This window comes from Thermobia domestica, chromosome 14, assembly GCF_964235325.1.
Source record: "Thermobia domestica chromosome 14, izTheDome1.hap1.1, whole genome shotgun sequence".
Classification (NCBI taxonomy): domain Eukaryota; kingdom Metazoa; phylum Arthropoda; class Insecta; order Zygentoma; family Lepismatidae; genus Thermobia; species Thermobia domestica.
This window is the reverse complement of record NC_137467.1, coordinates 149,432,733-149,576,911: the sequence shown is the minus strand read 5'-3', so window position 1 is coordinate 149,576,911 and position 144,179 is coordinate 149,432,733. Positions and strand designations below refer to the sequence as shown.

The 144,179-nt window shown below is 35.8% G+C and overlaps 3 protein-coding genes across 3 annotated transcripts in view; 1 reads left to right on the top strand and 2 right to left on the bottom strand.

Moving 5' to 3' along the window:
• LOC145670044 (uncharacterized) overlaps window positions 1-3,541 on the bottom strand; it is a 6,983-nt gene extending 3,442 nt beyond the window's left edge. The window contains exon 1 of the mRNA XM_081738390.1: window positions 1,298-3,541. Within this exon, the coding sequence (XP_081594516.1) occupies window positions 1,298-3,541 (2,244 nt within the window). The remainder of the gene's footprint in view (window positions 1-1,297) is intronic.
• A 621-nt stretch (window positions 3,542-4,162) lies between these two features.
• Window positions 4,163-4,873, bottom strand: LOC145670043 (uncharacterized). The gene has a single exon (XM_081738389.1). It carries the CDS (start codon window positions 4,871-4,873, stop codon window positions 4,163-4,165), a length of 711 nt encoding a protein of 236 aa, XP_081594515.1.
• Window positions 4,874-72,176: 67,303 nt separating this feature from the next.
• Window positions 72,177-115,974, top strand: LOC145670392 (mitochondrial import inner membrane translocase subunit Tim8-like). The gene is made up of 2 exons (XM_081739017.1): window positions 72,177-72,384; window positions 115,346-115,974. The coding sequence occupies exons 1-2, from the start codon at window positions 72,268-72,270 to the stop codon at window positions 115,514-115,516; spliced, it is 288 nt and encodes a 95-aa protein (XP_081595143.1). The 5' UTR covers window positions 72,177-72,267; the 3' UTR covers window positions 115,517-115,974.
• Window positions 115,975-144,179: the final 28,205 nt, after the last annotated feature.

Below are 144,179 nucleotides of genomic sequence, written 5' to 3'. Positions count from 1 at the left end.
GAAGGTGAATTGTCGCCAGGTCAATAGAAAAAAAAAGAAATCACGTTGTAAGTCTTCAAATTTCTTATTGGTCCACTCTGCAAAGCTTAATGCTGCATTCTTAATGGATTCAAAATCATCCCTCTACAGTTTCACTTGGAACAGAGTAGTCTGCACCATCCGATAGGACTAGACTAGCAGCACCCTCTATTTGGAGATAGTTTGACAGAGAGGTCGTCACTTGAAATATCTTAAGGAACATTTGTGCTGTCCGAGTTGTTTTGAACTTGAAAAGATCTTTTATATATCCTTTCGCTTTACACCTAGCTTTTGGTTTGATATTTTCTGTAGAAGCAATTTTCTTAATTATTATGGTCAACTCTATATTGAATTGAATTGAATTTTTCTTTATTTCAGCGGGCGAGGTTCAGCCGGAGGCTGCTCTGCCACCTAACCCTTGTCATCATTACAAAGAAAAGAAAGAAAAAAAAATAAAGACACAAATAAGATACAAGATACAAATAACAACATAACATGATACATTCAATAATACTAATGATAAATAAAACACTCAGTAAATGTAAATGAAAAAAAAAAACTATACTCATACTGCTAGTCCAATTTCAGTCCAATTTCAAACTGTAGTAAACCTGTCATGTGTGCCAATGCTTTGTTTCTGATCTCTAAATAATAATGTTTGGAGTGATGATTTAAATAAATTATACGGTTTGTCAGTGATTGACTTTGGTAGGGAGTTCCAGATTCTTACTGCCGAGATTGAAAATGCCTTCTCTGTAATTTTTAAAGAATGCCGGGGCATATTCAGCTTATTACTTCCTCGGGTATTGTAACGGTGAATTTCTGATCTACATGTTAATTTATGATGCAAGTAGGGTGGTGCTTTATGTGAATTTATTTTGTATAGTAAACAACAGTATCGGAGATATCGTCTTCGGGACATGGTTAGGATATTGTTTTCATTAAGTACCGGCAGAATATGCTGAGACTTCCTGTAATTGAGAGAGAAGCGTATAGAGTAATTCTGTATTTTCTGAATTGCTCTAGTATTTTGAGTGGAGAGAGAGCTACCATATATTGAATCGCAGTAATCGAACAGAGGCAAAATCAGAGTGTTAACAAGATATAGTCTTGTTTCTTGCGATAAATAGCTTTTCAATTTATAAAGCTGTCGTAAGATGCGCTTAGCTTTAATACACTGTTCAGAAATGTGTTTATTCCAGCTAAGCCCTTGGTCTATTATTAAGCCTAGATCTTTTACAAAGGGAGAAAATGGAATACTGGAATTCGCTACAGTTACTTTTAGGTCATCAGGGTTGATTTTGCTCAACTGATGTGATGTTCCCAATACAGTGAAAACACATTTTAATGGATTAAGTAAAAGACCATTCTTAAGGCACCAGTTCCTAACAGCTGAAAGATCCGTATTAAGTAACTCTATTGTGTCCATAATATTTTCAGGCGTACTACTGATGAAGATCTGGGTATCATCCGCATAGAAGTGAACTGATGAATGTTTTATGACTGTAGAAAGATCTGCTGAAAAGAGTGAAAATAATAGGGGACCTAATATTGAACCTTGCGGAACTCCTGCCTTTATCAAGGATGGGGTAGATACCTGAGTCTTTTCTCCTCTTAATATTACTTGTTGCTGTCTACAAGAGAGATAGCTGTGGAACCATTTAATAACTGATTCCGAGAAGTTGTAATATTTCATTTTGGCCAGTAGGAGTTCATGATTTACTAGATCAAAAGCCTTCGAAAGATCCAACAAGACCAAAACTGTTACCATTGAATTTTCTATTGAATTCAAAATTGAATCTGTAATTTCTAAAAGGGCTGTGGTTGTGCTATGTTCTTTACGGAAGCCGGATTGAGTAACAGGCAATATTTCATTTTTATTGATAAAAGTTGTTAATTGCTGAAATGCTACCTTTTCTAGTACTTTGGAGATAATTGGAAGTATACTGATGGGACGAAGCTCATCAAGCGACTGTACAACTGTCTTCTTGGGCAGTGGAACCACCTTCGCTCGCTTCCACAGTTCTGGAAAACAACCTTGAGTTAATGAGTAATTTACTATGTGAGTAAGTGGAGTTAAAATAAACGGAACAGACAGTCGGAGCATTTTTCCTGTTATTCCATCAAATGCACATGTGTTTGATTTAATACTGTGTATCGCAGTTTTAACTTCTGTTTCGTTTACAGTGTGAAACTTAAACGTTTCAATATTGCTATTTAGTTTACGCGATGAAAGCCAATGCGTTTGTTGATCAAGTACTTGAGTGCTTGTCTCAGACATTTTATAGACACTTGTGAAATGTGAATTTATAGCTTCAATGTCATTTACCTCATCTGGAAGAATCAAGCATGAATCGCTTTTACCTACACCAAGATCACGCAAAGTTTTCCAAATGTTACGTACATCATTAGTAGATCTCATACGATCAGAAAAATACGCAGTCTTTTCTTGTCGCACAACAGTAGTTGTGAAGTTACGCAAACGTCTGTAATCCTCCCAATGCAACTGATTCTTCGTTCTTTTATATTTTCTGTAAGCACGGTCACGCAACTTCATTAAAAGTTTTGTGTTACTTGAAATGAAGGGAAGAGTGTTCTTAGATAGCCTTTTCGTTTTGAGCGGTGCATGGTTATCAAAAATGTCAAGTATAGAGTTTTGTAAAAATTCAACTTTATTATCTATTGTTTCCATTTGAATAATATCATCCCAGTTGTAATTTTGTGCATCATGATAAAACGATTCGGTATTAAATGAAGCGTAAGTACGACACTGAATTACTCTACTGGGAGTTTTGGATATTGTATGAAGCTTGAGAGTGACGTGAATTACGCTGTGGTCTGATGTTCCAATGGGTGGACTAACTCCAAACGAGTGTACCTGTTCCGGGTTGTCAGTAATAATTAAATCTAGCAAAGATTCGGTAGTTTCAGTGACTCTCGTGGGTTCATTTATTAACTGTGTGAAACCTAATATGTTAATAATAGATTTCAAGTAAATAGTTTCTTGTTTATCTGGACAGAGTTGATCGCAATTGAAATCACCAACAACGAATATTTGGTCGACTTGTGGATATAGTTCCAATACGGCATCTTCGATCGCTGACAATTCTCTATATGGTATGCTGGGAGATCTGTATACAGCAGTAATACCAATTGACAAATGGTTTACATTAACAACAAGATTTAATATTTCTATATCTTGATAAACATCGTTAGATTGAAAGTCAACAACTTTCACTTTAATATGTTTTAAGTAGTAAATCAGCATGCCTCCACCCCTCCCTTTGTCACTGCGAATGACTGAATATCCTGGAATCTCAATTTGCCTTGTACTTATAGAATCGTCCAACCATGTTTCCGATATAATCAAAATGGAACATTTTGTGGAGACAGCGAGTAGCCGTACTTCGTCAATTTTAGGAAAAAGAGAACGGACATTTGCATGCATAATCTTAAAATTTGACGAAGCAGCAGATTGAGTAAGGATCTGAAATCCCACATTGTTTATGTTTGTACTACCCATATTCAAATACAAAGATTATAATTAAAATGTATGTAAAAAACACCATTAAAGCAGTAATTGAGCCCTGACGAAACCGAAAGGCTACACTGACACACATGACATGATGACTGCCTTTTCTACCGATAAACATAAAATAAAATACCATAAAACATAGATGACTAAACTTACAGTAAAGAAGAAATAACAGTATGGGAAAAAATTGCCTTATAAATGCAGTTCTAACATAGGCGTTTTTGTATTTATCACTTAACGCACACTTAATAAAACAGTGCTTAAAATTTAGCATTTTCATCGTATTGTTAAGTTGTTAACTTCATCGTGTCCAGTTGAGATTTGTAACGTGATGAGTAACTAACTTACAACATTGGTACAAGTACCCTTGTACAAGTTCAACTTCTATATCCACTAATATATTATAAATTTGTCGACTCACGGTACACAGATAACAAAAGAGCAAAATTGATTTCGACTTACCATAGTTGTCCTTTAAAGTATAAAATATATTTCTAACATAGAACAGAACAGATAACTGTAACATAAATACACTTTTGCACTACCTGCAAGTTACACACTTTTGCACTACACACAAGGTCATCATTCATACACTGTAGAGTGCAAACTTTACAGCTCCTGTAATTGAGAAGCGTTCGTAACGTAGTTCTTTTTGCCATTGATGATGACAACAATTTTTCCGTCCCTTGTATACACATTCTTAGGGTCAAACTTCTTAAGTGCCTTTTGCAGTAGTTGCAATCGTGAACTACATAAATCTTCTCTTATTACAATTCCAGAGTTCTTTAGCTTCCGTTTCTGATTAAACACTTCAGCCCGTGAGCGATAACTAACAAATTTAACAATAATTGGCCGTGTACTACCAGGCTTCTTCTGTCCTACTCTATGAGAACGGCAAATGTCCCTTGTACTTAAATTTACGCCCAGTCTCTTTTCAAAGATTTCCAGTGCAAGGTTGTCTGTGTTTTCATTTATCTTCTCAGGTACACCGAAGATCCTTAAGCTGTTTCTACGCTGATATTGTTCTAACTCATCTATATTTTCCTGCAGATCACTTATTTTCTTGTCTCTTTGTACCAACTCTTTCCGTAAGTCCTCAATCACTTCACTATTGAAATTTAGCGTTTCTTCCAAACGTTCTATCACAACACGCGTTACAGATTCAATTATTGAATCAACGATTAGCTTCATGACTTCAGGTGTCTGCACAGTACGTTTCACTTCATCACATATATCCTTCATAATTTCTGACCTACTTGAAGCTGCAGCCGGTGACTTCAGTCCATTGTTTCTGCTGTTATAACGAGTGTTGTTAGCCATTTTGCACAGTAATTCTATTAAACTGATTATAATTACAAAGATTATATGTTCTGTGTGTTTCTTCTTGATTAAAACACTGACTAATTGTATTCACGCTACATTATATGCGAATATATGAATATAAATTATATGATTTTACTGGAGACGATGATATCAAACTTTCACTACGCCGCCATCTTACTCAACAACACTATATAGAAAGCACTGTCTGGGTTCGAAAAATGATTAAGCTTTTTCTGAAAAACAGTGTGTTTTCTACCATCGCCTTTGTTAACATTTGGTCTTCCAAATGTCCATTCGTTGATAAGACTCACGCATAAATATCGCACTGTCATTCAGCAAAACAATGACATAGAATCAATGCAATTTTTTGTCAGATCACATATGACATGATTGAGTATTTGAGCTTAACACCACACGTGTAACTGAGTTTCTTAGTGGTTAAGCAGTTAGCGTATGCGTCTTTGTCGTGGGAGATCTGGGTTCCATTCCTAGCGGGATCTCATGTGCTTCGGATTTCCCGTAAATCAGTATGTCCCGTCTCATATAGCCTCGCTGCTAAAAGGGCCGTTAAACTCAAAATCAACTGAATCATACGTGTAACTGATCATAGGTGAATTGAAAAAATCCGAATATTGTCCTTGCATGTTACTTGAGCCATCGGTTGAATTTCCAATACACTTCTTAATATCAAGGTTCAACTTCTGCAGAATTTCCAGCAGTAAACCGCAAGGACACTGGCCTGTGGTAGATATGCATTTTACAATGACAACAATACTTTGTTTAACAACCATTTTAACAACATACCGTAAAACAACAGAGCACTGGCCTGAAACTACTATATCTTGAGTAGTGTCTAATAGAACAGAAAATATTGAAGCTTGAGAGACTTCTTTCGAAATATCTTCTCTGATAAGTGTGTTGGTAGCATTCAAAACATAATTCACCGTGTTTAGTAAAAGTTATGCGACCACTATCCTGCTTACTTCCTCGTATATGACTCTTCTCGGTGACCTTATCTAAATTATTTTTAAACGGAAGATCAAATTTGCTTAAGAAAGGAATACTATCCAAAAAGTTTCCATGATCTATAGCTGTGTCTTTCAGTTTATAGGCTGCTACATTTCCTGTGCAATGAGTCTCTGCACTTTGACAACTCGATACATTACCTGTCTGTTCTTCTCAACCTTATACTGCCGTTGATTTACCTGTTCATAAGGAAGTAGTTTCTTAACATTATGTTCTCTTTTGTTAGATATGTAAGCACCCACATTGGTCAAATGTATTTGGGAAGACTCGTGGTCTCTTACTGACTGATAAACGTGTTTAATGTTGCGTTTGTTACGTACAGAACCTTTAAGAGAAGTTTGTTCTATCTGCGAACACGCTGAAAAAAAAATGCTTGAAGTGGTACGTTTTGTCGCGCATTAAATATCCGAAATGTTTCAATTAGTCCAAGACAGGTTGTAATTTATATAAGTGGTACGTTTTGTCGTGGAATAAATATCAGAAATGCTTTAATTAATCCATGACAGGTTGTCATTTATGACAGGTCGTCAAAAGTGGTACGTTTTGTCGCGAAAATTCAAGTGGTACGTTTTGTCGCTGGTACGTTTTGTCGGGACACCATAAATTCCTTCCCGGGAATTTATATGCCAGAGAAAAAAAACGGAAATATTCCCATTTCTTATATTCCTTCCGACCGGGAATATTCCCACTGCCCATCACTTAGCCGCCGCATGGCCGGGGGAACCGGGGCGTTTGCCCCAGGCGCCGCAACCAGGAGGGCACCGGGACGACAATCCAAAATTCAGGGAATTCAGATTATGATGATAAATGATTTTTAAAAAAATGTTAATTCAGATATCTTAATAATGTTCAGGCCACGGCGCCCAGTTATAGTGTCGTGTAGATATTTATCTAACATACACTATTATACATACATCATTATACATACACAAATATAAGTATTTTAACTATGCAAAGTTATTGCCTGAAAATAGTTTTGAACTTATTTTTGGACATACTAAATACATCTACTACATGAAATCTAATCATTTCGTTATATGAAGCACATTCTCTACAGAGGAGACTTACATAATATGTTAGTTCTTGCTTTTCTTCAATAGAATGTCCCAGTGTTTGCTGTTCTATTCTTATCTATTGGGACACGTAATAATACTTCTGAAAGTAATTCTGGACAGTCAATTTTACCGTTTAATAATTTATGTAAGAACAACAGATCAAACATCCACATCCTTTTTCTAATGTTTGAAAACAAAAATTCGTTACTAAGTCTTCATAGAGGACATACTTTGGAAAGAAATCGGTTTTCTTGTATAAAAACATTTAAAAAAATTAAACGGTATATTTTGTATTTCATCAGAGCATTTAGTGACATTTGGTGTCCAAATAGTACAACAATATTCCAATTTAGACCTCACATACAAATATAACCTTATAAACATTGATTCTTCTAGAAATCCTGCTCTATCCTATAAATAAAATCTAGGTTTCTATATGCACTACTCGTTATTTGGTCACCGTGTTGAGCAAAGATTAATTTGCTATCAAATATAACTCGTACATCTTCGATAGTATTTGGGGTAGACAAGGAAGTGCCACTTGTTGTATAGATAAAGTTAATTGGATTTTCTTTCCTCGTTGATTGAACTTACTTTGGAGTATAATTTGAGATTGCCGACAAAATGAAAAACTTGAAAAGTTTTAACCCTTTTGGGATCCGGGGTTTTTGGAGTATTTTTAAAACTTTCAGTCAAGCAGCTACTGCATCGTCACTATTTATCCAAGGATCATGGTTCATACCTCATTCTCTTCAGAATGAAGCCGGCTTTCAAATGGTACCACTTGCATGCTTATACCATATACCAGGAGAGGGAAAAATGATGTCAAATGGAAAATTTCGGAGGAATTTTTTTCACACTTTGAACCCTTCTGAAACGGCCCTGTGTGAACGTAGAGATCTAAAAAATCTGATAAATAGTACTTGGTATACTGAATGTGTGTGCTAAATATCAAATTTCTATCTTGAATACCAAGGGCGGGAGAAATTTTATCAAGAATTCCCACAATGCCCCAAATTACCGCAAAACACCATGATCTCAGTAAAAAATTTCCTGAGACATCTCTATTTACCCTAGGGCTATAATCCGCCAATCATTCTTTTCAGAATAGAACTGCCTTTCAGGCGGTAAAATTCACTTGTCTCCATCATGTATCTAAGGCGGGAAATTCCCCAAAAAATGGATTTTTGGTTAAATATCCCTTTTTTCACCTTTTAGCCCCTCTGGACCCCCCTGTTTTAACGAAGAAATCTAAAAAAATCTGTTAAATACTACTTGGTGGACTGAATGTTTGTGCACAATTTCAATATTCTAGGTGCGAAAATAAGCCCCCAAAAATATATATACCGACAATGTCCCATATTCCCCTATACAGAAGTATATTTTGATAAAAATTCGCTGACACATCCCTAATTACCCTAGGATTATAATTCGCCAATCATTCTCTTCAGAATAGAACTGCCTTTCAGATGGTATGACTCACGTGCCTCCATCATGTATCTAAGGCGGGAAAATCCAGAAAAAGGGATTTTTTGGTCTAAATATCCTTTTTTTCAACTTTTGCCCCTCTGGATTCCCCATGTTTTAACGCAGAAATCTGAAAAAATCTGTTAAATACTACTCGATGGACTGAATGTTTGTGCAAAATTTTAATCTTCTATTATTAAGATATCTGATCATTATTAAGATATCTGAATTAACATTTTTTTAAAAATCATTTATCATCATAATCTGAATTCCCTGAATTTTGGATTGTCGTCCCGTGACCCCCTGGTTGCGGCGGCTAAGTGATGGGCAGTGGGAATATTCCCGGTCGGAAGGAATATAAAAAATGGGAATATTCCCGGCTTTTTTCTCTGGCATATAAATTCCCGGGAAGGAATTTATTTTCATTTCTTTACTTTATCTTCCAAATTATGAGAACCATGTAACTAACTATTTTATTTTCATTTATTTCATTTACTTTTAGGTTTTAAATAATTTGGAGGTTTCAAAAATTAAATTTGTTGACAGTACTTTATACAACTAATAATATGATATTTTATGTTCCATTTTCATTTGCACTAAAAAGTAGCAATGTACTAATTTACAAATGATCAAAAGGAACAGTTTCTAAAGTAATAAAGAAATTATATAGAAATAGAGATAAAGTACTATCAATACGCCCCGAACCATCGCTTGTAATAGACGTCGGTCTGTCTTCTGTCTCTCAACTGAATTTCCGAAGAGGTGCTCGGACTTCTCTAACATTTGAATTAACGCATGGAACTGCAAGAGATAGGTAGGAACAAAGATCGTGTGTGGCAATATTAGATGCAAAATTATAAAACTAATTCAGTATCTGGCAAATATTGTGAAGATAAATATGTTTGCACCAATGTGTCTTCTGAGAAATTGTGAGACATGTATCTTCAGACAGTTACCAAACCTTTTTTTTTTTTTTTTTTATAACTAACTATCTCTGTGGCCTATGGAACACGGAGGTTCAGTGCCGCGTTCACAAAAGCTCTCTAATGACTTCTATCCTTAGCTAATTGGATCCAGTTTCTACTTTGTATTCCTATCTCTGCGAGATTCATTTTAATATTGTCCTCCCATCTGCACCTTGGTCTTCCTAGTGCTCGTTTTCCGATGAGTCGTCCAGTCAAGACTTTGAAAGCGTTTCTACTTTCTTCCATTCTAGCTACATGACCTGCCCACCTAAGCCTCCTAGACTTGACGAACCTAACAATGTTGGGTAAACTGTATAAACTATGTAGTTCCTCGTTATGAAGTTTCCGCCATTCCCCATTCCCGTTCCTCTTGGGTCCGAATATTCTTGTCAGGATCTTGTTCTCAAATACTTTCAGTCTATGTTCTTCCCTCAGAGTAAGCGACCATGTTGCGCAACCATACAGAACAACAGACATGATTATCGTTTTATATATTTTAAGCTTCAAATTCTTCGACAGAATTCGCGACGACAACACATTTTGAACCGAATAGTAACAGGAATTCCCTGCTTGTAGTCGACATTTAATTTCTTCGTGAATATGGTTTTCGTCTGTTAATATCGATCCTAAATATTTGAAAGTATCCACTTTATCAAAAGTATTATTTAATATTTTAACGCATCCACAATTTGCCGTATTACGGTTCCGACGCACTTCCATGTATTTAATTTTCTCTGCATTTGATCTAAACCCATGTTCTTGCAAGCATTTAATAAGATCTCTGCATTTCTTTCTATTTTTCTCCTATCAACCCCTATTAAATTTACATCATCAGCATATACCATAACCTGGTGAATACCGTTCAACTCTAGGCCTTAGTTGCTATCTTTGATTTTCCTTATGGCGTATTCCAGCACAAAGTTAAATAATAATGGCGACAACGCATCTCCTTGTTTCAGGCCATTTTCGACGTGAAAGCTCGTCGACAAAAATTTTCCTACCCGGACTTTAGTTTGGAATTCATTTAAACATATCTTAATTAATCTAATTAGCTTTCTCGGTATTCCAAGTTCCATAAGAACGTTGTATAATGTTTCTCTCCTAACCGACTCGTACGCCTTTCTAAAATCAATAAATAATTGATGTACCGGGGTATTGTATTCCCACTTTTTTTCGAATATTTGGCGAATGGTAAATATTTGGTCGGTAGTTGATTGATTTCGTCTAAATCCGCACTGATAATCTCCAATAATTTCATCTGCGTATGGGGTCAATCTTGCTAGTAGAATATTTGAAAGGATTTTATAGGATGTTGACAAAAGAGACATTCCTCGATAATTATTACAGTCAGTTTTGTCGCCTTTCTTGTGAATTGGAACAATGATTGATTCTTTCCACTCTTGCGGCAATTCCTTGTTGTTGTAGATAAGGAGAATGAGTTTGTGTATCTTGTTCCACAATTTTTCGCCTCCAGCTAAAATTAACTCAGCCGGAATTTCATCTACACCTGGAGCTTTGTGTTTCTTTAATTTCTTTATAGCGGTTTCTAATTCTATTCTGTTGGGTTCCGAATTCACGATTAGGTTTTTGGATGTTGCAAAGTTCACGAGCCTAACACCGTTGTCATTACTTTCCTAATGCAGACTTTCGTTCCCTATAATCGGTTTGAAAATATCCTCTCGTCCTACCTTCGCATTGAAGTCCTATATGTAATAGAATTTTCATATGGTATTGCGGAAGTTGGTCAAATATCCGTTCCACTTCTTAGTAAAAACTGTCTTTTATCACCCTTATCTTCAGTTGGAGCATGTACATTTAGAACAATAATATCACACCACCGTTCCTTAAGAGTAATAAAAAAAAGTCTGTCAGTAACAAATTCAACTCGTTTAATTGGTGGTAATATTCGTTAGTGAACGAAAAGCCCTGTTCCTAACTGGTGATTTCTATTTCCTTCCCCTAAAAGAACGTAAAATTTCCGGAATTCACACATCCATTTCCTTCCCACCTAACTTCCTGAACTCCTACTAGGTCCATCCTGTATTTCTTTAACTCAATCGTTACGGATTTTAACGCGCCTGCCCTATAAAGACTCCTAATATTCCATGTTCCAAGTCTCATGTCCATTTTCTTTTGTTAAGGTATTGCCAAGTTATCAGTCCTTGTCCGAGGCTTTTGTGAACATTTCTGAACAAGTGCCTTTTTTTCTGAGCAAGTGCCAACGGTGCCTATATCTATAGACACCGACATAAAGTCGAACCTTCCAAAACTCTAGCTCTTCTACCTGTACGATGCAAAAACTGCCAGATTTACAACGACCACACCACCTCATCCTGCATCAACCAAACCAAATGTGGCTATTTCGCGCAAGACCATCCAACAAAAAAACTGTCCCAACCTCAAAGATCCACCAGAATGTAACACCTGTGGAGAAAAGCACCCCACCTACAGTTACCGCTGTCAAGGTAAACCTAATCCCAATCCAGCCAAACCCGAATTAGTGGTACCACTCCGCCCTATAGACACTCCCACTCCTCCTAGCAACTCTCTGAAAGACCCCGTAACAGTCGAAGATCTCCGCCTCATGACTGTTGCACTCCAAAACATCAACCCTTTCCACAGGGACCACATTCTGACCCAAATTATCCTCTGCACCAAATGCATGTACAACCTCCAGCTCCATGCCCCTACAGCGGCCCGAATGTACACTTTGAAATCCATTCTAACGAGACATCCTAAATAATGGCAAGACCTCAAGCTTTCTCAACATACAACTTTCTATCCAATCTCTACCTACTCACCAAATCATGTATACCCAGCTACTGCAGGAACACAACATAACTGCCTTCACCCTAAATGAAACTTACTTGGCTCCCCAGATATCTTGCTACATACCAAAATACAACATAAACAGACATGATGGCCCTCACAGAAACAGAATCCATGGCGGAACATTGATAGGCATTAAAAAGTTACGGCGTCTGAGAAAACCGTACTCAATTGATTTTTGCTTTATTTCACTTGAAATGTCATTATGATTTCGTTTGTTATTCGTATTTTTATGATGTTAAGAAGACGTTAATTATTATGTTATGTTCTGATTATTATCGATATTTCAATCTTAATCTATATTTTGTTTAACTATATTCCATATTTCATCCTTTCTCGTACAAAGAACAACTATATGAATATCCCATAAATCTTGTTCAAAACCTTCTTCATTATGCCTAAGTAAATAATTATTAACTTATAACAAGCATTTAATGGACCCAAAAAAGGACTTAAAATCAAATAACTTGTAAATCAAATTTCGAATGTGCCTTATCGTCGTTGAAACGTATAAATAAATGAAGACGATGATAAAATTTAAAATAAATATGATAATAATATTGTTATAAAATTAAATATGATATATATGTATATTTATATGAATTGTAATTTTCAAGTATACGAGGTGCATTCGAAAACCCGAATGATTAACATGTAAAGGTAAACGGTCCAGAATTCTTTTTCCTTTTATTAAGTAAATAAATAGAAAGGAAAATTCCGTCGAGCGCCATAATATACAACAGTGCGTTGTATATTTGTTTATTTTTACTACTTCTAAATCCCTATTTTTATTAGGGCGTAAGATATTTTAAAATACGTAGTAGGCTGATTATGTAATTCGAAGAAGAAAAAGAAAAAGAAATATGTTAATTATAATATCGATATAAAAAGATATTCATATGTTTTATATGTTTTAAATAATAGGATTTTGGAATGTCGTTGGCAGGACAACAAAAAATAAAATAAAAAATGGATTTTTATTCAACGGAGTTGGCATTTTAATGGCTCAATAATTTAAAAGAACCGCTTTACTTATGGATAGGGTGGTATTATCACAGTAAAAAGACATGTCTTCAAGGATGCTCTGCCTTGTCATAAGCAGTGTGCCCGCATAGTGCTTCGGTTCAATGGCTACAGTTAAGGGTTGAGAAAGTTCAGCGTAAATGAAAAGCACATTATCGAAGTTCAAGGGACTAGGCTTTTGTTATGCAATGGTCCAGGAGGGGGGAGGCGAATATTAAGAAAAGACGGACGGTAAAAATGGAATTTTTGATAATTTCTGAGGTAAATTTTAACTTAAGTTTCTAATATCAGTAGCTCACAATCGCTACCCACTGCTTAATGCTCACTTTGTTAATGTCTATAAATCCATTTGTCATTTGTCAATATTTTCGGTCCTATCCTGAGTCGTTTAGTGTTTTTATTGTTTTTTATAATGATGTGTGTTTACTTTTCAATAGTACTTTTTTTCATGTAAGAATAATGACCAACGATAAAAAAAAACCAACTAAGTATTTACCGAAAATGAAAGCTACGAAACTTGAAAGAAGATGAGAGGCAAGCGAAGGCTCTAAAAGAGTTTCTTTCGACTTCTGGAGAAAATTCCGTAAGTGATAATCATACAAGTGTCGAGGTGAGAGAGTTGTCAACACCAGTTACTGTTAAAGAAGCATTTGCAAGTCGATAAACTTTTGAAACTGTACCTATATTTTACTTGATTGCAGTAATTTAATTCTTAAGTTAAAATTGAATGGATACAGCCTCTTCGGTTGCGAGTCTGTATTAAATTCAATGTATTTCAAAATCTGTTTGAATACAATTAGTTTTCAACGCAGTATATGCGTATATAACTCAAAACTGTAACTGTAATCAAAATCGACATTGTAATCGGAAGGTCATTAGAATTATAAGTAACATTTTTTATAGAACTGTCACCATCAATCACAGCAAAGTATATAGGCCTACGTCATACTCGTATTATAACATTGTAACAATCATTATCAATCCATTCTCTCGTATTAAATTTAGATGGAGCGATGTTTTTAAACATTTGGTAATAGTCCTAATAGAAATTAGAGTTTTGATTATTAGTTATTTGTGTTCAGGGATGCACCGACGGAGGTGGTCCGAGAGTCTGGATGCTCAGGAACTTTGAATTTTTAAGAAAATTAGCACAATTTCAGGGTGCAAACACACAAAACTATTTGCATTTTGTAGACTACTCCGAAAAATCTTCCAAGAGAGAGTTTACATTGTGTCACTCATTGCCTGATTTCGAACATCTGTGTTGGAAAGAAAAATGAAATGAAATCTTTAAGTTTTACGTCCCACGGTTATGCCGCTTAGGCTAAAGGAGACGGTGATGATGAGTAATGAATGAAATGGTGGAATGAAGAAAGTGGGAGGAAACGGGAGAACCCCGAGAAAACTCACGCACACGGTGTTTGTCCACCACAAAGTTCACTTGGCGGGGGCTGGGATCGAACACGGGACCCCAAGTACCAGAGGTGAACGCTCTACCACTGAGCCACCGCGTGTGTTGGAAAGAGACATAAAAGGACTGGATTGTTTTGTAGGCCTAAGAGACCCTAAAATATTTTTGCGGGGGGCCTTATTTTGAAGTTCCGCCACTGGACCGAAGACAAATTAAATATCGATTAAAATACACATTTATCATTTGTTGTGTATTGAACAAGTTCAGTTAAAATTAATAAAGTATTATTTGAGATCAACTATATCTTAAGAACGATTAAATAGACTAGCTTTGAAGGCCATTAGAAATGACATACTCAATGAAAATGGATACGGATTAGGGTTGCCATTCATCCCGGAAAACCCGTGACCATCACGGAATCGAGATCTACGTCTCAGCGTCCCGAAAATGTTTCTCGGGACGCTAAAATGTTCCAGATTTCAGCCAAGAAGGAAGAAAGGGAATATTACGAGTGATGTAATATAATATTTGGTCTAGGAATTAATTCGTGCGGTTGGTACGCACACATTGAAGCTGTAGTACAAACACAAAATACATAAATACCTTAAGAAAAATATTGTCCATCGCTAGCCACCACTTTCGCCCATCTGTCAGGCAATGTACGGATTCCGTGGCGAAAGAAGTCCTCATCCTTGGAAGCGATCCAGTCAGAGACCCATGTTTCGGTATCTTCTGAAGAAGTAAACCGCTGTCCAATCAAATCGTTGTTCATGCAATCGAACAAGTAGTAGTCCGAAGGAGCAACGTCTGGTGAATACGACGGGTGGGGTAAAACTTCCCATCCGACATTTTCTAAATAGGTTTTGACCGGTTTTGCGACATGTGGGCGAGCGTTATCATGTTGAACAATAAGTTTATCATGTCTGTTCTCCCATTCTGGTCGTGTTCTGGCCAGAGCTTGCTTCAAACGCATTAATTGTCGTCGATAACGTTCTCCATTCATAGTTTCACCCGGTTGCAGCAGCTCATAGTACACCACACCTTTCATATCCCACCATATGCTTAGCATAACCTTTGCACAGTGAATATCTCGTTTTGGTTGTGATGGACCTGGTTCACCTGGTTTCACCCAGGCCTTTTTTCGTTTAGGGTTCTCGTAATGGATCCACTTCTCATCACCCGTAATAATTCGATGCAGAAACCCCTTTCTGCTCTGTCGTTGAAGCAGCAATTCGCAAATGGTTTTTCGTCTTTCAACGTCTCTGTCTTTCAATTCATGTGGAACCCAATGTGACATCTTTTGAATCATTCCCATGGCTTTCAAGCGTTTGGAGACTGTTGTTTGATCAACGCCTAATGCTGCTGCAAGTTGTTCCTGCGTTTGACACTAATCCTGCTCGAGCAATGCTGTCAATTCTTCGTCTTGAAATTTTTTTGGCTGTCCAGCTCGCTCTTGGTCTGCCAAGCCGAAATCACCACTTCTAAACCGTGCAAACCACTTCTGACACGTTCGCTCAGCTAGAGCATGGTCACCATACACTTCCACCAAAATACGATGACTTTCAGTCGCACTTTTCTGCATGTTAAAGTAATGCAGCAGGACACCCCGTAAAAACACTTTATCAGGCACAAATTGCGCCATGTTCACTTAACTACAAACTGGTGTAGTTGACGCTTTAATCCACTGCCCTATACTACGAACGATACGCGATGACAGGGGTTTGCAACACATGTGTGGATACACGGAACTGTGGGACGCTCCGTTCGTTGCGCCATCTCTTGTCCACCCGCACGAATTAATTCCTAGACCAAATACAATCATATTTAGGTTTAATAACGTGGAAGAATTCATAGGAGAACGAATGAAAAAACCGGTCTCTGAGACCAGCCACACTAAAGATGTTCCAGATTTCCTCACACTTACGAAGGGTTAAGAAATGTCTAGAACTTCTCTCACCCCGCGGTTAAATGTTAAAGTCACTCTGACCACGCCTGGGCCTAATGTCCAAGTTGCCACACCAATCAATATGATTCCTGCCAACTTAGCTACTGGACACTATTCCCCTCTTCCAGAACACTCTTCGTCTGGCTTCTACATTTAGACTAATTCGGTAGGGAGTGGCTCTTCTGGTAGAGAACTACCTCCAACATAGCTCTAAATTTTACTGTAGCACGCAATCCTCCCCACCCGTCACATAAGTGTCTTCGTAAAGGTGGTGTTTATTAATGTTAAAGGAAACGAACATTAGTGAAACAAAAAATATGTTAGATTTTCCAATAATGCCAATATCAAGATGTTAGAAATAGCTAACGGTAGTTTTGATAAATTTCGGAGCAAGGACATAATGTGCCCACTTTTGCTTCTACAAAAAGTACTTTCTTCGCAAAAAAAAAAAAAAAAAAAACAATTTACGTAAGTAGATGAATCATCGTAAATAAGGTGCTAATAGGAATTCGAATATATAATAAACAGAATAAAGAACAATGATGATTATGATGAATGAGGTGAAGTGCTAATACGTCACAAACAGAGTTTGATTAGTGAGGCGGATGTAGGGTAAGATCTTCTGTCCCAGGGCGACTCGGGACTAATGAACACATGGGGAAGCCCTTGTTAATGGTGAGGATCTAGTGCTGAGATGGAAAAAGATGCGGTATATGATGATCAATGACGTATATATCATATATTTCCCTTTCAGCCGCAGGAAGGTGCTCGTGCTTCACATATAGAGATACAAAAAATATTTAAAGGTGAATGTTTGTATCAATAGGCTGCGTCAGGAAGAGCTTCGGTGTGAAGGATGTCCAAGAAAAGTGGATGGCCTGTTTGGATGCGAGAGCTGATGTTATCTCAGGCGAAGTTGTGCTAGATGGTCGGTGATCTTTGGAAAGTCTATATATTCATATGTGAGCCACGTTGGGTATGGAAGTTTAATTCGATACGCCAGTCGAATAGCATGTCGTTCCAATATGCTAAGTTTTTCATAGAAATAAACAGAAGCATTGCACCAAGCGGTATGGCCAAAAGTAAGGATCGGACGGAGGAATGCTTTATATGTATGAAGCAGAACATCGGCTTTTAGTCCCCAAGATGTTCCTGTGAGACGTCGCAAAAGATTTAATCTAAGATTGGCCTTTTCCTTTAGTTTTTACAAGTGAGCATTCCAGCTGAGCTTCGAATCGAAAACCACGCCTAGATAGGTAGCAGTGGTGGAAGGGCGTACATGATAACCATCAACAGCTAGTTGTAAGAGGGTTGGGTTTCTACGGACTTTGGAACGACGCTTAGGTAGTAGAAATACCAGAGCTTGCGTTTTCTCGGAGTTGATCGTTAACTGCCATTTTTTGCACCACTTGACAAAATTATCGATTGTTGTTTGTAAAGCAATGTTAAGCTGATATTAAGTTTTGCCGAGAGCAAGAAAAGCTGTGTCGTCAGCATATTTAAAAGTAAAGACATTGCGTGGTACAGAAAGGATATCGAAAGCATAAAGTATATATAGTAAAGGACTGAGAGCTGATCCTTGGGGTACTCCAGTAAGAGGAAAAATCAGCCAGGAGAATGCCGTACCAACTGTAACATAAGTAATGCAATTTGAAATAAAAGAACATATTAGCCTGAGATATCATATAGGAAGATTAAACGAATGCATTTTTTTAATAAGGCCATAATGTCAAACCTTATCGAATGCCTTCTCTAACTCCATGAGAATGAGACAGGATGAAAAAGCTTTGTTATATTGATTAGTAATTATTGAGCTGGGACGAAGTAGCTGGTAACTTATGGAAAAACCAGGGTGAAATACCCGGTTGATAAATAGGTAGCAGAGAAGTGGCGTCAAGGTACTTATGGAGTCGGCACACGAGAATTTTTTTCCAATATCTTACTGAAAACTGAGGTGTCGTGAATAAAAGCATGTATCTCACTTACCTCCTAAGACGAAAAGTTTAAAGGCGAGTGTTTACAAATTATTGTTTAAACTATAGAGCAACAGCCAAATATATGACTCTGAGTAACAACTTTTAAGTCAGAACTTAACTTGAAATTCAAATCTGCAAAGGATTTAAATGTATTGGCTGAAATTTATTTCTGATCTTACGTGGAGTACTAATATATTGCCATCTATTAGCGATTTTTATATTAAACGAAAGTTCTAGGGTATAGAGAATTATTACTAAAGCCAACAAAAGGGTGGTGAAAGATTTAGATTTTTCTTTCGAAATACTTAAGCAATTAAAGTTTCCACGTATCCAGTAAATTCTCAGAAGGAAGAGGATTATTTTTGAATGGGCCCATGTTTTTAATCGGGCTACACAGAGAGGAAGATTTTTCAGTCACGCTGATATCGTGATTCCACTGGGCAGTGGGAATATTCCTTGTGGGAAGGAAAATAGAAATGGGAATATTTCCGGGTTTTTCCCTGACATAAATTCCCGGGAAGGAATTTGTTTCCATTTCTTTACTTTATTTTCCAAATTATAAGAACCATATAATTATTTTATTTTCATTTATTATCATTTACTTTTAGGTTTTTAATAATTTGGAGGTTAAAAATAAATTCGTTGAATGTACTTTATATGACTAATTAATAATATGATTTTTTATTTTCCATTTCCAGTTGCACAAAGAACGTACCAAAGTACTAATGATGAAAAAGAATCAGTTTGTAAAGTAATCTAGAAATTATGTAGATAGAGTTGAAGTACTATCGATACAGCCCGAACCATTGTCAGTAATAGATGTCGGTCTATCTGCTGTCTCTCGTTCGAATCTTGCTCTCTGAGAAAGAATCAGATGTTGAATAAAGAAATCTCTGTAGTTGTAAATACATATACTTTTAAAATGTAATGTTTACATATAAAAATCAGGGTTGCTTCTCAGGATGTTTCATTAGTACCGGTGTTTCCGAACCTGTGTTAATTAGGATTTGTTTGCTTCTTTTTACGTGTGTATTCATGTACAGCCACTTACAAAAGTACCTGAATTCCTGACTGTTATAATTCCATTACTTGGGGTCCAGGTAATTTGCAGTTGTCAGAACGCCTAGACAGATGCAACCAAAGTTACACGTAACTTTTCGCGGCACTGAGAGCAGTTGGTAGCACTGAGTCAAGTCTTTATGCAAATAAAATTGCGAGTAGATGACGCACGAAACATTTCTCCATTCCGAGATTAATCTGGTTCAGAGCGTGTTGTCCAATGAACATCATATGTTAATCTAAATATTGCTGTGTATGTAGTGTATTATTTCATTATATACTGTAATTCAAAGAAATAAAAACACTGATCACACATGAATCACAACATGCTTCAAAGTAGACGAAAATAACAAATCTAGAACAACTGCTGGAAATGTTTGTAAATCACTGTTTCCATTGACAGACCTTCTCCAATTCTCCTTATTCCAACATCTTTTTCTTTCTAGGGAAGAGAAGATCTAGCTTATCACACTGAGTATGCATTTAAATTGAAACAGAAACACTTGAAAACTTTCAGCCTGGCCGGGATTCGAGCCCGGGTCTACGAATAGCAGTTCAATGCGATAACCACTCACCTACGGAAAAATATAAACAAGATACTAATGCTTGTGTGAGGGCCTTAATGACTTACTCAAGATTTCCTTGTTTAACTCAAAAACAAGTTATATAGACGTTCCTCAATGAGGAAAATATCACGAAACGTTCTTCAAGTTGAGGCTACGAAATCGGCTGCAGGAATGGACCCGATTTACATTCCATTTCGTCTTTACCATATCTTCTAATTTCCAAAGAAGAAAAGACAACATACATTATTTTTACATTCTTTAAATTGTATCAACCATGAAGAAATAGACAGTTCTATGTTTATGTTCCGTAACTACTATTTTCTTTTCTTATATTCATATAAAAAATTTTGGCAAATTGAGCCGGTGACACTAGCCGAGTGATCTCGGGCGTTCGGCTTCTGATCATGGGGCACAATCCACTAGGGGTTCTAATTCCTCTGAAGAGCAAGGTCGGAATTTTAAGTGCCATTGGCATTTCTCTGTTCGTGTCCCTGTAGTGCTTGGAATACGTCGAAAGGACATGAGGTGCCAGTGGCGAACAACACTCCGGTTGGGGCGATTTGTTTTAAAAAATTGTGAAAGTAGGGAACTCCAATTGCAGCTACCTGGGTTCAAATTATTATTTTTTCTGAATGGGAAGATAATGTTTATGTAATTGGTATTGTAATTAGTGTTGTAAATAGAAAAAAAAACGGTTCGTATTTTTTCAGAAATGTACGTTTTTTACAAAAAAAACATTGCCTCTCGTTTTTTTCTAAATTTCGTTTTTTTTTTAAATAGTCATTTGTAATGCATCTTACGTCTATTTAAGTATGAAATATTTTTATGTAGGTGTAATCACCGTAAAATGCAACATAAATTAACGCTAGATACTGATACGCTACAAATATTTTACAATTTACATAAATACCATACCTATTAACAATTCGGGTTTCAGCAGTTTTTATCAATATCAAGTAAGAAATAAAAGTAGAAATGAAATTTTGTTTTTTCGTGAAAGCAGGCCTTTAATAAGTACGAAAATAATGTCACGAACAGTATAAAATTCCAATAACTTGTCTAAAGGTAAAAACTAATACTAATTTGCCTAATAGTATTTTTCTAAATGTCACATTTAAATAATTTGTCGACTAGATATATATGATATCCAGAGCCGGCTCTACCATATATGCAGCACGTGCATTTGCGTGGAGCGGCAAGCTTAGATGGTCCGGCAAAATCTGTCATAAATACCTAGTCTAGCCATAAATTCTGTCACACACTTTTTTGTGAATATATGAAATACAGTTTGAGATTTTTCAATCTGCTTTTAATATGTTATAACCACATATATTCTTTACAATTGGCACCTATCAAACTTCAAAATGTCCACCATTGGCACGCACACAGGCTTTGAGTCTCTTGGGCCAGTCATCTATTGCAATACGGAGAGTATCAATCGGAAAATCCGCCACTTCTGCCACCAAGGAACGCTTCAAACTTTTAAGTGAAGGGTCTTTTCTTGCAGACCATGTCTTCTAACACTGCCCACAGTTTGTAGTCCAGAGGGTTTAAATCGGGGCTACCAGAAGGCCACTCAGTACTGGAGATGAAATCTGATACATTGGCCTCCAACCACTGTTGTGTCATCCTTGCCTTATGAGCTGACGCAGAATCCTGCTGGAAGGTCCAGTGATCATTGTTAAACATGGTGTCACTCAAGTTCTTCACAATAGGCTCCAGAACAGTTTCCAAATATACCCTGGCACTTGTTTTTACACCTTGCTCACAAAAGTGAAGTCTGGTGTGGCCTTCATAGCTCACCCCCCACCAAACCATGACTGAGGAGGGGTGATGACGTCTCTGAACCTTAGGAACTCTCCTACGAGCTTCTCGAGAGCATGCTGCATATATCCTATCATTTTGGCGGTTAAAGCTCTCTTCAATGGTAAAGATTTTCTCGTCGGCAAAGAGGATTTGCTGATGTCCATTGTTGGCGTACCGCTGTAGGAGCTGTCTTGCTTCAGTTTCCTCTGCTGATTCAGCTGTGGTGTCAAGAAATGCTCCGTGCTCCGCCGATAAGCTCTGACCTTCAGGTCTTCAGAAAGCAACCTGGATATTGATCTTAGGGCCATGTTGAGCTCCCGTGCCATGATCTTCTGCTTCCGGAGTGGATTTCGCCGCACACGAGCAGCCACTGCTTTAACAGCTGCCACTGTTCTCACACTGCGAGGACGACCATCCCTTCGCCGGCCACGTACACTGCCGGTCTCAGTAAACCACTGGATTGTGCGGTAAATAAATCTTTTGCTGATTTTCAGAAGTTTCAGCAGTTTGAAAATCTCACTTGGTGAATTTCCACCCTTAAGCAAGGCAAACACTGCAACTCTATTTTTGTACTCACTCCATTCCATGCTTAAGCGAAACAGATCCACCCGTTCTCTTTCCCTGTTCGACACACACTGGCCAGGACTGACCTTGAGCTAAATTGTACCTTGCCACCTGCACAACAGGTTCTACAGTCAAAGCCAAAAGATTGTGACAATATTTATGGCTAGACTCGGTATATTATTTAAATTAAATATTTCTTGTTGGAAACAGACTTCATGATGATGGTAGTTACATTTACTAAACTGACCTATTTGAATACTACATTCATAAATTATATTTAGGTTGCATTAGTTTAAGGCCACATGGACAATGCTAAAGCAAATGGTCGAATAAATCCGAGCACAAATTGCTTGATTGTTGTCAAATGCAAGAATTCAATTCTCGAATAGTAGTGAATATCTGTTCCATTTAATAAGCTATCACAGTTTTGATATGAAACTAGTCTTGTTTTTGTCAGAAACAAGTTCTTTATCATTGAAGATGGAAACAAGTTTTAAAAAAATGTTAGAAGATGTAGAAGAAAAATCAAGAAATAAAGATAAAAGAGCTAGTTGCACTGTAACTGCAAACGGATACATTGAGATTGAAGCTCGATAGTGAATTCTATAAAAGGATTACCATCTTTCCTCTGCAGGTGTGTTTGCTTTATCTTTCACTAACATAATAGATTAGTATTTAAAGAAAAAAACAGACAACGGGATTGCATTTTTAGTAAGTATTTAAGCCTTTCTGAGTGCAACTGCACTTACCCTCACCTTTGTTGTTCATGTTGGAGTAGCATACTTAAAATTATGACTTTTAAGATTTATTCTTTCTGGTGGAAGGCGGAGGCGGCAAATTATGCCATTGCACGAGGCAACAAATTGACTAGGACTGGCCCTGATGATATGTATATAAGACATGAATATAGGATGACTCAATTTGAAGTAATGCAGGGTGTTTCAAAATTAATATTAGGGTTTTGAAACTTTGTAGTATCTATTACAATTAACTTACAATTATAAATATTATATCAAATGAAAGAGCAACTCAAACAGTTTTGTACGCACGCATGTACACTCATATCCAAAATGATTGTCGCATATCTATAACTGTCTTCTTGTAAGAATATAATTTGATAATGATTTTGCAGGGTACTTTTAATACTGATACTATATGTATAATCGGGAAATGTATATTTGTGGCAAATTCCATAGGAAAAGAATCATAAACACGAAAATTAGAATGAGTGAAACAAAATTTTGCTAAATGGACAAGAAAGTTTTACTTTCCTTTTATTGTTCTTATTTACTGCTCTTTTGACATGAAATTTGCCACATACATGTCTTGCCGATTATACACATACTAACATTATAAGAAATACCGGGCGAATTTGTTATCAAATTATATTCCTACAGCAACATATTTATAGACATGCGACAATAATTTTGGACATGGGTGTACATGCATTGTTTCTTCTGTCTGCCGTTAGAAAGAGCAAGTAGCAAAGATGGAGACTACAGAGCAGAAAGCTTTTTGTGTTTTAATAAAGACTGAATCTGTACAGTACAACCGTCTGTGTGAAGAATATTAAGGAGAGGCAACTACGTCTTTATCGTTTGCAGTTGCTACAGGTCTAAAGCCTACAGACTGTATGGTTTACGCGCCAATTTCGCAAGTGAAATATTCCTGCATAACAATGAAGATTTTTTGGATAGTATCGTCTTCAGTGTTAAATCGACCTTTCACCTAAGAGCTAATGTGAACACTCATAATGTTTACATCTGGCCGTCAGCAAATCCTCAGGAGATGCTACAGTTGAAACGAGACTCCCCTAAATTGAATGTGTTTTGTGTCATATGGCGGAAAGTTTATGGGCCTTTCTCGCCTATCGACTAGATGTGTGCCGTGTGACGGATGAATCTCACATCAAAGACTTGTAGCAAAGACTGTTTGAGGTGTTCTTTTACTTGATGCATTGCTTATAATTGTACGTAAAATGTAATAAGTACTACGAAGACTTAAAACTCCAAACTTTATTTTGAAACACCCTGCATTTCTCACCAACAGTGTTGGAACTAAGATGTAAAAAGGAGAGAAAATTTTCCTTATAAAGTTATTGTTTACAACGATATTATTATTAGTCGAGACTGACTCCAACAACATCACGAGTTAGTAGTCAAAAAAATGTAATCAAATGTATACTCGGTGGCCCAGGTGGCCAAAGTGGCACACACAGGTGTGTCACTTGTTTAATCCGCTCCTGTGTGGACACTAATTAAGATATCGGGATATTATTCTTGCAAAATGTTATTGGAGTATAGTTTATCATATTAATTTCTTTTTCTTCTGGTGTCGAATTTCCTTTACTTCTTTTTTCCCTGGAGCTTCCTTCGTTGTAGAAAGACCTAATTAAGACTTGCCAGGTAGATACCTCGGATGGATACCTAACTGTTGACATCAATTGGACGGGCCTGCGCGCAGTGTTGCCAATTAGGGAATTTAAAATTCCCCTATATTTGGGCAAAAATTAGAAATTTTTCTTTATAAATCTGTACCTATACGTCCGAGTGCAAGTCAACTTACGTTAATCAAACATTTGTTCTTACTTAACAAACGCAAGTACAGATCGTTACAATGGGGTAATTAGGGGGCGCACATAAAATTCGTATTTAGGTTCTAACCCTTGATTTTTCTAGTTTTCCATACTTTTCTGTTTACCGTAATATATTTTTGGTAATTAGAAGCTTTGTTCCTTAAATATCGCCATAATATTTGTCGGATATATTAGTGGTATACCAATGTTTAATGTAAGATATTTTGCGTACCAGTGTTTAATTTAAGATAGTTTGCGTCTGTCTGGTAGCAGTGTTGCCAGCTACAGAAAATTTTAATTCCAGATTTTAGGGGGAAATTTTGGAAAAATTATATGTTTTGTCTATATTATTTCCCTCTTGTTGGCTATATCGGAACAAACGTACCACTATCTGGAAGTCTCGTCTTTGCTCTACACAACGCACTATAGAATGTTTCAATAGGATAATTAGGGGAAGTACAGTTGAGGTTTACACTAGACCTTGTTCTCTAATTGGAAAGATAACTGATTTTTTTAAAGGTAGAATGAGATATTTTTTTGACATGCTTACTTTATTAGATATCGTCACAATACTTGTAGGATATATTACAGGGATACCAAAGCTTATTTTAAGATAGTTTGTGTGTGTCTGATAGTAGTGTTGCCAGCTACAGAAAATTTTAATTCCAGATTTTAGGGGCTAATTTTGGAAAAAAATCCCTTTTTATTTCTATTATTTCCTTCTTGTTGGCTACATTCGAACAAATGTACCAATGTCTAACAGCCTCATCCTTAGCCTGCACAGTGCACCATAAAAAATTTCAGTAGAGTAATTAGGGGAAATGCAGTTGAGGTTTATAATAAACCATGTTCTGGAAATGGTAAGAAAATGGTGAATTTCTGAGGTGGAATGATTTTTTTTTTTAATTTCATGCTTACTTTGTTATATATCACCATGATACTTGAAGGATATATTCTCGGAGTACTACAGTTTATTTTCAGATAGTTTTCGTGTCTGATGGCAGTGTTTCCAGCCAAAACAATTAATTCCCGCTATTAGGTGAAAACTTCGGAAAATTTCCCTTTTCCCTTCTATTATTACCCTCTTACTGGCTACATTGAAACAAACGTACCACTACCTGAAAGCTTTCTCTTTGCTCTACAGAACACACCATAAAAAGTTTTAATAGGATAATTAGAGAAGCTGTAGCCCCGGCATATTTGATTTTTGCTTCTGAGGCGTAAAAAGTGTTAAAATTTCATGTGTATGACAGAATTTTTTCTTTCCCCTCTTTGAATGGAAGCCAGCGACTTCAGGATTTCACTGTATCTTGTCAACACACCAAAGATTTGTTTAGGTGACTTGAACCCATATAGCAGCAATGGTGCTAGATACAAAAAATTTTGAAATTCGGTTAGGGAATTTTTTGTAAATTTCCACCCCTACATTTCCCTCAATAATTTCCCACCCGCTGACAACACTGCAATGCAACTTACACCAAAAAATAGCCACATCCATTTTCTAAAAAAACAAGGCCTTAAGTATATCAATCGAATGAATAGTTTTTGAGCAATAAGTCACTAACTGGAAATGTAGGAAAACGCCAAAAACGACCTGGGGCCGAAAGGAATAATCACACAATTTTGCTCGTATAGGTACAAAGAAACAAAGATTTGTAAGTTACGAGGGCTTCGACTCAAGTTCTGTTGATTATTTCAATAATCTGCAACATAAATCAATAAATAATAGTTGCCAGAAAAAAACAGACATTTGAAATAAACATGAAAAAGAACGATGTTTTTTATTGAAAAAAAACTTCACAGAAAAAAACCGTTTTTTTACAACACTAATTGTAATTATGTTATTCCTTTATTGTTATTATTATTATTATTATTATTATTATTATTATTATTATTATTATTATTATTATTACCACAGAGGGAAATAAAAAGTAACATAGTCGAAGGTATTCATAGGAACAGAAAAGATACACAGTATGCCAGATGTTTCTTAGGTTTACACATGAACGCACTAATATTATTACGTTTATGGATTTACATATAGAATTATCATTTTATGACAAGAAATGGAATATAAAGATTTGTTAGCTGACAACAGTAATGCGTTTTGTTTCGCCCTTCTTGTAGGTAGAAAGGTGAGGTGACATCTTTAATAGGATCATTCCGGTGACTAGCGTTGTAAGTTCGATCACTATTTGCAATTTGTGCACAGCTGGGAACTATTCCTTGGAACTCATTTTAGGCCCAAACAACAGCAGTAAGGACGTGTTTAGCCCTTATGTATTCATCAATTCTTGCCCAAACACGTTACTTCAAAGACAGTTACAAATGAAGGTTAATACCTATGACGTAATTTGTGTTGTTGGCATTTCGTCTGTGAAGGAAATCGTCTCAACTCTTAGACCCAGAGAAATTGAATATTTTTCATGTTAGTATACATCAGAAGTATCAATATTGCAAATTATAAAAATTTCTTGAACTGCCACACCCGGAATCGAACCCGCGTCACCAACGTTATGATACTAAAGCTTAAGAGACTACTCTAAGGCTGCAGTGAATTCAGTAATTAGACACTTTTACGATTCCAGTATAATAATGCTGATATTTTCTGATTTCAGTCATGATAAAATACTAAAGTATTATGCAGAAAGAATAGTCCTGAGAATTCAACTTTAAATTGACAACTCATATGTACGGAGGCGTGCCTCGGGCCCTCATTTTTCACGACACGCCATTGGACAGATACTCATATTGATTGGAATCTGGTGTTTCAGGGCACTGGATAATTTCTTTAAAGATAACTAATTTAACGAACCTTCCTCAGTACCTTGGTTCCTATTTTACGCGTTTTACTCACTTTTACAGTTTTCCACTAAGTCTTTAAGAACAGGGACGAAAACAGAAACATTGAGGACAGGAAAAATCACAAACACTATTCGCGCATTCTTCCCTTGCCTGAAGTAAAACAATAAAATATGGTGAACATGCAATTTTTAGTCTTCCATTTTCTGTGTTGTCAAATCCAGAGTTGGAGTGGGTTAGTGGGTCAAATGGATCGAGTTTTCTGAATGTGTCAGTGGGTCGTAGGTCAACAGCATGTCACCCACTGTGACCCACTGCAACCCACCACTCACTATGACCCACTCTGACCCACGGACCAGCTTCTCACTGCATTATACACAGCGTCTTTTGAACAGCATATTTTTTCACCTTCGATCCTAGCCATAGAAACTAAAAACACGTTTCTGATTGGTTGCTGCTTGTGATTTTTCAAACCTTCTGGTGTGTGTATTGTGTATTATAGTAGTAATAAAAGAACATTGTCATTTTGTTGGAATTGATTCGTATAGCAAAACTGCACACTTAATGTAATAATTTTTCAGTACTATATTCATCTTATTTTAATAAAAAAGTGTTTTGGAAATTTTAAAAATAAAATATAAAAATGAAAAACTTTCCTTGGCCCGGGTTTAAACCCACACCGAAAACAATTATAATTACTAGCCCATTGCACTAGTTCGCTCGACCACGAAAACCACCAGTAAAGACACTTGACTTTTGTTATATTTATGTTACATGGCGAGAAACAGATAAGTCCAACTAGTGCTCTCAAACGGGTCAGGTCAACTCGGGTCGGGTCAGCTCGAGTCGGGTTGTCGGGTCAGACTACTCGGGTCGGGTCGGGTCAGTCGGGTCAGCTCGGGTCGGGTCAATCGGGTCCGCTCGGGTCGGGTCAGTTCACTTTGGTCAACTGAGTTTAGGTTGAGCTTAAACTCGTCTGGAGTCGAAAACTGCTGTTTTTCACTAGCTGCCTAATTAAAAATAGCAATTTTCAATTGATTTTATAGAAACCATAAATCTATTTTGAATACTTGCAGCTAGTGTTTTTATGGTAAAGGCTTATTTTTGTACTTGTGTGTACTTTAACTTTTAAATGTGGAAGATTGATTTTACCAATCGACTGTAATATTAATATCTACGCCAATATGGAGTCTGGATTTAGAACAAAACTAGAAGTTGCTTAAGTAAGGCCAAAAGAAAGATTTGATATGGACGACCAAGTCCAAGCAGGGCTGTGGTGGCTCAGTGGTAGAGAATTCATCTCTGGTGCATGATGTCCATGGTTCGATCCCAGCTTGTGCTAAGTAGGCTTTGTGGTGGAGAAACGCCGTGTAGTGGTTTTTCTCGGGGTTCTATTGTTTCCTCCCACTTTCCTCATTCCACCATTTCATTCATTTCTCATGGTCACCATATCCCTTAGCCTCGGTGCAGAATCGAGGAACCTTAAACTGAATATTTCATTTTATTTCTCCAAGCCCAAGGACATCGATACAAGAACAAGATAAAGATTGGATGTGCAAGACGAATGGCATAGTAATCTTGCTCTTGGCCTTGTTTTGGTTATCACCAAGTAGCGATGAGCGTATTTGCTTGCTTTCCGTATAGTATGAAAGACCATAATCAAAATCACACTTGGTCTTCATTTGTACCGATGAGGCGAGCATTCTTGGCTCTTGTATAGCATGAAAGACTACCAAGACTACGAAATGCAGGATCAAGACTTGACTGCAAGACAAAGAATAAGACGCAGTATTGATGTCCAAGACCCAGGGAGCGAATTGTTTGAATTTCATTTGTTGGGCTGAAAGTGATGAAATAAAATTAGTACTTTATAATTAAATATCATACTGTATTTTTAAATTTTAAATTACAAAATTCATATTATGTATCTTCTTACGTGCAACTATACAGGGTTTGTATGATAAGTAATGAGACCAGGTCTGGAAACATTGTTTTATTGATCTGATCTGTACAGGGACTTAAAAGCTTTCGAAGTACTCTCCTCTTGCGTCGATGCACTTCTGCAATCGATGTTTCCACGCTGCAAACGCCCCCTGGAAGTCAGCAGCCGGCATGTCCTTTAGAAATGTGGTCACGGCTGCTTGGATGGCTGTGACGTCTGCAAAACGGGTTCCTTTCAAGCGTGGCTTCAGCTTCGGGAAGAGGAAGAAGTCGGCCGGGCTCACATCTGGGCTGTAGGGTGGTTGTGGAAGGACTTCCACCCCAATCCGGGTCAAAAAGGAGGTCACTAAGAAGGCGGTGTGGGCAGGGGCATTGTCGTGATGCAACTTCCACCGGCTAGCGATCGCCGGTCTTTTCCGCTTGACGCTCCTGTGCAGTCTCTCAAGGACTTGTTTGTAGAAGGCGGCGTTGACGGCTTGTCCTTGGGGTACAAACTCCTTGTGGACCACCCCCACATTGTCAAAAAAAACAATCAACATTGTTTTCACCTTTGACTTCGACATTCTGGCCTTCTTGGGGCGCGGGGACGCAGGAGTGTGCCACTCCGCGCTTTGACGTTTCGTTTCAGGGTCGTACTGGAACACCCACGACTCGTCACCTGTTATGACGTCATCTTCAAAGTTAGGGTCACTGTTCATGAGGTTCAACAGTTCCTGACAACAATCAACACGTCGTTGCTTTTGTTCGTCAGTCAACACTCGCGGCACCAGTTTCGCACAGATTTTTCTCATTCCCAATTGTTCCGTCACAATCTTGTGCACTGTTGTGTGGTTCATATCGAGTTCATCAGCAATCAATCTCAACGATAATCGACGGTCTGAGTTCAGGAGATCCCTCACTTTTGCCACAGTTTCGTCCGTAGTCACTGTTGTCGGGCGTCCAGCCCTCTCCAGATCCTCAACGCTTTCCCGGCCGTTCCGGAACGCACTGTGCCAACGAAACACCTGGGCTTTGGATAGGGCTTCCTCTTTGTAGGCCTCCGTGATGAGAGAAAGCGTCTGAGTAGCCGTTTTCCCCAGGCGAACGCAAAATTTGATCGCATAACGCTGTTCGATGGAACCCTCCATGTTTGTTGATTTTCCGCCGTGACAAGAATGTTCACAAGGGCTTTGTCCAAGGCTTGTCCGCGCTCCACTAAGGCTCGGAGCCAACTGACGCGCGGTGCGTTGCTTTGCTCGGACCCCCCCTACATCCTCCATCACCGACAAACCCGCTCCAGCGACACGCGCGCCGCGGCGCGGCGAGTCTCATTACTTATCATACAGACCTTGTATATACTGTAAAATACGTTTTAATTACCGAGAAAGAAAAATCAAAGTGGCACGGGTCCCGGAATCATAAGAACCTATTTTGGAATGAAAGTTGAAGGGTTGGAAAAAATCACAGGTGTTCTCGTGTTTCCTCAACCCTTATCATTGTAGTTAAACGATTTCCTTTTGTCTCCGCCAAGAGACTCTTGCTAGTGCCTTCCGAGAAGACCCCCTGCCGTCCGAGCAGGTGAGAACACTGGCCTTGAAAAACATTTCGTCACATAGAACTAAAGTAAGAAAAAATTTCTCCCATGTCGGACATTGGTATCAGTTATAAAAAGAAATAGCCAAACCTCAAAAGTGCCAAATATTCATTAAGATGCATATACAAATCATCCGCTTGATCTAGCTAGTGGTTAACGTGTAAGACTTCGGTACACGTGGTCCAGGTTTAATTCTCAATGGGAGTGCATTTTGGTGTTCACCCAGTGTCGTGACCATAGTGCTCTTAAACGGATCGGGTCAGCTCGGGTCGTGTTACGGGTCGGGTCGACTCGGGTCGGGCTGTCTGTTCGGATCAGCTCGGGTCGGGTTGTCGGGTAGGGTCAATCAGGTCGGATCACGGTTCGGGTCAGGTCAGTCAATTCGGGTCACGGGTCGGGTCGGGTCGGCCTTCAACTCGACCCGGCCCGTTGATAGCACTAACTCCAACTTGCCAGAACTGTGTATTTAGCTCGTATGAGTAGAGTCGGGCGTGATTTAAAAATATGTTTCTGAACACTGGTCAATTTGTCTACGTTTTACTTTCAGGTTTTCCATTTCTCTTTTTCATTTGTCTCTCTTTACTTACCTGAGATGAGTATCTCTAAGTGAAGAAAGAACTTGAGGCATTTTTGGATATTGATATTTGCAATTGTAATAATAGCAATAGGATGTATACTACGACTTGGCTTTCGAGACACACAGTATGTGAGTTTTAGAGGAGCTAACTACTGTAAAAAATACATTTTTGAATTACTGTAATATATAAATAATTATATAAAAATTGAATGTAACTATGTGTGCCTAATCATCATGGCCAAATTGCAGTCAAGTAAAATGGGTTTTGGTATATAGTTAGGCCTTAACTGTGGTGTTATCGTATTGCGTTCATTATAATAATATCGTAAGGGATAGTGGGGTTCTGAATATTTGGAGAAAAAATTGAGTATCTCACAAGCCATTAAACTTACGGATCAGAAATTCAGTATATTAACTCTTTATTGAAAATGAAAAGAACGTCTCCTAGCATTTTTTAAACATTCTCCTTTATGGGGAGGGGTGAACTTTCTACATATGCTAAATAGATAGTGGGTTAGTTTGTAAAATTAATCGAAAACGATTGATATTAGTTGAGAAAGAATAAATACAGCCGGGTTCGATTCCCGGCGGAAGCTCATGTGGTTCGGATTGATGTTAATCCATAGGTTCACGTCTCATATAGCCTCGCTGGTGAAAGGGGCGTTAAAACTCAAAATCAACTCAACTCAACTCTACAAAAAATACAGTGCTTCGCATCATATATCTATATATGCTTATCATGCACTTTATAATAATTGCTGAAGTTTGTTTATTATATGGAGCGCTTAGAGCACAGGGCAATCAATCCATAAAGTTGTAAGAAAAACAGACATAAAATTTGTAATGTAAGCTTCTGTATGTTGGTCTACTTACCTGATGTGGAACTTAAAAAATTTCATCCGTTTTCCACTGAAAGGTATTGATAATTCAACAAGGAAATAATTAGACCATGATAATTTAATTGAAATTCATCGTAATTTTGCCCATGACAAGTATTTTACTAATTTATATCGTAAAGGTTAAATCCATCGCTATTGTAACAAAGGCGTGCTTAAGCTATTGGCCATAGAAATTCAAACTCATATTAGTTAGAATTTGACAACCTGGTTTATTACAAGTATAAACTCTTTAGTCGGTAGAGAAGAGGCCGTGGATCATGTATCAGAGTTGATGACGATGTGTTTTGGTGGGTTAGTGGTTTATGGTGAGTGGTGGTCGGAGTGGTTCATGGTGAGTGGTGAGTCAGAGTGAGTCACGGAGCGTTGTGGGTCATAGTGGGTCATGGATCATAGTGGGTCACGGTGCGTGAGAGGTCATAGTGGGTCACGGTGCGTGAGGGGTCATGGTCGGTCGAGGGTCACTGTGGGTTACGGTGAGTGGTGGGTCAAGTTTTCATTGACCCACGCCATCTCTGGTCAAATCTGTAAAACCATACCAAACAAACAGCAATATTAATATACAAAACACTCAACATCTTAACTATTCATGACATAGCTACTGCATGATCCGAATAACTCAAGTATATCCACAAATCAACATTTGTCATATTTTACCGAAATACATCATGACTTTTCGGGCAACCTGATACTTTAAATGTTGTTAATACGCAAAGTTCATTGATCTCATCACTTATTCACTTACTCTCTTATGATCATCAAAACCTTTAGGGCACATCCCGTAAATATACAAAGGTGAAATGCAGTATCCAGCCTTGGTGTAGCGCGCAAGTAAACAAATAAAAAGCAACAGGATATTTCCCTCCCCCAAACGCCCTGCAACGGAGTGTGTTGATTATTCAACCAAAAGACTTGAAATCCAATTAGAAAATTCATAAAATATAAAATATGTAGCCAAGTCTCAACTTTGCCATAATAATAATAATAGTAATAATAATAATAATAATAATAATAATAATAATAATAATCATAAAGGAATAACAGAATTACAAAATCAATTATTTAAACAATATGTTCCAATTCAGAATAAATGATTGCCACGACGGAATTCGAACCCGTGTCTCTGCAGTACGAGTTTCCTCATACAAAGATAAAACAATAAACTAGTAGTTACGGAAGAAAAAAGCAGAGCTTTCTTATTTTTACACGTGTTGATGCAATTCAAAGAATGCGAAAATAATGTCTGCCGGCTTGCATTTTCGCGGATTCCAAGAATTTCAGATATCCCCTGATCTTATTGGCCGATGCAGATAGGACATTACGAACTATGACCTACATATAACGGAAAGTAAATCGGTCCTCGTAATCAAGAGGAATAGCGCAACATCCTAGTAATAAAAATCGTTTTTGGCGTGGGTCCAAACCCTGCCCAAGGATTTTTTATTTTATTTTTTATATTTTCATAACACTTTTCATTAAAATAGGATTGAAAATAATACTCAAAAAAGTGATTTATCGATTATTTTTTAAATTTTCGTAACATTTTTTTCATTAAAATAAGCTTGAGTTTTACTATACGGATCCATAGTAAAAGTGGTAGTAGTAATAGTAGTAGTAGGAATAATAATAATAATAGTAGTTGTTGTTGTAATAGTAGTAGTAGGAACGTGTAAGAAACCCCGCAGGGGTTGGTTTGGTTCAGTTCTCTTAACCCAAATTTTTCTATACATTTTACATTACCCACTTCAAACACCTGGCTAAGGTAGCGCGCGAATACTGAAACTCTTGGGATCGGCGTAAATGCTGCCGGCTTTTTTCTTCTTTGGAAATTAGAAGTTACGATGAAGAAGAATAGTAATAATGTAAATCGGGAGCACCTAAAAACGATTAGGTAGACTCAACTTGATGAACGTTTCGTAATATTTTCCTCATTGACGAAAGTCTATATCATTTGTTTTCGAGTTAAACAACGAAATCTCGAGTAAGACATTGTGACACTCATAAGGAACGTCTTTTTATACGATCATTAATATTTTGTATAGTCTTACATGCAACGATTTTAACTAGCTAATAGTTTAGATAAAAGATAAAGTGACGCGGTAGGTAAGTGGTTAGCATATTGAACTACTATTCGGTAGACCCGGGTTCGAATCCCGGCCAGGTTGAAACTTTTTCAAATGTTTGAATTACAATTTCAATACATTCTCAGTGTGACAAGCAAGCTCTTCTCCCCTTCAGAAAGAAAAAGATGTTGGAATGAGGAGAATTGCAGAAGGTCTCCCAATGGATTAAATAATTTACAAACTTATTTTCAGCAGTTTTTCTAAATTTTATATTTTGAGCTACTTTCAAGCATTTCCTGATTTATGCGTGGTCAGTATTTTATTTCTCTAAACACACAGTATATAAAGAAATAATACATTACACACACAGCAATACTGAGATTAACCCCTTTCTGCATGTTTTCTTTTCTTCTAGAGAAGAAAATAATCAGTATTGGAAATCCTCATATGGGATCTTGAAAAATGAATTAAAACTTGAATTTTAGATTTTTCACTTAATTCCGACAAGAAATAAGTAAGTACCATATATGACACACTTACAACTCACAAAGAACACGCCAGATGACTCCAAAATCTCTTGTTGATACACGTCAATATCTCACACAGTAGACAAAACAGTCATTTGGTACCTTTGATAAATTACACAAAAGCTAAAGTGAAAAAAAGGGTATGTTGCATATATGGCACGGCATGCGGTAAGAGGTTAATATATGGTGTTCTTTGGAAAACACGATCCGAACCACAGAGATTCATCTTAGAATGGAGAACTGTTTCGTTAGTCACCTACTTTACAATTTTGCCTGCATAAACACCTTGATCAGGGTTACCAACTGCTGACAGTGCCGAGAAAAGTCATGTGTAAGTTGGGTTGCATCTGTCTAAGGGTTCTCACAACTGTAAATGACCTGGACACCAAGTAATGGAATTATAACAGTCAGGGGTCCAGGTTAAGTGGCTGTACCAACCTTTGTGGCGAATTATTGTAACCCAGTGTATATTGTTAGAAATAGCCTATCTTCCTAAATTAGAGATTTAATAATACACAGTAAGAACACAGTGGCAAAGCACAGTGTATCTAAAATCAACATTCTGTATATATGTCATCCCATACACTGGCAACCTTACGAACTTTTCGAGAGACTACGTATGTTTTCTGGCAGTTACCAACCTAATTTGTTTATAACATTTAAAAAATTAATATGATTATAATATTGGTAGTAGGGTCAGGTTTAGAAAACCCACTTACATATAAATTGAAACTTTTTAACGGTGTAAAGGTATGCGGACTTTCTATACCAAATGTTTTCCTACACATTTACTCAATAAAACATATTGTAAGTAAATACACTGTACATTTATGTGTAGTTTCTAAATAGAATATAATAATAATAAAATAACATAATACCGTTCAGAATATACATTTTAAATAATCCCCTGGAGAGAACAGTAATAAGAATACGGTGATAAAACTAATTTTATTTTGAAATAATAGTATAGCAATAGAATGCAATTTTCTTTGTGTTTGTACATAAATTCCAGGAATATTCCCGAAAAATATCTTCCCGGGAACTTACCCATCACTAAATGGCAGGTATTTAAGGACTGCTCATTAAGGAAGGCCAATGCTCGAATGAACAGCCCAGAACACTGAATGGAGGACAACACAAAGTATTGTAACTCACGCTTTGTTGAGAAAACTCATCGAAATCAACCAAGGTTGCAGAATTCTTATTAAAATAACTAAAATTTGAATTTGGTCCTTCATATTCGTGTACAGAAATAAATGTTCATAATTGTTTGTTGTTTTCCCACTTTTTGTATTAGTTGGGAACGCACATGATCTTTGACTACATTATAGAGTTGTTCCTGGTAGTAAACCTGTAAGTGCTGTTGTATATGGCAACATTAGTAATTTGCAGTAACGGGTTTTAAGATTTATGTACACTTTAATATACCTATATACCTATATATATATATATTTGTTTCCACATTTTAGATTATATTCTTCATACTATCCCATTTTAGGTTCATATAAAATTGAAAATGTGTTAAAGAAAGTTATTTTTTTCAAGAGAGAAATATATAAGTAATCAAAATCTGAGAATCTTGCCTGTGACATACGTAATAATTCTACAAGATTTAATGCAAATTGTATTCTTGCAACCACTTAATACAGCATAAGGAAGCCATTGTGAACTTAAGTTTAATATGAAATCAATGTTATACTGGAAGATAACTTCTTAATTTTTTTAATATACAGCAACAGGTTTCCTAAAATGTACAGAAGGAGCAGTAAAGTATTTTTGCGACATTCTCGTTTACGTGTATGCCGAAAGTCGTCGACACGCCCGTGTAGCGCCCCAGAGGATGGCCCGGAACTTCTGAGTGCTACAGAGCGGAAGGCGTCTAACGTACTTAGAACGCAGACTAAAGAAAATCCAGAAAACTGAGTATCAAGGGGTCGCCAGTCTGTGAAAAATGAAATGGCAATGAAGTATAGGGCGCACAGACAACGTCCAACAACACGAGGCTTGCCCACACCAGCTCTATGAGAAGGCATGAACAAACCCCCCTTCCTCTTCTTGCTCCTGCGTATACCATAATTTAGAAATAGCTATCCTTAAATTAAACTTATCTAGCTACTAGGGACTTGCACTTGAACAACAACACTTAAAATGGAAAAGATTATTTATTATTTGATCAAAAATTGGTATTAGGGCCATGGAAGCTTGATATAGAACAGGTACTTTATGACAGGTACATATACTATCATGCACGAGAACATATATTCGTGTATTTACAAAAACAATAAAAAAAAGTCATGCGTGAAAATATTCAGTTACTGATGCATGATTACATCAAAATTCTTGCAGCTATAAACAATTGAGGAGGGACAACCATCTTCACCTCCCTTGTATAATGATTGAAACATTAACACACTTCATAATAATATGCAAGTTAGATTCTTACCAAATTCCAGAAGAATTGTCACTTCTGAAGATGATGAAAGAAATAGTTTAAATTTATTATGCAAAAGATAATATCGTATCATAATTGTTAATTGTTGTACACTGCAACTAGACTTAAAGGATAATAATATAGCTATAAGGTACTAGCCAGCGTATACCCACCATCGGGTGTGCGCCTACATGTGCACTATCCATGCATAAGTGCAAAACTCAGTATTAAAATTGTTGCCACTAAGAAAGGGTATGCAATAAAATTATACACATTCATCTAATAACCCATTGAGACTGATTACCTGTTACTATGAGATTTACATTCCACATATGGGCATTTTGTGCCCTTTTCTTGATTGAACTGGCAACATTATGCTCCACCCCGGTGAGAGTGAAGCTGCCATGAACACATGTAGCGTTAAGCTTATTTATTCAACATTGTGATTCTTACACGAGAATATGCACAAAGCATACTTACTAATGAATGATGCATGTATTCAGGATTGATGCTCAATAAAATAAGATGAGATAAAGACACTTTTGTGTAAACAACACAACTGCACTAAAATGCGAGTGGCCAACATTATATGGAGATTATAAGGGACACCTAGCACCAGTGAGAACACAAAACAGCTATTCGTGAAGTAGCACTGACAAATAGTAGAGGGTACAGCTTACTGCAGCTATGAAGCAACATAAAAACAAGATAATTAAGTAGTGCACCACACTTGTAAACACAGTTCTTCAAAGAGCACCATTGAAATGAGCTTGGAGAGATAGCTGGAGGATTCACTATTATTATGAGAAAGCACTGGCTAATATGCCACTTTCACTCCACTCAGAGAGCACTGAACATTATAAACACTAAAGAGGGCTTAGAAAAAGTAAGCTTTCGAAGAGCTTAACTGGGCCTGATAAATTAACAGGCTATATCAAAGACGAGCTTTGTTACGCACAAACATGCCCAAACATAATTGAACATAACTAAAAACAACATACTCATCAAAAATGACGAATGTGGTTGCTACGAAGGCAACCTTTATCAGGAAAACACCTTTAAACTGCCCATCTTCATATAAGAAACACTAACACAACAGCATCTCATTCCACTACCAGTTGATCCTGAGCCAAGGCTGGGCGAAGCTAAACCAAATGGGGCTCCAAGGTAACTCCTTAATAATGGAAAAAAGTATGAAGAACTCCAGAGAAATGTATTGTGGTGCAAAATAACATGTCCCAGAACTGCATTGTCGCTCGACTAAACACTGAGCGAGCGGCGGCGAAAATAACGGGTGGATTCTTCATGCTGCTGATTCACCTGGGCTATGGGCCACTAAAATGCCTCTAAATTATTCCAACTGAATATGCGTTTTGCATAAATCCTGCACCACTCTACAAGCTGCTTGTTAATAGACTAATACTGCTCACTTAAGAAACTACACTGGTTCACACCAACACATATGAGAGGATATTAGTTTGGAATAAACATGCTACTTGCTACTAAAATGCCATAAGTAGCTATAGAATCCAATACTTGGTACAGTAACAAGTACACTAGAATGCAAAGAAGCCACATTTTGTTGAAGTACATGTTTAAGTTCAAGGAAGTAGTGTTGTAACAAATATATGAATGGGTATCAGCATTTAAGTCGTTTGTACGTAAAAACCAAGTTACTTCCTGGGAAGGTACATTGCTGATTCGTTACAATCCTTGTAAAGATCTGGACTCTTGATGATTCTGTGCTAGAGGTTGAATACATTGCTTCCTTCACTGATATGATACCGGACAGAGCGTGCATGGGGCGGGTTCCCACAGAAGTTTTAGTGTTTCATTATGATTTCATACATTATCACAACTAAGAAAAACTTCACGAAAATTGCCATTATCGTATAAAATGGAGAATGCCACTAGGACGAACACAGAAGCTTGAAATGTAATTAATGGAGAGGCACACACTGACAGACAAAAACTTGTAGCTGTAACAAAACACGTGGGAGACCACTTGCTCTTCTTTATAAATTCCTCTTGGAAATTGCACACCAAAATTATAATGAAAAAGTAACCGTAAAGCTTCACTTACACTCAATGTTGCTCTGTCAAAACTGTTGATTACTAATAAAAGGAGGATGGCTACGAGAGACCTAGATTAACTATAATTTTAGGCTTCATTTTTACAGATATCGAGAAGCCATGCGGTACACAATCTCTTTCTTCGTAGTACTGCGGAAGTCACCCGCTCGTCTTCCCTCCACAGAAGCGGAAGTATCAATGTTGCCAGATCTTACAAAAGAGAGTTAACAATACTACTTAAAAATATTACCATTATAAAATAACACAATTACTAAGGGCACTACATCCTCGCCCTAGTTGAATAAAAAAAAGAAACTTTGCTGTCAAAGTTTGTTTTTTTTACAGGTAAGTGTTTACCAGCAATTCCTGTCTTTTCTGTAAAGAACAGTTAAATAATTTTACATTATCTAAGTTTTGAGTACCAACCCATTCATTATTTAAATTTACTAAATCTACGGTATTGCTTTCCACACCAATTACCAAAAAAGGTCCAAGATATTTAACAAAAAACTTACTGATGGTTTTATCTAACAATGAGCTATGTTTACGATTTTTAACAAATACAAGGTCACCGATTTTAATCTCAGTGCCTGTTTGTTTTACCTTGGTTTCATTCTTCTTATGACTTTTCTTAGTATTCAATAACACATGTTGATGCCGAAAGGCATGGTCTACATTACCAAATTCAGGAGGCCAATTTAGCTCCCTTTTAAAATTTTCCAAAGCTGAATGATTTAGAAAAAGTTCTGAAGGCGCGTACCCTGTGGTAAGTGACACAGAGTTGTTCAACAGCGTTTGCACCTCAGATAAGTGTTGACTCCATTGAGTGTGATCATGACTTATAAATACCCTTAGTAACCTAGATATATCTGAATGATAACGTTCCACCGGATTAGCTTTGGGGTTGTACGGACTCAAAAGTAAGTGATGTATACCATTCCTGCGACAAAAACGTCGCCAGAGGGACGAGAGGAACTGGGCGCCTCTGTCAGTTATGATTTCCTGAGGGATTGGAAAATAATAAAAGTATCTCTTAGAGATTATAGAAGTGATTTCCTTGGTGCTAGCATTCCTAACAGGGTATAATACAAGAAATTTACTGTAAACATCTAAGATAGATAATATATAATAATAACCATTACTTTTTGGTAACCTGCCAACGAGGTCCACACTCAGCTTGGCATGTGGGCTGTCAGCATCCACATGGCAAATTTGATGTACAAAGATTTGAGATCTACTTTTAGTTCTAGCACAAATTTCACAATCATTAATGAACCTAGCTATATCTCGTTTCATGTTCAGCCAGTGAAATAACTTGTTACAATGTAGATAACATTTGCGTGAGCCGAAATGAGCTTCCTTGTGAATTTCATCTATAACAATGTTTACTAGACTCTTAGGAATTATTAATTTCCAAGTATCATCTTGCTTAATATACACTAAATTTAAATGCTTACAAAAGTTAGGATTACCCTTTTCCAGTTTAGCAGAACATCTAGCTACAAACTCATCAGAGGTTTGTTCTTCCAATAACAGCTTAACAAAAGAAGATTGACTTAAATTTCGAAATACAGCGTTTACCATGAAAGTAGAATTAATCGTATTCTCCTCGTCAGGAGGATTGCGTGAAATAATGTCTGCAATACGGTTCTCTGCTGAGGAGAGATGTTCAAACTTAAGGTTAAAATCTTGCAACTTTAATAATAGTCTGGTTGTTCTAACATCCAAATTTCTAATAGTTTTCAGATGAGTAATAGCTTTGTTATCTGTGTGAACAATTACCTCTTTTCCTAGAATGTAATCAGCAAAACGCTCGCATAAAAACACTACTGCTAATAGTTCAGTTTGAAAGATGGACAGAGATCTTTCCGTAGGTTTAATGCGCCTGCTGGCATACAAGATAACCTGAAAATCATCTCCTTCATACTGCCCTATATAGCCTCCAATGGCAATTATGGAGGAATCTGAGAACAAATGAAATGCCTTATTCATGTCTGGGAGCACTAAAGCTGGCGGAGAAACCAACGCTTTCTTTAACAGTTCAAATGAATGCATCTGTTCAGGACCAAAGTGAAACTTTACGCCCTTACGCAATAAAGTTACCAAACTTTCGGTGAGGTCTGCGTAATTGTGAATAAATTTCCTTCTCCAATTTGCTAGACCTAAAAATTGTCTCAATTGCTTATGATTCTTGGGAATTGGAAATCTCTGTATGGTTTCATTAAGTTTAGGATTAACTTTAACTTCTTTACCTGATATAATGTGACCTAAGAACAACAATTCGGAAAACATGAACTTACATTTCTGAAAATTTAAGGAAAAGTTTAAGTTATTCAAGGTATACAACACGAATTCCAAATGCTCAAAATGCTTACTGATAGAATCGGAAAAACAAAGTAAGTCATCTAGATAACAAGAAACAAAATGCTTAGTGCTTAAATCGAAAATGCTATTCATTACAAATTGAAATAGACTAGTGGCAGATTTAAGTCCCATGACTAAATATTTGAAACAATATTGCCTACCTTCGAATAAAAATGCTGTTTTTTCATATGAATCTTCCTCTAAAGGCAAACAGTAATAACCGTCTCGGCAATCAAAAGAAGAGAAAACTACTGAACCTTTGAGACGTGCTAATATGTCTTGAATTGGCTCTACCTTAACATTAAAAGATACCACTTTAGTATTTAGATGTCTTAAATCTAAGGTGGGTCTTACTGATTGTTTGTCAGCTTTATAAACACAATGAATTGGATTGAGATAAGGAGATAACCTTTCTTCGATCACTCCCCACTCAAGCCATTTTTGAATGAGCTTTCTGAAAGGTTCCCGCATAGCATATGGTATGGGGTACGGTTTACCTACAACAGGTTCGTTGTCTGTTAATTCTATCTTTAAAGGCTTAACCTTAGCAGGCCTAGGGCGTTCAGAAAACAATGATCTATAGTGAAGAAGTAGTTCCACCAATTTACTCTTAACTTCAGATGTTAAATCTGTTCTTTGGAAAATTGTATTTCGAATTTCACTTTCAGATACTAAGTAGTCTTCCTCTTTACTAACTTCCTGTATCAGAGGTTCAGATTCTACCGAACTAACCCAGAGAGAATTTAAATTTAATTTAACAGGTTTACCATCCAAATCATCCAACGTTAAGATTTGCTTTGAAAAATCAACTACACAATTATATTTGGTTAGGAAAGGAGTACCTAACAAGACGTCCGACTTCATTCATTCTGCAATAAAGAAAGGAATTTCTAAAACATGATCTGAGAATTCTAAATACAGTATTTTCTGTCCTTTGACATTATACTTTTTATCACCTACAAAAGATTGCAATGTTACATTTCTAGCCGGAGATAACTTAGCATTAGGCAACGTTTCTACAATTCTTTTCCAAACACCAAAGTTTAATAAATTAGCTTCACAACCACTATCTATTATACATGAAAGAAAGATACCGGCTATTTTACCTGATAAGAATGGGGATTTGATAAAAGAACCAACATCATCATTATCTAAAGATTCACTCTCTTTCAAAATGAAAAACACATTCATGGGCTTTTGGGTATACCAAGTGCCATTACATCTATTGGAAAAATTACCTTCTGGCCGCTGAGTTTCAGTTTGGCGGACTCCAGGCGACCATTCGGGAGCCTGCCTCACTGGTTTAACGCAGTGCTGCATTGAGCATAAGGCTCGGAAGAGGTGGAAGTGGTTGCACCAACCTCAGTATAGCTGCTTCTAAGGTTAGGACAATGAGCGCAAGCACAAGGTGCTACTCTGGATTCAAATTGATCACATGAATTAACTAAACATTGAGCCACAGAGCTATCAGTATGGTCAGAGTGAACGTTGTTCTGATTCTGATTTCTTACATCTGCTCGTCTTACATTACCATTATTTGGCCTACCCCTAGGGCGATTGTTATTATTATTAGCAAAATTATTGGTATTTGGCCTAAAATTACTATTATTGCTTCGTTTGTTAAACCAAAACTTTTTCTTATTACTATTGTAATTGGCATTAGGTTGCTTATTATCAATATAATCCTTAACACTAGGGTAACTAGTTTGAACCCATTTGTCCTTGGTTTGCGCCTTGCCTTTCTTATCATTAACTTGAACTGAACTAACCTGATCATCAACCGGTTCCTTGTCTACGACTGTAGCCAAGTTTACGTCAAAATGAACATTACGTTTCTTATTTTTGCTAGAATAATTATCTGAGTCTATTCCAACCTTACGCTTGGTACCTACAGATTCTAGTGAAATCAATGGACAATTCAATAACTTGGATTTGTCAGGAATTTCAAGTCTCATTAACCGTGCAGCTAGTTCTGACACAGAGGGAATATCCACCTGACTCAGAGTAAACTGATATTCCTGAGGTAAGGTATCAATAAGGTAGTCTACCAACTCTTCTTGAGGAATATTCCCTTTAAGCATTCTAATACCTTTGGACAGCTTCCACACGGACTCTGAAGCCTTACCATGAATCTTAGGATTATACTTTGTAGACAGCAGATATCGCAACTGGGCCCTACACACCTTAGGATTAAGGTACTGTGCAAGAAACAAACGTTTGAAATCATCGTATGAAAAGATTTGATCTTTAACCTGGGAAATCCAGCAAGCAGCTGACTCTTTCATAGACCTAACTGCAACCAAAATCTGGTACTCAGGGGACAAATTGGCTAACTTAAAGTTTTGCTCTAATTGCTGAAGGAAATCTAAAGGCGAAATTTCTAACACATTTCCTGTAAATTCGGGAAAGTGACTAAGATCGGATAATTTTAATGACTTTTGACATTTATTGGACGAATCGGAAACAGCCAGTATGGGACAATTATCAGCCCCTAGAGAGGAACTGGGTATGTTCTCTCTCAACATTCCACAACAACCAGGATTAACATTATTCGCATTAGCAAGTGACACACCAGGAACCTTATTCACACCTACTGTGCACGAGGAGACTACAAAATTTTTAGAAATGCGACTGCTAACTCCAGAGAAGTTCCTATCCCTACTGTCTAACTGACCTCTATTCTGCGAAAAGCATGAATGAGTACAACAAGCGTGGCTTGGAGCATGAGAGAATGAAGTGTGAGTATTATTACCACTATTAATCCTGTACGTATCAGTAACGACATCTAAACAAGAGGATGGAAAACAAGATGTAGTAACAAATGAAGTGGTTCCCATTAATGGAGTGGAAACAACCACCGGGACCTTCGGAATGGTGTCATAGGAGTTACTTCTAGTATGAGAAATTCCCAAAAAACGGTCCACATCTTCAAAATGCCTAGGTTCCACATTTATAACTGAACCAGTCTGTTCACCACTTTCTTCTTCTTCATCTTCACCTTGTTCAAATAAACTATCCAATTTCTGTTTCAACACCTCAAGGTCTTCCCTCATATTGAGACATGAATTAGTATTACGCTGAATTTCCTGCATCCGATTAGCCAAACTATCTAATTGACGCTTACTAACACTGTTGTCCTTCAAGACATTTAGTAATGCTTCTTCTTGAGAAGCTAGATTCTCATTAACAACTTCAATTTGATGGGTAAGTTCTACAGTATTATTCTCCAAACGATTACTTAGAGAAGTAATTCTGTCATCCTGTTCCTTGAGATGACGATCAACAGTTTCTTTTAAACTAGACACTTCTTTATTTATAGCCACCTTTACTTGGGAAACCTCTTTATTTACCACCTCAGACATTTCACCAATGACCACTGTTTTTACTTGCGAAACTTCTTCAGTCACGGTGGCTTTCATCACTGAGACTTCTTCAGTTACGGCCACCTTTATTGAGTCTATTTGACTGGAAAGCTGAGACATCAATTCAGCAAAGTTGGAGGTATCACTACCTTTTTCACTAATGGTATCATCCTGATTCCTAGTAATTACGACTATAACATTTGAATCTCCATTCTCAGTGGAATCATTTATTGACCTACTGCGTTGTGCTACACATTTATTACAATCCCAGAGGACTTCAGGTTTACTTCTCTCACTAAATTCCTCTTCTGTTAACTCGGTGCAATGTCTACAGTACCAAGTGTTACAGAAGGTACACTCTAACAATGTGCCGGCATGGCCACATTGTCGCGTTTTCTTTTTATTCTTGTTCATTATGACACTAATAGTTCAACACAATAAAAGAAAGAAATAAAGTTCACTATATTAGCACTACACAATACTGTTTTTTTATATATATATATGAACACCAATTCATGAAGATGGAGAACCCGTAACCCTTGCACTCCTGTTCCGTCTCAACAGCGATTTAGCAGCCTTGCTTTTTTTTTTTTTTTTAGGAACCACATTACTACATTAAACCAGAAATGATATTCAAAAGAATCTCAAAGAATATTTAACTATAAAGTATGACGCGCTGACGTAGAGAATGTTTACCTGCTTTCCATGGCCAACACAACTAAATAAACCAACTAATAACACGTGATGATTGACTCATAAACACAAGAAAAGAATCAAGACTTCCAGGCACCTTAACGTAAGTTATGACTAACATGAACCGAAATAGTCAATACCAATGAAAAAGAGCGATCCAGCAGAGAACCTAGCTAAGGGGAGCCAGAGCAATGGTATGAGAAAGGGATCAGAAGATTTCAGCTGAAATCCTGGGTGAAGGTCGCCAAAAACTCTGTAGCGCCCCAGAGGATGGCCCGGAACTTCTGAGTGCTACAGAGCGGAAGGCGTCTAACGTACTTAGAACGCAGACTAAAGAAAATCCAGAAAACTGAGTATCAAGGGGTCGCCAGTCTGTGAAAAATGAAATGGCAATGAAGTATAGGGCGCACAGACAACGTCCAACAACACGAGGCTTGCCCACACCAGCTCTACGAGAAGGCATGAACAAACCCCCCTTCCTCTTCTTGCTCCTGCGTATACCATAATTTAGAAATAGCTATCCTTAAATTAAACTTATCTAGCTACTAGGGACTTGCACTTGAACAACAACACTTAAAATGGAAAAGATTATTTATTATTTGATCAAAAGTTGGTATTAGGGCCATGGAAGCTTGATATAGAACAGGTACTTTATGACAGGTACATATACTATCATGCACGAGAACATATATTCGTGTATTTACAAAAACAATAAAAAAAAGTCATGCGTGAAAATATTCAGTTACTGATGCATGATTACATCAAAATTCTTGCAGCTATAAACAATTGAGGAGGGACAACCATCTTCACCTCCCTTGTATAATGATTGAAACATTAACACACTTCATAATAATATGCAAGTTAGATTCTTACCAAATTCCAGAAGAATTGTCACTTCTGAAGATGATGAAAGAAATAGTTTAAATTTATTATGCAAAAGATAATATCGTATCATAATTGTTAATTGTTGTACACTGCAACTAGACTTAAAGGATAATAATATAGCTATAAGGTACTAGCCAGCGTATACCCACCATCGGGTTTGCGCCTACATGTGCACTATCCATGCATAAGTGCAAAACTCAGTATTAAAATTGTTGCCACTAAGAAAGGGTATGCAATAAAATTATACACATTCATCTAATAACCCATTGAGACTGATTACCTGTTACTATGAGATTTACATTCCACATATGGGCATTCTGTGCCCTTTTCTTGATTGAACTGGCAACATTATGCTCCACCCCGGTGAGAGTGAAGCTGCCATGAACACATGTAGCGTTAAGCTTGTTTATTCAACATTGTGATTCTTACACGAGAATATGCACAAAGCATACTTACTAATGAATGATGCATGTATTCAGGATTGATGCTCAATAAAATAAGATGAGATAAAGACACTTTTGTGTAAACAACACAACTGCACTAAAATGCGAGTGGCCAACATTATATGGAGATTATAAGGGACACCTAGCACCAGTGAGAACACAAAACAGCTATTCGTGAAGTAGCACTGACAAATAGTAGAGGGTACAGCTTACTGCAGCTATGAAGCAACATAAAAACAAGATAATTAAGTAGTGCACCACACTTGTAAACACAGTTCTTCAAAGAGCACCATTGAAATGAGCTTGGAGAGATAGCTGGAGGATTCACTATTATTATGAGAAAGCACTGGCTAATATGCCACTTTCACTCCACTCAGAGAGCACTGAACATTATAAACACTAAAGAGGGCTTAGAAAAAGTAAGCTTTCGAAGAGCTTAACTGGGCCTGATAAATTAACAGGCTATATCAAAGACGAGCTTTGTTACGCACAAACATGCCCAAACATAATTGAACATAACTAAAAACAACATACTCATCAAAAATGACGAATGTGGTTGCTACGAAGGCAACCTTTATCAGGAAAACACCTTTAAACTGCCCATCTTCATATAAGAAACACTAACACAACAGCATCTCATTCCACTACCAGTTGATCCTGAGCCAAGGCTGGGCGGAGCTAAACCAAAGGGGGCTCCAAGGTAACTCCTTAATAATGGAAAAAAGTATGAAGAACTCCAGAGAAATGTATTGTGGTGCAAAATAACATGTCCCAGAGCTGCATTGTCGCTCGACTAAACACTGAGCGAGCGGCGGCGAAAATAACGGGTGGATTCTTCATGCTGCTCATTCACCTGGGCTATGGGATACTGCTCACTTAAGAAACTACACTGGTTCACAACAGCACATATGAGAGGATATTAGTTTGGAATAAACATGCTACTTGCTACTAAAATGCCATAAGTAGCTATAGAATCCAATACTTGGTACAGTAACAAGTACACTAGAATGCAAAGAAGCCACATTTTGTTGAAGTACATGTTTAAGTTCAAGGAAGTAGTGTTGTAACAAATATATGAATGGGTATCAGCATTTAAGTCGTTTGTACGTAAAAACCAAGTTACTTCCTGGGAAGGTACATTGCTGATTCGTTACAATCCTTGTAAAGATCTGGACTCTTGATGATTCTGTGCTAGAGGTTGAATACATTGCTTCCTTCACTGATAGGATACCGGGCAGAGCGTGCATGGGGCGGGTTCCCACAGAAGTTTTAGTGTTTCATTATGATTTCATACATTATCACAACTAAGAAAAACTTCACGAAAATTGCCATTATCGTATAAAATGGAGAATGCCACTAGGACGAACACAGAAGCTTGAAATGTAATTAATGGAGAGGCACACACTGACAGACAAAAACTTGTAGCTGTAACAAAACACGTGGGAGACCACTTGCTCTTCTTTATAAATTCCTCTTGGAAATTGCACACCAAAATTATAATGAAAAAGTAACCGTAAAGCTTCACTTACACTCAATGTTGCTCTGTCAAAAAAAAATGAAATCTTTAAATTTTACGTCCCACGGTTATGCCGGTGAGGCTAAAGGAGACGGTGATGATGAGAGATGAGTGAAATGGTGGAATGAAGAAAGTGGGAGGAAACGGGAGAACCCCGAGAAAACCCACGAGCACGGTGTTTGTCCACCACAAAGTTCACTCGGCGGGGGCTGGGATCGAACCCGGGACCCCAAGCACCAGAGGTGAACGCTCTACCACTGAGCCACCGCGCCCCCCTTGCTCTGTCAAAACTGTTGATTACTAATAAAAAGGAGGATAGTAGAGATATGCGTGTATCGGACCTCATGTTAAACATATAGGATAAAAAAAGGGGGAGGGGTAATCAAAACAAAAGGAAGACAATATTCGCTATATAGACGAATGCAGAGTAGTGGGGGGAAGTGTGGAATAACATCCTGTGATATAAGGTAACAGGATGTGAAAAACAACCGCAGGTGTACTAGATTCAATTGAATTGAAGAGGAAATGTGGGAGGGGATGGTGTATTGAAAAATTGAGTGTAATATGAGAGGGAGAGAGTAGAGAGAGAGAGAGAGAGAGAGAGAGAGAGAGAGAAAGAGAACCCTTATACTCTGTATGATTGATAATTGCTGTTTAGTGAAGCATGTATGAGATGTTTTGGCTCTAAGAGAGTTCCAATTATATTCTTATATATTAACCTATAGAAACATGTAATGATGCATGAAAAGAGAGCTCCTGTTTACAAGACCCAAGAGAGTATATATATATATATGTGTGTGTGTGTGTGTTGAAAAACCATGAGAAAAAAATAGACTACCCGTGTTTACGTGAATGAGAGGCAAAATGTGAATGAATGCATGCTATATATTTTTTCTACTTTTAGAAGAGACAATTCTTTTTTTTCTTTTATGCTTTGTTAATATGTTGTTGTTATTGTAAAAGTTTTGGTAACTTGACCATGGGAACGATTTGTAGCAGCTGGGGATTACACAATCCACAGGGCTTTAACTTGAAAAAAAAAAGTATGAGGGAAGAGAGGTGATGGAACTTCCATGTTTAAAAACGTGTGGTTATGGAGAACTTCCATGTAAATTGTAATGTTGCATTTAGTTATTATTAAATTAATCTAGAAAAAAAGAGAATATGAATAAACTATATTGACGAAGCCTGGAATCGAACTAACGTATTGTAGCTGAACGGAGTGAATGTATTTTGTTTGTTATGAAGATAAACCCATAACGATTTTTAAATGTTGTGAGTTGAATACAAATTATATGCTAGCAAAACGAAACATGGAAGCTTTATATTAGAGTTACATAAATGAAAATGAATTTTATTGTATAAGAAGTTTATTTGATCCATCCTATGAAAAGATAAACAAACCCGAATGGATAATGACTAATCATAGATTTGTGAAACAAGAGAGATAATTAGTTTCATTAACATATCTAAGAATAGGTTCCGTGAAACGTGTACGCATTTAATAAATGAAAATGAAATATTACAATTTTTGACACATGTTAGGTTAGGATTTAGATTTTTTAGGCTTTTAACATTTAAAGCCATTTAACACTGCACGTTTGAGGACTCCTCGGCGAGAACACAATTCCGGGGGAAAGGGAAGGACAAAGGGATTTGGGGAAACGGTTTGGGACCTATAAGTTAGGTACCACCCCAGGCATTTACATGGTGTGAATGAGAAAAAACCCTCTATTAGAACAACTGTTATGAGAAAGATTTTAAACCTTTTGGATCGAGTGTTGTTCCCACCAGGAATCAAACCTGTGAATTATACACGAGTACACATGGTGAAGATGAGAAGATACATGATATGCTGGTATTATGAAAATGGGAGCCATAAGAAAAACTAAGGTATATGGATTATGTCCAGCACGAAGTTTAATTGGCGGGAGCTGGGATCGAACCAGGGAACGCTCGCACTGAAGCAAAAGCGATAGTAATTATCCTTTTTTTTCGAGCGAATGCCCCAATTAGGAATTGAATCAGAGATCGCTCACACCGACGTCAAGAGCGTTAGCGATTACACTTTTTTCGAGCGAATGCCCCAGTGGGAATTGAAGCAATGACCGCTTGCACCGAAGGCAAGAGCATTAGCGATTATGCTATTTGGGCTCAATTATGTATAGGCAAACGAAAATCAGGGAGTGAATCTTATTTGTTATCGGGAATCGAAGTATGGATCTCATGCTTAATATGTAGCTATTGTATGAATGATGTAAGGTATAGAGATATTTTTTGTACAAGTTCTAAATCGAAAACTTACTTGAAAAAAAAAATCCAAGCTTGTGAACAGATGGTATAGACAGGCGTTGTTTACAACCACCGTATCTTGTTGACCCTCCCACTAACAGATTGCAACTGTGAATTTTGTTCTTTTTAAGGAAGGAAGGAAGACCTTTGTTTACTCATGTGTGCGGTAATGTATTTAGAGAAAAATCAGGTTTTCTGCTTGGTTTGACACTGGTATGGATTTAGAGGAAAAGGTATCAGATGATATTTCTTTCTTTTATTGTGTACAGTTGGATGGGATTTAACAATTACTGTGTTTTAAAGGAACAGGCATGGTTATTTGCAGAAGCTAAAGATGATATTTTTGTACTTAATTTTGAGACGATTTTAAGAAGAAAAAAAGAAGAGAAGAAGAAGAAGAAGATAATTTGTCCTCGAAGTTAGCGTGGGTTATGTTATATATATATATATATATATATATATATATATATATATATATATATATATATATATAAAACAAGGTTTAAAGAACTGACGCATTCTGCTTCTGAGTGTTGATATTTAAACTGTGTGATTTATTCGTGTGCTGCAGTTTGATAAGAAAATTTTTTCAACATTACTTATATTGAAAGGTACGTTGATTTCTGTTTTTCTTAATTATATACATATGGAAATAAAACTCTGCTTGTCTTTTTAAATGTTTAATATTCATTTTAATAAGATGAGATTTAACTAAATTATTGAGAAAATGATAAATATTCATTTTAATAAGATAAGATTTAACTAAATTATCGAGAAAATTGATAAATATTCATATTAGTAATATGAGAAAATGTTAATTATTCATTTTAATAAGATGAGATTTAATTTATTTTTGCGAAATGACAACTTTAACGTGAGAATTATTAATAGTTGAGTTTTAAGAGAAAAAGTATTGCCTACAAAATATGAATATTAGCATCACAGTGTAACATTTTCTTTTGTTATTATTCAATATTTTTATTCAAATATAATAATAAATTGTTTCTTTTTTTTAGCTTAATTTCCACGGCGGACTATTTCAAGTGTTTAGGTGGACTATCATCATTGTTTCACTAAAGATTGAAAAAGTATCAGGTAAGGAAATATTTACTCTTTCGATCAATTTATTAACACAATAAAAATAATATGCAGATGAACAAATCATTTAGTTGGAATGTTTGTTTCGTTTTGTTAATTTATGGACATTTGAAGATAAATATCGTTGAAACGATATATAAATTTATCAAATGTAGCAGCTTGAACAGTGGAGTTACGCGAAACATGGTTTTAAAACGGAATTTAAATTTGTTTGCTTGTTTAACAACTAGTCCAAATGAGACGGGGACCTCAGTATATTCGAAACTTCCTACCAAGAATTGAATTATCGGTTTACAATCATATTTATTTGACGGATGACAGCATTGCTGTTCTGATGAGATTTCAACAGAAATTGAATTATTTATAGGCTCACAAAAAGTGTTCGAGTAATTAATTACGAGAGGTTAATAAATAACGAGTATACAGAACAAACCGCGAACTTGCAATTATAACTGAGCGAAAGTTATTGTTGGATAAGAGTGATAGGGTTAGGGAAATTAGATTTCGTAAAGTATAGTGTTTGTTTTAGTAAACGAGGGAAAAGATACGATGTGGAATATGCATGTTGCGGGTGTCGATGTTCAAAGTTTAATATTGGAGATTTATTTGTCACGTACACGGAAAATTTTATAAATATTCGTGTTATTAGAATAGATATGGGATCTTAAAAACAATGGTGTTACATAGAAAGTATTTCTGTTTTCTTGAATACTACAAGAAACGAGTAGGAATGGTGTAGCAAGACATGTTTTATGGGAATTGATATATTTGTAGCAGACTAAAGAACGGTTTGAAGATAGTTTCTTATTCTGTATAAGGTTTGAAAATATATATATAACCGATCAGCTCAGGGGTACATACGTATATGATTGGATTTATTTTTGTATGTAATTGTGAACGTATTTTGGACGTACAGCTCTTATACGTGTTATGTCAGAACTTTTAAGATGAGTAAAATCGGTAGATTAAATATGTGATAAAAGATAGGGGAGGGGGAACTTACCACATTTTATAAAATAATCTAAACCTGAGGTTTCTTATAAATCTGTTTAAATGATTGTTGCGAGCTAGGATTGAACCTGGGACCCCATCCAGTAGAGCTTCATGAAATCTTTTCCAATTTTCGTTACGATATGCCATATATAGATGCTTTTTTATAGTTTTAAAAAGTATGAGGAACATTAGAAAATTTATGTCCGTGATATGGATTATCAGTAAAATAGTACGATATCGAAAAACATATACAGTTGATAGCTAGAGAGAGATGTTAATGCCGAACTTTGTGACATGTAACTTGAAGAGAAATACTTTATACATTTTACGAAATTTTTATTAATATATGTAGAAATTAATTTTTGGTGGGGTCCATGAAAAGCTTTAAGAATTATTTATGATTGAATGAATATACATATGAGGACTTGAACAAGAGAACGTTATTGAATACATCAAGTAATTTACTCAAAATACAATAATTTTGCTAAATTTCTTTGGAAGAATTGTTTCTTCTATTAACATAATGATTTAGTTAGAGTAATAAGTAACTTGATTAAACATATGACTTGAAAAGTACTATGCTGTGATATTAACAATTGTCCTATGATATTGTCAAGTTTTAAATAGAAATGTTGGTCAGACATACGTTTGGGTTAATTTTTGGAACATACTTTGAATTTTTTGTAAAAGCGATTTTCTACTGTTGATACATATGTAGCTTAAACTATTATTATTATTATTATTATTATTTATATTTTGTAGTATTGAAATAAAGGGTATAGGAACAAAACTTGTGAAAGACTGACGGACACACTCAAAATATTTTTTTTTGTCGGGGGGAGCATAATAAATGTGTATATATGGAGAAATTAGATTACAGAAAAGAATAGAAATTACATCATTTTATTTTGGATAGGATACTGAAGATTGGAGTTTTTATCGATGAGAAATATTATTATTGTATTCTGGCTGTTAAAATCAAATTCTTATTAATGTAATTCTAATTAATCAGGTTTGACCACACAGAATTGGGAAAAAGCAGAGAAAAGGTTGAAATCTGCATAGTCCCTAAGTGCTAGGCAACCCAATATGCTTGAGTGCGTTGTTGTAGTATCTAATCTGAAGGAGAACATTCACTAGAAAGAAATCAATTGAATACACTTTAAATAAAATGTTTATTATTACTCCAACATAAGCTTTGATATCTGAAAAGCTGATGATATTTTTAAAATTGTTTCATTTGAGTTAGAAAAACATATACGTTTTCATTGACGAGTGTATGAAAGACATATACGTTATTTGGTTAGGTGTGAACTAGATTTATATTACATCAGTGCTAATATATATTGTAGAAATAAACCCCAGATATATATATATATATATATTTTAAGCTTAGGCTATCCATCGCGTTCATGAAAGCTGAAAAATTCACGAGCTAAATAATTAATGATTTTTATTTAACGTCCCTTTGAACAGGGAGACGTGACCCTACGTTGATTACGTACCGTTCCCGCAGAAATCGAACCCGGGTCTCCCACGCCAAAGACTACGAGCAAAATGTTTGTATACCACACAACGCTAGTGGGATTAAACTTAAACACCGGAGGTGAACAATGTACCATTGAACGATTATGTCATTATTATTACTATTTGTAAAAAGTTCGCTTATAATATAAGAAAAAAGGAAAAAGTATCATGTTATTTTAATATATGTATGTCTTAAGGTCTATACAAAAGGTTAATTTATACTACATTACCTTAAAATTAAACTTATTATTTTCTGATAGTATAAAAACATTTATTATTATTATTATTATTATTATTATTATTATTATTATTATTATTATTATTATTATTATTATTATTATTATTATTTCAGATTATGGATTCACATTTCCAATGCGAACATCCAGCATGTGCAGTTCGCTATTGCGAAGAAAAGATCAGATTGAGGGGTGCTAATACATTTTATTTCTTATCGGACATTTGCCCAAAAAATAAGAACAATTTAAAATACCATTCGTGTAGTGTATGTGTAAATTCGGTGTTTTTAGACATTTTCACCAAGGAAAAAAAGAGAGACGAAATTTTGGGTCTGCCGTGGGACTTAGAAGTCAAGTGGAGAAGACTAGAGAGAATGCAAATGACAGCAAAAAACAAAATGGTCGAAAAGAATGTGGAAGAAGAGGTGATGGAAGATAAACATGAAGTAATTTTAGGGATATAAATAGAGAAAGCAAATGTAATATATATTCATATATACAAATATACATATATAATTAAAGTTGTATCGAGAAATTAAAAGCAGTGTATTTTTTTCTCCTTTTTTTATTCAAATTTTGATTTTTAGCAAAAGCATTGGTATTTTGAGACATGAACTTATATATACAATATTCACATTATTATTATTATTATTATTATTATTATTATTATTATTATTATTCTCTGATCATGAATCAGTTACAATGTACATTGAAAAATTAGTTTGTCTGACACAGACATTAAGAGAAAAGAAAATATTTTTATTTACAGCCTCTAACAGAACGTAAAGGTGAGTAAATTTGAAAATCCTGTAATAGAATCAACAGTCATACGCAGAAGAACAGGAGGACCAATTATAATGATTGAACTATATAACACATTGTCTTACAGCTAACATAGAATTTGAACCGTTGAAGTCAGATTTGTCATTCCAAAATTATTATTATTATTATTATTATTATTATTATTATTATTATTATTATTATTATTATTATTATTATTATTATTCTCTGATCATGAATCAGTTACAATGTACATTGAAAAAGCTAGTAGTTTGTCTGACACAGACATTAAAAGTGAGAAGAAAATATTTTTATTTACAGCCTCTAACAGAACGTAAAGGTGAGTAAATTTGAAAATCCTGTAATAGAATCAACAGTCATACGCAGAAGAACAGGATAACCAATTATATTGATTGAACTATATAACATGTTGCCTTACAGCTAACATAGAATTTCAACCGTTGAAGTTAGATTTTTCATTCCATTATTATTATTATTATTATTATTATTATTATTATTATTATTATTATTATTATTATTATTATTATTATTATTATTATTATTATTGCTGTTTTGATTTGCATACATATGAAACATGAGTCGAATTATAGGTAACTCAACACAGAGAATTTTTGCTAATATACATTAAATGTCTAGTTAATGATATGTAGAAAAAGACACAGTGATTTCAGTTACAGGCTTAATACTGAAAAATTGAATTCAGACATAAGATAGGATTATGATTTATCAACTAAAATGAATATCATTTTAAAGGCGATGAAAAATGTAGAATTTGGATAACAAATGATCATCTTACGTAAAAGTATAATCTATTTCTTTTGTCGTGAGTTTGAAACAGGTTTTTATGCTTTTTTAATCCTTCATGTTCTTTTACAAAGAGAGAGCGTACGCACAAGTTGTTCTTCTCAGACTTGGTAAAATTCCCTCCATTCCACACTCACTTGGGTTCCAGCAAAATGAAAAAAGATTTTCGTTCTCCCTATCCACCAGTTAACAACAAATATACATGTTTGAACTATGAAAGAATTTAAGGAATAGAGGCAACATTGGTTTCTACCTGAACCTTTACCCCAACGTCGTGCATAGTGACCAACGGAGAGTGGGGGTGGATAAGGTTTTTAGAACTCTGTAAGTATATATCAATGGGTCATTCATTCTTTTTGACGAAAAGGAAAGTGAACATTTCTTAAAAAATTAGTCTTTTTTCAGTAGGGGAACTTATAAGATTAGGGCTCTGAAATATAGCATTCAACACGAAAAATTACACTGGTTTTTAGAGATAGCTTGGTGTACAAAGAAAGCAAATGGAACATAAGCTGTCTTATTAGAAAATAAGGTCTATTTTTTGTTAAAAGAACACGAAGAGATATGAATAATGAAAAGAAAAAAGCCATAATCTTCGTGTTTCATAAATACAAATTTTGATTAGTACAAGCTGATCCACACAGTGGAGCTGTTTTTTTTTCAATAATAATAATAACAAGTATGTAAATGTATATATTAGATATCTATTTTATGAGTTGGGGGTGTCATGGAGAATTCGGGCTTGTATTATAAAGTAATCTTCGGAGGTAGTAATTTTCATAAAATTACGATAAGACACTGCCTTCATTTTAATTAAGTTTAGTTGAATTTAGTTTAGCACGCCTTTTGAACAGCGAGACGAAGACCTAGTTATTGTTATGAAATCCAAACCGTTTTGCCGGGAAATGAACCCAGGTTTCCTACGCTAACCGCTTAGCGATGGAGGAGCTCTTTTTAAAGTCGTTTAAATATGAGCGCACACACAAAAATAATGGTTGCTGAATTAGACTAGCGTAGCATCCCTTTCAGCACCACGATACTATGAGACGTGGACCTACATACATACATAAAGTGTTCGAGTAATTAATTACGAGAGGTTAAAAGAATCGATCTAACTAAAATTCCACCGGGAATCGAATTATTTATAGGCTCACATTTTGAGGTAACATGATGTGTTCAACCTCGGAGTTTGAGTAACAAACGATCCAACTAAAATTCCAAACGAAACAATAGAATAAAAGATACGAGAGGTTATATTGTTGAATTGCATATATAACACGTTTGGATTATTCTATGGGGCGCCATGTTACAGTTTTTACTACATACCATTTTCTTCCTCTGAGCCGTGTTCCTACTGTATGCTCTTGAAATGAAATGAAATATTTTAGTTTAACGTCCAACAATTATACGCTATAAGCTAAGGAACACAGATGATTAAGATAAGTGGATCTTTTATAGTGCTTCGCTGTACACAGAAAGCTCTTGAAAGACTATATAGAAAGTGGGAGGAAACGAAATCATGAGTTTTACGTCCCACAATTATGCTTGATAGGTTAAATGAGAGACGTTGTTCTCATGAAATGGTAGAATAAAGAAAGTGGGAGGAAGCTCACATACATCTTAAATGGTGGGGGACCGGGATCAAACCCAGGACCTGAAACAGTAAAACTACAATGAAATCATGAGTTTTACGTCCCACAATTATGCTTCATAGGTTAAATGAGAGACGTTGTTCTCATGAAATGGTAGAATAAAGAAAGTGGGAGGAAGCTCACATATATCTTGAATGGTGGGTGACCGGGATCAAACCCGGGACCTGAAACAGTAAAACTACAATGAAATCATAAGTTTTACGTCCCACAATTATGCTTCATAGGTTAAATGAGAGAAGTTGTTCTCATGAAATGATGGAATAAAGAAAGTGGGAGAAAGCTCACATACATCTTGAATGGTGGGGGACTGGGATCAAACCCGGGACCTGAAACAGTAAAACTACAATAAAATCTTGAGTTTTACGTCCCACAATTATGCTGGCTAGGGTAAAGGAGAGACGTTGCTCTCATAAAATAAAGAAAAGGGAGAACATTACAATGAGCAATAGAAAGAACGGTTTACCACTGAGCATGCCTGCCTTATCAATAATTTATTGACGTTCCATGTGTACGTATGTATATTTGTATGTGTGAGAGATGGATGGGAAAAAGCGTGAATGTGCATACTTGCTATCTATGCTTGAACCGTTCTTTAATGAACGCTGAATGGGATGGAAGTTAAGACAATTCAAACGATTTGAGAACAGTGGCGTATACGAAATATGATTATACGGATGGATTATAGAGAATAAATTAAGATTGTAAGTGAATATGTAAATGCATTTGAGTGATTATTTTTTTAACAATTTAGCATTATTTTAAAGATATGTGTACCATTTGAAACATTACAAATGGAATTAGCAGATATGTTTATGTAGAGCACATGCAAATTTAAAATGTTCATACATACCTAACATAAAATTGCCGTCTTCTTCTTCTTCCATGTTTGAAGCACATACGAAAACTGTATACGAACAAGTAAAATATGGTTGGGGAAATGATTTGTCGGTAAACGTATGAGGTATTGCCGTTTCTACAAATAACAGTAGACCGAAAAGTTTTTTGGTGTTGACCTCACAAAAACATGCATGGTACTGACAATTATAACTATATAGGTGACGCTAATGGTAAAAAAGTACGATTTTTGCCGTATAATAACTTTAAATATTCATAAATCGTTAACTAATCATTGTAGAACAAAACGGACTAGAAAAATGGATTTGTCAGGTCAAAATGTATATAGAAAGAAACCCTACACGATAAAATTGAACAATTTTTATTTTTTTAGATTTCTTACAAGGGAAGGGAGCGGACTGGTATTACGTTTTACGGTAAACTATTGTTCGTACAAACAAAAGAAAGGTATTTCCTTGAAGGATAGAACCTAAGGAACACCACAATTTCAGTTAGAACAATGTAACTTGAAAATAATTTTAAATGGGCGTAGCTCCTAAACCATTGATTGTACGACAAAATGGACTACAGAAATCGATTTGTCAGGTCAAAATCTATATAGAAAGACACCCTACATGATAAACTTGAACAATTTTTTGGAAAGCTAACAGTGGCGGGTCATTATGTAGGGGGTGTCACATTACATTTTTGGCTTTTTACGCCAAACTATTGGTCGTAGAAAAAAAAGAAAAGTATTTTCTTGATCGTTAGGACCTAAGGAACACTACTATACAGCTTAGAACAATGTAACTTAAAAATAATTTTAAATGGGTGTAGCTCCTAAACCGTTAATCGTAGGATAAAATGGATTACAGAAATCGATTTATCAGGTCAAAATCTATATAAAAAGACACCCTACACGATAAACTTGAACAATTTTTGGAAGGGTAACAGTGGCGGCTCGTTATGTAGGGGGTGTCACATTACATTTTTGGCTTTTTAAGGCAAACTATTGGTCGTAGAAAAAAAGAAAAGTATTTTCTTGATCGTTAGGACCTAAGGAACACTACTATGCAGCTTAGAACATTGTAAATTGAAAACAAAAATTTAATGAATTTGCATAAACAATGTGGCGTCGATTTTTTTGAAACTTTGGAAATATGCTTATTACAGGTTATATTTTTATATTAATAGATAAAATGAATGATATTACTAAAATAAATACCATTTTCGCGCCTTTTTACCGCGACCGGTGCGCGCCGCGCGGTATTTGCGCCCGGAAAAAGGTTTCGCGACGCGGTACGCGTAAAATATTGCCGGCCGGAAACTGCGCGGGGTATTGCCGGTTATAAAAACAAACAACACTCGGTAACTTGGTATGGTACATGTACACACACGCACAGTCTTATACACACTAATGCCAATGTTATGTGTACAGATGGCGTTGTTTAAAGAAACAAACATGGCGGATGGATTTTAATGTATTTTCTTTACATTAATGATATGCAGTATATGTATGACGGGTAGCAATTAGTATATGTTAAATAAGGGTGCATGGTAAACGGAATAAGTAGTAGATAAGAGTTAATAAATGTAAACATTTCCTACTGGACATTTTGTTAAACACAAACATTAGGCAGAACATAAAATTTTCCCGCTTTTTTTCATATCTTTCTATACTTGGTATAATGATTTACAGTATAGTATTGAGGTACACATACATGTCTTGATTGTTCTCTTTTCTGTTTTTTTCCCCTATCTTTCTCTGCTTGCTATGCTAAATTATAGTATACTCTTTGAATATCCATAGTACAAATGTATGGTTCATTTCTGTTTTTTCGTATCTTTCTGTTTTTGCTATGCTGGTTTTCAGTATAGTCTTTGAATATCCTTAGTATAGATGCATGTCTTGACTGTTTTCTTTTCTGTTTTTTCCCCTATCTTTCTGTGCTTGCTATGCTGGTTTACAGTATAGTCTTTGAATATCCTTAGTATAGATGCATGTCTTCACTGTTTTTATTTTTGGTTTTTTTGTATCTTTCTATGCTGATTTTCAGTATAGTCTTTGAATATCTTGTCTGATTTGAATGTTCTCATTTCTCTTTTTTTTCGTATCTTTCTGTGCTTGCTATGCTGGTTTTCAGTATATTCTTTGAATATCCTTACTATAGATGCATCCCTTCACGATTGTGTTTTTTCATATCTTTCTATGGTTGCTATGCTGATTTTCAGTATGCTCTTTGAATATCCTTAGTATGATTTCAATGTTCTCTTTGATAATTTGTTTTTTTTCCGTATCTTTCTATGCTTGCTATGCTGATTTTCAGTATAGTCTTTGAATATCCTTAGTATGATTTCAATGTTCTCATTTCTCTCTTTTTTTTCCCTATCTTTCTGTGCTTGCTATGCTGGTTTTCAGTATAGTCTTTGAATATCCTTACTATAAATGTATGCCTTCACGATTGTGTTTTTTTTTCTTTTTCTTATCTTTCTATGCTTGCTATGATGATTTTCAGTATAGTCTTAGCATTGAAGTATAAATGTTCAACATCCTCTAATTTTAATGCTCTTGCGACTAATTTATTAATATTTTCGGAATTATTTGTAGGCTCACATTCCTATAGAATTCTTAATATGTTCACAAATGAAATTTGCTCTTCCTACTGATTTATTAGGAGAATATAAATAATTAATATTTTCGGAACATCTTTGGTATGCTCACATAAAATGTTCGAGTAATTAATTAGGAGAGGTTAAATAAATAAGGAGTTTGCACAGCAAACGATCCAATAAAAAAAATAAGGAGATTGCTTAGCAAACAATCCATAAAAAAATAACTTGCTCTTGCGACTAATTTATTAGGACAATGGTCTTGTGATAAAATGTTGCAAGGGTAACATTTGAAAATTTTCTATGCTACATTACAATAAGATGTTGCTCTCCATTGGGTAATACAGTTTGTACCTTATATTGTGAGACCTATGAGTAACTTAAAAATTTTTTTCTGGAGTATCAACACTTACAAATTGCAAGAAATCTGTTAGCTGTTCCCATTTTCCATATAACAATTTAAGAAACCAGGGTTCGATTGAATGTTATTTTCCGTTAACTGAATGCATTCATGTTCATAATAGTCTGCAATATATTTTTCTTTGTCTTCTTTAGTTTCTACACCAACTGGAAAAAAACCTGAAGATTCCTGTTTCATTTTTAGGAATGAATTCACATAATCTTTAAACAGACTAATTGGATAATTTGAATTTCAAAATTTGTAAAATCTTGTATCCAAGCTAGATGTGGATCAAGGGTTACTAGTGATGACACATTCGGAATCGCAGTGTATGCAACTGTTCCATACACGAACGCTATAACCCAAACATAAACCGTCCATTACACGTATATCATAAAATTGGAAAATGTAAATCTTTTGGAGGTAAGATGGTTCATTTGACTATTGCCTAAATACTTTCCAGTTGTGAAAAGTTAGCTCGCCCTATAAATTTTTGGTTTAACTATAGGCAATGCTTTACGTGTCATTATCAATGGATATAATGATGTTACATCATAATATGCAACAAACTCTTTGATGGTACACCATGCCTTAGGTATCATGTGATCAACAATATGAAAACAGTGTGATTGAATAATTTACTGGATTTTTGTCGTTTTCTCACCATATGGTCACATTTCAACGACATTAAAATTTAATTTTTTCGAGAAATGCTATTTTCATGGTCATACCGTTCTTGTAGTGATGTACATTGCTTAGACGTAAAATTCAAGGATACGTCTCGCATTGTAGGATAACAGTTCAAGCACCCGTGATACATGAAATTCATAAACTGTATTTGTTTTCACCCCAAATCGTTTTTCCAATCCATTTCCGGAATGACGGATTTCATTAGCAGTAGTACGTTCTAACCAGTACATTACCTTTAGGTTTTGACGATTACAATGGTCGAACCCAAAGGGTGAAATAATTTTTCTGGGAGGTACAATACGTCAGTATTGTCAAACTAGCAATAGTTGGTGTTATAATAAACCAATAACTACAAATTGTTTTGTCTACAATTAAGTTTGAAAATTTAATAACATCATTTCCTTTTGGAGACCTCCCCACTTGCAGCACGTTTTTTTTTTCGTATTAGGTGATGAATTGGTTTTTGATCTTTGATGCTTCGTGAATCAGGATTAGCTCAGGAATTTTGCTTACATAATTTTCATTGTTTAATGTATTAAACAAAATATAGGAAATCTCGCTTTTGCAAAAAGACCTAATGTGTTTGGTAGTTTTAATAATAATAATAATTTAACGCACATATACAACTACATGTCATGAAAGTAAATCTTTTATCCTTTATCAATTTTTTGTCCCAATATTATTACTTCAAGTGTAAAGTTTTTTTAACATAAAATTACATAACATAATTACTGTTGTTATGTGAAAGTAGAATATTTTTTCTTAAAACAATGGTCGAGTCCATCAATGTTGTAGACAAACGGGATCCGTTTTTATCTCCACATACAAAGCATGTCCTTACACTTGTAAATACAAATAAGTTGATGTTCTTGTTCATTTTACATCATAAAAAGATATCTACATTGTAACCGTTCAACGAAATAAATATACCCAACGTTTACATGTGTATAACATGTATTAGCCGCAATCATTTTAAAACTTATGTGACCGTATAAACTCTTTTCGCAAACAAATACTGTTTTATGATTGGTAAAGCAATCATCCCTAGAAAACAGTCTATGACAATCAGAGCATTCGAGTTTAATAATAATAATATTATTATTACAAACATTGTGATACTATTCATACATTGTGCATTTTGAAAATACACTTATGATTTTCTGTGTGATGCCCAAACAATACTGATAATAAGTTTTTCTTTTTTTTTCATAGCGTTCATGGAATATAATTAACACATTTCGTGATATTACAATTACTATTTTCTTTTTTTTTCAAACTGTCTGAGTATGAACTTAAATGTATCTGGGTAGCTTTTGTAAAGTGAAAACAAAAATATTTTAAAATATGTAAAGAATAATAAGACGAAGAAATACTTTTAACGAATAATATTTTATTTACAAAAGAACGTTTTACATATCATATAAAATTTTAAAAATCATGTTTATAAATATAAAAAAAGTTGAATACGAATCATACAAAAGGTATATCATATACAATGTTATATAATATTTTTCAGTAAACGCAAAAGAAATCATAATTAAAAAAATTCAATGAGCAATATAAAATTGTGTTTACAATTTATACCTTTTTTGTACATGTACAAAATTAAAAATTATAAAAGAAATCCTTCTCAAGGAGTAATTCTAAAATTAACTCAATATATTTTCTGTTTAATAAAATATTATATAGCGCATAATTAAATGACCATTTATCAATTTCAATATCACTATGCATTGATACAAATTCTTCATATAAATCATCAAAAGTCTGTATATTCACCATAGCACGCCATGCATTATAGCATAACATATCATAGTCTAACGTAACGCATTCATGTTCATCGAAAACAATTCGATTTTGAAAACATCCGTAACACAAAACTCGACGTTGCGGGTTCCATCTTGAAATACAATCAAACACACAATGTTCATTTACATTAAAAGAAGTACAATTGTACACGCAAATTTTATTTTCTATATGCATTCTTGTCTTTCTTTAAAACAGTTCCACTAACTGTGAAATATAAGAATCAGAAAACGAGAGGCCTTCGTATGATAAATTGAATCTGTTTAAAAACGTTTTATTTTTTCTATAAGTACTGTTTAAGCAATGTTTCTTGCAATAAAGTTCAAATACAATGTCACGAGTTTTCTTCTTAATGACAAATTCCCACACAGCACGTTTCAAACTATTATCACACGCTAGTGTACATGAATGAAGTCTTTCATCTGGAATCCTTATTGAGCAAGCAAAGCAAAGTAATGGTTCATTCAGTTGATAATTTTCAAAAAGTTCTTTTACGCACAATTCACTTATGTTAAATCGATTGCACTTACAGTTCACAATATCTAATTCAGGAATTTCAATACGTAAATTCGGATACACTTTTTCACATCGAATTTCATCATCATATCTATAAAATCTTCTAAACGAATCAATATTTTTTTCCTTACGTAATAATATTTCCAGTTTATCTTCTTCTTCAGAAATATCACCATCTAGATAAGTAACTTTATGTATATTAGCAGATTTAATTTCCTGTTCTCTTGGAGAAATATACTCGGAAGCAAATACACGCTTACTACACATCTTTGCAAAAACTGTTTTACTTAAACATTCTTCTTAGAAATATATAAACAAATGCGCAAGCGCACAAAACTTTCAACGAATGCGCATGCGTCCTACAAAAGTTAGCAATATTTTTTCTCCAATCATATTCATACCATGTAAAAAATCTTTGTGCCGAAAATGTCTTGGAAAATCAAAATTGGATAATATCAAATGAAATAGAACGTTTTCATAATGTTTGTTAAAAACATATTAAATAAGAATATAATTCTTCTTACTATGAATATTATGTGATTTCATATATATTTTCAAAATTTCCTTGTACGTAGCGTATTCTGATAAAATACTAAAAGCTTCCAAGCCCAACATATGTTTACTTTTTAAGATACAGTTATGTATATTATTATCTTTCAAACCAATATAACATTCATTGCAGAGAAAAAATTTATTGGTATACATTTAATTAAAGCGGACGTAATACAATTAATGTCAATAAGTGATTTCTTGCATACGCAATTCATACTTTTGCTAATGCAGAAACGCGTCTTCTAACAAGAAAATAAACTCAACAACTATCAAATAATAGCGAAAGTTTTTTTTTCCTACATGTGTTACCATTTCATGTTATATTCTCTAAAGCAGGAAATATTTATATTTCAAGTTGTAATAGTTAGTTGGTTTTCTCTTCAAGATTATTTTTATTCAATTTTAAAATAGTTTCTTAAAGTGTATAACGAAAAATTAAAATAATGCAGACACGTGCAATAATACTAATCATCAAATAATAAATGTAAATGCAAAAGAATATAAATATAATACAAGTATTACTTTCCAATATTTTCCTTCGTAAAGTTTTTTTTCTATTTATTTCATTGTTATTATTTTTTTGTAAAATAAAACACAACACTTTTTTTAGTATCATGAAAAGTTTATTTGATTCTATTTTTTCATTTTATCATACATTTACAACAAACACATTGTAATAGTTACTGTTATTAAACATGATCTTTGTTCATACTACACGTTCTTTATTTTGCAAATTAATAATATTAGTTATTGAAAAAAAATATTTTTAATTCAATTTGTTTTTAACCCAAATAAATTGTATTCTACAAATGAAGTAATTAAACAATGCAAATGTAGTGTATAAAGTTAAACAAAATTCACAAATAATAAATTCAATATCATATGTTGGAATTTCACGATTACGTTCCAATAAAAACATGGATCAACAAATTCAGTATTCATACACTTTTCGTATAAAGTTTTCAACACGTAATGTTCACAACAAATATTGTTTAAACAAAAGTATAAACTTCACTAATGTTTTAAGTAAAACACATGTTCATGATTAATCATAATCATTTTTTTCTTATTGTAGTTCAAAGTAATTACACAATCACATCTCACTTTCTGGATACACAAACACATACACAATTCCCGAATGTTTAGTTTAGTTTATTTTAACATTGGTAAAAAAACACTCACTTGGAATATGCTTTCTGTTTGTCCTTATTTTGAAAAATTTCAACCACTTCGGTTAAAAATTGATTATCCCGTTCTTCGATTAGTTCGTAATATGTATCATAAAAAATTTCTTGAGTACATATTCCGATAATGTGCGAATTTGCGTATGTATAAAATAGTTCATCAATATCTATTTCAATTAAATTTCGCACTGCCCTTTCAACCAGTTCTTCTTCGGACATGAATAAACATTCGTCTCCGTTTTGATTGTCAACCCCTTCAGAACAAGCCTCACAGATTAAAATTTTACTTGTTTCCCAGTCTTTAATTGATTTTAAAATACACTTTGGGTCCACTTTTACGTTTTCACATGTGCAGTCCATTCTACAAAATCTTCGTGTTCTTGTTAGTAACGCTGGGGAAAAAACTGGTGACGACGAAAGTGTTGGTAGTGGAGTTTGCCGCTCTTCTTCTTCCAAATCAATTTCATCATCCGAAGATGACGATAAATACACGACTTCAACACCGTCCGGGAAATTCGGTCTCTGCTTTGACTGCGTTCTTTTACTCGTTAATAACGATGGTGATGGAGTTTGGCGCTCTTCTTCTTCCAAATCAGTTTCATCATCATCCGAAGATGACGATAAATACACGACTTCAACACATTCCGGGGAATCCGGTCTGTGCTTTGACTGTTTCCTCGGTAAATCGCTATGTCCTGTCTTCATCTTCTTTCTCGTTGGTGATGGTGAACACAGTAAAGTGTCTTCGTCCTCCTCAAAAACTAGCTGACGTACGTGAGCCATAGCAGCTAATACATACAACAATTTACTAACACTCAGTATTTAAACGTTTACGTCAAACAAAATGGAGTTCTAACCACACCACAACTCTCATATCGCGTTCAAAAACAAAATTATTATTTTTATTTTTTTTTCATACCAGCCACCAACAAAACAAATCATACTACACATTTACAAAAACAAAAACACTCTCCCCCAAAATTCTTTTCATATGTTCCTTACGTTTTCTTTTCTTGGAAAATTCAATGTGTGGGTAAACATCATCATTTATTTTCTTTTATTCATATGTTCACATGAATAAACTCAAGGTTAATACTTTTCTCTTTTTTTCAATATACTCTCATTTCATCTTTAGTCGTGCTCGCGTTCGCACACGCAGGTGTTTTCCGGTCGCGCACGCCTCCGCCCACCTTCCCGCGTCCGCCCCGCGCCGCGCCGCGTTTCCGCCCTCGGTTCCAAGGTTCTAATATTTTTCTTAAAATTATTATTATTTTTTTTCAAAAACATCCCAACTGGAAAATCATCGTATACGTATTATCTTCCCACATCTGGTACTATTCTTTTTTTCTTTCTTGTTTACAACTCATCTTTCGCAACAAACTTTTTCCCACACCACCATACAAAATCTTTTTAAAAACATACAGCTGCATAGCCTTGTATATACAATTTCTCTTTTGTTTACTATTTAACACATGTACATTAACAACAAACCTTTTTCACACACCACACCACCAAAATCTTTTTAAACGCAAACAAGTGTATAGCATTATATGCTTCATTTCTCTTTTATCATTCTCACCAATTATTCTTTTTTAGAAAACATACAGATGCATAGCGTTGTATATACAATTTCTCTTTTATCCTCTATTAACCTTTTGTTTTCTTTTGTATTTCTTTAAACATGTTGTATGCTTCATTTCTCTTTTATCCTTTTGTTTACATACCGTTAAAGAATTCTATACACCTCACCCCACCTCCAAACCATGTTTTTCTATCGTCTCATATTGTAGCCCCTCCCCCTACTACCACCATTCTCTTTTGTTCTCTTTTGTTTACGTTCTATTATGTTTACCTCCCCTTTTCTCCTATAAGTTTAACATGAGGTCCGATACACGCATATCTCTACTGAGGATGGCTACGAGAGACCTAGATTAACTATAATTTTAGGCTTCATTTTTACAGATATCGAGAAGCCATGCGGTACACAATCTCTTTCTTCGTAGTACTGCGGAAGTCACCCGCTCGTCTTCCCTCCACAGAAGCGGAAGTATCAATGTTGCCAGATCTTACAAAAGAGAGTTAACAATACTACTTAAAAATATTACCATTATAAAATAACACAATTACTAAGGGCACTACACCTGCACCCTATGGACGTACCGTCTCACTACCGCACGGATCCTGATTCATATACAATGAATTCATCCTTTCAGGGGCAGGCAATCAAAGGTTGATTTGTATTTATAATTGTGGATTTTATTGCATATTTCCGGACATCCACATTTGTAGTTTATAAACATAACCGTTAAAGCCTTCAAAAGCAAATATGCATTAAGCGCACCCAGCAATGCACTCCTCAGTGGCGTATTTACGATTTTGTTTCGGGGGGAAGGGCTTTGCCTGAAAATGTGAAAATTCAGCAAGATACTTAATATACTTTACTATAGTAAGTAAGATTTCGGGGGGGGCTTCCGGGCTTAAGCCCCCTCCCAATATACGCCACTGGCACTCCTTCTACAAGAAATAAGAAGCCAAACTCCGTCCCAGTCCGCAAAATTCTGCGTACAGCATAGTGATGGGCAGTGGGAATATTCCCGGTGGGAAGGAATTTAAAAATGGGAATATTCCCGGTTTTTTTCCCTGGCCTATAACTTCCCGGGAAGGAACTTATTTCCATTTCTTTACTTTATCTTCCAAATTATAAGAACCGTATGACTAATTACTTTATTTTAATATATTATGATTTACTTCTAGGTTTTTAAGAATTTGGAGGTTAAAAAATTTAAAATTATTTGACGGTACTTTATATAACTAATAATATGATTCTTTTAAGTTCCATTTCCGTTTGCACTAAAATTTATGGTAATTGTTTAGTATTGGAGGCCAAAACTAGCAAAAAGTAGGATGATTTACGGAAGAAATGAGTTGATAGTGATGTTCAAGTTGTCAAGAAAGTATCGAACATTTTTTTAAGGCAGTAGTTAATTTATACAAAACGGAAAGGTAAGTGGAAGTGATTTATGTGAGAAAAGAAAATGAATTGTTGGTAACAAAGATAGAAAACAACGTGCCATGCTGGGCTCTAACCCGCTTTCATTCGCTAACGCTCACTCTGCAATGCTGTCTGAATTTAATGTTGGCAACGTAATTTAGCGTATGACACCATAAAACAACCGCATCGGAATAGAATAGCGCAAAAGTAGGTGTAACAGCTGGTCCCAATGTTAAAGAACAGCAAATAATTTACAAATAATGAAAAGGAACCATTTTGTAAAGTAATTTAGAATTATGTAGAAATAGAGATGAAGTACTATTAATAAACCCTGAACCATCATTAGCAATAGACGTCGGTCTCTCTCCTCTCTCTGACTCGAATTTCTGAAGAGGTACTCGGACTTCTTTTACATGCGAATTAACGTATGGAATTTCGAGAAATAGGTAGAATGAAAGGTCGTGTATGGCAATGTTACGTGCTAAAATATAAAGATAAGTAAGTATCTTGCAAATTTTGTGAACATAAATATGTATGCGCAAATGTTGATAAATTGGTGAGACATGTATCTTCTAGCATTTACCCAATCTAATGGGTTTATAACATTTATAAATTTAATGTGTTTATAATATCAGTAGTAGAGTCGAGTTGAGCAAATCCACTTACTTATAAATTTAAACTGTTACTATACAATTTTTTCACACATATTTAATTGATAGAACATATTGTAAATAAATATACATTTATGCGTACTCTCTAAATGTAATAAAGAGTTAATAAAGTAACATAGTACCGTTCAGAATATATAGATTTTAAAGAATCCTCTGTGGACAACAGTAATAATATGCTGTGATATAAAAATTAATTCAACTTTGAAATCATAATATAGTAATAGAATGCAATTTTCTTTCTGATTGTACATAAATTCCCGGATAAATTCCCATTTTGGGAATCTTCCCGGGAATATTCCCAGGGAATATTCCCGAAAAATATATTCCCGGGAATTTACCCATCACTAGTACAGCAACATAACCCAAAGCTGCCAAAGTATATATTGTATTCCGGTTATAAACAATCTAAAAGGCAAATTTTGTATTGCGTTAACTCAAAGTATTACGGAAATGAGCCATCTTAAATTAAAGTTTGTTGAAAAAAGAAGAAGAAGAATCCTTGCACTCAGCTTTGCCAATGTGTGTGTAATTACACAAAATGTGTGCAATTTTGTCATGTGTGTGCATTTTGTGTGTAATTCCAATCTAGGTTCATTTTCTGTATAGTTTGGCACACTTCAAACGTTTGATCATTAATGATTTTTACAAAGTTCCTTTCATTCAAATATTCATTATTTCATTTTTTTCTGAAAATTACTTTCTAAAAAGTACGAGCGTCAACGCCGGACTCCAGGGCAGCGCAATGAAACCTAACTTGCTTTCTCTGTACTTCACTTCTTGCTTTTCAGAAGAGGATGTCATGACCATTAGCACCCGCAAGCAAAGCTGCTTTGTTCAAGCAAAGCAATATGAATTAATATTGACCCTCGATGGCGGCCAATACATGAGGCGAAGGGGGTATGAAGTCTTTTTTGTCTTTTCACCACTTGTCAAGAAGATGCTATTTTGAAAACAGATGAATGACAGAGTAAATGAGAGGGAGGTGAGGTCTTTTATTGAACGAGAAGAAGGTGACGATTTTACTATAATAATAATAATAAAAATAAAAATAAAAAGATGGATCTTTGAACAATGGGTGGTCGATGTACGTATAGGTGTGTACATCATCAGATATAATATGCATATGGATAGATAGTTATGTATTATGCAATTTTGTGTTCACTGTCTTCCAGTTTGTGTGTAAAATTGTGCAATTTGGACGGAAGGTGTGTGTAATTTCGCTTGCCGTGTCTGGCAACACTGACTTTCATATCGTCTGAAATCTCTAAAACAAAATCACAACGTGCAGAGGAAAAGTTAGCATTTGCCGAATTTATAACAATGTCAGACTCGTTTTCTACTGATAGTACATTTTCCTCGTCTTCATCAAAATCAGAAGACCAGGAGCTCCAGGAGTTTCTGTTAATAGAGAAGCAAAAGGCACAAATCCATGCTCAGGTACAACTTAACATGTTTGTGATTACTCACGTGCATAGCGTGATTTCATAATACTCAAGAAGTACAAGGAATTTCGTAAAGATTAAAAATAAGGTTGTCAATATATAATTACTACGTATTCATAACCTTTTCTATTAAATCGTCTCACGGTACTGCAAAAACTTATTTTACACGCTGTTACATTGCTTTTGGATTTTCTTTACGAGTCCAGAAACAAACCAGTTATAAATGCGGCAAATCACTCTTATCTTGCCTAAAATAACTCAGTTTTACTTGATATGCATGTGCGGGGATACATTGGAAATATGTGTGAACCTTTACCAGCGTAGCCAGAAAAGTAGCCAATAATTTGAGTGTCTTAGGTGTTGACATTTGGTTAGGCGGTCTTTACAGTTAGCGATATATATATATATATATATATATATATATATATATATATATATATATATATATATATATATATATATAGGCTGTTTAGCAACCATTTACTCCGAATTCTTCAATTCCTATGTTACCTCACTTTAGGGTTCCTTTCGTTACGTAGTGAGGGTTAAGTTTAGAGTTGCCCCTCCGTTTTGTATAAAAATTAGGAAAATTTGCAAGAGAGATGGGGTAAGAAATGAAGATTTCGCGTTCTTATGTAGTGTTTAAGTGTCAAAGTTTGGCAGTAAAGTTATGTTTAATACGAGAAAAGATATGTAGAAGTGGGTACTATTTGTAAGACGCGGAAGGTTTCGATAACTGAACAGCATGGTAGTCGTATAGGATGCGGAATCGGTGCGTTGAATATGATGTTTCTGCATTGAGTTTTGCAGAATTATATAAAAATAATGAAGAAAATCTATTAAATTTTCATGAGAACCATGGATTACTGAATTTAAGTGATATTTGAAGCTTATATGAAAACCTGTTCCGGTCACAGTTCTAGTCTAACTAAAGTCTTACCAGGTAATCTAACCGAACTTAAACTAACCTAACATACCCTAGCCTAACCTAACAATTTTTAATATTTTAACTGCATTTTGGTAGGTTGGAAACTGGAAGGGCACCTCTAAACTGAAGCCCATAAGGATGTAGGGAAGAGGTTAGGTTGGGTTAGGTTTGGTTTGCATATTCAACAGATGTGCCCTTGGACGTGCGAACAAAGTTTACTACTTAATTCACACTGTTGCCGAGCGAGCGTTAGCGATTGAGGGCGGGTTAGAGCCCCGCAGGGCACGTTGTTTTCAGTGTTCATTAAACTCTAACACACATACGATCATAGTCATACGTCTTGGAGATAAAATCAAAAAAATAAACACACTGCTGAACAACACTGCACTTATTTAATATAAAGACACATTTACACGTGACGTTTCGATATATGTTTTTATATTAAATAAGTGCAGTCTTGTTCAACAGTGTGTTTATTTTTCTGATTAAACTCTAATTAATATAGTTTATTACTATTATTTTACACTTACCTTAGTACTTCGGTTTGTACTGAAAACAACATTCTCCACGTTTCTACGCTGCCACCTTCTTTTGACACTTCCCACAATTTGTTCTTAGGTTCATTAATTGATGCTCTAATCTGTGTTATCAACGTATAGCTTCACGAAATTTAACACAGTCAGTTCACATCCTGTGCATCGTTTCGGTATATTTGTAGCAATGTTGATAATATAAATGCTTCTTAGTTTCCCACAATGCATCTATTCTGTTGCCTTGCGCCCCGTAGTTCCCTCCGCTCGCCGAATAGTGCCATGTTCGGAACTGTTTATATATAATAAATAAAGATATTTTTCGAGATCCTTATATATTATCAAGCACACAAACTATGAAATTATCCATATCTTCCTTGTAAATTTTAATTTTTTTTTCTGGAAACGGGCTCCCAACTTTGGAACTTACCGTTTAGCAGAAGCGGTCCAGCAATTGTTTGTTGAAAAATTGTAATTCTTTCACTAACTTCATACGTATTGTTTCCTAAAACATTTGCGATGGATATATATCTTACTTGGCATACATAAAATTCAAGGGTGCCACCAGAAGTAATTGTTGGAAAATACAACGTTTTTTCGACTTGCATATACATGCGGCTTCCGAATGTATGCCGTAAAAACTACAGTGCAGCAACACAAACCAACCTGTGCTAGGTGACCACAAAAGCATGAGAAGGGTAGTAAAAAGAAGTGAATTGGCAAAGATACGATTTTCGATAGCACTTGTCATGGTTTCATACTACTAACGCTGCACTTGTGAACGTAAAATACAGCTACTATACGCTGTGCAGAAGTACACTGCCGGTAAAAATAATAACGTCTAATAGTTATCTTTTATATGCACTCACTTATTTAAACTATTGTTAAGAACTTTTAATGATTTTACACTAGTAACGCTACACTTGAGAACCTAAAATACAGCTGTATTGCTTTATATAAGATTGTCTCGTCAGCATAAATATGTTCTGCAAGGTCTTTTCATGCAAGGTATTCAATTTTCCCTGCAAGTCTTCCAGAATGCGCCAAAACTACACCAGCACTTATATGAGAGCAAATTTTTACTTTTGTCATTACATTGAATTAATCGATTCGTAAAGAACCAGTTCCTCAAAATTCGAATCGGATACTGATAATTGTGGTTCAACGTGTTAAGCATTGCAAGATTCAAATGCTGATAATTTAAAACCATGCTAACTTCCAATCGTAACACGTTCTAAATCTACCAAAACTTGGGATGGCATTTAGTAACCCCAAAATTTATGGACGGCTGCAGAACTGGAATTATGGCTTAAAAGTAAGTTGTTGTAAACCACCTCGGTTATGCGTATAGTCACCATCGCTGACGCGCCTGCTCTAAACGGACGCACCTCGTCGCTTGCACTCGCCCCCCCCCCCCTCTGCCGCGCTCCTGCACTGACTCGGTTAGATGGCATTCTGCTTTTCAGCGGCCACGTAGCACAAGTAGGTTCGTGTTTTATATATTGTAGTTTCTATACCATATGTCTGCATTGTTTTTATACTCATCAGAATTACGAGTAATGAACCGTAATCACTATTAAGTTAGCCAGAATCACCAATAAATGATTTGGGATGGAAACCTAAATGATACTCAAAAGTTGAAATATACAATGTATAAAATAATAACAGGAAGAAACTAGGGCAAAAACCACTCTACTTGTCGCTTGGGGTTATGCTTAGCAAAAGGGGTCCAGAAGCACGTAAAAAACACAAAATTTACAGGAGAAATGGATAATGCAAGTACTTAGACCTAACATAACGTAACCTAAACTATCCTAATGTTAGTACAAATAAGCGTTAGTTCTATCATTTGTTGGAAAATTATGCTGGACCCCTACACTGACATAATGTAACATGAACTAACTTAATCTTACTAAACTCATAACCTAACCTAAATTAGCCTAATGTGAACGGAAATTACTGAAATTTTAACATTTTTTTCTTTTAAGAAACAGTTGCTGGATCCCTTCTGCTAAACATTATCCCTCGTTTGCTATAAAAGGGCACACAATAGACAATAAGAAAGCAAGCAAATTACCAAGGTCCAAAAGCTAATGTAGAAAAGCATACGAATGAGAATACACCATTACGTACATTAGGAGGCAAGCCCCCCTAACAAGGGAACAAACCCCAGATCAGAACAATGTATGTATCTTAAAATAATGAAAAATAATAATAATTAAAATTTTAGGTGGTAAATATAGTTCGGCAGCTTGATTTATGTCGATATGTTCAAAACCGATATAAATTCAAATGTCTATTTTATTATTTATCAAAAGGAAAATGCAATTAGACATATGCTGCCATGAAAATAGCATAACACACGAATAGAAAGCAACACGCACCTGCAATAATGAAGCAGAAGAACAAGTAAAACCACATGAGGAACAGTGTCACAACACATTACATCAGTCATATCTACACTTCCGCACTCAAAAGCAACAATCATCAACAGTAAGTCACCACGTGACTCGTTACCATGAAACGAATTCCAAGTAATGTTCCTTCTAATTATGTTTAGTGCCAATATTTCAAGTGCTTTGCTTGGGCACTTTTCGTCAGGGTCGTTGACAAATTTTTACTTTCACAAGGACAGTGAGTGCAACCGGCTCTTAAAAGTTGAATCACTTGTTGCAACTGTGCCTTTGGTGCAATGTCTGTTGTAAGATAGGTTGATGGTAGTTCATTTTTTTTTCATTAGATGTCTCTATTATGTACATTCATATGGTGAATATGCTACTGTGATACCAGCTCTTCCTATCTACTTGTAGTCGGTGTGTGTCAAGTTTATGTGCTGGTCAAATCCGAGAGAAAGCGTACTTTAATTTTCGTTTCATGGCAAATGTTGAGTTAGGAAATGAATTGAAAAACCGTTTAACAAATTTGATACGAAAAATTTGAATGTGTCTTTTTTTAAAATAAGTTAGTTTTAGATTCGGACATTATCACTTTGCAGCATTATATAGTATAATTGAGTTAGAGAAAAATTGTAGCGGTGAGTGTTTTTTAAATTTTTAATTGATACTACTTTTATTCTTGATTTGTTTCGCATTTGTGCATTTTTTTTTTAAATTATGGGTTGTGTTTTAATAAGTTTATTTTATCCAGCTGTTTTAGGGGGTTTAGGGGGCCGGAGCCTCCCATGTACTTTCGAATATAAGCTCTCTATATTCATTTTTTTCTTTTTGAATTTTTAGCTGAGAATTAAATATCGTAGTTGAAGATTATGGATGGTTTGGATTAGGTTAGTTTAGAAACTGGTTTTCACTTTAATTAAAGTATATTAGGTTAGATTACATTTTTTTTCCCCACAGTCTGGAGAACTTGTGAATTACGGTTGTTTAAAAGCTGGTCTATCTGAACCGGTTTCCGGAGCAGTTTGGGAAGCAGTTGCCATAGATGTTTCTATTCTCGGAAGTAAGTAGTCTGGGAGTGAGTTCTTCGTAACACGTTGTCTGTTTTGATGAAGTGATTCCTAGACTGCTCTAATGAATTGAATCGTTCTTGGGAAATGATTCCTAACCTGCTTCGGGGACCGGGTCAGATAAATCGATTGGAGTTACTATACTAGTCAAAGTGAAAACTTTCCGTGTTGTTTTTCTCTTTTAATGTAAGATCTTCATATTGTATTCTTTCATTTATCTTTAAATCTCAACAATGGTATGTAATGAATATTGCTCAATGTACTTATTTTTAGTACCAATAGTTGTGTGCTTATCCCTGTGTATGTAAGTATTTCTAAACTATATAGAATTTAAAGTATAAATTTAATGTTAGTGCACAAACTTACAACGACATTCTGTTAATTATTATTTTTTAGGAGTCCTTTCCATGAAATCTTCCTCAACCTGAACCTCATCACATCCAATCGCCCAGCAACTAATTTCAAATATCCATATGTACACTGTAACCAAATCGAATGCAGGTTCCCAATTAAGTGATCTTACGTAAGCCGTACTTTTGTAATTCTTTTGTACATATTGTGACTATGACTAAAATTGTAATCAAATCTTTAAGTTCATTTTTATTGATGAAATTGTTAATAATTGGATCCCAGTCCTTATCCAATTTCCCTTTTCAGTGTTAACCGACGGATTCCTTACCCTAATGTAATACGTTTCGAATACGTTTCCTTTCGATAATAGAGATACCTCAGTGTGGAACCTTCACATTCTGAACTGAACGTTCAATGGTTTGTTCATGTTTTGACAGACTTAGGCACATTTTCTGTATGATCCCGGGGCTCCATTATATGTTCTTTCAGTATCATGCCAATGTTTCTGCTTTGTCGTCCTTATGTAAGTGACATCACATGCACAAGAAACCTGGTAAATCCCACTTAATGTGTGTTTCTGTACGAAATAGCTTTCGGATGACTTAAAGAACATTCTATATTTCTAGGTTTCTTTAGGCTAACTTCCAAATTATTCTTTTGCCATTTTTCTTAATTGTGCCAAATACTTGGAAAAAGTGGGAATTAATCCCACGAAGAGAGGGGGGATAACTTTTTCCTCCTATTTTAACCCCATTATTTAGTTTTCGAAAAATGTGGAGGGTATTTTGTTACTATGTTTACAAAGTCGTGGGGCTAGAACCGTTAATAAGACGTAATTCCGTTTAAGTTCCTCTGAAAGATCTTCCTGGAGTGTTACCAATCTATATGCTTCAATACATTTTGAAACCCAATATCCATATCAATCTAAATGTCTACTTTGGTTTGCCATAGGTGTCTGGCTTTGATTTTACACCGGGCTTCCTGTAGTATTGAAAGAAACGTATTCTGAGAAGCGTATTACATCAGGGTAAGGAATCCGTTACTTGATAATGAAAAACGAAATCTGGCTATGAACTAGGTTGTTGTTACCACCACTCTCATTAATAAAAATAAGTACTACCAAAACTTTAGTAAAATTTTAGTTAAAAGCATAAATATCAGGATTACAAAAATAGAATTTAGATCTTCTTTCTCACCTCAACTATAGGTTGGTGGGCAACATGGAAATTTTAAAACGTTTCTCTCCCTTCGGAGGTTTGTTTTATACTTGGATACGATCTCTTCTTCGTAACTACATCTAGATTCTTGGTCTTCCTCTTCCTGGTATTCCTTCTGCCTTTCCCTCTATCAGCACGTTGATTTAATCGGAGTGCCAAATAAGACAGCCAAGCATGGTTTTTCTTCCTCTTCCTATTATCTTCATGATTTGTCGTCCTTTATTAGCTTCCTTTAGTACGTCTTCATTCCTTTTCCTTTCGGTCCATGATAAGCGTAGCGTTCTGCACCAACACTACATTTCAAATGCTTCTAGGTTGGATATTTTGGCTTTTCTGTGTCCACGTGTCTGATCCGTAAAGCGCCACGCTCCATACTAGAGTCTTAATAAATCGTTTTCGAACGTTGAGTGACACATATCTTGATGTTAGCAGTCCTCTTTTCCTATTGAATGCTTGTTTAGCCTGCGCTATTCTGGAACTCACGTCTTTTTCGCTTCTTCCGTCCAAGGATACTAGACTTCCTAAATAGGGGGACGTCTTAACGTCTTTGATTTTCTTTCCCTCTAACCATACGTTTGCCCCTTCCCGTCCTTCTCTTGTGCACTTTATCACTTTGATTTTCTTCTTATTTATCTTCATTTTGCATGTTCTTTCCAGTTAGTCGTTCAAGTTTGAAAGTGTTTCCTGCAAGTCCTCATATAAGATCACATAATTGAGATTCAGCGTTCGATTTGGTTACATTGTACATACGGAAATTTGAAACTAGTTGTTATAAGTTAGTGCACTAACATTGAATTATACCGGGATACGTAGACAACTATTAGTATTCTAAATGAATATATTGCGCAACATTCAATATATACTGTTCTTAAGATAACTCTTTTAAACTCTTTGGTTTAACAGGTCACGATTATGCCCTTTAAACTAAGGAAGATCGATAATTAAGGCAAGTGATTGATGGAAGAATTGGTGGAATGAAAAATTGGGGGGAAACGGAAGTAAAAAAGAAAAAAAAATGTGAAGACTTGACATGAGGCCAACTAGACGTCTTGGATTTACTGGAACATTTCCAGTTTTCCGGTAACTGTCCCGAGGACGTTTTTCGAGACGTCAAAATACCCTGCTTTTTAAGAATGAATACCTTGTTCGTAAGTCTTACATTTACGCGCAAAACTTGGTTAATTTCAAGCTGCAAAACAAAGTTAGACGAATATATACGCGTACTGCTCTTGAATGGCTTCTAAATATATTTGATAGTTTGAAATCCTTTCTCAATGGAGCTCCCTTGTGTGTATATGGTTTGCGCACACGTCTTTGGCGCGAAAGCTTGGGTTCGATTCCCGGCGGGAGCTCATGTGGTTCGAATCCTACATCCAGATCCCGTATAGCCTCGGTGCTGAAAGGAACAAATCCTAAACTATAATTCAACTAATCCTGCTTTCACTCAAAGAGAAATATTCAGTCATTTTGATTTTCTCCCCTTAACCCAACTTCTTTATTATAGCTAAAATTTCTGGTTGACCAACTTAATGTGTACAACAGAACTATAAGGCAGTTTCAAGTAGAAGACGTATCATTGATAAAATTTACCAGTTTAATTGATTTTTGAGTAATTTCCGGAGGTGTCCCGCTTTTTCAGTTTGAGAATCTGATCAGGCTTCCTTACATTAAAAAAGCAACCTTCTGACCCTAATGAAAAGTAAGCGAGCGAAGCACTTGAAATATCGGAAAGAAACTTAGAACATACTTGATAAGCCTATTAATTAATGTAATGTGTTTCGTACAGGGTTGGCAAGAACCATGGTTTTTATTGAAAAAAAACAAAAAAAAACAGGGTTTTTTTTTTGTTTAAATAATTTACTCTATGTATTTCTATTAGATATGGACAGAAGTTACCAGGACATGCAAAAGTACTACAAAATGACCGATATTAGTGTCGAATTCATAGTTTTTGAAGTCGCTGAGATGAATCGCATTAACTTCCGAATTTACCCCATTCGGCTGCGGGCCGGGGTTCACCGTTGAGAAGGGATACCGAGACATGTAAAAATAACCCAAAATGACCGATATTAGTGTCAAATCCATAGTTTTCGCGGTCGCTGAGATGAATGGTGATACTCCCACAGGTGTTGACTTCCAAATACAGCTTCCATATATATATATATATATATATATATATATATATATATATATATATATATATATATATATATCAAAATTCGGACCAGGGGGTCTCAGGGAACGTTTACCGGATATGTAAAAGTAGTAGAAATGACCAATTTTTTCTTTCGTTGTTCAGTTTGTTTAGATTGATATTTTATCTGACCCATACAAAGAATGAGTATTTCACAGGGTGTTTATCGGTCACGAAATCAGAAAACGGTCATGAAAGTCACGAAATTTAGTTTTTGGGTCACGATTTTTTTTTAACTGTGCAAATGTAAGTACAGATTTGAAAATTTTGTTCTATAAAACATCAAAATTCAACACCTAAAATGTCTATGGTCGGCTTTAGACGCTACCAAATCGCAAGCAAAGAACGTTTGTATCGTATGGATGAAAATTCGGCCTAATTCGCACCCAAATTCGCTCTTGAAAATGTTAGGAGATTTTATGATTTGGTAAAGAAAAGGTCACGAAAAAGTCACGAAATTTCTGTGAAATTTTAGTAGACACCCTGTTTCAGCTAGTCACTTATAAAGTACCACTCATACTTCTTCATAATTCTTATTCATTCAATGATGAATTAGGACTGTATTCTCCCCTTCCACATTGTGCAATCGAATTACATCATGTTCGTCGATTGCCTTCTGTGTGTTTCCAAGCTTACTACCCCATAATGTTCGAACGGAAGTGTCTATCTGTCGGGAGGGGGAGGGACGTCCAACAAACAGCTTTATCTTACCCTTGTGTTCTCATCTCACAATGTTCTTCTCTGTGGCGTAACGGAGATGGTAAAAACAAAATTATATATTCTGCCTTTTGTCAGATCCTAGGACTAATGAGCTGTTTTTCTGCTTATTTTATTAATTTTACGTTTGGGCTTGGAAATATTTCTTCCACATTTCTTGATCTTCAACTTCCTCTTTTAACTCCCAATATTTTCCTCTATTTTTCAAATCATCGATCAGTTATGTTCTTCTTCTTCCCATTCCTCGCTTTCCTTCCATCTTTCCTTCTATGACGGTATGAAGAAGACCATTTCTTCGCAAGATGTGTCCAGTCCAATTGGCCTTCCTACAACGGATGCTGGCTAGAAGCGTCTTCTTCTCTCCTATCCGTTTTAAAACATCTTCGTTTGTTAGTCTCTCTGTCCAGTTTATCTTCTTCATCTTCTTCCAACACCATATTTCGAAGCTCTCTAAATATTTTTTCTTCAACTTTCGTAATGTCCAAGTCTCTGAACCATACAGTCCAATGCTACATATGTAGCATTTGACGATAACCCACGTATTTTGATCTTTTATATATAGATATTATATATATTTACTAGCAGCGTTCACCCCGCTTCGCTGCGGTCACCCCGGAACGCAATAAACTTTGTTACTTAGATAATTTTTACTTTTTCGCTTTCAAGTGATATGATAAAAACCATAGAAGATTGCAGTAAATGTTAACATTATATCGCCTGTCATTTATGTTAACCCGCCCCGCTTCGCTGCGGTCACCCCCGAACGCAATAAACTTTGTTACTTAGATAATTTTTACTTTTTCGCTTTCAAGTGATATGATAAAAACCATTATAACGCCTGTCATGTATGTTAACCCGCCGAGTGACACGGTCATGCGGGTTGCATATAAATACGTTTATTTTTATACCTATGATGAACTAATAACAAAGGATTTGTACGTATGGACACCTGAATGGTCAATTATCTCAAGACACTGGTAATTGAAAATTAAAGTGATATGATAAAAACCATCTAGGGTCCAAATCCTAATAACCCCCTAAAAATAAAAGAAATTGGTTCAGCCGTATTAGCGTGATGAGCGGACAAAGGATTTGTACGTTCTCTTTTATATATATAGACTAGCAGCGTTCACCCCGCTTCGCTGCGGTCACCCCGGAACGCAATAAACTTTGTTACTTAGATAATTTTTACTTTTTCGCTTTCAAGTGATATGATAAAAACCATAGAAGATTGCACTAATGTTAACATTATATCGCCTGTCATTTATGTTAACCCGCCCCGCTTCGCTGCGGTCACCCCAACCCGCCCCGCTTCGCTGCGGTCATCCCGGAACGCAATAAACTTTGTTACTTAGATAATTTTTACTTTTTCGCTTTCAAGTGATTTATAGCGCCTGTCAGTTATGTTAACCCGCCGAGTCACAGGGTCATGCGGGTTGCATATAAATACGTTTATTTTTATACCTATGATGAACTAATAACAAAGGATTTGTACGTATGGACACCTGAATGGTCAATTATCTCAAGACACTGGTAATTGAAAATTAAAGTGATATGATAAAAAACATCTAGGGTCCACATCCTAACAACCCCCCAAAAATGAAAGAAATCGGTTCAGCCGTATTAGCGTGATGAGCGGACAAAGGATTTTTTGTACGTATTGACACCTGATTGGTCAATTATCTCAAGACACTGGTAATTGAAAATTAAAGTGATATGATAAAAACCATCTAGGGTCCAAATCCTAACAACCCCCCAAAAATGAAAGAAATCGGTTCAGCCGTATTAGCGTGATGAGCGGACAAAGGATTTTGTGCGTTCTCTTTTATATATATAGATTGTTTTACCTTTAATATTGCTGCGCTTTTGAAATAAGGTCACTGAGTATGAAATAGGAAGGACTCCGCCATTACCGCGTTACAACTTTGTCAATTGGTTCTTTATTTCGCAACTTCTAATTAATTACCTGTTTGGATATTTTTTTTCCTTTCTGCTTTTATTGTATTTTATGTATGTATTTATTTCACACTGTTTGAAGAAAAGGAGGAGGTCCTGAATGGAACATACAGAGTCCGCCAGAAAAATGTATAAATTCTTTGTCATTCTGTACCAGGATACTGGCATTGACAATTGTCCTGAAATTTAAGTATGTTGTAGTATGAATTTCCGCCCAACAGATGTCAGTACTGTCAGCACGGTTAGTGAGATAAGACAGTGGCAGCTTAAGTACGTTTTAAAGTGTTTTATCAGGTTTTGGAATACCATCGAAGTGCTGCGTCAGTGGAAAGAGGAGTTTGGTACTAAACCAAAGCGTGCACCTGCCATTTTCTTATCTCAATAATCGTGCTAACAGTGCCGACATCTGTTGACCGAAAAACCATATTACAACATAATTTTAACTGAAAACAATTGACAGTGCCGACATCTGTTGACCGAAAAACCATATTACAACATAATTTTAACTGAAAACAATTGACAGTGCCGACATCTGTTGGGTGAAAAACCATACTACAACATAATTTTAACTGAAAACAATTGACAGTGCCGACATCTGTTGGGTGAAAAACCATACTTCAACATACTAAAATTTCAGAACAATTTATTTATTTATTTATTGTCTTCAACAGAGAATATATTCTCCAATTACAGAAGACCTGTACAATATATTTTACAAGTTTACTATTGTAATAGATTTAAAAGAAAAAGAATAAAAAAGTAATAAGAATATAGATAAATATATACAATTAATTTTGTAACAAACTATTTAAAACAGAAATAGCTACAGTAGCAGAAATACATGAAATTAATACGCTTATACATAAACATGTGAATATGCTTTTAGGAATTCATAAAACATTTTGTCGCAACAATTCACAATAGGTTCGAAATGACATATTAAAATCTAAATACGGCAATTTCTGTGATATAATATTATATGTTTTGCACATTCGGATCAATGGTGAACTGCCGTAATGCTCCGATGTAGGTGTATCATATAATAATAAGCACCTCTGTCGAGTATTAGCCATTTTTGTGTTAAATTTTAATAGTCCCAGAAACGAACTGTTATCGTATATACCTTTAATCAGTTTGTATAAAAATATTTGTTCATTTAGTTTTTGTCTATTAGATAATTTAGTATAATCAAATTCATTTAGCAAATGCAGGTATGATATTCTATGTCTTGTAGCTGAGATGTGGTATTTGCGGAAATACAAATAACGTAGAAAACGTTTCTGAACTGCTTCTATTTTATTGGAATGGGAGAATGTAGAAGTTTTCCATATTAAGGATCCGTATTCCAACTTACTTCTTACTAGACTATTAAATAAAACTTTACTAGAATTAATAGTTCTAAAGTTTGCAGCGTTTCTGATAATTATCAATGCCAGTATCCTAATACAGGGTGACAAAGAGTGTATACATTTTTCTGGCGAACTGTGTATATTGTGGGTATGTTCTCGCATAACTTCGATGTTGGTGCACCAATTGTAATGACTTTTATTTTGTTGAAAATAGCACGAGTCCCAGCTGGTCCCATGTAAATTTTACAATGGTGGATTAATAAGTCTTCGGCATGATGCAGTTAGAAATAAGACCTACCACGGGAATTTAATGTTTTGGGTAGGTGGCCTTTAGTAGGTTTTCACGTAAAATTTCAAGTTTCTAACTCACTTCCTTTTACAGTTATGTGAATGAACAGTTTTGTAACATTTTCTGATAATGAAGCCATCTAAGTACCGAGCAGTGACAAAGGTACGTTTGGAAAAATAACTGAACACAAAGCAGATTGATGAACAATTAGCATATACATTAGGTGGTTCCTCTCCGTCATATTCGACTGTGGAACGATGGTATCAGTTATTCCAGCTAGGTAGAAAGTCATGTAAGGGCGCACTACGTCCCGATCTCCTATACACTCTGATTAATGAGGCAAATGTCAACAAGGTCCATCACATTGTTATGGTTGATCAGAGAGTGACTATAAGCAAAATTATCACCAAGATCAGTGCCACGAATGATGTCTGTTAATGAGAAGAGGCAGCGAATGGTTTGTTCGCAAGAACTTTTGGCTAAGATAAAACGTAATCCTGAAAAGCTTTACAAATAGTTTTTAACCTTGGGTGAAACTTGGATTCATTATTTCAATCCTGAGATTAAACTACAATCTATAAAGTGGAAACACCATGGTTCTCCATGCATTCGTAAATTCCATGTAGTGCCCATTGCCGGGAAAATTATGGTGTCAGTCTTCTGGAATGCTAAAGGATTTTTATTAATTGCCTATTTGCCACGTGGACAATTCATCACAGGTAGCTATTACCGAACTTAATCCTAATCGTGCGCGAAACTATCAAGCATAAAAGAAGAGGAAAGGTGTCAGGCGAAGTGTTCTTCCATCAGGACAGTGTTGCAGTCCACAAGTCAAAAGTTGCAGTGGCTGCCATTCATGTTTATGGCTTCGAATTGATTCATCACCTATCCTGTTCACACTACTTGGCCCCTAATGATTTTTTTTACCTATTCCCGAAATTGAACGATCATTTGTGGAGTAAAAAATGTGTGTGAGATGATAATAGCGTGTGTGTAGCAGAGAAGTATTTGTACAGACTCGAAGAAATTTTTTCGTAAGAGCATGAACCTGTTGGAACATCTACTGTACAAGTGTATGTTCCAGGGGAATTACGTTGAGAAGTAAAATTATAATGATGGTCGTCTGTTTGTTCTTTCTGCTCTAGCCGGAAGACTTTCATATCAGGATTTGATGATGGGCATTGGAGTTGGACCATAAAATTTTTCAATAGCTGGGCAATGTTAATACCGTTAATTGTGTATATGTTCACTGTACTTCTCTCGAGCTCGCAAATTTGAAATTGTGTATCAAAAGTCTGCGGCCATAGGCCAACCCCGTTATAAGTAATGATCCGAGAAAGTAGAAACAGAAAACAGTTGTTGGAAATAGACGATTTTCAATCTAAAACGGTGGAAATTTTCCAATTGCACCAGGCGTTCAGGCTTCATAGTAGTAAGGGGCCCATGTTTTTTTTTTTTTTTTTTTTTTTTTTTTTTTTTTTTTTTTTTTTTTAATGCCAGTTTATTAGGCTGTTCCCTTGGGCCTTCACCATACCAACAGTACAGCATTGTGTGGAAATGGATTTGAAGTGTTCAAGATTCTCCTTACGTAACACTGTGCACGTTACCCGTGTTATTTGGGGAAAGGGGGGGTCATTTACGTTGCATTTAAACAGCCTGTTGAACTGGAAACTTGGCTTTTTCATTTGACAGAAGCCGCATTACCAGTATTGCGCCCAAACAGCTGATGCAATGGGAGAAATTCCACCACTTTTGATTTTCAACAATTTTCCATTCTTTCGTATCTTTATTCATAACGAATTGGCCTATGATTCCGGACTTTTGATACACTCTGTATAATATATATATTTCAAAGACAGTAATTTTATAACAAGTTAGTGTCCTAGTGTCTAGATAGCTACCGAAACCACTGTGGTAACCAAAAAGTAAAAATAAAACAAATTCGTTTAATCCTTGTGTACTTTAGGGTCTACTTGGGACTCCAGAGATATTAAATATAGCATATCTGTTAAACGTATGTGATTATCTAAAAGTATGTTCTTGTATTTTCTTCCCAATGTACATTTAATATATTGAACACAAAATATTGTTTGCTGTTACCGGTACGTAAAAAATGATTGTTTACCATCTTGGGGTCGTGAAATACTCACGTAAATATTTTTTTCCCTTACCAAACGAGCAAAATTAGTAGTATACGAAATGCTCAATAGATGACAGAAATTACTAATATATTGTTCTCGAAAATTGCTGTTTTATTTACGCAATAATGTAAGTTGGATGTGTAGCAAGAAAAAAAAATCTTTCTTACACTATGCTACATTGTTTGTGACCTTGTCTCTATCTTCCTCAGGCTAGAGTTTGAAGAAATATATATCTTGAAATATTATATTTTTGAAACTTGTGAATAACAAAGTGGCTAGTTTGAAAGGGCTAAACTCTGTTACTTTCAGCAACAACCCAAAGAAGATGGTGTGACTTGACTATTCTGGGTTGTGGTTGTACCAGTTATCTGGTGACGAAGTCAAATTATTTCTTTTCTATTTTGCATAACGATGATGTCACAGATGGTAAAGGTAGCAGTGTGAGTTGAAGTAGAATGAAATAAAGTATTGTTTTCAAATGTATCTGCATAAAATTTCTGCACGAAACACCAATAATTACTTATTTTTAGTTAGGGTCTCAAAGGAACCCTATGGTATCTCCTATGCTGTTTTTCACGGTAATACACAAGGGTTAAATACGAATGTCAACAGACTTTAGAAAGGGGGAGCACTAAAAAGCAGAAAATAATATATATATATTCAAATTACTGTTTCTGTGTAGACAATATCATTTCAACTTCAATATTCGAATATGGGGCCGCGGTGGCTCAGTGGGGTGCTAGGGGTCCCGGGTTCGATCCCAGCCCCCGTCAAGTGAACTTTGTGGTGGACAAACACCGTGTGCGTGGGTTTTCTCGGGGTTTTCCCGTTTCCTCCCACTTTCTTCATTCCACCATTTCATTCATTACTCATCATCACCGTCTCCTTTAGCCTAACCGGCATAACTGTGGGACGTAAAACTCAGATTTCATTTTCAATATTCGAATAATGTGATCGATGAAATATTAATTTAAAAAATACTAAGAAGTCAGGAAATAATTCACCTATACTAATAAGATAAATAGTTGTTACTACTGTTATGTATATAAAAAAAATGCAGTCTGTACTGAGCCAAATAAATCCAGTGTCATAAAATTAACACTGAAACTATAATTTCATATTTGGCATTAATGTATTAGACATGGGACAGGCTTCAAAAATATTTAAAGGTAATAGTGATAATCAGTACTTTCCCTATTGGGATAAATGAATTCTTTTCTGCTTTTCAACGGTTTTTAAATTGGGATAGGTGAATTTTTTCTGCTTCTTAACGGTTTTGAAATTGGAAAAGGTGAATTGTTTTCTGCGTTTTAACGGTTTTTAAATTATTATTTTGTACTTTTTAGCTCTTTTACTGAAGTTGGTTAATGTTTTTAAAATAATAAAAAAAGTTGTAGTAATTTTCTTTTAGAACCTTATTTAAACTATCACTATTCAGATAGCCGATTTCATGTTTTTATTAATTTAGGAACTGTATTAACTAAGCAGGTTTACTTTTTCCTTTGTTCAGCATGTTATTATTATTTTCAAAATTACTAATATTTTTGTTTTATATTATTGAAAACTTCAGCATTTGTGTACGTTATTTTCCTCGTTTGCTTCCCACAACAAGCGATTCGATTACTTTCGGTCATTAGTATCTTATTGTCACCACAGTAATATATACATATTACGGTGACTTTTAGTAATCCAATCTGAATACAAAATCATAAAATGAATTTCTTCCTTATTTCTAAAAATAATCTAAAGCGAAAGTACCAAATTCCATCTGTAATTAGCTCCCCTTTCCCTCTTGCCGCTGTTTTTAGGGTTCCATATTTTAATTTAACTCTCGATTAATGTTTATATAAAATATTCAAGTACTATGGCATGTTTTCATTACTTTTCTCCACTGTTTACATATTACGATTTTTCAACATATAACTCTATTGTACTTTGGGCAAAGTGTGCTTTGTAGTGGACAAACACAGTGTGCGTGAATTTTCTCGGAGGTTTTCTCATTTATTTCATTTCATAGTTTCATTCATTTTTATCATAACTGTTCCGTGAAGCATACACAGTATAATCACGCACAGTAAAATACGAGGTGTTAAAACAACACAAAATGCTACAGGCCTTATGCAGAGTCGTTCTGACGCGAGATTAGTGCCATACCAAAGAGAGTTCAACTAACATATGTTTCCTGCAATAGTCAGGCCTTTAGTGTGACGCTAATAATACGTCAAAACTACTCTGCATAAGGCCCTACCACTTTAGCGCGTTACTTGTGTGTTATTTCAACGTCAAGAACATCGCCTTCCGAAGTGAGAATTTGCATTAGTTTTTGTTTTTTGCTATGAGCAAAGCTTTGCGCAGTATATTTGACATTTATACCAAGTAACGAATAACGTACTATTTTTCTGTAACCAGTCACGAAAATAGTTGTAGTATCTTACAACAGCTACAAGAGTAGCAATTGTGAGGCTGTTATTCTTAAAACATGAATAAGAAATTGCTAGACTTGAATTCAAGTCTAGCAATTTCTTGTTTAAGGCCGTATGTGTACAATGAAACAGGCATGCCATTTGACCAAACTGTAAACACGAGCAGATGCTCGGTGAGTCTGTCTACCTCTAGGTCACAATTGTTGGTTTGAAACTTCAGTATTCATGATGTCACGAAAGAAGAAAGAAGTGGCCGCAAAACGCATAATTTCATGCTAGGAAAATGAAGCAGGTAAAAGTAAGTTCAAAACTGCTTCATTTTCACTACGAAGGTGTTTCAGGAAACACTATATACCGAGTGATCTCCAGGTTCGGGGCTCCCCAGCAAAGAAGTTACCGCAAACAAACTGGTCGTCCAGTCGTAAAATCAGGACTGATGATGATGGCGAAAATGCAGTAATTGTTTTAAAGAGATCTGTCGATATCGACTCGCCATGCTGCACAGAAGTTGAAGCTGAAGTAATCAACTGTAGTTTATACAGCAGAAAAGATTGGGAATTAAGACATACGTAAAGAAAACTACACCCAGATATATCAACGATCAGGAGGAGCGTGCGAAGTCAGGGTGCCGTTACGTTTACCAAAAATCCCTGTGCAAAGTCCTCGTAGTAGATGACGAGACCTGTGTGCCTTGGGAGCCATATGAAGTTTCAGGAAGGAGTTATTTCCATGCCTCAGATCCAGCTGCGCTATGATACGACGAAAAATCAAAGAAGCGGAGCGAATTTAAGAAATATTGGTGTGGCAAAAGCAATAGACAGTGAGGAGACAGTCTCGGAGCCCTTTATATGTAAAGGCACCATCAACGCCAACGTGTACGTCTCGGAATGTCTGAAGAAGAGACTGATTCCTTTCTTATCTGGACGCCGAAAAGACAACGTTTTGTTTTGGCCGGACCTTTCTACGTCGCACTATACCAAGAATGTTGTCGAGTTCTTTCGTAGTGAAAGCATCTTCGTTGAGAAAGCAAAGAACCCGCCTAATGTACGCCAAGAGCGGTCCATAGAGGCATTTTGGGCCTTACGTAAACAGAAATATGCTGAACAGATCCAAAAATCTTCGTGGCTTTACGCAGATTTGGAAATCTCTCAGCCAAGACGTTGCGCAAACTACAGGACTCAACCTGATGTGGAGGGGGATACATAATCTGTAGGAAATTGGGTGCAAAAGCATCCAGAACGCCAACCGTATTTAAATTGTTTTGTATGGAGTCCTCATTCTCATGTACTATCCCAGTTTGGGAATACATTTCAATCCTTATAATTTTTTCGGTCTACCAATTTCTTGTTTACCCTTTAGAAACAAGATTAGAAGGACAGATGGCAGAACTTCTACTCTTGTAACCGTTGTAACAGTTTATTGGCTTACAAAACTATTTTCGTGACTGGTTACAGAAAAATAGTACGTTATTCGTTACTTGGTATAAATGTCAAATATACTGCGCAAAGCTTTGCTTATAGCAGACAATAAAAGTCAATGCAAATTCTCATTGACAGTTACTATTTATGTCTTGTTATGCTCGGGAAATGATGTCTTTTGATGTTGAATTAACACACAAGTAACACGCTGAAGTAGTAGTCATTTTGTGTTATTTTAACACCTCATTTTTTGCTGTGTAGGACGTAAAACCGAAAGATTGTAATTTTCATTTTCTGCGTTGAGCAAATGTGGCCAGCCTGTGTTATTCTTTAGTTCAATTTTCCTGAGGCGAGAGAGTGTGGTGGGTCATGATGGTCAGACCAAACGCTATCTGCACTGTATTCAGTTCGCAGTCGTTCCTCGGAGCCCATATTCATAGTAGGTTCCGACCTTCATACACATAGAACGCAAAACTGAGACTAACCTACTACCTTGAGCACTTCAAAATTATCCGTATCGATAATGGGGATACGCACGGTGTTGCAGTGTGTATGCTATGTGCAACGCTTTTCATAGGATTACGTGACACTGAGCTTCAGGTTTGCACCTGTTATGTCTGTATCATTGCTTAAACTACAGGCTTGTCGTTTGCGTGAATCAAGGCTTGTCAACCTGGAGATCGCAAAGATAAGCGGAAGAGATAAATATAGTTAGAATCTAATACCCGAAATATTTTAAAATATTATTTTGAATTTTGTTCTGATAGGCATATTTTTAATTTTATTCATAGTGTTAAGAATGAAATAAAAAAAGTCTTCTAAATATTTTTAACACGTGCAGAGTTGTTTAAAAATAGATTTAAATGAAAGAGGTATGATATGAAATTAATGAGAACTGCATATTGAAATACCAGAAAAAAAGAAATGCAAGAAAAGCTGTATATTGAAATACAATTAAAATTGAAAGTTAATGAGATACTTGAGCATGTTGTGTTTTCACTAATGCGGCAATGTTCGATTCAGTCTTCGTGACACACATTATCGTCATTTAATATATTTAATAAGTTTTTTAACAACTTCCCTAATTTTTTTAGATCAAAATTAGAAATCACTTTACTTTTTATCACATGATCCAGAATTACGGGGGTTACGAAGATTGAAAATTTTCAAACGGCCTCCATTTTGAAACAGTATGACGGATCGGGTTCGATATTTGTAATATGAGTGAACTGACCAAATTTGGTTTTAATCCATTAGCTTTTAGAGAAGTTACTATATCCACTATATACAAGAAATGAATTCTACTATTATAGAAATAGATGGATATCGTGAGATCTCCGCAATAGGTATATTAAAAATCCCACACAAGCTTATTACAAATCAGAAATTAATAACGGGGTCGCTGACAAGAGGATGTGATAAAATGAAGATCGTGATAGAAAAGCCACTGGCGTAAATAATATCCATAGTCAATGTATTCCCGACCTCTAAATTCTCTAAATCTTGGCAACATGGCTGTTTTTTATTTCTTAATAGGAATTTTCATATGTATAAATTGCAACATTAATATCCCTACCGCCGAACATGTAGAAGCCTGATCTATCCTTGAAATTGGATGCTCGATTCAGCATCCGAAATATTTTGACATTTCTTTAGAAATAATAATAATAGTTCTAATTTTATTTGTAAATATATTCCATACGGTAAATTTTCAGTTCTTCCGATGATGATAACAAAAAGTCGTCGAAACGTGTACGATTAAATTAATAAAATATAAGCGCTTAGCTAGAGTTCAAGGTTAATATTTAATATGCAGATGCTTCTTTAAATAAACCAAACAATAATCCTATCTAATATATTTTTCAGTTCAGATTTAACACATTCGAGTCTGAGCACATTCCTGCGATATTTTTCCCTCAAGTCGGGGGGTTTTGCGATACTTTTCGATTTTTATAAAAAATAGTGTAAAAACGTTAGAGTAATGAAATATTTATTTTCTTGGAATATGAACTTAGTACTACAGAATACAATATTATCAATCTGTTTTCTAATTTTTATGTATCATTTTATATATATTATAAATATACCTTTTTCAGTTATGAAAAAAGTCCGACAAGCAATATGATTGATTATAAGTATGCAGATATGACCTTTTTTGCGCATTACAGCCCTTCAAATGTTACAAACCATCAATACAAACATTAATTACTTTGAAATGGCATAAAGGTATAAGTATAAATATAGTGCAAGACCGATTATTTCTATTTTTCGCCTGGAGTCGCTCTTTTCGCATTCGCTCTTCTGTCTTGCTACTATTGCCGGAAAATGTATAAGAATATAAATAAATAAATACGATTGTTGTACCTAATAAAATATTGCATGGAGATACTTCTTGCCCACTCGCATAAATGCTTATGTTACAGTCATCCTTATTGGTCAGTCATTACAAGCTTTAAATAATAATAATAATAAAAAAACTATAGAAGCGTCTGCAACATAATCTGAGTCAATGTTTGAATCCTCGATTTCAGATCCAGAATCAACAGCAAACTCATCAAGCATATTCCATATTTCTTCTTCAGATAAATCTCCCATTTTGAGGCAAAAATGTATATAAAGACGCGGGGAAAGTATGCCAATTGTTATCGCTCTAACTCGCTCTGCATCGGATGCACTGACACCTGGATTTTTTTAGAAGTACTTAAAGGATCACAAAGTATATATGAGAAGTCAAAAGTCGTCTACGGATAGCTATTCAATGTTCAAATTAATGGAAATTTCATCACGTCGGGGAGACGTGATCCGTCCACTGAAGAAAGGGAAAAAACCACGGTTATATAACGTGCTGAGACTCGAATGTGTTAATGCACTGTTTAATAAAGTAAAATTGTTTCGAGAGTCGCTCCTCTTCACTTCGTTAGTCACCAATAAGAGATAAATACAAAAATCGAAGAACTCACACTGTCATTAAGTTAACACTGCACTGCAGTTCTCCAATTAAACCTGTTTTTATTACTTAATACACAACATAGCGTTTCACAGAATATAACCTCTCAACATTGGGCACAATAAAGTTGCAGTTTTGCCAGTTACTACGTTCGACGAAGAAATTGCTTCTATGTAACCCTTTGAACATGAATGGGAACTGTCCGTGAATTGTTCTAAATGAAACAGCACAACCCTAGTTCTTGTCAAGATTGCCATCGTCTAAATTTAGCTTGGGAGTTTTGTTTCTAATATACTAGAATTCAAAAACGTTTCTCTGGATTTGTGATGTGGTTTCGTGAATGATTCTGACTTCGTTAGTACTGTGAAAGGACACCTAGATATTTACATAGCCCGGAAAATGGAGAATCTTGACCAGGGAATTGATTGATTAAATCGAATTTATTTTGCTTAAAGAAAAAAAAATCTAGGGCACAAATCGAATGAAAATGTTCAACTCGCATTTTAATTCATACTTTGATGGTAGGATCTTAAGAATTCAAATTTATACTTATATATACATTCTCTCTCTCTCTCTCTCTCTCTATCTCTCTCTCTCTCTCTCTCTCTCTCTCTCTCTCTCTCTCTCTCTCTCTCTCTCTCTCTCTCTCTCTCTCTCTCTCTCTCTCTCTCTCTCTCTCTCTCTCTCTCTCTCTCTCTCAAAAGGAAGGAATAAGTGGCCTAGGGTCCAGGGAATCGTTGCTTGACAATTTTTTAAAAATCTGATTTTTGATATGCAGTTACCTTACCATGTCGCTAGTTCGAAACAACCATTATTTTAAATTTAATGAATTTAGGTTTCTAGTAGCACCCATATTAGTTTTCCAAGATGCTCCATTTGGTGGTGGTGTAAGGGGTTACCGAATCTGAAGTTCTGAAATATCCCAGTCCCTAGTTATTGTATCGACATTGAACCAAAAAAAAAAAGTCAGCAAATAGGAAGCTGCAAGACTATTTATTAGCCATTATCGTCCATAAAGTATTTAGCAGAGTAAAAAGTAGATTTGAAAAGTAGGTAATTGACGTTGAAAGTTTCGATTTGAGCAGATGATGTTTTCAAGAAGGCAAATGATCAGGAAGGTGAGATTTTCTGGATAAAGAGGTCTGATTTAGAAGTGCTCATCCGCCAAGTTTCAACCCTTAGGAATATCCCCCCCCCCTTTTTTTTTATAAAAATTATTAAAAATTCTGAAAAGTGAAAAAAGTGCGTAAAGTACAGGTATATATCTCTGGTAGAGGACCTAATGAAAATATTCAATTCCTCCCCATATAAGGTTTGTATAATTAGGAGTTTCAGATTTGACTGCCTTTATAATGAACACAAATTATATCTACAAATAAGCAGCGAGTTTACTGTATAGACATCATAAATCAATAGCCAATGGATGAATAACTCACAGAGAGGTTAAGCAAAAGGTACAAGAATGATGCTGGTTTATGTACCATTTAAACAGTATGTTCCACAAAAAGTTTGGATATTGCATCACACAACTGTGGAGTGATAATGTGACAATGAGCAGTCACTGTTGTAAGCTCAGTGGGTGTAAGCTTCCTTAAAATGCTCTTGAAAGGCACCCATATCTTGTCGTTTCCTGAAAGTTTCAATAAAGTTCATGGTCCTGGTGGTTCGTAAAAATGAACTTTTACGTCATTATATTCGATGCTGACATCTTCAACAATTCCAATATACGATACCGGTTTTCGTCGTAAATACACGCTGTTTGGAGGCATTGCAAGAATGCTTTTCTCACATTCACTTCCTGAAAGTCAGTAGAAATTGAAGCGCGAAAGCATCGAACGTTTGCGTTACTGAGAGGTACATACTTATGAGCGTGTTTTAGGAACAGGTAAACACATAGCAAATCTCTCGCGTAGTTCAGTTTCATGGTTGACCACCTCTTCACTGCTGACATAAGTGTACTGTATACCAGGAATATTTTCTACACAGTAATCATATATATCCTCTGGGAACAAAATGTGATCATTGCTTATCATCTGTAAACTCCTTTTGATTGTTACCTGCTTTGTTATCCCTCCTATCCCATCACAAGCATTTTTCCCATAATAGGACGCAAAAATGTGCTACTCCGCTTCAAGACCAAAATTGTCTTTGTGATTACACAAATTGTTGTTTTTCCTATTCTGATAGTGACTTGCAGCCCCATCCGTGAAGAATATATGTGTCACTGACGAAATATGCGCCTTGGCATCTTAAATCAGATGACGTTGGAAAGTGTGGACTGCTGTGAAGATATGCTCTAAATAATCACTGATAATACACAGATTTCTAACTTTTACACCACTGCCTCCATCACTTAGTTTATAATAGTATATAAATGGGTGAAGCATTGCTTGTTTGTTCACCCCATGAAAACTTTGAATCTGGTCTTGAATGAGAAGTTTTCTGTAAAATCAGCTAAAGCAATGCATTCATGGTGTGAAAAGCTTTCTTTCTGTTTTTTCCTGCAAGAAAACTAGATTGTATTTTGAACATATTAGACTTGAGATTTCTGAGGTTTGCTGCAAGGTTCTCAAGAAAGTCTTCTCTTGGCTTCACTAGGATGATCATCTCAGCACGATTGTTGTTACCCATTGCTTGTAAATGATATTGTCAAGAATTTCTTCTGTGAACTCTTCGTGAAATGGTAATTGAAGTAGATTTTCAGGATCTGGGAACTGCATGCAGTTACCTATCATACATTGTGAATTGTTGAAATCACATGTCAACATTTCAAGCAAATCTTTATAGTCCACATTTAACTTAGCACCGTCGATTGTTAACTTCACATTCTGGTGATATACGCATACACATAGATTGTGTTCCTGATGTACCGGCAAATAAACAGCTAGTTTCGAGGTTAAACAACAAATATCTAATTGAGTCAATGCAAATGACATTAAAAACGTCACCAGTTGATGTACTTGACATGTACTCGTCCATTCTTTTCCAATTAGTTTTTGAATCAGTTACTAACATCTTGTACAGTAAAAAGCTTAGTGCACCAGAAGTGAATGAAATTCTCAGTCTTCTTGAATGTTCCTTTAAATATAATATTTTCTCATTTAAGGTTATATATATCATCAAATTGAAGGTTTGATTATGGGAAACTCCTTATCACCAGCTAATCTAGTACTTCATATGGTTGGCACAGTTCCATATTATAGATATGTTGACGATGTACTTTTCTTGTACAAGGACGATTCACAACTGGATTACTTATTACATGAATTGAATAATGTTCACAGCAGTTTGAAATTTACTGTCGGCAAAGAGAAGGACGGCAGTCTTATGTACTTAGACTTTAATATAAGAAGCATAACGACAAATTCATCACCATGTCCAGCACAAGCCAACAGCCGATACACATTACATTCATTATAAGTTGACACATTCAGCCGATACTAAAGCAAACATTAGGAACAGTTTCTTTTTGCGTGCCATACGTCTTTCTTAAAAACAGATTTATAGACAGAGATTGAATTCCTGATAAAACTGGGTAGTTTGAATGGGTACCCAGCTTTATTATTAAGTAATTGATATTATCAGGTTAAAAGAAATTTAAGTTCCGATTAAGCTGAAACTGACATAAAGGATAAAAGATGGGTTGGATTGCCTATTTTTCTCAGATTGACAACTGTATTAAATAGAATCTATATACAATACGATTTTCGTACAGCCCTAAATGCCCCCAAAACTTTGGAAAAAGAATATCGCCCAATTTAAGAGTTATTACACGGATCCCGATGAAAAATCGGGAAGTTATGAAATAAAATGCAGTTGCCAAGAGAGTTATATAGGCAAAACAAAAAGAAATTTAGAAGTCCGACTAATGGAACATATTAGAGATTCAAACGCGGAAAGTCTGGTGTCAGGTTTATCAAAACATTTAAAAGAAATACAACACAGGGTAGAACATTCAAAAATTTTATTTGGAGCTAGAAATGAAGTAGAGACTGGTTTTTGAAAATGTATTTATTCATTTAAGAAAACCGAAATTAAATTTAGATAGGGGATGGTTTAGTGACGAATGGGAGGCGGTAATTATAAAATTTTTAGCATTGGCATGATAATAAAAATAATAAAATGATTTGGCAGACTTCCAATAAGGAACAAGAAAGGCATACAAGCAGTGGCGGACCTAGGCCAGGGCCGGGGGGGCTAACCCCCAGTTTTTTGAATGACAAAAATAATTTAAGCTATTATATATTTTTGAAAGTGTAAACTCATGATATACCTATCATAGTTTGGATTGTGGCTGCCCCCCAGTTTTTACTTTCTGGATCCGCCACTGCACACAAGTTGACTCCGACATTTTAGTTCGCATTAGCTTCATCTAGAGATAGCTGACGTACTTGATGTCTTTCCGTACAATACAGCTCTTCCCTTGGTAAGTCCGTTACATTTTTATTTCTTCATGTTTCTATTCTTTCATGGTTGTTTTGAATTAACATGGTAAGATAACTGCACATTAAAAATTAGATATATTTTTATTTTATTTATTTATTTTTTAATAGCAACATGCATTGGACCACTTGACACGGATTTACCTGTAAGGAAATGGGAATTTAAATATTTTCCAGAAACCTATTGTTTGCGTGCCAAAAACGAGCATTTGAGCCAGTTGTTAAAACTACAGAATGTAGTTTTGTTGAATGTTTGTAGAATGAAAAAAATGAAAAATGTGTGTGAAAACAAAACAGAAGGAAATGGTCGTTATAAGAAAAACTTTAGTACTAAAAAATCTTGCATATAGTTCTATTACCTTTGTCATATTGCGTGCAAATAAGTTGAAATCAAACGTTTATACTTTTGTACTTGGTCCCGGGTTCGATTCCTGTTGAGTGAGCACAAAAAATTAATTTTACAATCATTCACTTTGATTAATCATTCGTCTCGTGTAGCGTAAGGGGCATATCCGTGGAACGTTAAACTAAAGAAATTCTTGTTATTTTTTCCGAGGAATATGAATTCTTTTGGGGAAAGAGAAGTGAAGAAGAAGAAATTTCCGCGCATTTTCTTAAAGAACTAGCTGAACCTGCGCTCTCTACACAACGCATCATTCACATATGAGCATGAATCTCCTTTGTCATTCATCACATCTGTACAAGTCCCTTTACAAACACAAGTGAAAGACGTTTTGATAAAAAGTTGGCAAGCAGGTACCATAAATGGGACATCTTTTGGATTATTTTTTCAATATCTCGCACCGTTTGCAAGATTTGAGCTATTTTCGACTGGAGTTTCTAATTCATATATGATCAGTGTTTTTTTTTTTTTTTCTTGAATGCAGTATGCAATAAGCGAATATATTACACACACAATTATAATGTCGGTGTTCATTGGGCAAAATACTCCTAATAATAGATTCATCTTGGACTGGAGAAATAGTTATCCTACGTTTATTCATTATCATTTGGCTATGAAGCAAACGTCGGAGAGATATACTAACCCCGTATACAAATGTGCGGTGTTGGAATGTATAACTCATAGAATGTGATGTTTTACTCTTAAAATTTCAATACTTCCAGTATACCTCCAAAAAAATGTAATAAAGAAATAATGGCTACTTTATATATATCTTATATATAAAAGAGAACGCACAAATCCTTTGTTCCCTCATCACGCTAATACGGCTGAACCAATTTCTTTCATTTTTGGGGGGTTATTAGGATTTGGACCCTAGATGGTTTTTATCATATCACTTTAATTTTTAATTACCAGTGTCTTGAGATAATTGACCATTCAAGTGTCCATAACGTACAAATCCTTTGTTAGTTCATCATAGGTAAAAATAAACGTATTTATATGCAACCCGCATGACCGTGTCACTCGGCGGGTTAACATAAATGACAGGCGATATAATGTTAACATTTACTGCAATCTACTATGGTTTTTATCATATCACTTGAAAGCGAAAAAGTAAAAATTATCTAAGTAACAACGTTTATTGCGTTCCGGGGTGACCGCAGCGAAGCGGGGCGGGTTAACATAAATGACAGGCGATATAATGTTAACATTTACTGCAATCTTCTATGGTTTTTATCATATCACTTGAAAGCGAAAAAGTAAAAATTATCTAAGTAACAAAGTTTATTGCGTTCCGGGGTGACCGCAGCGAAGCGGGGTGAACGCTGCTAGTATATATATATATATATATATATATATATATATATATATATATATATATATATATATATATATATATATATATATATTCAGTTAGAAGTGAACAATGTACACAAAATTTGCAATTGATAGTGAAAATGGCATCTTTCTAGAGGTTGTTGTTTCTCATGTATCACTCACAAAAAATTGGCCACAAACATACAAACCTAGCATTTTAATATATAGATTATAGGCTTGATAATCTGCCCTTTTGAATTTGACATAAAATTTGATTAGATTGCATATTTGTTTTCGTTTAATCATCAAAATCCAGTCCTTTGGTAGGGTTGGAATAAAAGTATTTGATAAAACATGAGCGTATGGTGATATAGACGTAAGTGTCATTGCTTCAGCGTATAATAAATTCACAACTTTTATTTTTGAAGACAGAAATTCCCCTGGATTCCCTCTGAATTTATCTCAGGTTCTAGTACTTAAGTGACAAAAATTAATTCTTCTGTTTCCACACACTGTATAAATATGAAATTTGGGATCCTAGTTTTGTCTTTGTGTCTTTTCTTTCTGTTTATTTTATTTATATTTATTTATTTACGAAAATAATTCCAAATACACTTGAACACCAGTTTACACTGGGATATCCAAAAAATCTAAGAGATGATAGCATAATGCAATAATAATAATAATGTCTAAGTAATAACATGAAAAGTTCACAATAGCTGTCTGAAGTTTATCCACGAAAAGAACGTCGTAGTGCAGGTTCAGAATTAAATAAATCTACGGGTATATGTAACATTTCGTTGTGTAAGTTAGGCAACCTGTAGAATAGAGATATAATAAGGGTAATACATTTTTCTACTAAACATTTTTTTTAATGTCATTTGTCGATTGACGTGAAAGAACTAAAATTGGCCTGGAAGCACAAGGTGCTTATAACTTAAACGTATCAGATGTAGGGCTGTTCCGATAATCGAGTAATCGATAACAATTCGATAAAATTTCAAAACCGTTTCATCGATAAAGAATTTTAATTTTATCGAATTATCGAACTTTCGAGACTCTCGAAATGATCGAGACTCCCGAAATGATCGAGACTCCCGAAATGATCGAGACTCCCGAAATGATCGAGACTCCCGAAATGATCGAGACTCCCGAAATGTTTGAGACTCCCGAAATGTTTGAGACTCTCGAAATGTTTGAGACTCTCGAAATGTTCGGGACTCTCGAAGTGTTCGAGGCACTCGAAATGTAAGAAACATTAGACAACTTCGAGACACTCGAACTGTTCGAGAGTCTCGAATTGTTTTAAAGCAGCAAATACAGAAATATATCAATATGATCGCATTTGTCGAGTCGCTTGAATATTTTAAAAAGTTCGGGATTATCGGAGTGTTCGGAAGAAACAATGTATTCGAAGTTATCATAGTTTTATATAATATGTGTTACATATGCAGGGTGTTCATTTTAAAACTTCTCTCTTTAGCAATGAAGTGAAAGTAAAGTTTTTCCCCCACAGATCTGTACGACGTTTAAGCATTCTGTCAGAAGAGAGAAAAAGGAAGAGAAAACATGCATCACCTAAATGGAATTGGAATCCAAGACACCATTAGTCTACTAATACGACTATTCACTTTGCCGATTACGGGACAGGCAGAAAAATAATTTTACATATGATTTCGAAGGGTTTAATTTAAAGTTCTGTATAGAGACAGCTATGATATAGGTAGAGGTAAGGAAATTCCATAAGGCTGAAGACTTAAAAAACTCCCGTATCGAAAATTTACTATCCGGCGCGGCGCTCGGATGCCTTCGAGTATTTGAGATTCTTGTGAAACAAACCTTGAGAATTTTGGGTACAAAGCTCTCTATTACAGGCCGTCCTGTCTGTCTGTTTGTATGTGGCATCCGACGATAACTTTGGGTTGCCATATTTTGAAATTAGAAGAGCGAGGGATTCTAAACCGTAAGTACTGATGCGAACTTGTGAATTACAAATACTGACGATCCTTCTCACAATTTTTTTAGTGATTTCTTTGTTAAGTGACACTTCCAATGTACTTTTCTAGCAAAACTAAAGTAAAGCAAATTTAGTTTTTGCCTTTAATGTTTTATTAAGTACAACAAATGTGAGTCTCGAATTGTAAAGTAAGTATTACAGTAAGATATCTCTAATAAGAATATCTTTAAGACAAGTTGTTTTTCAAAAAAAAAAAAAAAAAAAAAAGCGATATATGGCAGATGCTCATACTCTCTAAGAAATACAAAATAATTTCTAAACTTTTATCATAAGAAAGGTAAAACATATTTAGGAGTCTTGGTCCATCTCTTATAAAATTTCTAATCATTTTCAGAGATTGCTACTTGAAATCATACTAACATACGAAATTACCACAGTTTCACAATATATGAAATACAGTATAAACATTTTAAAATAAAAAAAAAAAACTAATAATGAATCTAATCTAAACAAAATACTAAGGATACCGTAGTTCAATTTGCAATCATTTCTGAATATATAAAGACCAGTTGAACATATAGATTACGTAACAACATAGACTTGTCCAGTTGAACTGGACAGAATGTTATCAAAGAAATACGCACCCATGAGATCATATATTAGTATTCATGGGTTGAAACAAAATGTGTATGATTATGCCAAATGCTTTTATATTTTTCATTCCCTTTAACTTTTTTTTTTGTTTGTTTTGTTTTAAATCTCGATTACATAATATCTTATCATAAAATTCTACGCATGATACGTCTTTCATATTGTTCAAAACCAGTAGTAATAATTTGGCAGTTTCTACATTCATCTTGTTTCTGTCATCTGTCCATTCGCGATTGAGACTGACAAAGAAATCTAGCGGTTTACGTTGAATATAACAACACTTATAATCAACAAAGTCGTCTTAGATTTTTCTCCAATCCAAAAAAGCGGGTGGTTTTACGTGATTAAGAGATGATTAAGCGGGTGACGAATATAAGACCTGAAAATCTTGTAGTATCCGCTAAAATCAGGTAATATGGCAACCCTATGTCAGGAATCGCCTCCCAAACGTTGGCGGTGTTGTTTTGAAACACTCTGTATAAAATAATGCACCATGTTATTCTAAATTGATGCAAAACTCTTACGTTTTTAAAACCTACATTATTCGTCCAGGAAGCAATCTGCCTTCACCAAACGACGCTTCTGGATCCGTTAGTGTGTGGATTCATCATAATGATATACAAACCGACTGTATAGAACATATGCTACATTGTATATTCACTGTCGAGGAAATAGATTTATTTCCGTTTTTCATCTTCATTAAACTTAGTGATGATTTCAAGGTTTCTCCCGGGTAGGCTTACCATACGTCCTAGATTCAAGCCTGGTCCAGAAAATTGTCTGGGACTAACTAATGTCCAGAATTTTAGGGAAAATGGAAGACCGGGAAATTTCGCTGTGTTTGGTCAAGTGCTTGGCTTGCAATTCTGTCTTGTGCGGATATTTATGAAAAAATCAATAGCGATGACGTGTTCTTCGCAAGAATACTTTACTCAGGAAAATAATTAAGACAATAATATAAAAATATATTTTAAGTATAGAAAATGAGCATAAGCATTTTTGGAACTTAAGATTAAACTTTTCTTAACTTCTTAATAAACACACACATTTCTTAAAAATATCCAGAAATTATGATAATCCTGCCCCGGGGGATTTTGAATACACGGAGGGTGAAAGTAGCAAAAATACTGGTAAGCCACGGTGAACATGATCAGAGATATTTGCGGGGGAATATTCCTCCTGAACAACCCCCTGAAATCACCACTGATTTGACTAACATTTATTTTACTGAAAGGCTAAAGAGGGAGTTTGCGCCCAAAGCATCAACATATCTGATTGCGGCAATGTGTGAACTAGTGGCCATTAACCCTTTCAAGTTTTTTGGTCGTTTTCGATCGATATTGTAGTGTCTTAAAGATTCGATTAAAAGAGAACTAAGAATGCTATTTAGTTCCGGTTTTTTTAATTATTTTCCAAGAGAGGAGACATTCAAGAAAGCCTTGGAAGGGTCTATACGCTTCCGAGTGTCAGAACGTAGGCGGGTATGACGTCATAAAATTACAAATTTCCTTTTTTTTTTTTTTTTTTTTTTTTTTTTTTTTTTTTTACTGAGGTCTAACTTCAACATTTTTTGTTGAGCTTTTCTTTAAACCTAGAATCCTAACATTTTCCATAAACAATCAGTGGACCCATTAGTCTTTATGAGAATTTTTTCGGATCTCTTCATCAACATAGAAGGGGGATTCAGAGGGACAAAAGGGTTAAAAAAAGGGATATTTTTGACCAAAAATCCCACTTTCGCGATTTTTGCTACGCTCGGCTACATGATAGGGACATTTGAGTAGTACTTTCTGAAAACCTACTCGATTCTGAAGAGAACAACGTACGAATCATCATCCTACGATAATTAGGGACGTGTCAGGAAATTTTTGAAGTTTGTATAGTATCCTTGGGAAATTTCGAAAATATTCGCAAAAGAGGAAAATATTCCCCCCCCCCTTAGTATTGAAGATAGGAGATTGGCATTTGGTACAAGTAATTACTACCATAAGTAATATTTTAAAAGTTATTTCCAGATCTCTATGTTAACCCAGGGCCGCGCCAGAGTGCCCCAAAACGGGGAAAAGGGATTTTTCTGCAAAAATCACTATTTTCCTTTCTTGTAACCTCCTTAGGAACGTCCTAGGGACGTGAGGGTAATACAATCTGGACGCCTGCTCTATTCTGAAGAGAATGGCATATGAATCGTGATCCTACGATAATTAGGGACGTGTCAAGAAATTTTTGAAATTTATATAGTATATTTGCGAAATCCCGGAAATATTCTCAGAAGAGGAAAATATTTTTCCCGTCCTTAGTATTGAAGATAGGAGATTGGTATTTGGCACAAGTAATTAGTACACTGCGTAGTATTTCAGAAAGTGATTTTCAGATCTCTATGTTTACCCAGGGCCGCACCAGAGAGCCCCAAAACGGGAAAAAAGGGATCTTTCAGCAAAAATCCCTATTTTACTAAATTTTTCCCTCCTTAGGGACGTCCGAGGGACATGAGGAAATTCAATCTGGACGCCCGCTCTATTCTGAAGAAAATGGTGTATGAATCGTGATCCTACGATAATTAAGGACGTGTCAAGGAATTTTTGAAATTCATATAGGGTATTCTGGGACATTCTGGGAATATTCGCGGAAGAGGAAAATATTTTTCCCGACCTTAGTGTTAAAGATAGGAGATTGGTATTTGGCACAAGCAATTAGTACACTACGTAGTATTTTCGAAAGTGATTTCTGAATCTCTATGTTTACCCAGGGCCGCGCCAGAGGGCTCCAAACCGGGAAAAAAGGGATTTTTCAGCAAAAATCAGTATTTTCCTCAATGTTTTCCTCCTTAGTGATGTCCGAGGGACATTCGGGTGATACCATCCGAAAGGCTACTCCATTTTGAACAAAACGACGTATGAACCATAATTTTACGATCATTAGGGACGTGTCAGAATTTTTTTAAAATTTGTAGGGTGCATTTTAGGAAATTTTTGGGCTTTTTTTTTTTTTTTTTTTTAATGCTCTCTCAACATGGGTAAAAAATTTCCCGCCCTTACTATTCAAGTCAGGAAATTCGAATTTGTCACAAGTAATTAGTACACTACGTAGTATTTTTCCAAATTTTTGGAGGTTTCTACGCAGACTCGGTAGAGCCTCAGGAAACCCCAAACCTTGAAGAAGTTTTTTTGGGCAAATAATCCCGATTTTCCCTCAAATCATTCCCTTCTGGTACATCATAGGGACATGCAAGTGGTACCGTTTGAAAGGCTGTTCCATTCTGAGACAAACGAGGTATGAAACATGATCCTAGGGTAAATAGGGATGACTGTCGCTGCTTATCTGAGACTCAAGAAAAACGCCGAAAAATCAAGAATTTAAAAGGGTTAACAGAAAGCAAACACGACAGAAGATAACACATTTGGCTTAGCTACAACATTTTAGTAACACCGTACGTGATTAATATGGTTGAGGTGTTGGGCGTATACTATATCGTATAAAGAGCAAATTACCCTATTTGTACGTTTAAGACCGTATGTCTGACAGCAAATAACAAACAAGAGATAAAATTCAGGAAGAAATTGAACTTCCTATGTGTGTGTGTGTCGGACGAAAAAGCAATCCCTTTCTGTACGCTTTCCTTTCTCCTCACAAATACAACTTTGCAATAACTTATCAGATGAAAAAAAAAAAAAAAAAAGTTGTTTGATTAGTTCGGCTGCAAGAAGGAATCATTGAAGAGGTGAAGAAACCGAATTGCCCATCACTACTTTTGATAATACCCGAAAGTTCGATAATACTCGAAATTTCGATACTACCCGAAACTTCGATAATACTCGAAATGTCGATAATACCCGAAACTTCGATAATACTCGAAATGTCGATAATACCCGAAACTTCGATAATACTCGAAATGTCGATAATACCCGAACTTTCGATAATACCCGAAGCTTCGATAATACTCGAAATTTCGATAATACCCGAAGCTTCGATAATACTCGAAATTTCGATAATACCCGAAACTTCGATAATTTCAAATACTCGAACGGTTTCGAGTAACCGATGACAATTCGATAAATTTTCACTCTCGAAGTTCGATAGGTCCTCAACCTTATCGAACACCCCTAATCAGATGCACAGTCTTGTTTAATAAAACCTTTTCCCCCCCTCTCTGAAAAGTCCAGTATTGTTATCCAGAGGTAGAATTCAACCAATGGTAAATATGGTAAGGTTATCTTTATTTCAGGTCAAAGGATTAAAATGAGCTACAAACGATTGCAAGAAAATGAGTGAAGTTTTATTATTATTATTTATTTATTTTAACAATGCTGTATTTATGAATTTAACATTAGAACCCATCTTCATGAATTGGTGTAAGAACAACGTGCGGGTAAACTTGAAAATTTAAAAGTGAAAATGGATAAGTGTAGTATGAACATAGTGGGTTTGAATGAAGTTCGATTTTCAGAAGATGTCAGATAGTGTTGGGAAATTACACAACGGGTGACGTTAAGGCCGAGAATAGTATCGCGATAGCAGTGAAGAATGAATAGCAAGAACTGTATCCAAAATGGAATGCTGCAGCGACTACTTGATGTTTGTAAAGTTAAGTGCAAAACCTGTGAATATTGTGATAATACAAGTTTATATACCAACAACCGACCATGATGATAATGAAGTAGAACTAATATACGATAAAATTAGTGACATATTGCATCAGGAAGGAAGAGGTAAAGTCAATGCCATAGTAATGGGAGACTCTAATAGCTTAGTGGGAGGAGCTGCGAATAAGGTGATGGATTATTTGGAATCGGTAGAAAAAACGCACTGGGCCAAATGCTGATCGACTTCTGTAGGTAACATGATATGGTGATGATGAATACGTGGTTTAAGAAAAGGCAAAACAAGCTATACATGTGGAAAAGTCCAGGAGGTAAGAAACGCTACCAAATCGATTACATTCTTATCAAGCAACGTTTCAGGAATAATGTACGAGACGTGAACAGGCTACCAGGAGCGTACATTGATTCAGATCACAATCTCCTAGCGGCGAAAGTCCAAATGTGAGTAAAGTCAACCAAGAAAAATGGGAGGAGAAATCGAAAATAGATCTTAGAGCGACTAAGAAGTGTAGATAGTGATGTGAATGAAGAGGCTGAAGAAATATCGTGTGCCATTGCGATGTGATAGGCAGCGTGGGAAATAGCTGGGGAGGTTCTACTAGACATACTCCACAATAGCATTGGTAAGGTGGGAGGAGCATCGAGGAAACCATAGCAGGCTTTCCAATGCTCCTATATTTCCATTTTAACGAAACCTATATTTTTGAGGCATTGCTACTTCCACTTGAGAAAATAAGGATTTTTAGCTTCATAAGACTAAGTTGTCATACTCAATATAACATGGACTTGGCCCCTATTTACAAGAAAATTTGTTGTACGATATTAAAACTTCCGGTAGCTTCTTCAGTCTTGCTGTAGATGAAACAAGAAACGCAGCAACTGATAATCAGTTTGATATTCACATTCGGTATTTTTCTTCAATCAATTGTGTTGTTACTCAGTACCTGGACAGTGCATGTTTGGGGCAAGCCACATCTTTATATCTTTTTCAAGTTATTGCGAAAACTATTAACACATCTAAACTCCCTCATGACAAAGTTTCTCATGCTGGAAAGTGATGGACCTCATGTGAACATGTCTCTTCGGCGAATGTTAAATGATTGGTGCCAAGATCAGGAGTTACCAAAGCTTTTGGATATTGCTTCTTGTACTTTGCACACAGTTTCCAATGCGTTTCATGATGGAGTAAATCATTGTCATGGGATATTGAAGATTTTTTTGTTCGTGTATTTCAGTGGTTCAGAGTGTCTGTGGCTCGACGAGAGGACTACGAGGGGAGGCTGGATAGTTCATGAAATCACCAAGAAGAAATTTACCTGGAAGAACCATTTTAATACACTATTCAACGTACTCCCTCCGAAGCTCAATACACTTTTCACAATGATGTTGCAATATTTCTAACCCTTGCAAATAAAAGGCCTTGTCCTGCTGTGCAAACCAGTCCTCAACCTCGGCAATGAGTGCCTCATCTGATGGAAAATGTTGCCTTTGAGATCTTTTTTGAGATGTGGGAAGAAGTGATAGTCGGAGGGGGTTAGATCAGGTGAGTATGGGGTGAGGTACACAGGTGAAGCCCAGATTCACCAGCAGTTGCATGGTTTGATGCGCCTTGTGGGAGGGTGCATTGTCCTGGAGAAACTGAACACGAGTGCTCACTTTTCCCCGATGTTTTTTATTCAGAGCCTCATTCAGCTCGATCAAATAGTTGGAATAAACCCCAGCATTGATGGTTTCACCCTTTTTAAGATATTTGATAAGGATGGCACCGTTCTTATCCCAAAACACCGATGCAAGCACCTTCCCAGCTGATTATTGGCTTCGGAACTTCTTTGGTCGAGGAGATCCACTGTGGCGCCACTCCATGGATTGCTGTTTAGTCTCTGGATCATAGTAGTGCAGCCTTGCTTCATCTTCTGTCAAATTGTGCAAGAACTCACCAGGGTTTAGAAATTTTTGCAAAATTTCCTGTGACATCTGCACCGGTGTTCTCTTCTGGTCAGCATTCAAACATTTTGGGGTCCATTTGGCACTTACCTTCCGCATGTCCAAATATTCTGCTATTATGACACACACGCTCACGTGATATCCCCACACACGCAGCAATGTTTTTGATTGACATGCGCCTATCTTCTATGACCATGTCATGCACTTTGTCGATGTTTTCCGTGGTCACTGCACTTGAAGACCTGCCTGAGCGAGGTTCGTCTTAAAACGCCTCACAAACTTCGCTACTGTTGTATATCCAGGAGCGTGTTCCCCAAAGTTTCCTGCAAAGTTTTATGAATTTCCATAGAAGACTTACCCGGCGGGAGCTCATGTGGTTCGGATTACACGTTAATCAGTAGGTCCACGTCTCATATAGCCTCACTGCTGAAAAGGACGCTAAACTAAAATCAATCAATCAATCCATAGAAGACTTGTCTTGCAGCACAAAAAACTTGATGACGCTGCGAAACTCATTCTTCTCGAATTTTCTTAGATCCTCCGCCATATCTTCTTACAGAACCTGTAACAAAGGAAATAACAATGATAAAATGATCATATATGGGATGAGAGGTTCACAATATATGACCTTTCTAATAACTACAATGATATGTTTCAATTTTTATTTCTTCTTGGTGATTTCATGAATTTTCCAGCCCTCTCTCGTATATTCTTGTCCAGTTAGTATTGGATTTAGAAAGCCATTTCTTTCTGCGTCATGTTCCGAATCGATGGTTAACTTTGTCTCCTGTGTGCAAACGCATCGCGGAACAACTTCCAGGGCTGCTTAAGTACTTTCTGGAGAATCTGTCAGCACAAAATAAAGCATGTCATGAAAATAATCGTTACAGAATGTTTAAACAGTTTCTGAGACCCGTATACGTACAAACATTGATTTTCTGATACACTTTCCTTATGGTCGTTGCTTAGTACTAGTGAGCTACGTACGAAAATACTAAACAACTCGTACAAAATTTTGCAACGAGATAATTACCCATTTAGTTATATTTAGAGTAGAATGAATGTTCATATAACAATTGGTGTAATTTTCATGTGATTTTTTTATTTCTACCTATTGGATAATTGAAATGTTCCTTTTTCACAGCTTCACGAAACCTCCTATATTTTTTCTTCGTTATTTCGTATATATATATATATATATATATATATATATATATATATATATATATATATATATTGTTTTTTCATTAACGTTGGAAAGCCTGCCATGGGTAACTTAAGCCACGCTTAAGGAATGCAGAAGGGCGAAAATCACGGGCATCAATGAATACAGAAAACTGAATAATAGAAGAGAGACGAACAAAGCCAATGAGAAGTACATGCGACAGATACGTAAAGAAATAATGGAACTTCAACGCGCGGCAGATCATTTAATGTATCAGAAAGCGCAAGAATTACGAAGGAAAGATAACAAAAGTTGACGCATGTTTGAAATCTAAGATCAACAAGCTCATGTATCCACTGGCCATACGTAGGTTGCTATATATATTTCTGGCCTAGGCAACACTAAGTGTTGCCAGGTGCAATCTGACATTTCCATTGGAAAGTTTGACATTTTGTAGCATAAATGTACTCAGAACTTTTTGACTTACGACAATTTTTTTTTCTTTTACAGGTACTTGAAGAAATCAACTTGGCAAAAAAATGGAATTAACTCGTGAACATTTTCGTGCGATCATTTTTCACAACTTTCGACGTGGATTATCACGACAAGAGTGCATCGATGAACTTAAATCTTTGTATGGCGACGAAGCACCATCCTATAGCACTGTGAAAAACTGGTACAACGAATTCAATCGTGGCCGACGCTCGCTCAAAGACGAATTCCGTGAAGGTCGTCCAAAAACAGCCGTTGTGCCAGAAAACATCGATGCCGTACGTGAACTGATAATGCAAGACCGTCATGTGACTTACCGTGAGATAGAGGCATGCCTAGGCATTTCTTCCACCAGCATACATTCGATATTGCATGAACACCTGGCCGTAAAAAAGGTTTGTTCTCGTTGGATCCCGCACAATTTGACAATCGCTCAAAAGAAAGCTCGTGTGGATTGGTGTAAAGAAATGCTGAAAAAATACGATCGCGGTGCTTCAAAAGACGTTTATAAGATCGTCACAGGTGACGAATCATGGATCTATGCGTATGAGCCCGAAACAAAACAGCAATCGACCGTGTGGGTCTTCCAAGACGAGCCAAATCCAACGAAAGTTGTTCGTGGAAGAAGCACTTCGAAGCAAATGGTCGCCTGTTTCTTCGGCATAACTGGTCATGTGGCGACTGTTCCGCTTGAGCAACGTAGGACGGTCAATTCTGAGTGGTACACCACCATTTGTTTGCCTGAAGTCTTCGGAGAAATTCGAAAAATGAACAAGAGAAGACGAATCATTGTGCACCATGACAATGCGAGCTCTCACACATCGGCTCAAACCAGCGCATTTTTGACCGGCCAAAACGTCGAAGTGATGGGTCATCCGCCGTACAGCCCTGACTTGGCACCCAATGACTTCTTTTTATTCCCACACATCAAGAAAAAAATGCGTGGTCAACGATTTTCGTCGCCAGAAAATGCTGTTGAAGCATTCAAAAACCATGTTTTGGAGGTGTCTCAATCGGAGTGGAAAAAGTGCTTCGAAAATTGGTTTGAGCGCATGCAAAAGTGTATAAATCTTGATGGAGAATATTTTGAAAAACAATAAAACCATTTTCGTTGATAAATATTCGTATTTTCATTATTAGGCCAGAAATATATAGAGCAGCCCTCGTAGTCCTTGGAATACTGTATGATCCTTGGAGTCTTGGAATACTGTATGATAAGAAGAACTGCTCCACAGCTATTGCGGTCGAAGTCGAGGAGGTGGTAAATGATGAAGAAAAAAGAAAAAAATTCCCAGTATATTAAAAAATGAGGTGGTACAAGGCATCAAGACATGCGAAGGAAGAAGGCCACAGGAGACGATGACATACCAACAGATTTGCTCAAGAGATTAGAAGACAATGCAATGGAAGTACTGGCTCTACTTATTAGCAAGATCTACGTGAGTGGAGAATGTCCAAAGGATTTTTTTTTCAGTGGTTGCATTATAAAATATAATTTTAAAAAATGCAGTGATCAGAGAATCATTAACCTTGTTTTCCACACTGAAAAGATTATTGCACGCGTACTGAACAGGTCCTGAAAAGTAAGATAGAAGAGATATTGGAGGAAGAACAGTGTAGATTCCGGAAAGGAAAAGGCGCCAGAGATACTATTGGATTGATGAAAATTATAGCAGAGTGAGTTCTTGACGTGAAGGGAGAGTTATATTTGTGCTTCATTGACCGGCAAAAAGCTTTCAACAGGGTCAATTGGATCAAACTTCTGAAAATATTTAAAAGAAACCGGGGTCAACTGAAGAGACTCATTCGCAACCTGTACATAAGACAACGAGTGAAGCTGCACTTGAGTGAAGGAGAAACCAATAGTATGGAGATTGGAAGAGGAGTCTGAGGCTGATGTAGTATGTCGCCCCAATTACTCAACATTTACATTGGAAGAAGAAACGAGAGAAGGATGTAGTATTCCACCCCAATTATTCAATATTTACAGTGAATGTTTAATGAAGGAAGCATTAATGGGAATTGGAGATATCAAGATTGGAGGGCAGATCGTTAACAAGATCAGGTATGCAGATGACACGGTTATTATATGTGGACCGAAGAAGGACTACATGAAATCATGAACAAAATAGTTGAAACCGAAGAACTTCAGGAGATTGACAAAATAATTGACATTGGGAAAGTATATGGAATGGAAATCAACATCGAAAAATAGAAAGTCATGAGAATATACGTCGAAACGCGCCCTTACAGGTCAGAGTAGAACGAAGAACGTAACGAGGTCGATAATTTCAAATATCTGTAAAGTGTTTTGACGAGAGGCACTTGTTACACCAAAGAGATAAGATGAAGAATTGTCATAGCCAAAGAGACATTCTGCATTAAAAGTTCACTCTTAGCTAGCAGGCTTAATATTGCACTAAGGAGGTAGTTGGAATGGAATGGCAAGTGCTATATATGGTGAATTGGACTGTATGGTTCAGAGACTTAAACATTACGGAAGTTAGAGAAGGAATATTTAGAGAGCTTCGAAATGTGGTGTCGGAGGAAGATGGAGAAGATAAGTAAAATGGACAAAAAGAATAACAAACGAAGATGTTTCAAAACAGATAGGAGAGAAAAGGACGCTTTAAGCATCATCTTTCGTGAGAAGGCCAATTGGATTGGACACACCTTGCGAAGAAATTGTCTTCTTTATACTGCCGTAGAGGGAAAAATGGAAGGAAAGTGAGGAATAGAGAGAAGAAGAACACATTTGTTCGATGATTTAAAGAAAATGGAAGAAAAATATTGAGAGACAAAAGAGGATGCTGAAGATCACGTAACGTATAAGAAACATTTCCAGTTTCGAACCTAAGAAAGAAAGAAAAACAACTCATTCTTCTAAGGACGTGCCAACAAAAGGAAGAATACTTCATAAGAATAATAAGGAACAGTGTTAATGCTTCTTGAATCACTTAAACAGCTAACCAACCACAATAGTAGCAATAAATATTAATTTTAATCATTAAAACATAGTTTCACGTTTAAGAATATTTTCACACTGTATTCAAAATATTTTTATTTCTCTTATTTTACTTTTTTTTAAATATGTATTCAAGGTGAATGAATGCCTGCTACGTACGTGCAACCAACTTAACATATTCGTCTAACTTGACCTCAAGACCGTGCAAATTTCATACCGAATAATTTGAAAAATATTTCTTAACCTGCGTTGTTCTTCATTAACTTGCCGACAGGTATCTGTGCTCCATCCCAACTGAAACGACTTCACACTACATGGATAGCCTTGACGTTTTTTAAAGACTAAAAGTGACAGATCGAGGACGCTTGAATTCCAACACTGAAAACTCCCTTTTGAATTGCTCGCATTGTTTATATACTCACTTTAGCACAACACATTGTCAGGAGCTCTATCGAATAGAAAGTCTACCTCAACCCACCATTTTTGTTTCATTGGTCATCTAACGGAGTCGCTTCAACCTGGAATAATAATAATAATAATAAAAAAAAAAGCCTGTATTAACTTCTCAGGAAGCATTACACATTTTACGCACATACAAAAACTTTTGCTATAAAACTCGAGAAGTACTTTAACATCGAACCGCAAATCATTTTCTGCGCTACCCTGTACGTTTCTTCCATTATCAAATAGAATTAGAGAAATCTTAATTAGTACTATATTTTTTTTTTTTTAAAAGGTATAGCGATATGTTGGAAAGAGGTAAATTGGCTTTTGAAGATGCATAGAACATTTTGACTAATAAAAGTGGACTCCACTTAGCTGTTTTAGATGAATGTCTGAATTAAACGTTTCTCTTTTCATGCGGGGAGGCAAAGTGGCTCAGTGATAGAGCGCTTATCTCTGGTGCGTGGGGTCTCTGGCTCGATCCCCAACCAAATAAGTTTCTCATTCCACCAATTCTTCCATCATTGTTCACTTGCTTTATTCATGGTCTCCTTTAGCGTAAAGAACATAATCGGGGGACTTTAAGCTAAAATATTTAATTTCAGTTACCTAAATATAATAAATTTATAAAATATATACTTTTCTTTCTTTTCAGGTTCGTGAGTATCATGATTTTTGTTGGGAAAAATGTGTTGATAAACCTGGCAGTAAGTTCGACAGCAGGACGGAGAGTTGCCTAGCAAATTGTGTTGATCGATTTATTGATGTCCAGCTTTTCATCACAAACAGATTTGGACAGCTTCTTCAAAAGAGCGCAGGCTTATAACTGTGTGTTACTTTATATATATATTGTTTCTAGTAAGAATTGCTTAAAGTTGAAAATTTCCCAGTAAAACATTAAGGAGATGGGAGCAGTAAATAGTTTTTATTCAGTGAGAGGGGAGATTTTGTGATATCAGACGTTGTGGTTAGTTGTGAGAGTAATATGTTTCAAACCAAATGTCGTTTTCGGTTATTTTCCGACTGATATTTCAGTAGTGTTGTTTCAGTGAGTAAAACACATTGCTTATTTTGAATATGATGCAGTGGGAGTCATGTTAAAAAGTTTGTAAATTTCTTTTGACAAATTACCATTTACTATAGAGCATAATAAGTTCTTAGTATACAGTATCTGTTGTGAATTTTTACTAAGTTCATTTTTCAGAAATTAGGTCAATATTACATATATTTTTAAATGCATAATATTAGTTGGGCATAATGTTGAAATAAAAAAAATTATTTGTATTTTGTTCTCGTTTATATGACTATTAAGGAAGATTAAACCAAAATATTTTTGCTCTGTTGGATATATATGTACAGGGTGCTTGTATATCAACTTTCCATTATAAATTGGTAATAACTTTATTTATTATAATTACAACTATTTCTCCCAAAGAGATGTGAGGATTATAGAACTATTAGTCTCATATCTCATGCAGCTAAAATTCTGCTCCGAATACTAAACAGAAGGTTATATGAAAGAACAAATAAAGAATTTGAGGAGGAGCAGTTCGGGTTCAGAAGAGGCAAGGGCACAAGAGATGCAATTGGATTATTAAGGGCTATCGGTGAAAGATTTATAGAAAAAGGGAAAGAGGTGTATGTTATATTTATTGATCTAGAAAAGGCTTTTGACCGCGTGAATTGGGAATTGTTGTTGGGAGTTCTAACAAAGATAAGGTTGGAATGGAAAGATAGAAGACTTATAAGAAACTTATACATGAACCAACAAGTAAGTGTTAGGATAGGGGAAGAACTGACGGAAGAGAGTGCAATTGGAAAGGGAGTTCGACAAGGATGCTGCCTCTCACCAACACTATTTAATGTCTATCTAGAAGAGATACTGAAAAAGAGTTTACATGATGATGATGGTATTTCGGTAGGAGGTAGAATGATTAGATGCATAAGATTTGCAGACGATATGGCGCTTCTTGCAGAATCTGAAAAGGAAATCAATTAAATGTTAGAAAAAATGAGAAAGGGCTTTGAAGAATATGGGATGAAAATAAATGTTAGAAAGACAAAAGCCATGGTTATTGGAACGAAGGGGTCTCTGTCAAATATAAAAGTAGGAGGGGAGAAAATAGAACAAGTGAATAGTTTTCGATATCTGGGTAGTATTCTTAGTAATAACATTAAGTGCGAACGTGAAATAAAAGCAAGGATAGGAATGGCGAAAGAAGCCTTTAGGAGGAAGAAAAGTCTGTTTTGTGGGACCTTGAAGAAAGAGTTGAGAAAAAGACTCAGAAAATGCTTCGTGTGGAGTGTTGTACTGTATGGGGCGGAAACGTGGACATTACGTAAAGGTGATGAAAATCGACTGGAAGCCTTCGAAATGTGGGTGTAGAGAAGAATGGAAAGAATTGGTTGGGTCGAGGGCAAAACGAATGAGAGAGTGTTAGAAATGGTGGGTGAGAAAAGAACACTTTTAGATATTATTAGGAAGAGGAAGAGAAACTGGTTGGGGCATTGCCTAAGAAGAGATTTATCATGAGGGACGTCCTAGAGGGTATGGTGGCGGGAAAGAGAGGGAGGGGGCGAAGGAGATTACAATTAATGGATGATATAAAAACAGAAAGATCATACGCGAAGACGAAGAAGTTAGCGGAGGACCGTGGAGCATGGAAACTTCTCAGCTGCGGCAAGTGACCTGCCAATAAAAGCAGAATACCTATGATGATGATGATGATGATGATGATGACAACTATTTCAGGTAAGTTATTTTGCCTTACTGGGTGAAGATCGAACGGGAGGTAAAACTAGCACAGTAACGCTTGACATTATGCGAACTTTCTTCCATTTCGAAGTGGTCATTAATTGATTCGAATAAATGGTAATAATTTAATATGTAATTTAACCGCAGTAGTTTACTCTGTAAGGTGTCTCTGCCAACTGGGTGGCATGCATTCGAACTTCAGTGGACACGAATAGTTTTTTTTTCTCATTCTATCTTTTTCCAGTGAGGCTTTGAAGTTCACCTTCGCCCCTTTAAAGTGAGTTTCCTCTTCATCACTACTCTAATGCATCGCTTCCACGAATGTCCAAGACAAGAAAGTGTGGAGCCTTGAACCTTCATGGCGCGTTACGAAAGGGGGGATTACGGACAACCATTACTTACTTTTATGAATATAAGTTCTATGAAATAGGATGTCTGCAAATATTCCTTTTCCCATCCCTTAGACTTAAATATAATACTACATTATAACGCAGAAGTAGCTATTTTACAGGTTAAATGGATAATGTTCTAACTTTTTTTTCAGCACATCAATGATATCTTTTTAAAATTGCTGAAATATGATATAAAAATAAACCGAAAATAAACTCCTAGTCGGAAACATGTTAAAGGAAAAGTGGATGCAATTACATAGCTCTGCTTTAGAATGTGCTATGAAAACAAAATGTTATAAAAATAAATAGAAACAACAGGTTGGTTTGATTCCTGTGTATACCTGTAACATCTCTATATTTGTATGTGATAAGTGGATTGACTACGTTTGAATCAAGTCAGTTTGTTGTCTTACTTTTTAGTAACTCTTATATAACTCGTAAATAACTATTTCATATATTTCGTCAGCGCTTGTTGGATAATTTACTTCTAAATTACCTTTGGATTCACAAGTATCTAGAAACATGCTGTACTAATTCAGAATTAATTCATTTTGAAACTAGGCTTCAACCAGATAATCACAAATCGATTGGATTGGATTTTGAGTTTAACGTCTTATTCAGCAGCGAGGCTATATCAGACGTGGACCTACTGATTACCGTGGAATCTGAACCACATAAGCTCCCGCCGGGAATCGAACCCGGGTCTCCCACGCCAAAGGCGCGTACGCTAACCGCTTAGCCACGAAGGAGCTCCAATCACAAATTTAGCTGAACTTCCACCATGAATGATGAACTTTTCAAAATACAATTGTAAGTTATGCAGATAGTTCCATTTAGTCAATCAGGCTTCTATACGGTGTAATCCTATACAAGCCATTCAGTAATGAACAGTAATATATTCAACTTCGTTACACCGTGTACAGCTGATCATATTATCGCTATATAACTCTATAAATGACTTTAGAACCATCATTTGCCAGAGGAAATATTTTTTTCACCTGCGAATATTATGTGGTCCCAGTTACGATTATATTTACTTGTATCACATTCTGGCTCATCGACTTTGTTCATTATAGACAGCAAGGTAATTAAAGCTCTTCTGGCCTTAATTTGCTCTGCCCATGTCCTTTTGCAACACTCACTAATGTCACTTCTTATGTTTAAGGCAATGCAGTCAGGAGTTGACAATTGACCTATATCATTATTTCTATTATTGTAAGATATTTTCATATTTTTTCTAAATGTTATCAAACAGTTTCCTCTAAGGGTTAAATTTTTACGATATTTGAAGAATCTGAAAGAGATAGTGAGCAGAAATCATTTTCTGTATTTTTGTTTATATTTGTACACCTCAAGATGCTTACATCATTTGTATTACAGTTTAACTATGTTTAACAATATCGGTGGTTTCTATACCTCGTCTTCTGCGTCCAATATTAATTGAGACGAACTAATTTCGTATAAGGCAAGTTATTTATACTATGCTTAACCATGGTTTTATACATTCAAAAATGCATGAAACTCGCATATAATGAAAATTTAAAAAATAATATCTGTAATGTAGACTTCATCCAGTAAGCAAATACTTAATCGTTCCCAAGTTTATGCAGAGAGGTGATAATCTTTTCCAATATGATATTTCCACTTCACTCCCGTACTTATTGTCCGTCTTCTGACCTGGAATATTTATTTTGCCACTCACTCTAAAACTACAAAAGGTAAAATAAAATAGAACAATAAATTCGTCTATTTCGTGTATTCAAACTTCTGAAGGGACGTAAGCACCAGCTAACTTAGTTGTTGCGTGACGTTTTGTTTACTCTTTGGGAACCAGTCTTTAACTTTCTAATAAGCTTTTTGCCAAAGAACTCTGATTGTATGATCACAAATCCTACTCGTTGCTGTGACGATTCCTATTTTTATATGTTTTGATTGCTAGCAATCAGAGTTCTTCCTTATTTCCAAAGAAAATAATAATACATTTCCCCACTGCACAGTGGGCCAGAATCAGAATCTGACTGGAAAAAAGTAGTTTTGGCAACTACGTCTAATTTACATTCGAACAGCACTGTTGTGTTAAGTAATAAATAAGGTTTCTTGCTGCGTATCAGTAAACACGGATAACAGCATATAGTGGCGGCAGCAGCACTTCAAAATTGATAGTACGTTATCTGTTTTATAGCGCGCTGAATTGGGGTAGTATGAACGTAAGGTTTGTGGTGTTATTGCGCATGTGAAAAGGCAACGAACGATCGCAAAATAAGCTATGAGTAAAGGTATGTATATGCACTTGCTGTTTGACTAAAGTTTTGATTGATTGGTTTACGTTGCTGTTCTGTAGAAGCATTTCTAGAGAGTCGAAGTATTCACGTATTGAAGAACTGCTATTGGAAACTGAAATTGAAATTTAAAAATGTACGTTCATGTCTATTGAGATCTTTCGTCATGGTGTAGTTTGATATATGTATTTCGAAATACAGTTGTGATCTACTGCCCGATTTTTATATTTATCGTCTTTTCAAAGTTAGGTATAGCGAGCAGGATATGCTCTTCGTGACGTGAAGAACCTGTACGAGGTATTGCGTTCTAAACCATCAAACGAAGCACTTTATAATTATGATACGAACAGCTATGGAATGTAAATTCTTTCTGTGGATGTTCTTTGCAGTGTGAGAGTGACTTTAAGTGCCTTCAAAGTGATTTCGAGAAGCGTTGGAAGCTGTGTAATAGAATGACTGATAAATTTTTATCCAACTATAATGATTGGTTGGAAGGACATATTAAGTTCTCTGATAAAGTATCTACTGATTTCAAAACGATCTCTTGAAGCCAAGAGCATAGGCCTTTGACAAACAAATCAGGCAGACCTAGTAAACAAAGTCGAAGAAAAAACTTGTACAACCACTCGTTACAAAGCATTCTGAGTAAGAGCTGGTTCATTGAGAGCTGCTGGAAAAAGAGATGCCGCGGTTGTATTAGGAGAAATCACTCAAACGACACCTAAGGGAGCAACGAAAATCAAAAAGGCGTATCATTCGCCAAAATTCTCTCAAACACTTATTCTTCGGATGAAGTCGTGACACTTATTATAGATAAGAACTTAACAAAAAGACAGTATGCACATTTGAGACTAGGTGCAAAGGCAAAACATTGTGACATATATCCGTCGTATAAAGTGGTGTGGCAAGCAAAATTAAAGCGTTATCCCAGAGAAAAGAATATTATAGTAACTGACACGTCAGCCGAAGATAGTTTACAAGCAATAGTAAACCAGACAATTGAGCGCATCGTGATTTTACATGAAGATTATATTAAACAGTGCATCAAAGATGGAGACATAATGAAATTAGTGTGTGAGTGGGGTTGCGATGGAAGCAGTTGTCATAATGTATATAAGCAGAAAGTTGAAACAGGAGATAAATTGAACTAGTGGCTCAGATATTTTTGCTATCTCCTTCGTTCCCTTGGGGAAATTGACAAAGCAGTTTTGTAGAAATCCCAAACCATCGTCGCCTAGATTTTGTCGACCCATTAAATTATTGTACCAGAAGAGAGAACTGAACTGTCGAGAAAAAAGGTATGTTCAATGAAAACACAAATACGTAATTTAAAGCCTACTAATATACCAATTCAGGAGAAGGAAGTAAATGATATCCCTAAACTTGTGTTCATAATGGTGAATGAGAAGATGTGAAACTCTGTTACAGAAACTTCCTCCACAAACGTACTCCTTGAAGGCACTTAAAGTCACTCTCACACTGCGAAGAACATCCACAGAAAGAATTTACATTCCATAACTGTTCGTATCATAATTATAAAGTGCTTCGTTTGATGGTTTAGAACGCAATACCTCGTACAGGCTCTTCACGTCACGAAGAGCATATCCGGCTCGCTACACCTAACTTTGAAAAGACGATAAATATAAAAATCGGGCAGTAGATCACAACTGTATTTCGAAATACATATATCAAACTACACCATGACGAAAGATCTCAATACAGATATGAACGTACATTTTTAAATTTCAATTTCCAATAGCAGTTCTTTAATACGTGAATACTTCGACTCTCTAGAAATGCTTCTACAGAACAGCAACGTAAACCAATCAATCAAAACTTTAGTCAAACAGCAAGTACATATACATACCTTTACTCATAGCTTATTTTGCAATCGTTCGTTGCCTTTTCACATGCGCAATTAAACCGCAAACCTTACGTTCATACTACCCCAATTCAGCGCGCTCTAAAACAGATAATGAACTATCAATTTTGAAGTGCTGCTGCCGCCACTATATGCTGTTATCCGTGTTTACTGATACGCAGCAAGAAACCTTATTTATTACTTAACACAACTGTGCTGTTCGAATGTAGATTAGACGTAGTTGCCAAAACTACTTTTTTCCAGTGAGATTCTGATTCTGGCCCACTGTGCACTGTAAAGTAAAGTATAGTTTGATTTTTTTTTTTTTTTTTTTAATCTGTACTTCATATAAACCAGTGTTTCTGAAGCTGGTCCTCTTAATCGTTAAATCACGAACATTTCGTTTTCGTAATGTTTAGACCCAACTACGGGAATTTCATTTTCGAAAAACGACCACAATAACTTTTGTACCACTTCCAATCCTGTTTTATTATCGCACGCAAAGGGCTCGAATGGCTTCTGATATCACCTTTGAAGAATGGAAAGAGCAAAGAGGCCTAAATACTTGGCTCCAGCTAAACCAAACATTAAAAGTTAGGTTTTTTTAATCGTACGAAATCAATTTAAATGGCTTCGTAGTTTACGAGACGCAGGGTTTTGAAGCGCACGCGATTTAAAGGTTTTAATTTGATCATTAATCCAGAAAAGGAACTGGTAATTACTGAAAAGAATCACACGCTAGAAGCTTCAGTTTCGCTCGGTAGATGTCAACCGCTGGATGATGTTTGCTGCCTCCTAACGACGAGATATGTAACTTCTACTAACTTTGTTTCAATTCCGATATAAATAACTACATTAAAGTTACCATTACTTATGAAGATCTTAACAAATTGACTCTCTTAAAGAGCTCGGTCAAGATAATCACTCTAACTGTCTATTTAAGAAAAGAAAAAAAAAATGTGTTTGTAAGAGCTGTCGGTTAGAGTAACGGACGTAAAGTCAATATTAAAAGTATAGCCCGTTTCAATACATTCCGCTACATATCTTGTGAAGGCATCTACCCTCTCATTACAAGGGTAATTTTACACTGTAGTCAAATCCACAATTAATGGTTATACGTACTTCTTGTTGATCTGCTTAGGATGGAGTACGGAGTAAATGTTATCGAGTGAGTGTTACGAATGTCTCCTACTCCTGACGACGTCATGTTTTGAAACGGACTATACATTACAATATTGTAAGTCCCACGTGCGTGATCCTAATAAAATTGAAGTCAGTTTCGTGTTCACTATAGCTGACCATCTCAAACTTCTATACATTATAGCGTTTAATAAGGTTAAGATTATTCCAATTCTAAAAGCTTGTATAGATGGATTATTATGAAATATTATTTATAAAAGCCTTTAACTATTTACGAAAGCTAATATATATTATCTTTATTAATACCATTATAAAATACTGTTACGATGATTTTAATTACTGTTGTAAAATATAAGTGGAACTTAGGCTGGTATAGTGAGTGCTATATGCTGAAAACATAATATAATTTGCAGGAAGCATTTTCAAACCTGAACGACCAACTGTAAAAAACGATAATGACGATAAATAAGAATAAAGCCAAAGTGATAAGGACAGGAAAGAACAAACGTATGGTTAGAGGGAGAGAGAATCGAAGACCTTAAGACGTTCCCCTATTTAGGAAGTCTAATATCCTCGGACGGAAGAAGTGAAAAAGACATAGGTTCCAGAGTAGCGCAGGCTAAACAAGAGGACCGTTAACATCAAGAAATGTGTCGTTGGACGTCCGTAAACGATTTATTAAGACCCTGGTATTTAGCGTGGTGCTTTACGGACATTGAGAAAAGCTGAGATATCCAAGCTGGAAGCATTTGAAATGTGGTGTTTGTGCAGAATGCTGCGCATATCACGGATCGAAAGGAAAAGGAATGAAGACGTACTAAAGGAAGCTAATAAAGGACGACAGATCATGAAAATAATAAGAAAATGAAGTAACAGCATGCTTGGCCATCTTATTCGGCACTCCGATTAGGTTACTGTGTTGATAAAGGGAAGAGCAGAAGGAAAACCAGGGAGAGGAAGGCCAAGGATAGAATATCTAGATGCAGTTACGAAGAAGAGATCGTATCCAAGTATAAAACAGACTTCCGAAGGAAGAGAAAAGTTTTAAAATTTCCATGTTGCCCACCAACCTATAGTTGAGGAGAGAAAGAATATAGCAGTTTAGTGCAGAACATATACCCACAAAAACTCTCTCTCGTGTGATGTTCATTTAAGGGGTAATTACGTCATAAAACGAAACACCATGTGATGTTGCGGTCGAACGCTCGTATCATTTTCTGCTGATTATTCTTAAAGACAGCTAATTTTGTGGTAAAGCTGTAACAATAAGATGTACTTGGCAGCAGCACATGTTTGATTTTCTTCCTGCTCCTAATAAACAATACATTCGTTTTCCCTCCCGCCTGTAAAGCTTTCTGTGCACCGATTTTTGAAGGTGTAGCAACCATGCTTGCGAAGGTGACAAGAGTAGGATGATCCATAATACGTCCTGACTAATAAAACAGAGTTTCCACCAACCTGGAAAAGTCAGAAAATTCAGCTTACTCGTAAAAGAAATCCTGGAATGTCAGGAAATTCCAAGAAAGAAACAAGACTAGGAAAAGTCAGAGACTTCTAAGTATGCATTTTTATTCTCAGAACCCATTTCTTTTTTTTTTTTTATCTTATCTACCTATTAGGTAAGAGTATTTTATACAAAAAGATTAGCTTTGTTTTGTAGAATTTCTCTGTGAATACACATACACTATATACGTGTGCATGTATAATAGGTAAGAAACACCCTGGTTGTGAAAAATGTAGTTGCTTTTATTTTTATTTTATTTTTATTTATTATTATTATTTATTACATAGACCTGAAAATTTGTAAATCGAGACCTGGAAAAGTCAGAAACACCCTGGTTGTGAAAAATGTAGTTGCTTTTATTTTTATTTTATTTTATTTTTATTTATTATTATTATTTATTACATAGACCTGAAAATTTGTAAATCGAGACCTGGAAAAGTCAGGAAATTCATACTCGCCAAATAAGTGGGAACTTAGTAAAAGTGATTGCCGTTTGAAAACAGTTTCAGAAACTGATCTAAACCATTCTTGCCGAACTCAAGTGAGATAATGTAAAATTATTGCCGTCTTGTTTTATTTCAAAAAAGAGTTTTCTGGTGGAAGTAAAAGTTACTATAATCGGATAAACATGCTATAAATTTGTTCCATTTTCAGTTAAAAAGCATGCATTTCTGTAGTATTTAAAGATATTCCCATATGAAGTGGAAACGATTCGTGGATGTCTACAAATGTGAAGGTTTCAAGCAGAAGAATAGTGTTTTCTCGATTAACAAGATACCGGTACATCGAAGCATGTTACATAATCAGGTTGATGACAGAAGTAACTGCAGAATATGCACTGGAGAAACATTGCTTATATATCAATGAACATATGTTCGTTCCCGGTTATAGAACTTCGGTAGCGATAAGAGAACTTCGTCAACGTTCACAACCCAGTAGTTTGAATGGCTGTCTTTAAAAGAAAGGAAACAGAATCGAGAAAGGTTTTATAACTCAAACTCTTGGTTTGAAATTTATAGAAGTGTTTCATAAAATGATATTCATAGAATAAAATTTGTACTTTTGCATGTAGTAGGCAAGTGATCGATTATATTTTGGCCACCCAACTAGGACTCCAAGACGTCCCGGAGGCCACGGTGGCTCAGTGGTAGAGCGTTCACCTCTGGTGCTTGGGGTCCCGGGTTCGATCCCAGCCCCCGCCAAGTGAACTTTGTGGTGGACAAACACCGTGTGCGTGGGTTTTCTCGGGGCTCTCCCGTTTCCTTCCACTTTATTCATTCCACCATTTCATTCATTACTCATCATCACCGTCTCCTTTAGCCTAACCGGCATAACCGTGGGACGTAAAACTCAAAAATTTCATTTCATTGCATTTTGCAAGACGTCCCGGTTTAGTCCAGATAGACCCAGATTACGTCATATGTCCCCCCCAACTATAATTGGAGAGTCGCTTGTAGAAAACAATGTAAGTGCCACCTTGCAATTGTTTCACTTGTTTTATTTTTTAATACGTTTATGCCTTAATTGGATTTTCATACTTCGTTATAAGCTAGGTTATATTTCTAAGCAATAATATTTTCTAATTTTGTGACGCTTGGGCACAATTTACTATCTTTCGTCTCTAGTGTTACCGTAAGTTTTTCCTTGGCACTTACATTGTTTTCTACAGCGAGTCTTCTATTGTTGACACTCCAAAACGTAAGTCAATATGTAGACTGAAAATAAACTCTATGCTAAGTACCAAAAATGGAAAAGATCAGTTTAATGTTACAATGTAGGCTATGTACCTAACACTGCTCAGTTAAAAGCAGGCTATCTAGTATTCACTGTGGAAGTAGTTCAAATAATCGCCAGAAGAATAAGCGTGGGTATATGTCCCACCAGTTCTGAAATAAAATCTGCGCTTTTTACTCAACATTTTCATTTTGGCACTTAGCACGGATTTTATAGTCGGGCGATACAATATATATATATATATATATATATATATATATACAGTGAAACCTCTCTAAAGCGGACAACCGTGGGGAATAAAAAATTGTCCGGTATAGAGAGGTGTCCGCCTTAAAAAATTGTCCGGTATAGAGAGGTGTCCGCCTTACAGAGGTTTCAACATTTTCTTACGTAAATTAATAAACAAGGTAATATGCAATTAGAAAAAAAAAATTTTTGCATGAATCACGAATTTAAGAATATTACCAAAATGTTACTGTACCTGTATTATCTTGCGTCATCCAATTCCCTATGTTCGAGGCACAACATGGGAATAAGATGTTATAGTTCTCTGCATTTTACACTTATCGCTACTTACTACGTTTTCGGTGTGTTGCTTTAATTTGTGAGTTAATTGCAGTCCAGTAATGACTTTTTTAAAAGACAATATGCACACCCGTACTCAAAAATACCGAACCTGTCTTCTGCTTGGTTAGAGATTCCAGCTCGACAGTAGAATGATGTGTCATCCCAAACAGTGGGCAACTGTCAATCACTTTTGTTTCTGAAACAGGTTGGGTGGGAGTGGAATGCAATCAAAGCACATAAGGGTGTTGCAGTAAAGGAGGCAAAATGTTGTCACACCCTTATGTTCTTCCTTGGCGACATAGTATGAATTACTAAAAGTGTATTTTTACTGTACTTTTCAACTTGTTTTTAGAGAAAGTGTCCGTAATAGGACGTAAATAATACTTATAAAAGACAAGAAAGACTGTCCGTGTCCGTACTAGAGAGTGTCCGCTTTAGAGGGGTTTGCCAATGTTTTTTCCTATTACAGTGTTAAGGGATTACAAAATATGTCCGTTATGGGAGGTGTCCGCTTTATAGAGGTGTCCGTTAGTAGAGGTTTCACTGTATATATATGTAATATATATATATATATATATATATATATATAAAGAAAAGAAGAGTCAGCGAATACGAATAATCTACTCGTGTCACTCACTCACTTTCGGAGTGTATTCATCTATTAATTAATTCCGATATTTAAACAAAGAAAAAAATGCATACCAATGACTATAATATAAGTTTGCATAGGGTGTGTCCCGGTTTTTTAGTCACAAAAATCTGGAAATGTCTAGTCTTAATTTACCAAATTGATTTTTGGACGAACTCAAATTTGTTATCGTTACAAAATGCTTATATATTACTTGATCCAAGAAATTGATTGGAAAATATGGAAACAAGTAAGTTTCAACACGATCTGCGTTTATTGGTATGGCAGGTTAACAACGTTATCATTGCAATGGACTATTAGTTATATACTTAGATTTCACTGATTAACAGGAACTAACTCTAGTTCAAATCACGAGATGATACGTTCTTTTAATTAAGTAAATGTAGCTGAGCAATGTAAGGACGGACACTTGAATTTTATTCACAAAACTAAGAATAGTGTTATTTCTATCACGAAGAACAGGTAATATATATATATATATATATATATATATATATATATATATATATATATATATATATATATATATATATATATATATATATATATATATAGGGTTTTTGGTACTTAAAACTTCAAGTTTGCCATCGCAAATAGGCCGTGGATGTAGTGTCGCACTCTTTGGTTCTTTGTGTCTATAGTAAGCGTGGTCTCGAATTCAATTCCCAGTGGGATAGTGCCTCAGATAAAATTCTATTAATGGCTCAGATTAGAATTGCTATTTTATTTATTCATTTGTGTAAAAGTAAAAGGAAAATTTCTTAGGACCTTACGATTGTTATAAATGAATAAAAAATGCTTAGATTTATAACATTTTATTACGCAGGAACAGCTCTAACATGATAGTGGGATATTTTTTAAAAGCTGTATTTATTTACATCTTTGGCACTAACTTGAACCCTACGATTTTTGGATACATAATATACAAATGCTCTTCAAGTGTAGTGAAAATTCATAGTAATTAGTAATTCAACTTTCATCAAGTTTATATCAGTGAATTCAAAATATACCTCAATATGCAAGCATTACACAAACATTTTCTTCTAGAAATACGCGACTGATTAAAATAGCATTTTACTGTTGTATCTGTTATTATTATTATTATTATTATTTCTTTTAGATGTGAGCTCTCGGATTAAATAAAAATTGGGAGACAGGAGAAAGTTACTGTAAGGTTTTTCCACGTACCGAAAAACTAAATAGGAATTGATTGCAACAGTTACAAGTTTAAAAGTTGTGCCAAATTCAGGAGGAACTCCAGTATGATCCGGAAAGTTTGTAACCCTAGTGTAGATCCCGTGCAACAAGCGTATGAGTTTCGTCTCGTATAATCTACATTTTTTTTTAAATTGCTGAAGCTTCTTGTTTTAAGCATCAATGTACTTTCTTATATTTTTTTTTCCTGCTCAGTTTTAACGCTCTGGCGTCATTAAGTTATTTTTTACGAGTCGGCCTTAAAGCTCCACACAGATTTGAAGTCCTTTAATCGGTAAGTTATGTTTCTTAAGAATGGAGGAGTATACACATAATGAAAAATAATACACGAAGAGGCCAAATAATACAATAAGTAATACAAGTTCTTACCTTCACATGATAGAGACGAGCTAGGAATCTGCAGTTTGGTCCAAGGTCCTTCTCTATATATTCATCTCTATCTTGTGTTGCCTTACATTTCTCACATGAATGGATCAGACCTCATGAATCTGCGTAGAAGTCTGCGGAGCTTGTAAACCAAGTGTACACTACGTTAACCGACATCATATGCAAAACGGCTACCTCCGAAATTTTTCTTCATATTTGGGAAGAGGAAGTAATCAGACTGAGCCAGATCGGACATGATCATCTGCAAAACGCCTACTTCACAGTGCCGTAACAATGGGCGGTGCAACGCACCGGGGCCCCCAAGCCTAGGGGTCCTGTCGAGCCCGTTAATTACTCAGTAGCCTACTGAATACTTACATTTTATTACTCATTTCTTATGTGCGAAAGAAAATAATTGTCAATTTTAAAGTTGCCGGCAATTTTAGTAATATTTTTTCCTGTTTTTGGGGCCCGCAAGCCTAGAGTCCTAGCTGAACCCTTTTATTATTCAGTACTGAATACTTACATTGTCATTCACTAGAGGAATGGAAATTACACTTGAAAAATTAATGTTCATTTATTTATTTACTTTGAGAGTGCGTTGGTATCGTTCTAGAAACAGGTATCGTTCTAGCACTTCTAGAAAAAAAAAGTTTCCACTAAAGGGTTAAAAGCAGTGATCGAAGTGAAACGGTATGCCATACCGCCTCTGGATTTTTAGTGATCAAGATATACCGTCACTGGAGAGTAGATGCTAAATACCTTTAATAAATCCATTTTTATACACATTAATTGACGAATATCTTTGTACCTAAAAAGATTTTATTTGTTATGTAGAAATAATTTCTAAGTTGTCAACACCAACATTTTTGTCATCTTTTTCCTGTCTTTTGTTTTTAAAATGAGGTGTCTTCAAAGAAGTTCACCTAATTTATATTTCGATTTACCATATTGAATTATTTCTTTATTATGCATGTATGTGTCTTTTCTTCCTAATGCATATAAATGTGTTTTTAGTATGGGCGGATATAGGAGTTGTCTGCTGTGGCAGGCACGTAGCCAGGATTTCGTAAAGAAGGGGGGGGGGTCCGTGACATGAAATATTGTGGTCACACCAGGGGCTCGATCATTCTAAACTATTTTATTGGCAACATATGTTGGTTTGTTCTAAGGACAATAAAATGAAGATATGTTAGTGCGCATTTTAATAACAAACTATGAAGAAAACGCAAGTAAAAGAACAAGGAAAAAAAAGCATTGAAAAAGATTTCACAATATTTACGTTCCTTCTTTTGTTCATTCAAATATAACAATTTTCCTTTCATTATGACATCAACTATTATAGAAAGCAAATATCCAATTAAGTCTTGTAAAATATTTTACATTGGGCCAATCTGCGTTCTTTTCTCTGTTGAATCAAATGTTAATAGAACTTGCTTTCCACATAACATTTTTGTTTTCATTATTCCGTCAACTACTGTCTGTTCCAAATGACAAGTTAGAGGAGCAGTAGAAAACTTTCTGAAATAACATGATTAATACTGCAGAGGAGCGATGACGAAAAATTATGATAAAAAAAATCTCCATAGTGTTACAGAAGGCACTATGCTTTCGAAAGCTAGAAATTTCCCTGACTTGTAGCAGGAATTCTGAGAATTTCGTAACTTTTCTAGAAATTTCAAATTCCCTTACTTTTCCAGGGTATCTTGCTCCTTGCCACCGTGTATTGCAACTAATACAAATCTCCTCATAAGAAAGAGTAACCAAACGCTTGCTGCAGCTTTTTATTTTTAACGCTGATTCTTCTTTTTGTTTCGTCCCTCCTTATTTTTTTACATTTCTGGTTCCAGAGGGGGAGGGCGGACCCCCCGGATCCACCACTTGGCTACGTGCCTGGCTGTCGGAGCGAATCTTCCGGGGTTTGGAATACCTGTCAGTCGAGTGGGATGCGGGAGTTTTTCCACAGGAATTGTTAATATAAAAACTCTTTTTTTTTTTAATTTTCGTGTATAATTGTCTATAATACAACATAAGGGGACTTTAAAAAAATCCCGAGAGTTGTTTGCGAGGAATTAGTCTCTCCATGCCACCCCCCCTACCTACAGAGAAGCTCTCCAACGGTTTTTAGTCATTGTGCAAATAGAAATGCTATCTCTTAGGCAACATACCCTCACTGTATTTAAACATTTAGATAGCCGGTATGTCGAGTCAAAAGTAATAAAACGTACCGCCTCTATTTTTTTTTTCACTTCAAACACTGATTAAAAGTAAAATTAAAATCTTCACGTTGGAGAAGAATAGGTGCATAAATATTGGAATAAGATAGGGCATGGGTGGCGATTAGGGGGGGCAAGAGAGGGCAGTTGCCCCCTCACTTTTTTGAAGTGACCCTTAAAGTATATAGTTTCATTTAGAAATGTAAAGTTTGTGTATATTACTGCTTCATAGAAAAAATGGCCCCGTATAATATTTGCTGTTGCGTGAGTACGCATGGGTTATGTGTCTTCCCGTGGAGTTAAGAAAGCTACAGGAATTGCGTTTCAATTGCCACGGAAAATGGCCCCAAAACAGCGCTGTAACTTAGATTTTTTTTTCTGGGGGATCAAGCATTAATACGCGTATTTGGGTTCCCTACAAAAAGTTCTTTTTCTAATTCTTGGCCCCCCTCTTTCCATCTTTCTCTTACTTTTTATGGGACCCCAAAGCCTGTGGGCCCTCCTGCACGGCATGGTCTGCGGGGCCGTTAGTTACTCCCCTAAGCCCGTTCCATACATAACAAATTAATTAATGTGGCAATATTGACAAACCTCAAAGCCATATGAATAAATATTATTTCTAGAGAGCCTAATAGTAGACAGTTTTTATTGAAATGGGCCCACAACTTATTTTTGTTTTACTTACCTTTTGTGCGCTGTTTAGTTTATGTAAAGTAGTGAACCTGTTTGATGCTTCATTTATATTTTTCATGTTCGTACTGTATATGGAGTAAGAAAAATGTCTTAAAATGGGCCTCCCTCGAACGACGGAGAGCTTCTCTGGGGCGGAGTCGCCCAGTCCTCCACAAGTTAAGGCCCTGCCCAAAATTTAACCTATTGGAGCGCAACAATTCATTCTTACAAGGACTTGATATGTTAGCCGCTTTGAAACTAATTGAGAGAACATTTCGCAAAAGAAAAAAAAAAGTCTTTGACAAGTTATTCTTAAATTGCACAAAAATCGACAATGCCTAAAATTTCATTCTTCATTAATATTATCCTTTCCATTTATTTGTTTTGCAAATTTGTTATTAAATAATCTGATATCACACTTTTCCAGACAGAATTTTAAGATGTTCATGAGCAAAGAATCAAATCTCTTCTTACACCTTTGTTGTGAAGACTACAAAGGGCTAGTACTTATTTGGATTGCCCTTGCCAATTTACTTCATAAAATATGACATACAATATACTGTATTTTAATTGCAAAAAGATAGTATCCTATTAGTTATACAAGCTTTTGGCAAACAAAGTATTACAAACAACCTGGAAGACTAACGTTGATATATAAATATTCAGATCAGATCTTGCCCCCCCCCCCACTTTTAAAGTCCAATCGCCGCCACTGGGATAGGGCAAGATTATGGAAGGGGAAGAATATCAAATTAAACAGAGAATTAGTTACAGCTAGTAACTAGCACTTTACATTTAAAGTGTATACACTTTGTTATACAGTAGTTTAAAAAAAAAAAAATACTAAGTCAAAAAGTGAGAGAGAATCTCGATAATTGTGAAATAATAAGTTCTGTATTGCGGAAATGCTCAGCACTACATAGTGTCACTAATTTATAGAAACTTATTGGCTTACACATAATTTAATAATAATAATAATAATAAATGAAGCAAGTGTGTCGCGGTATTATAGCTTGAGTAAAGTATGCGGTCGGTCAAAAAAGGGAAACCACTGTTTTAATTTGTGATTCAAAATTATTTCCCTGGCTATATAATTTCAAAGAGGAACTTCACTTCTTCAAGTTTGTGATTACACAGGGAGCACAAAATAGCTATTAAATTGTACTCTCCAAAAACTTAATTCGGTATTGCACAATTAGTATTACAAATAAAGACGCAAATATTCAAATTGAGAACTATTGCTATATATTTTTCAGTGGTTGCTTACAGATAATGCAGAAAATGATTAAATACTATCAATTATTTTCAATTAATTGGGCGTATTTGTGAGTAAGTTGTTAATTTGTCAGTAATTCATTAACAGAAGACATCATTGTGTGGAGTAGACTGGTCAACTTTGCAAGTTACAGCCAGTATTTTGTGCTGCCGTCTATTGAGCTACTACATACTAAACTGAAATAGATTGTTAGAATGGGTAAAAGTTAGTCACGTACGGTTGGGTTGGAACTTGAAAGAAACAGATTACCTTGCTTCTAAATTGAAACAATCTCTATGGATGTATATCAGGGCTGTGGGCCAAACCTACGAAATATTGCGTCCGGGGCAAAGTCATATCTGCCCCCTCCTCCAGGGGCGCCCGGAGAAGATATTTTACAGGGGGGCATGTCCATGGTTGCTATATTGCGTCTGGTATTTCTAGTAGGTAACATACGTGGTTTACTATATTACGTATACATTTTCGTGAGCCAGAGGGGGTCCCGGACCCCACCTTCGGGCTCCCATGAACCCTTATCCCAATTTGCATCGAAATGGCGCGCCCTACGTACTCTTAACCAGCTGTACGCCTGGGCAAATGCCCCTAATTGACCCCCTAGAACCGGCCCTGATCCTAATTGATCCATAACCTAGCCATGTTGGTAGGAGCTGGAAGCGAACCAGGTACCCAGCGCACTAAAAGTGAGAATTTTACTACCGATCTACTGCACCTCGCGAATGAAAAATAAAAAGCTCGAGATACAAAACTGTGGTAAGTAGTGTAGTTGAGAACACTTTCACGCCCAGAGACGTTGCAGATCGAGGCAGTCCTAGAGTTGTCACCAGGCATGTATACAGGAATTTATTTTGAAAGTTTTTCAAAGCTTTTGGGTGGATCCAGGTTCAATATGTGGATAAATTATATTAAAATTTGTAAAATTACCCTATTTATTTATACTAATTTCTGGGCATTACTGGCAGCTATTGTTTTAAGCTCCTCATGTATGAGGGATGATATGCTTTGGCGTGCACACTATCCAGAGAAGGAAGAAAGAAGCTGCCTCGATGAGTTAGTTGAGTACTATTGTGGTCTTTACCTAGTGTAAATTAGGAAAATCTCATTCAAGATGAGGGGCCTGAAAAAGCTGTTATAACTTTTCGACGGTGTGTCCCACCGGGAATCGAACCCGGGACCTCTTGTTCTAAATGCAAGAGGGTTAGCAATTACGCTACTCGGAGGCACGAAATCACCTCTAAAATTAGACTAAATTTACAGAGAAGTTAGGGTGCTGGGAAAAGGCGGATAAACTCTCTGGTTGCCACCTGTAGGTGCAGTTCATAGAGCTAACAGTGGAAAAATGTGCCACCGGTCTTTTTCTTTCGTAATTGCCTAGTACTGAAGAGAAGATCATATTTATATAGTCGATAAAAGAAAAGTGAGAAAATTTAAATTATAATTAAAAAATATGTGGCCAGTGTATATAGTATGTGACCTTTATTGCCCTATAGCCATTTCTGAGGTGAATGGTATGCTTATTTGGTGGCTGTACTTTTCCCTTATGAGCTCCCTCGAGGTTATATGGTAAGCGTAAGCGTCTTTAGCGCACAAAGTTGGGTTTTATTCCCGGTGGGAGCTTGTGATTTGGATCGTACGTTAAGCTGTAGGACTACGTCTTATACTACGCGACAAAACATAACCAATTTTTTCCTCGAAGGTCAGGATCGATCTGCTGCTGCTCCTGTGTGTTATCGGAACCGGAACTGGAACATGAGTCGAAACAGGAACTGTACTTCCTCTACTAAATTGGAACTTTAATTTTCAATTTGACATCAAGTGCTCCGTAAACTGTGTGTGTGGATGTGTGTGTTAATTTCTGCTTCACTTCGTCGTAAAAGAGGGAACGAGTAAAACAGATGGACTTTGTATGTTATTTAGGCACCGATTCTGCATTTCTACATGCTGTCACAGTCTTTCTAGACGGAGTTGGAATATGTGTTCATTGTATCCCTCTATAGGGTTGCGAAATATACCATAGGTTTCTGCATGTTGTCATAGCGGCTGCTGCTACTGTGTTCAACTGGAATCGGAAGTGGGAGTTGGAACTACAAGTTTTCTACGCATGTGTGTAATTTCTACTAAATTGGAAGTGCTTATCCGCCACCAAGTGCTCCGTAAACGGTGTGTGTGTGTGTGTGTGTGTGAGCCCAAATGCAATTTTTAAGTTTTACGTCCCTCGAATATGCCGGAAAAGCTAAATAAGGTGACACTTGAAATGAAAGCGAACCTCTGAGAAACCGCAGATGTTATTTTTTAGATCTCTGCTCTACTATGTTGCCGTAGTCTTTTTTCACACCAAAAACGTGTAATACGGATAGCCATTGTATGTGATTTAGGGAATGAAAAAGTGGTCGTAAAAGTCTATAAAAACTAAAATTGTCATAAATGTGCGTGTGCCGCATAAACTATAAGGCCTAGGTAAAACCAAAGATGATATTCGTATTTAACATGTCCGAAAACACCTATATACCGAATTCCACCCAAATCGGTTAAAATTGTCATAAAAAGGGCGTGTCCCACATTAACTATAAGACCTAGGTAACATTAAATATCATATTCGTAATCAGCATGTCAGAAAACCCCTATATGCCGAGTTTAATCGAAGTTGGTTAAAATTGTCAGAAAAAGGGCGGATCCAAGGGAAGGGCTAAGGGGCTATAGCCCCCCCTTCACGCTCAGGTTTACACTGGATAAAATTGACTTCAATTCTGCTTTACACTGGATAAAACGGCAAATTATGGTTTAGCCCCTCCTTTGATCATATCCTGGATCCGCCACTGTATATATATATATATATATATATATATATATATATATATATATATATATATATATCGTCGCTTTCAATACATAAGGGCGTAACAAACATTTTCAAAATTTTACAGGAGAAGCGAAAGAAGATTTTGTAGTATGTTCAAGTTAACATAACTTTTTGACTATTTTCAGGAAAGCTTTAATTTTTTTGCACGCTTATCGACGAGGGACAAATGTTCCTTTCCGTGTAGGTTTGACTTTCCAGCTGTTCGTATGTCTTGATAAAATTGCAATGTTTTTAACTTACGCCCTTATGCTGTGAACAGATATATGTTAAATTCTAGCTCTAAAACAACAATAATGGCGTATGTTTTAGTATCTTTATTTTTCACATATTTTAAAGTTTTGTACACAATAACCATTGATACTGCAGTTAATGTTTTTTCTTTTGTTATAATTATAAGAGTGTATATTATGTTGTATATAATATTTTTGTATGAAAAATGTAGCTTTGGCTGCACATTATAGAACATAAAAAATATGTTTTTAGGTAAGCATTATGGCTGTATTCATAAGCCGACTTTGGGGGGCAGGACACTTTTGCCCCCCCCCAATATTTAGAGGTGGGGTCCTCACCCCTCCAATATAATCCGGCCGAGGAAGAATTAACAAAGAGGAGCAAGAATTTATGTTGTAAACTTCGTCATTCCTTTAATTCAACGTTAGGAATAGCCTTCTAGGAATGGGTACGAGTCGAGCTGAAACTCCGAGTTCCGAGTCGAGTCAAACGTAACTTTCTCGAGTCGAGTTCCGAACCGAGTCGCTGTTTTTTTAGGTCGAGTTTCAAGTTAAGTTGACTTTGATAAATGGCTCGCTCGTTCAGCTCGTTTTAACTCGTTTTAAAATCATGGAATGATTAGACTGGAAAGTGAAAGCCATGAGAAATGTAACCATAAAGTGGAATATTTTTAGTATTGTTCACGAGAGGGGACACTGCTTGTATCTCATAGTAAAGGATTTTAAAACGAGGCCTCAAATGTCGTTAGCACAAGGCTGAGACCTGCACGGTCGAATTTTTGAGCCCAAACAGAAGCTCAACCTGGGTAGTGATGTAAACTTGCTCGGCTCAGTTCAACGGAGCAAAATGCTCGACCCGGCATGGTTGGGATGAGCCATCGATTCGCCCCAACTGAGCTATCAGCTCTGCTCGTCTCGGTTTGGGTGAGCCATCGGCTTAGATCGGCTCCCCCAGGCCGATAACCCTAAGCCCGAGCCGAACAGTTTTGAACATGTTTGGTCAGCGCCCTATAAGTTTTAACAATATTTGGCCCTAGCTTCTCCAGAAGTCAAATCCACAATCTCGTGAACGATGGTCATGCCTCCTAGACTTCATGACTACCGAGGTCGGCAGTCAATTAGTTTTTAGTATTCAGATAGAAACCACCTATCTTTCATGTTTATACACGGTGTTGTTAAAATAGTAATAATAATAATAATAAGTTGTAGTAACAGTAGTATCATTGCTAATAATTACACTGTCTATGTAGGATAGTTGAAGAGAGTACTTGAAACTACATAAAATTTAGCTCCATTTGGCTCGTTCTGGCTCGACTCGACTCGACTCGAAACTCGACCTGAATTCGAGTCGAGTTGGAGGAAATTTTTCGAGTCGAGTTTCAAAGAAAACTCGCTGCTCGAAGTCGCTCGTGGCCATCCCTACAGCCTTCTTATTCGATAGAAAAGGCGGTTTTCAGACTGGTGTTGAATAGAGCACTGAAGCTTCAACCAACACTCTGGCAACACTGACCTAACAAGTGAAGATCAATGCAGTGTGAATTTTGCAACGGAGTAGCGGATCGAGATTTGGGGGGGGGGCTTCATCAAGCAGTTAATTAAAAACGGTTGAATACGATGATGATATATTTATTCATTGCTTGGACCCCCCAATATTTTCTTCAATTCGGCGCCTATGGCTGTATTGACACAAAGGAAAGTCCTTTTAACGATGGACCTCAACAAAATCTTCGACATTTTCATCATTTTGTAGATTTCGGAAGTATGCATGGTAGTCTCGCGGTATTACTTCTATATATCTCACAAATTTTCCAAGTCTTTCTTCCTTTGCTTAGAAATAGGTCGAACAGAAGAATACCGGAGTAAGAGTGTAGGCTAGTTTAGTGTACAGCTTCTCGGGGAACCTTTACGTACCGAAAATCTGGAAAAATCATCTCTCATTCGGGTTTTGAACAAAACTGTCCCCAAGTCGTCTTGACTGAATCTTATCCATCGCAATTTTTGCCATCCAATCTCATTGCCTTTTTCATCTTTGCTGCATGGTAGAAAAGTTTTTCGTGCTTCCTCGAAGTCAAAGAAATCATCTATTTTCATCGACTGTACCTCGTATGGAAACGGCTTTTCGCGCGACATTCGAGCAACAGTTAACCACTCTGTTGGAACGAACACATCTACATCTTTTTAGAATGCTCAATGGTACTATGCATGGAATCAACTTCCATTTCCGTATATCCCGGCTCAAGAAATTTATGACCAATCGTTTTTATGTGAGTACTACTCATCGCATATATACACACATTAATACGAATTTCTTGCTTAAATTTTGTCCTCCGCAGCAGTCGGAATACATGGTCATGTGTTCAACTTCTGTTGATAATTCGCGTAAGTATTTAAGACAATTGATGCAATTTCATCTGGGCTCCTCTTTGCCTTTGTTTCGTCCCCAAAATAACAGTAGTCTTCGTGAGTAGCAACATCGTAAAATAGTAAGATTGTAAACGTTTAGTTTCCTCGCGTAATACACAACTCCGGTTTTGCAGGACGGCGTTGGCAACACTTGCTGAAGATCAAAACAAATCACCTTATCAGTTCTATCTTTCAATGCATTCTCCTTGTCTAGTCTCTTTTCTTTCCTTGCTTCATCCTTCTTTTTTTGTGCTCCTCGTAATTTTGCAGTTCTTCTCTTTTTTTTTTTATCTTCGGACAACTTACTAAACTTGACACATACTTTACACTGATATTTTTTCGGTTTGTGAATTTTTAGACTAATCTCTTTCAATAGCTCCCAGTAAGATGTGCGACCAATTATACGTGTTTTATCCAGACCCTTTTCTTCACAGTAAAGTTTGTAGAGATCGTACAATTTCAAGAGAGAGAGAGCCCAGGGTCTATGTAATAAACTTGGGATGTAGAAGCTCGGCAGTAATGGGATTCGACCCGAGGTATTGATGTTATGTGTGATTTCGCAACTTCGATTGTTTCCTGTCCCAATGCATTTTTCGGAACATGCTTACCTCGCAACTCTGAACCAGTAGTTCCATTTATAGGACCTTTCTGCAAGCTTTGTCACTGACATCCAACGTATATCACTAAACCAAGTCTCTTTTAATAATCAAACCCCTAAACAAATCCAAATCAACAATCGTAAACAATCCATGGCGGCATTTACATCATTTGCATACAGAGACCAAAAAATGCGGTACTCATTGTGGCGTATGAGCGCCAGGCAATATTACTGTGTACTCAGATCATTTAATACAGAAGGGCGTATGTGTCATTTAAGCCCTTATGCTTTGAACAACTTGCTTTTATATCTCTTAACGCCCCTATGAAAATGACCTCCCCCACAGCTGAACGGTTCGCCGTACAGCCACAAAAATTTCCCAGCAGCTAGACACGATCGACATCTATCGGAAGAATCAAAAATCTCAAAATCCCAAAAAAATGTAAGTTACGCCCTTATGTATTGAAAGCGACGATATATATATATATGGTATTCGTAATCAGCATGTTTGAAAACCCTTAGGTACAGAGTCTTATCCAAATCGGTTAAGGGCGTACCTAGCGATGGGCAGTGGGAATATTCCCGGTGGGAAGGAATTTAAAAATGGGAATAATCCCGGGTTTTTTCCCTGGCCTATAAACTCCCGGGAAGGAATTTATTTCCGTTTGTTTACTTTATCTTCCAATATATAATAACCATATGAGAAAGTACTTCATTTTAATATATTACGATTTACTTCTAGGCTTTAAAGAATTTGGAGGTTAAAAGCTTAAAAATTCTTTGACTGTACTTCATACAACTAATAATATGTTTTTTTAAGTTCCATTTCCATTTGCACTAAAAAGTAGGTTAATTGTAATAATAATACTAATATTGGGGAGTCAAAACTAGCAAAAAGTAGGATGATTTACGGATAGTGGTGTTCAAGTAGCCAAGAAACTATCGAACACAATTTTCTTTATGGCAGTAGGGGATTTGTACAAACCGTAAAGATAAATGGAAGTGATTTATGTGAGAAAAGAAAGTGAATTGTTGGTAAGGAAGATAGAAAACAACGTGCCATGAAGGGTTCTAACCCGCCTGCACTCGCTAACACTCGCTCTGCAATGCAGTCTGAATTTAATGTTGGTAACGTAGTTTAACGTATGAAACCATGAAACAACCGCATCGGAATAGAATATCGCAAAAAAAAAAAAAAAGTAGGTTCAAAAGCTGCCCCCCCCCCCCCCAATGCTAAACAATAGCTAAAATTAGCAACGTACTACGGTAATTTACAAATGATGAAAAGGAACCATTTTGTAAAGTAATGTAGAATTATGTAGAAATAGAGATGAAGTACTATTAATAAACCCCTAAGCACCGTTAGTAATAGACGTCGGTTTGTCACCTCTCTCTGACTCGAATTTCTGAAGAGGTACTCGGACTTCTCTTACATGTGAATTAATGTATAAAATTTCGAGAAATAGGAAGGAAGAAATTTCCTGTATGGCAATGTTAGGTGCTAAATTATAAAGATAAATCAGTATCTTGCAAATTTTGTGAACAAAATGCTTATGCGCAAATGTTGATAAATTTGTGAGACATGTATCTTACGGCAGTTACCCAATCTAATTTCTTTATAACATTTAAAAATTTAATGTTTATAATATCAGTAGTAGAGTCAAGTATAGAAAATCCACTTATAAATTTAAACTGTTTAGCGGTGTAAAAATATGTGGACTTACTATACCATTTTTCCATATATTTACTTACATAGAGCATATTGTAAGTAAATATACATTTATGCGTATTATCTAAAGATAATAAAATATTAATAAAGGAACATAGTACCGTTCAGAATATACATTTTAAAGAATCCCCTGGAGACAAGTTTAATAATATAATGTGGTAGAAAACGAATTTAACTTCGAAATCTTAATATAGTAATAGAATGCTCTTTTCTTGGTGATTGTGCATAAATTCCCGGAAAAATTCCCATTTTGGGAATATTCCCAAAAAAATCTTCCCGGGAATTTACCCATCACTAGGCGTACCCCGCATAAACTATAAGGTAATATCTGCACTATACGTCATAGTCATAAAAGGCTGCAAAAACACCGCCGCCAATGTCATACTGGTGCTGCTCCTGTGTGTTATCGAAACCGGAACTGGAACAGTAGTCGGAATCGGAACTGTAATGTTTCTGCACATGGAACTGCTATTTCTACTAAATTGGAACTGTAATTTTATTGGGCATGCGCTACCTAGGGCTCCGTGAACCATGTGGTTGTGTGTGTGTGTTTTAATCTCTGCTTCACTGTTTTCGTCTTAGAAGAGTGAACGAGGAAAACGGCTGGACTTTGTGTGTTATTTAGGCGCCGTTTCTGCATTTCTGCATGTGGTCATAACCTTTCTACACTGGGAGTTAAAATATGTGTTGTGCGTAATCTGTTGCTGCTGTGCCGTAGCCTTTCTGGCGTAAGCTAAAAAAGTCTGTTATGTTCGTAGTCGGATGCAGCTTCTCCGGTGTTGTGTATTCGGAACCGGAGCTTGTACTCCAACTTGAGTCGGAACAGTTTGCTCATGCGCCACAAAATGCTCCGTAAACCAGGTGTGTGTGTGTGTGTGTGCTCGAAAGAAAACCACATACAAGCGGTGAGCGAACCACTGCTCTACTATGTTCAATAGGAGTTGGAATATGTGTTCATAATTCTATGTTGTAGCCTTTGTAGTCTGTTGTTGTTGCTGCTGCTGCTGTGTTCAATCGGAACTCGGAGTTGGAACTGTATTTTCTACTAAAATGGAACTGCACATGCGTAACCAAGTGTGTGTGTGTGTGTGTGTGTGAACGAAAAGTAGGCCATATTCTTTTATAATGGTTCAAAAACGGGGGTCGTAACAGGCTACTCGTTGCGTAGTCTGCTCCGGGGGAACCGGTTATGGTACTGGAACATGAGTCGGAGCAGGAACCGGAATAGTTTGTTCATGCGATACCAAGTGCTCCGTAAGCCCCGTGTGTGTGTGTGAAGTGTAGGGAACATACATCGAATTCGTAGAGAACAAATTTCCCATTCCAATATTTAAAATGCAACAGGAAATCGAAAAGAAACCTTTGTGAATTTATCAATAATTTCAAAAGCAAAAAATTCCACTATTTTTCACATATAATCCTGCCTATGTATTGAAATAACTAGATAAAAGTTCCTTATGAAGATTATTTTTGTAACAGAAAATAAGAAGAAATGTTTTGATTTTATTGTTTAACACTAGTAAATCATAATTTCAATATTAGAATTTTGTGTAATCAAAATCGCAGATATTTGTATCGTAAAACTACTATCAATATGTATAAAAATGTATTAGAAACAATGACCATTCGATAGAACAAGTATGTATATAAAAGAAAGAAAGTAGAAACGCCTTCAAAGTCTTGACTGGAAGACCAATCGGAAAACGACCATTAGGAAGACCTAGGCGCAGATATATATATATAAGCGTGTGTGCGTGTTTTTATTTTGTAATTTAAAATGAAATTACTTGTTGCTTTTAGAACGCAGCACTAATAGCACTTTACGTTTCTTTTATTATTTTATTGGAAGAACAACTACATAAATCTGCTTCCTTATTAGTTATATTTCACGTTCTCTTCTGAATGAATATATGAATAAATAAATGTTTATTTCCAGAAAATGGTTAGCATTTGTTTTCATGAGTTACTTAAACTCAAATTTTGGGTAGTCAAAAATTTACAGTAGGCACTTTATATCATCTCTACTTATTTATAAATGTTGCAGTTTGTAAATCTAGAAAAGTAGTAAAGCTATGAGAAAACTGCGTCTTACGCGTAATAAACTCAAGAAATTTAATTTTGTGAAATCAAAGACGGATCCTGAGGGAAGAACACATTGACGATTTTGAAACATTTTTAAAGAAATGAATAATAATTAGATTTTCACTTCATGAAACCTTTTAAAACAATACTTATTACCAATAAATTTTACGGTTAAACAACGATGTAGGAATAAGTGGACTACGCTTTTATGAATTTTAAAATATTCATCGCTTTTAATAAATTTAAATTTTAAATAACAGAATGGGATATTTGTGTTTTAGGAACTCGATATATGTTCTCTCACTTTACGTACACACACACACACACACACAGAGAGAGAGAGAGTTGAATTAAGTTGATTTTGAGTTTAATGTCCCTTTCAGCTGCGAGGCTATATGAGACGGGACCAACTGATTAACGTGGAATCCAAACTACATGAGCTCCCGCCGGGAATCGAAGCCATGTCTCCCATGCCAAATTCGCTTATGCTAACCGCTTAGCAACGAAGGACCTCGCAGAGGGAGAGAGAGAAACAGTGTGTAAATTTTTACTTCCCAAACATGAAGCAGAAGATTTTCCGGTTCCCGAAAGCTAATTGGAAAATTATAATTTGTTGCTGACTAACTTTCCTCTACAGCAATTCAATTTTGTAGCTCAATGTGCAGTTAAATATAGTAGAAAATTTTTCATCTAACATCGCTATATATAATATCCGAAATTGTCTGGCTTATGAAAAGTTTTTTCCACTTGTTTCTACATCGTAATGAAAATTTTCCGATCTATGAAAATTCCTTTCACTTGTTTCTACAAAGCAATAAAATTTTCCGATTAACAAAAAGTTATCTTATTTTCTGCTTCCAAATGATGAAAATTTTCCGATTAAATGTTCTTCAATTTTTCCATAGAAGACAGAATATATTTCGATTCGTGAAAAATTATTTCAATTGTTCCTACATAGGCCTAG

Coding starts and splice junctions, on each gene's coding strand:
- LOC145670043 (XM_081738389.1), bottom strand. CDS start 4,873: ATGGCTAACAACACTCGTTATAACAGCAGAAACAATGGACTGAAGTCA.
- LOC145670392 (XM_081739017.1), top strand. CDS start 72,268: ATGTCAGACTCGTTTTCTACTGATAGTACATTTTCCTCGTCTTCATCA. Junction 72,385..115,345: donor AGGCACAAATCCATGCTCAG/GTACAACTTAAC, acceptor CTTTCTTTTCAG/GTTCGTGAGTATCATGATTT.